This window comes from Plodia interpunctella, chromosome 5, assembly GCF_027563975.2.
Source record: "Plodia interpunctella isolate USDA-ARS_2022_Savannah chromosome 5, ilPloInte3.2, whole genome shotgun sequence".
Taxonomy (NCBI): domain Eukaryota; kingdom Metazoa; phylum Arthropoda; class Insecta; order Lepidoptera; family Pyralidae; genus Plodia; species Plodia interpunctella.
The window spans coordinates 3089752-3233870 of NC_071298.1; the positions used below are offsets into that span (position 1 = coordinate 3089752).

Below are 144119 nucleotides of genomic sequence, written 5' to 3' on the forward strand. Positions count from 1 at the left end.
ACCGCTGTAACTTTAAATCAATGCTTTGTACCTTGATATCCTAATCTAAGCTTTATATGAAGTTCACTGTACTTACGTGTTCAGTGCGAATACAAAATACGCGGTCGTTTACTGGACATTACATATTCCATTGACATAACAATAGTGCTAAAATCTACATATTTTTAAACACTCGTCTATTTATAGGTTCTTTATAAACAAGTGTGCCTAAATGTGATGAATGTGACGTGAGACTACGTATACTTTATAACACAAAAGCACTTGTATCACTATGATAATAGCGTCTTATTAGTGTTAAGATTCAAAACAATTCTTTAATCGACCTTAAATAAAAATGTAGGTATTATTTTGGTTATCTTTTGAGAATAAAATGTTCGTGAAAAATTAAAATTCGTTTTATTTACATATATAGGACCAAAATGAATTTAGTTCCAGTCCAGCCAAGATAAGGACTATATAATACTAAGAAATTCGACTATTGAGACTTTTAACTTGTTAGAAATTAATTTTATCACGTCAATTTAAGCAATTTCTATGCAAAAAAGTAATAGGCAATTTTCTATTAATACTATTTGGTATAAAGTTATTATTTAAAACGTAATTTTTATTTATTTATTTTATAACAACACTTAAACACCCTGTAGCGTCGCAATGTGCGAGATGGGTGCCCACTCGATGGGGCCCGCAGCTTGTGCCATAAAGGATGGACGCGCGCCGAGCCGCGACACACCTGCCCCTGGACTATTTACCTTGATGTTACTCCATGGTGTAAGTTACCACTTAGTTTCTATCCTACGCTTCGACTATGACGTAAGCTAAAGTAAATAAACCAATCTCCTGTAGAGTTTGATTGACTTCTTGTGAAAATGTGAAATTGGTCATAGTTGAAAAATGCTTTTTTTCCACCATCGAACTGAACAACGGAGAAAAAGCTACGGGGCCTACCCTATTATATGTAACCACACGGACCCACATGGGGAACACTAGATTTTTCTATTTTAACTACTTAATTTTATCCCAATGAATAGCCCAATCAACCCTTGAGCTTGAACATCTTTGACGACCTCGGTGACGCAGTGGTAAAGTGCTTGCCTCTGAACCGAGAGGTCCCAGGTTCGATCCCCGGTCGGGTCATGATGGAAAATGATTTTCTGATTGGCCCGGGTCTTAGATGTTTATCTATATATGTATATGTTATAAAATATAGTATCGTTGAGTTAGTATCCCATAACACAAGTCAAGAACTTACTTTGGGACTAGCTCAATCTGTGTGATTTGTCCTAATATATTTATATTTATTTATTATATTTACTAAGAGTTTTGTTGTTATATGTTTTAAACCTGTGTTTTAAACACTATCTATCTATTAAGGTCAAAAATTGTCTCAATGTAATGCACGAAATGAAACACAACATACAAAACCACATCCGAGTTTTCCATTATCATTCCGATATACCTACATGTTGAGAAAAAGCTATGGCCAAATCGTAAAAGAAAATTCCGGCCCTCCCTCAATAACTGGCAACGGGTCGGATCAATATCGCTGGCTGTTTCATCACGTATATGGGAAAAAAGAGGAGAAAAAATACATAACTTTTTAGGGGCCGACCACCCTCTCAAGTCCCCTTCTCGCCACACGGGGAGGGTTACATAATGCGAATAAAAAAATATAAAAATCGGCAGACGCGTGGAGATGATTCAATACAATGCGATCATGAAATATCGTATTGTATGTAATAAATACTTTTGTTGGAAAGGTGAAAAGGTTCTTTGATTTAGAATGAATGTACTGTAGGACTACTTTGATGGGTTTAGCGCGACAGAGCGGAAGTCTAGTGGTCCTGAGTAGTAGCAATAGATGATGCACTTCTGGATAGATCAGTTTCCATGGATATTGAAATGAGTTAAAAACGTACCTAGGTAATAGGTACCCGTGCTTACTTACAACATTTTTTTAAAATGATGACGCCGAATATGTTTATAATTTCTAAACTAGGTACTTACTTATCAAAAAAGAAAATTAATTAAAAGTACTTAGTAGCTAGGTATATATCTAACAAAGCCAACCTGTAACATTCAGAAAGCTAGGAATTATGCCTAGTACTTAGAGCATGCATCTTCATGCACTTAACTACTCAACCAATCTTCTACAAATTTTGCATAAATATAGTTTGAAGTGTGGAGAAGGACGTAGGGTACCTTTCATCCCGGAAACTAACTGTTCCCGTGATAAATTCACGCGGGCGAAGCCGCAGGCAAAAGCTAGTTCCCAATTAATAAAATAGATTTTTTTTTCTAAGTATCAAGGAATATTCCCAAAATCAAATACGGATTTGAAAACGGAAAATAGTCTACCAGCGACAGATTGACCGTTGAACGGAAGCGCCGAACAAAAGGCCATCTAGCGACCTTAAAATACATTGTAATATAGAAAAAATATCAACATCTGGCCATTGTCTCGGGTCGCGGGGGAGTCGCTATAAAATAAAATAAATAAATAGCAAAATGTCGCCACCGCACGCGTCATCATTCAACGCGGATTGACAGCCACTTCCATGGGTCGCGGGTAGTTTCTACACAATAATACGCCTACTTATAACGCTGAGCAACCGCGTCATACGCTGACTGGGGCTGGTTGATACTTCAGAATCAACAGCACGGATCAAAATAATTGGTAGCTCCCCGAAGCTCCTCTTTAGTGGACTTTACGGGATAAATGAGAAAAAGATAATATTTTTAAATGCATTTTCTTTTACCGCTGTAGCTTCTATTTTTTTAATGTAAACTAACTACCTATCTACTTAGATTTTCACGAACATATTTTGGGTCCTTCGAACTTCAAAAAAGTGTATAAATTGCACTTGCAAATTTTACAATACCTGTTTGGTATTGTAAAATGTGCAATAAGAGATATGTACTTTTTTTATCAGATACATCATTCTGATCATTAATTTAATTACTTTATTTTTACGCGGACCATGGGCTTCAAGACATCACAATTTTCCTGGTTCAACACGAGGAAAGAGATCCAAGCAAGACCTCAACTTTTGTTATTATTATACTAACTACTATATATTGTACCTGCTTAAAATACTTTCATTTATTTTCAGATCTTCTCGTCTGTCCATCTTCACTCGTACATTACATTCATAAATTAATATACTTAGCTAAATATCAATAGGTAACTACTAATCTTCATTCTAAGCATCAAAATTCATTGATTCCAATATGTGGAAAAGATTTTTTAAGACGCGTGCGCCATCGTTTTGAACAACGGTGGCGAATCGCAGTTCATGAATAAATAAATTCCATATTCCTTTTGAATGAAAATGTCGAATAAAATAGTGATTTATCAAAAATGTCCAATCGTTGAATGCCGGTGGCCTTTATAACTTTTAAATAAACATCGTTTTTGGGATGACATACAAAATGGCGCGAAGCGAATCTATAGATTTTTTTAAAGTAGGTACCTACGTTTTTAGTGGGGACAAGAGATACTAATGAGTGGAGGACACCCACGAATGGTGAACTTGCATTTCTATTCTCTGGATTTTGAAAAATTGATTAGCAACATGGATAAAGGAACTTAGGATAACTAAAACTTAGAATAAAGTTTCATACCACACTAAGTAGGCAAGTAACCTACTTTAAAAATTCTACAATATTCGTCAAAGCGTTGAGAATTTTACTGATCAAATTCTCTGAAATAAAATAAAAGTATAAAGTTATTTTTTATTTTCTCTATGAGGTATAAGAGGGCGCAAAACACAATAGCGCTATCAATTCCTATTATGCATATATGAGCAAAAGCTAAAAAAGTAGAACATAGGAACTTAGTACTACAAGTTTTGCTAGACTCGATAAATAATTGTATTGAAAAGCTTTTTAGTCACGAATTTTGATGCCCATTTTCGGTTTTGTAAATTGTCATAACTGTGTCGAATCGAAAACTATATTACTTTTTATAAAATTCACCACATTATAGATTTCGATACATTAGGTACATTTTATATTTATTATAAAACAAATTTACAATGGTGGCGCTGGAGTGTGGTCTTGCAGAGCCATGCAAGTACATATGTTTTGTATCGCTCTGTCGACGTTAAATATTGTAAAGTGTGGTAGTGACAAAACATATTTTAGCTTAAAGTATGTTTTAAGTTTTTCACGTATAAAAGGGTAGAAACTGTGTTCGTTAAAAAGATTTTCGTGATCCTCTTTTATATAGCTATGTAGGTGAAGTAGGCAGATTTACATTGTGCCAGTAGATGAATACAGTTCAACTGGACTCCAGTGCCGGATTTATACTGGATGTCCAATCCAGTGTAGCGTTCGGTAATGTGACTATCCCCGGCACATCGCGCTCTGTGATACTAGTACCGTGTAAACGTGTAAACGTACACTTGTCGCTTGTCGCTGCACTCTGGCGCGTAGTCGTATGATGACGACGACGATGACATGCGTTTGCTTGCTGCACCGGTTTATTTATAATATCAAATAGCAAGTAAGATAGATAGTAGTGAAAAAATTTTAGTACCTACAATTAAATTATACAGACTACAAGAATGTCTATGGAATATAAATTCGCAAACATACCCCAACAAGAATACTTTCATTAAACAGAATAGAACATAATATTTAAATAGTGACAATATTTTATATTTTACTAGATTTATCTTTTTTAAATAGCCTTTGTTTTTTAATAAAATCACCCAAACAATGCAAGAATCCTTATCTTTACTTATTATAAAACAACCTACCTCCGCCGTTTGTCTGTTCAAGATAAACTCAAAAACTACTACACGGATTTTCATAATGTTTTCACCAATAGATAGTGTGAAGAAGAAGAAGATTTAAGTGTATAATTTATTATAGTATTACCTGAGCAAAGCCGGAACAGGCCGCTAATGACTACTAAAATAATGTAATCGGTTGGATCCAGTATCCCATTCCAGTACGCTACACACACATAGTGCTATATCCAGTGACACTGGGTTCAGATACTGGATCAATGTAAATCAACAGCTGTACTCCATTTTTCAAATATAGCCGAAGTGACGTTGACATAAGATAAGTCAACGTCATTTCGGCTATGTTTGCAATGATAGTAAAGTTTGACGTTAGATTTATGTCATCAAGTCAATCAAGTTTGTTTGCCGGAACGGACGGGCTCAATCGTGACTTTCATAAAATTAAATTCAGGAATTTACTCAAAAACAACGTAAGTTAATAAAATTTTTTGGTAATAAAGTTTTATAAATTAACTTTCAGAGTAAATAAGTAGTAATTAAAAAGATTCACTGTGAAGAACTTCGTAATTTCTAATAGGTTCTAAGTTGTGGTCTCCAAGGAAAGAAACGTGAAGGTTGTTGATACATAAAAACATAATAGACGAATTTATAATAATAATAAAGCTGTTTTCTAACGATTCTGCATCGTTAGAAAATTTCTTTCTTTAGAATAATAATTATTAAAATATCTTTGCTTGGCCAAAAGCCCGTGAAGATATATATATATATATATATATACACATAATAATAATTAGCCTTCTGTTACTGAGCTCAGATCAAGTTTCGATTGAAAAAAATCCTATAAAATATCTCTGAGCTCAGTGTGCCTTCTGGCAAAGGCCTCCTCCAACTGCCTCCAATGGTCTCTGTCTAATGCTACTCTTGTCCAGTTAGATCCCAATAATAAGGCTTAGCTCGTCTTTCCACCTTGTTATAGGACAAATTTAACTGGAAGACAAATAATGGGCACGAGCTATATAAATCACCAAAGCGTTGTCACTACACAGATTGTTTACTCTTCCACAGGGCTATGGCACCTACATTGACGGAACCTTGCGTCTCGGAATGGATGAACGCGCCCCACAGCACCGGCACCTCCATCATGGCGTGCGAGTTCAACGGCGGAGTGGTCATAGGAGCAGATTCCCGCACCACAACTGGCGCTTACATTGCTAATAGAGTGACAGACAAATTGACCAGGATTACGGACCACATTTACTGCTGCCGCTCTGGATCCGCTGCAGATACTCAGGCTATTGCTGATATTGTGACCTACCATTTGAGTGAGTACTTAAACATACTTAGCCTTTTCTTTATATGCAGGCTGTAAGCTATAGCCAGCTTATTTTTGTTTATAATCTTATTGATGACTTAGAGCCCACAATACACGTTTAAACTCAATGTTATCAATGTGTTTGAAATATTTTTATTTAGAAAAACTAATATATGTAGGTAATTCAAATTGAAGAAATTCTATGTATTTTCAGATTTCCACAAGATGGAGCTAGGTGAGCCCCCACTCGTGCAGACTGCGGCGTCAATTTTCCGCGAGCTGTGCTACAACTACCGAGACTCGCTTGTTGCTGGTATCCTAGTAGCTGGATGGGATAAGAAGAATGGAGGTAAATGTTATTTTTTTCTTTGAACAATCTTCCAGTCTTCCCTGCTGATCTGGGAGTGAGTGAAAAACATAGAATATGCCAGCTCTCTTCCCGCCCAGATTGTAAAATTGTGTTTTTTCATTTTAGGACAAATCTACTCTGTCCCAATAGGCGGTATGGTTCAACGCCAAGCTGTTTCTATTGGAGGATCAGGATCGACTTATGTCTACGGGTATGTGGACGCCAACTTCAAGCCTAACATGACCAAGGAGGAAGCTGTCAAATTCGTCACCAACACTTTGACATTGGCCATCCTCCGAGATGGTTCCTCTGGTGGTGTTGTCCGTTTGGGAGTCATCACGGAGGCCGGAGTGGAAAGATCAGTGATCCTGGGTGATCAACTACCCAAATTCTATGAGGGTTAGGTTTTGTATTTCCATATTTTAAAGTTATGTATAAAATTTTCAAAAGTATCTATGGTTTTGTTTTAATTCCTTTTGTCTGTGCTAAAGTTGGAAATAAATCGATAGAAAGAAATAAAATAAAAAATAGCTTAATCATACATTTAATACATTCAGCTTATACATTACATATATTTAAAGCCAGAATAGTTTTGTTTTGGTTTAACCATACTCACTGGTATATAAATTACATTTTTTATTACTTTGTTAAGTATACTTGAACAGAACACTAAAGGCTTCAGTGTCGTGTCCATTAAAGTTTCAGTCTGAAGCTTTATCTAAAGAATTTGTGTTATGTGGGTTGCAATTGTTTTAACCAATTCATCGTGAGACATTATATTTTTGAGACATTATCAAATGATAATGTCTCAAAAAACATCGACATCTTGTTAGAAAAAAATAGAATGATCATATGCTTTATTTCATTAACTGGCACCAAGTTCTTCCATAGTGTCCAGGTCCCTCATCAACATTTGTATGGTCTGCTTGGTGCGGGGGAAGTAGTCGGCTGTCTCGTCATCTTCAAATGATGGGTCTTGAGATTCTAGCTCTGAAACAATACAAATTACTTTATTTTAATAATTTCTATATCTTAAAAATGCTTAGAAATAAACTGCAATTACTATTAGCTTAGCTAAACCAATTTTTATCAATTTTAGTTTTAAAAGTAGAAGATCCGATTTGTAAGCTTCTTTAGACTTGTGTTTTTTTTATAACTTTCGGATTTGACCAAAAAAAATATATTTTTGTGATGAATATTAATTTTGAACGTGTATTAAAATTAAACGTTTGTCGAGTTTCCCATAATGTAAGGAAATTTACTTTTGTATGAGCTCAAAAGCAATGTGAATTATATATTTAATGAGATTTCTCAGCTCACCTGCCACCTGGGCCTCGATGGAGTCCAACCTAGCGTCGATGATAGCTTGACATCGTTGTATGTGTCGCAGCAAACGTTCTCGGCACGGACCGTTCTCTATAGCTGCTTCAGGTTGAGGCCCGCGGGGTAACTCTTGTTCTGAAACCAAAAACTGCATTGTTTTTCAGGAACACTTGAGTTACAACCCCAGCGCACCTTTAATGTAGTGACTTTAGTTTCGAAATTTCAATATATAAAATAATACTGCACGTTTCGTAGTGCCAAGGCACAACTAATCCCAACTTGTTGCCCCAATCTTCTTGAAAATTTAATTATAATTTTTGAAATTTTAATACTTTTAAAACTAAAATTGATAAAAATTGGGCATAATCGAAATCGCATATTTCTGTATAGCTAGGTTGTTAGCTCTGCAAACCCGCACATTAGCTTTATATTTTCATGGACAAAAGCTAGTATTGTATAATGTAAAACTTTAATACTTCCTAATAAAATGTAGCAAAATTTGCTATAGGCGAAAGTTTGTGAGTATGTTACTTGTTCACGTTCAAATGGCCAATTTTTATGAAATTAGGTGTTCAGATATTTTGGATTAACACATAGGCTACTTTTTATACCGAAAGTAAGCGATTTCCGTAGAATTTGGTCAAAAAGTTAGTCAATGTTATGTAATGCTTTATAAGTAAATGGCGCTACCGTGCATTTGTAAGTGTATTTTTTAAAATAACTACTCGTGGCCGTGCAGCTACTAAAAGATATGGCGGCGCTGGTGTGTCATAGTTAGTGTCCTCACCGTCCTGCGCGTCGCCGGCGAGGCGCTCGAGCTCGGAGCCGGACAGCGGCAGCTCGAGCGCGCCCGGGCTGGACACCAGCCCGCTCAGCACCACGGGGTTGAGGCCATCGCGCTGGCTTACTCTGAAAACATTCAAATAAATAAATATTGTCTATTGCACTCATAAATAAATGGCCATATTACATGTCCTTACCCTTACATATGCCAGTTCCACAGTAGTACATATATGAGTGGTTTTATTTACCGGAATGAAAAACCAGCAATGTTTACAAAATCCGCCAAACTTAGGGAAACTGTTCGACGACCGTGTGGTGCCGGCATTATAAAACAAAGTCACTACTGCACGTTTCGTAGTGCCAAGGCAGAACTAATCCCAACTTGTTGCCACAATCTTCTTGAAATTTAAGATATGTCTAGTTAAGAGTACTGAAAAGGAGGGTAATGTTTCTCCGGAAAAAAAACTTCCCGGGTGGACTTTTGATAATAAATGCAGACGACTTACCTGTCATGGTCCATATCAATGTTATTGAGGTCGTCGACCTTGATCCTCATGTTCTCCTTGCCGATGGAGTTCAACATGATGTTCAGGTCCGAGTACTCCGAGTTGAGTCGCTCCTGAGTCATGTTGATGTCTCCGTTCTCCCAGTCTTTGGCCCAGAGGTAAAGTTTTGGGTGATCTTTCTTACTGTTATAGAACAAAAATACAATTTCATTAAAGTTTGGCAATTAATGTTTTCGGATAATACGTCAAGAATAGCAGATGTGGATGAAACTCTTAGATTGACATATTATTATCATTGTAATTCATAATACCTTGCCTTTTGTTTGACAAAACTTGGTTCTGTCTACCCCGCATTGGATAAAGATGTGATATTATATTGGCAACGAGGGAATTCCTCAACGATTTACAGCAGACATGGGTTTTTTGTCAGTTATCAAATGCCACAAGAGAAATTTTCTGACGACAATAAAAGTATGTGGTAAAAATGTCATTTTTGTAAAAAAACTAGTTAATTACTAAAGTTTTGACCACTAATAAATACTTTTTCCAAAAATATATATTTCTAACACTCAAAACCGTGACACAAAATCAATTATCAACAAGGTTCAATCCAAGCGACGAATTACATTGGCACGCATTACTCGCAAGTCAACCCAAGCCGTTGATCAACTTTTAGCCAAGTGTATGAAGACAGCAATAAAGAGTGGTAGAGCACACTGACACAGCGACGTGGTACTTGACTTGCAGCGCGTGCAGAGCGTCCTGCAGCCGCAGCAGGTTGCCGCCCAGCTCGTGCGCCCGCCGCAGCCGCGCGTTGGTGCCCCCGCCCCCCGCGCCCGCGCCCCCGCCCCCGCCGCCGCCCGGCAGCGCGCCCTCGTACAGCCGGTCCTGGTCGTGCACGAACCGCTTCGAGCGCCGACCGCGCCACGGGTTCAGGCATATGCTGCACGTGTATTTCTCTGGAACCTGTTAAACACTTGGAGGTTAAAAGAGAGCACGTGAATTCTTACGTGAAGTAGATACTATGGTGATCGGCTGGCGGTGCAACTATGTATCGCGGAAAGTTTGACTAAATATTTTAGTAGTATATTGAATACTAGCTTTTGAACGCGGCTTCATAGCAAAATCTCAGTAATTTTTCCATGACGTTTTACGTCCCGTTTTTTTATTAACCACAAACGTAAATTATTTTTTTTTTTATTTACTATTACTGTTATTGACTACAAAAAGTAAATGTGCCAATTTTCAGCTTTTTATCTTGAAAATTGTATTAAGTCCCATACAATCTGTCACCTCCCCCATTGAGCGTTAATTTTCAGAAAAATCTATGACCGCGCTCTGCGTTACACTGCGTGCTCTGCGTCCGTCGCCGCGTGCGGTGTTCAACAATATAAAAGTATCTACCTACTTAAAATAATTCGGCGTACGTATTTTTTAATTTCACGATATTTAAGAATCTATTAATCCAATTTATGTGCTGTAAAGGACAAAATTTATCTTAGATAGATGTATTGTGTCGCGGACTTTTTATGGATCTACTAAAAACCTATATTTTTGTAGTACATTGTACGCAAACGGTAACGGTAAGCGTTTGTGAGTTTGTGAGTTTATATGCTATATACTTTATAATATTACTATGGATTTGTGAGAGAGAAACCATAGCGGGATTTAGAAATTTAAAATTTTTAGTGGCGCCATCTAGTGATTTGTTTCGGAAGTACAATATATATATCATTTTGTCTGAGCGAAACCATAGCGCGTTTTAAGTCTTGGTGGCGCCATCTATTATGTTTATGTTCAAAACTAAAATAAAACAAAATATTGAAAATTGATACCTTCTAACTATATCTATATAAAAAATATATATATTCTGTTTACAGCTATCTACAATTTTTTAAAGTAAATCGGCTCCGTGGATTGTAATTTTAATTTTCCTACGGGACCCTCCTCATTTTCCGGGATGAAATGTCTATAATATGTTAACCCGGGATTCCGAGATATTATTGATTAATTATTTTTGTGTTATAAAAATGTACAAATTTGGCCCTTCGTCAATTTTAATTTAGATTTTCAATTATCCTACGGGAACCTGACCATTTACCGGGATGAAACGTATCTAAGATGTTAGCCCGGTATGTAAGGTACCTAAATACCGAATTTCAAGCAAATCGGTCCAGATTTCGAGTGATGCGCATTCAAACAGACAGACAAAAAATTCCAAAACTATACTTTCGTCATCTATATCAGTAACTACTGCTAAAGTATATTCCATGAATTTAAAAATAAAATTGGCCTTTCTTCAATCTTCAATTCTTATTTTATTTATCTTCAATTTTATTATATGTATTGATTAAATGAGTCTGATCCACTGGGAGCAGTACCTCGCACACTTGGACGCACACAACCCGTTTGCTTATAATCAAAAAAGACTGAAAAAAAAGTTTACGCGTTTCCGGCTCACTACCATTACCTTTTATTTCGACTTCATTGAATCTATGATTATCGTATCGTTTTGTTATCTAGCCTGATGAGATGTTGGAAAAAGGTTCACCCTCGTCCTCATCTCGTCCTGTTCCTCCTTCGTCTTTCATAAGGGTCGATCCCTGGTACTCAATTTATCATTATTTTCAGCCTACTACAAACCACTGCTGGGTAGGTTTCTCATTCTTCACACCACTACCTGGTCCTGTGCCAGTCTCATCCATTGATGATTTCTCGTGGCCCAAACATTGTCATAAGACCAGCCCTGTATTTTTACCTGACAATTTTTTTAAATATTTATTTCTAGATTCTAGTAAGGCCTTTGATACGGTTTCAATGGTTTGAAACACACACCAGGGACATCACATACATATTCAACATCTCTATAAAGTCATATGATTGTCTAAAATATACTCTACATAAACAGCACAACAGAATAAAATAACAATTATCTTTGGGAGTACCTCAGGGATGCCTATTAGAACCATCCTCTTTCTTTAAACAAATGTTTTATTTTAGATCACATTTACCAGGACATAGCAAAATAAGTCATATTTATATCACGATACCTCAGACTCCTTCTGAATGTTGTGACAGAGCGCGTGTTGCCAACACAAACACAATTCACACTGCACCATTAGTCCGTCCTCTTCTCGGAAACCACAGTGGCAGTTTATTATCTCTTCTCGCTTCATGTGCACGATTTTGATGCGTTCACCATCTGAAATATAATATTGGTACGAAATTAATGATTTTACAAGACTTTATTTAAAACGGAGTAGTATTCAAATTTTAACTTATATTGTGTAACTGCAACATTTTGTTACGTCATTACATTTATTAAATGTTTATTGACATAACGGTATTTTAACGCCTTTTACTTAGCTTTTATTGAAAAAAAAATCGCCACAAAGGAGAAATAGACTTTTGTGGACCGCGTATTCTCCACCTAAAGATTATAATTACATTTTCATGTGCAGTATGTAGTAATGAATGAGCAAAAAATAATGCTCCACTAGTTGAAAAATGATTTCACGCAGCCTATAGACACTCGAGATTCCGGAGCCCCCACGCTTTTCCCCCTCCCCCTTGCCTCTCACGCATCTACACTAATATGATAAAGCCGATGAGTTGATTTTTATTTCAAGCACTACTTCTGTAAATATGAGGAAGGAATACAGGCCCAGTAGTTAATACAAATTTGACTCACTTTCAGTGTAAGTGTAATTATCCATATCCTTCTGGTGTTCCTCATTAGATTCTGACGACACCGGCTTCTGGTCCATACTCTTTGAATCAGGGCTCCCGGACCTTGGGAAACTCGATTGAGTGTCCACATCAGAATTCATGCCATACCACTCATCATCCTCACTTATAACTTTAATCTTATCAAAATTAGTGGGTTTTGTAACTGTATGTGTGGAAATAGCAGCTTCGAAATCTTGTATATCAATCATTTGCATCGGCTCCGATATGGCTTCCTCGATCTCTTCAACAGGCTCAAACTCGGGCTCAGCCCTTCGTACTGGCAATAAAACTCTGGGCCTTTTCAATGGTTTATTCACTAAAGCGTGTCTCAATTTTGGTGAATCCTGCTTAGGCATTTCAATGTCTTTCACTGGAGTTGTTGGTGTTTCTATCGGTAATTCAAGTTTCACTTCTTGTTTCGGCTCCTCTTTCTTTATTGTATTCTTTATTTCTTTATTGTGTATTTTTGCGATTTTGACTTTAAGTGTCTTTAATTCTGGTTCTCTGCCTTTTTGAAGCGGCACGTCCGTTGGTAATGCTCTGGCGGACGCCAAATCTGCTACTTTAGGCGTTCTACCCAACATCTTTCGGAGCTCTCTATGGTAATGCTTTATGTGCATTTTTATGAGGGTGTTATTCCTGAAGTTTTTAAAGCAACCCTCAGCTGGACAGCGGAGAAGATTCTCGATGATTTGTACTTTTAGTGAGCCGACATATACTGGAGAACGAAAAAAAATATATAAATAAATGCGTGTAGTCAAAATCGCGGGTAGAAACTTTTTTAAAGGCAGAGAGCATAAAATGCATGCAACGAGTAAGCCTCTTAAAATGTGATGAAGCTGCTTGATGGTGTGCTTTTTAAAATCTACTAAGTACACAATTATGATTTTCTGGATCCACAACTACACTAAATATTACATATATACAAAGATGAACTTACCGTAACCATCTTCTAAAGGCGGGTCACTCGGCGGGAGAGGCGCGGAAGTGTCGACCACCATGTATTCTCCGTCTGCTGATCCAGCTGCTCCTAAATGCTCTGCCGAAGGGATCTAAATAACAGTAAATCTCATTATATTATTCAGTTCATATCATATCGTACACATAAAACTTAACGCTCGTCAACGATTCCAGCTCGAGTACTGAATTTTTTCATTATTATTACAATACTGACTTCGTAGCCCTTCCGCGCCGGCTTCCTCTTCTTCTCCTTCATCTTGATCTTGATCTGCCGCGGCCTGTTCTTGAGGCTGAGCTTCCTCCGCTTCACGAGCGGCGACGTCGTGTTCAGCGTGCCGGCCGGGAGGGTCATCACGGGTATATCGTCTGTGCCACCTGAAAACAATTATATCAATTACTCCATACAAAATTACATTGACGACCTGTGTGGCGTGGTCGATTCCCGGTGCAGGCGAATATTTGGACTTGTATAGTTCATGATTTCTCTTTCACCTTCACGTATTCCCGGTTGTATCCGGGGATATGGCACCAAGGAGTCCGATGTCAGCGTACAAAAGTCGTTGAAGTCGTTTAAAGGCTCTCTATTACCTACCAACATCTATTGGCAAATAGTCGCGTACACACTAATTTGGAAGTATTCAAAACGACGGATGCAGTACGTACCTGGTGTGGTAGTGAACCAGCCCATCCTCCGCGACAGCTTGAGGTGTACTCCGAAGTCCATGAGCGCGTGCTCGTATTGCTTCAGCTCCTCATCGGGGTTGTTCTCCAGGTAGTTGCGCATGTCCGTCTTCGTGTGAAATCGACGGTTGTCGGGACTGGAAAATCAATTTCAACAATAATATAATGTTAAAGAATTTATTAGTTCAATGAAATTTTATTCTCAAAAAAGAACTTATGTTTACAATGAGAACTTACAAAATTTACAGTTACAGGACGGATGTTTTTAAATCATATATACAATTATTATAAAGAGATAAGCATTTGTGAGTTTTTATGTTTGAGGCGGGTAATCTCCGAAATTACCGACCCGAGTTCAAAAATTCTTTCACCATTAGCAAGGTACATTGTCCTAAATTGCTATAGGCTACATTTTATCTCAAAATTCCCACGGAAGCGAAGCCCCGGGCAACATCTAGTCATAATTATTATATACTCATAATTATTTAATCAATCGGTCAATAAATACACCACAATTATATAATAAGTTCAGTGCTATATCTATATACAGAATCCACGCTGGACACGCCAAGTGCGATTATCAAAAGCACAAGTGAATATGGATGGACAGCCCGTTGTGTAACTGTGGCATCGAAGACCAAAGACAGAACCATAGACCACATTGTAAAGCTATGTCCTAAAAGACTAATACATTACTGAAAATGTTTTATGATAGATTTTCGCATAGAACTACATCTATGACTACATTGACTACTAGTCACATAACTACCTCTTAGTTGTCCTCACCTAACTAAAACCACATCCCATTTCCCCGCCGAATGTCCCAGACTCCTTCGAACCATGTGTTTAGTCCAGCCCTCAGGTAACCGTTTATCTTCAACCTAGAATAACGTCGTTGATTTTGTAATATTTTTTGTTAACTAAAATTATCACTACGATTACATTCTACATACGATACACTAACTACTAAAACAGTAACTTAAATACGTATTAGAAATTCTAAAGTACAAATGATGTAAAATTTAAAGTACAATACAATCCCCTACAACACCGGTATTTAGTAGATTTTGAAAATGTTTTCTTATAATTTAAATTTCGTGCCTTCCCAAAAGAATCTAGTTGGTACTAAGTTTCGGGTACACGTGTCAAAAATTCCAATATAGTTACTTTATACAAATCACATTACAATAACAAGGGTACTTACTTGCACACTTCTCCTCGGCAGACCCCCTTTAGCTTCTTCGCGTGGGTCAGACTCCAATTCACACACTTTTCCCACGGGCTGGCCGTTGACCCACTTGCAACACCACTCTCCAGGCAACAGGAAGCTCTCGGGCATCTGCATGGGTCCCTCCCCCTCAACCCCACCAGTCTTCATCAACATCTGCTTCCTCATTTCTTCAACCTGCCGCTTCATCTCTTCCAGCTCATTCTTCACTTTCTCCACCTGCTTCTTCACCTTCTTCTCCTGTAACAACCTCAACTTTTTACCTTTCTTTATTTTCGACAACTTTTTACTTTTCTCTCTTGCTTCCTCTTTTATGCCCTCAATTTTAATTTCAGCTTTGGGCGACTCGACTTGTACGTGGTTCAAATCACCCTCTATTTTTGTAATGACCTCTTTTATTTTGTCTATGACCTCCTCGTGCTTCACTTCGTCTTGTTTCTCGAATATCTCAAGCTTCAGCTCCTCTTCTGGTATCTATTTTTTATAAACAAAAAGTATATTAATAAGAAATCGGAATATCAATAACAGCATTAAACACTAATAGAGTACTTACAGTCTTATGTGTTTCACCAACAGTTTCAGTTTTATCAACTAAATCTTCTGTTTTTATTGTTTCACTGGCAACGGCACAAGGTGAGTCCTTTTCGGGACTTGATTCATTGTTCCCAATAACTAATGCTTCATTTTCAATAGTTAACATGTCAGCTGCATTTTCACAAATAGAATTATCATTTACTGATGTTGATAAAACATTATTAGCAACTGTTGTATCAATCTGGGAATGGGTAACAACATCAAGTTCCTGTGCCTTTCCTTCTGTTTCAGAAATGGTAATTTCGCTAGAAGTTTCTACGATTTCATTTTCCACATCCATATTATCTTTAATATCATCTTTCGCCTCTGTAACTACAGATTCAGCAGCTGTGGAATCTAATTTATCTTTCTGTTCTAGTTCCTCGTTAACTGTTCCTATAATTGAAGCTACTGCCTCTGTGAATATATAAACCACTTACTGAATTGAGAGGAGTTCAACTAGATGATTTTACATATGTGTAAATTATAGATATCTTAGGTAATTTTTGATGTTGCGTTTTCTCTCCTAACCTTTCATTTGAATAGATTTAATAGATGATAAGGTCAGAAAATTGAAAAAAATATGTATGCTCTAAATAAAATAGATATATTTAAGAACATTGTTATAATTCATATACTGTAACAATGTAGCTGGGTCATTATATGAACATTTAAGTTGGTTAGAAATTCCATTAAACGCCTTTGAATAATCGTCAACACTAAAATTTGTTATATACCTATTGTTGATAACATTCAGAACTTCATATTTTTGTCTGTTTTACTACGTACTTACCAGGAATATCATTCCTTGACACCTTTTTCTTACTATCAGGTTTTGATGGGGTAATTTTCTTCTTTACGACCTTCTGCTTCTTCGGCGTCATGACCTTCTGTGGTTTTTCTTCTGGTATTTTCTTTCGTTTCTTCTGACCGATATTGAACAACTCCTTCACATTCAACTTGCGTTTCATTTCACGTCTCTCGCTCTTGGATCCTAAGTAATCACGGTTGGGGTCAAAAAGGTGTGTGTGGTATGCGGGGAGCAGCGGGGCGCCACTCGGCCCAACTCCGTGTTGAATTGGCGATGGGACTGAAGCACTTGGGGTTAATGAACCTGTGTCCACACTGAGATTCTCTTTGTATTTACACAACCTCGATACTGCGCATTTCCATTGAAAACCGTCGTCAAAAGCGATTTCGTATTTTCCTGTCAAAAATAAATAAAAATAAAATTATTATATAGTGAATTACTATCAGTTTATTTATTTGTGTCTAATTCTTACATATTATAAAACAAAGTCGTCGGGCGCGCCTGTCTGTTCGCGATAAACTAAAAAACTTCTGCACAGATTTTCATGCGGTTTTCACCAATAGATAGTGTGATTCCTGAGGAAAATTTATGGGTATAATTTGTTATGTTTTTACCCGAGCAAAGCCAGAACGGGCCGCTAGTTCAAAATGTTCAAATCAAAAGTTCAATTTAGGCCACTCTCAGATTCGGAAGCAACATTTATATCTAGCTGTTATGATAATAAAATATATGGAAATACTACAACTAATAAAAAAGTTAGATATTTACCCGTTTACAACCAAAATCTTTGAAAATTTTCAAGGAAAAAATAATATCTTTAGCAATCACTCTTCATGACCATACAGATTGTAAATATTTTTTGTCCTTTCAAATTTCGAAATTCAAATATGAATTTAATTACTTTTGCATATTCTTTTCAATATATAAAAAAAAAAACAAATTCGCTCTATGACAGCCATAATATGTCTATTCTACACTCTTAATCAATAAAAGTATGTTCTAGTAGTGTACCTTCACCCAAGTCCTTAGTAATAGTAGCCATGAACCTCCTGTTGTCCCGCCAACGAGCCAAGCATCTCTCACCAACAACAAAAGTCAGTTTAACTTTGTCTTCCACTTTCAACTCCTCTGTAACTGCCTGCGGATCTGGTATAGTCGCAGCTGCTGTCATATCCTGTGGAGTTCCTTCAGGAGCAGTGTCTATTTGAGGAGTTTCCCCTGGAAGTGCTTCCGATGTGCCTCGAGGTCTTAGCCGGGGACTGCTCACACTTATCCATTCATCATGTCTGCTTTAGAAAGAATTACATTTTCATTAAATCTTTTTTGTTTTATATTATTTGCTTCACAAATTTCCTTATTTGATCAGCATTAAACAAACATAACAAGACTTGAAATAAAGCTTTCAAATAAGTATTTGAGGCTGATTTCTAACATGTGAACATTATAGTTTCATTCTCTAATAACCCATACAAGAACTTTACCTCTTAGCTGGATTGTCATAGCGTACCAACACTTCCATTTCATCATAATCAACTTCCATGATTTCGGCTGGGTGCCAGAACTCAGCAAAATCTTTAGCTTCCACTTGGGAACCGACAGACAATGCCACACTACTGCTACCTGGAAAATAATAAATATTTGTTTTGTGATATTAATTTTTTTTCTTGAAATTTGAATTAATGGGCTGCGACATGGAATAGACATGTTGGTTGACTGCTGCCAATTTGTGACGCGTACATTTTCTTAAGAATGAAAACAGGCAGCAAAATGTACTGTTGCAAAATATCTAAGTTGGTTCCTAAAACAAAAAAATAGTACACAAATCATAATTAACACAAGAAAGAGACATATATACAATTGTTGAATTATCCCAAATCGACATCTCTTTTATTTCATTATCAGCTTTTATTTGTCACAATGTAAAACCAGCAATGTATCCAAATATCCAAATCCACAAAGTTCTGTCAACTGTATGCTATAAGGCATAACAAGAAAATACCTTTTTCAGGTGTTGACAAGCCTTTGATTTGATCGCCCCCATCTTTTTTAGCTATCCTTGCTTCAGACTCACTCAGAATCATATCCATCATGCTTGATGCTACATCCATGGTCTCTTCTGTACTGGATTTAATTTCCTTGACTTCTGCAACTTTCTTTGTTTCCTCATTCTTCTTTTCACTACTCTGAGCAGTGAGTTCTTGTATCTCCTTTTCTTGTTCCTCAATGTACTTTCTAATGGCATCTAAATTCTCCCCATCAGATTCCTTGCTGCTATTTAGAGCTTTTATTTCTTTAGTTTCATCATCAGTCTCCATAATGACATTGTCGGTTACAGTTTTACTTGCTACACTTTCAGTGTTTGTGTCATCAGCTTTGGAAGAATCTGTGTCGGTGTCCATTGTTGTCCAAGGAAATATTGAAGGTATGGAATCTGTAACATGTAATATAGAATTAAAGTACAATAAAAATTGTTATATCAGTCATGCAACTAGTACATAAACAAGGTAATATACTAGATAATTTCAAAGCATAAGAATAATATCTACAAAACTTTTAAGCTTATCTAATAACAATGTTATTTTCAGTATACTTAATAGACTAGAGTAACATCACAGTTTTTAATAACTAGGGAAAATAAAAATTAATTGCATTAACATCAATTGCTAAATATGACTACAAACACATTTATATCAGCCACCACTACTATTCTGTATTATTATGCTTATGAATTGAATAGTGAAATATCCTAATTTCTGCTTTAAGCTTTAGCAATTCTAGTCTACTTAAAGCCTTTCAATATATAATATTAATAACTCAAATTAAAAATACATAATATACATTCTAAGCAACATAAATAATACAAGAAATAAATACAAATAATTGTCCAAAAAGGCAGGTAAATGTTGCAAATAAATTACAATAAAATGAACATCTCATTCACTATGTAACTAAAGAAACTCTTATCAAATACCTGACTTAAGGACATATTTAGAATCCTTGTACATTTGGAAATCGCTTTTGCGGAAATGTCGCGAGCAAACATATGTCGTGAGTTGTATGTCTCTGATTTTAATTTTAGAAACCTCAGCCCAAACTGCCCTCAAGGAAACATCTTTTGGATACTTGTGATAAGTAACACCAATATCTTCCTTTCTAGTCGAACATGATATACAGTGTAGTATACTACACTTTCTCAGGACCATCCTAATGTATGATTAGTGTTAGAAAATTTATTTTCATTTAGGTTCCCATGCAGTTTTTATCATATTTGTAGACAATGTTGAACTTTCTTGGCCTCGTTTAAGACGCTTTAGATATGTTAGATTTGGGTTTGTGTGGTAGAAAAGAAAACAAAACTTACAATAAGAAGTATCAGCCGAATAAAATTCAATATTGTTCTTTGCTATTACGCCATCATTTAATTGTCATATGCAATACTCACTTTGAGATATATAATAATGAAGTGAAAACACTTATTCCTGTATCTAATTCACTTAACGCTGCTAGAATTTAGCTTCATATGCCGATACCACTTCAATATATCGGTAATTCACATTAGATTCCCAAACAAAACAAAGAAACCAAAAACATGATCTCGCCATCTTGCGATTGAATTTTGACTTTGACACCAGCTTTTTTTTCGCTTCTATATGTTGGCGATAATTTTACGATTGCTTTACGAATCGATATTATTTGGCATGTTTGACTCAACACTAATGTACTTTTTTATTGACTAGCCAGCCTTGAAGAAAATGAATAAAAATGGCCGAGTGACATCTGTTTGATATACCTAGATTGTTTACATGTTACATTATTTATTATCAACTAATCTAATTATTATTATCGTCAAAAAGGTTATGAAGTGAAACAATGGATCTCGCAAAATCATTATTTACTTCAAGAGATCATGAGGGCTACGTGGGCCGAGAAGATCACGAGCGAAAAATTAATGCTGCTCTCGCCGATGATGACCCAGAAGATGTAATTGATGCTATACGTGGCCTAAATATTGCTGATGAACTTCTTCCTTCACCTGGTGGACCTTTCTCAGCTCTAACTTCAAGTATGGTCCCTCAAGACATTATGGCTAAATTAGCACAGCCAGAATCAGAAGGTCTCAGTGGAGGTCTGCCCGACTACAGATTTGACGAATTTGGGTTTTGTGTAGAGGAAGAAGACGGACCAGAGCAAAATTCCAATAAGCTTTTGGCTAATGCGTTCGTTGAAGATGATCAACACCGTCTTCAGTGGGAATTTTTCAGCAAAGAGATAAATTTTTCAGAAGGAGATGGAAAATTAGAAAAAACTGACAAACTACAAAAAATGGTTAAAGATGGTGTACCACATTCACTTCGTCCGCAAGTTTGGATGCATCTTTGTGGAGCAAATAAGAAAAGAGCAACCACAGAAATAACATATCATGAAATTGTAAGGGCTTCTAGTGATGATGGGTTAGTAACTAGTAAACAGATTGAAAAAGATTTAGTCCAAATATTACCAAACAATATGTGTTTTTCACATCCTACCAGTACTGGAGTGCCAAGACTGCGCAGAATTTTAAGAGCCTTAGCATGGCTTTACCCTGACATAGGATATTGTCAAGGTACTGGAATGATAGCAGCTTCTCTTTTGCTATTGATGGAAGAAGAAGATGCATTTTGGATTATGTGTACAACAGTGGAAGATCTTTTGCCGGCCTCATATTACTCTTCTACTTTAATTGGCATTCAAGCAGATCAAAAAGTTCTAAGAAGTTTAATATCTACATATTTGCCTGGTATAGATCAAGTGTTGAATGCTCATGATATAGAACTCTCTCTCATTACAATGCATTGGTTCTTAACCCTTTATGCTAATATTGTCCATATGAAAATATTGTTACGAATATGGGATTTATTTTTCCTAGATGGTTCTATAGTATTGTTCAAGGTTACACTAGCAATGCTAAAGATAAGAGAAAACAGATTCACTGAAATATCTAATTCAGCTCAAATTTTTAATGCACTATCTGATATACCTGGAGAAATTGATGATGTAGATCTGTTGATCAAAACTATAGATGAAGTTTGTGGAGACACACTAAGCCCAGCATTAATAGACACTCACCGTAGAAGACACCTGGCTTATCTGATGGCAGATCAAGGAGCCCTCGTTGGAAATCCAAGTGCAGTCCCCAATCTCCCTAAGCAGCAATTACAAAGACGCCAAATAAAAAGAAGCAAGTCAGTTATACAAACAATCCTCTTTGGAGATGATAGTAATAATGAAGATGCAATTTCAAAAAATGTTAAGCAAACGGAAATACTTGTTGATTTAAGAGAAGCCATCTTACAGGTAGCTCGGCATTTTTTAGCTTTAGAACCACAGTTAGCTTCAGAAATTTTACTTACAGCTGATTATACTATGCAGAGTCATGCCGCAGATCGTGAAAGATATGTAAATGTATCCAAAAGCAAAAGGCGCAGAGCCAAAGCATTGCTAGATTTTGAACGAAGAGATGGTGATGAACTTGGATTCAGAAAAAATGATGTTATAGAAGTCATCAGTTCTAGAGATGAACATTGCTGGATTGGTGAATTGAATGGCCTAAGAGGGTGGTTTCCAGCTAGATTTGTAAAATTACTAGATGAAAAAGGAGTAAAATACAGTAGAGCTGGTGATGATTCTGTTACAGAAAAGGCTGCTCATCTTGTAAGAGGTGTCCTCGCTCCAGCTTTCAAAAGGGTATTACTGCACGGAATTAAAAGACCCAGTTTTCTGGATGGCCCATGTCACCCTTGGCTTTTTATTGAAGAAGCTTCTTCTCGGGAGGTTGAAAAGGACTTTAATTCTGTGTATAGTCGATTAGTTCTCTGTAAGACATACAGATTAGATGAAGATGGGAAGGTCCTTACACCTGAAGAGTTGCTGTATAGATGTGTTCAGGCCATCAATTTATCACATGATAATGCTCATGCTCAAATGGATGTCAAATTACGTACACTGATTTGCATGGGACTGAATGAAGAAGCCTTACATCTATGGCTTGAAGTTTTATGTTCATGTGTTGATGTGGTTCAAAAGTGGTATCACCCATGGTCCTTCATAAATTCTCCAGGATGGGTGCAAATAAAATGTGAATTGAGAATTCTTTCTCAATTTGGTTTTAATTTGAACCCAGATTGGGAGTTGCCTTTGAAAAAAGATACACAAAATCAACCTCTAAAGGAAGGTGTCAGGGATATGCTTGTTAAGCATCACCTATTTTCATGGGACTTGTAATGTGGTGTTAATCTCTCTTATCATATATAGTCCTCTGCCCTTTCATTCCATTTAGTGCAATAATTTCTTGTAATACTACTAATTTAGTTCTAAGTACTTATTGATAATCACAGTCTATGTAATTTTTGAGAACTTTTAATTGTTGCTTTAATTGAATTTATGAGATGTCTATTGAAAATAAATTTATTTATGCTGCTGTATTTATTTTTGTATTTTTAGGGTTTCATTCATACCTTAATACTTGCTGTTACTGACCAAATAATTCTTTTACTATTCAAATTGATGTAAAATGCAGACCATTTTAGTTAAATTTGCTGACTATAAGTGGCTGTCCAATAGTTTGCTGACAAAAAAATATTCTGCCTTTCAAAATTATATAAATTCCAAACTATTTTAAAATTATTTGCTAAACACAAGTTGCTGACCAATTAGATATAATTATTGATATGTCAAGTCAAACTTTAGCCATGTAGGTACTCCGTAAGTGCTTATTAAATCCATGACTTTGGCTTAGCAACAGATAAGCAGGCTACACCTAGGTGTAACCAACCGACTACACCTTTCTAGCCGCACTTCGCTGTTTAGTCGTAATCGTATTTTAACACTCGCAATGCACAAGGAAGAGAAGTCGGACTACGGATGAACGAGACAGCAATACAGTACCTCCCTTGCATTAAGTACTAGTCATGGAATTAGTAGGTACTCCGTTGAAGTACCTACTTACTAAATCCATGGTATGGCTGACTTCAGTCTTTTACCTATAGTTGTGGTAGACTGAGAGAACTTTAGACCTCATCACCTCGTCATATCTTCAATTTCGCTCATATGAGAAAGAGATGTAGAAAAACACCCGAACAAACGAGAACGAGCGCTGATATCTCTTATCCTTCATCACATGCCCAGCCCAATCTTTTTATGTGATTAGCCAGATTGGGCCGGGAAGTTCGTCTCTGTTCGTTCGTCGTGTATATAGTGTTTTTGCAATCTTAGGTATGTGCTGTGAAAAAGATATGTCTGACTTGAGATGAAAGAGGTAGCAATATATGTACCTTGCATGTAAAAGTTTTTGTGTGTGTGGTGCAGGGATTGAAATACAAACGACCCTCGCCTAGCAAAATAACTAGATGCTAGAAAATCGGACTGTCATTGTTATGTCATAAATAATTTAAAAAAAAAACATTGACATTGACACTAAAGACAGCTTGGCCCCCGCTTCGGCCGATTCTTTTCTTTTTCAATTTTGAGAAGTCAAACGTGCTTGTTCTCTCAGAGCTAAGGCCTTTTGGCGACTTGCACGTCTTATAATAAAAATGGCATCAAAGGCTGAATTAGCTTGCGTTTACTCCGCTCTCATCCTTGTTGATGATGATGTCGCAGTCACTGTAAGTATTGTTTGATTATTCCCCAGAATTGTGATAGGTTATGCAGCATTGTTCAGTACTAATCCACTTTAATCTCTCAATTGGGTTCAAAATATCTCATGCTGTGTAGAAAAAGAGCGGTAAAACGTTATGAAGATGTCATTGAAGTAATTATTTTCATGTGTTAATTTCAGGGTGAGAAAATCTCGACCATCCTAAAGGCGGCTGCCGTTGACGTCGAGCCATACTGGCCCGGTTTGTTCGCCAAAGCCCTGGAGGGTGTGAACGTGAGGGAGCTGATTACTAACATCGGATCCGGCGTGGGTGCTGCGCCTGCGGCCGGAGCAGCGCCTGCCGCGGCCGCTGCTGCACCTGCTGCTGAAGCGGCTAAGGAAGAAAAGAAAGAAGAAGAACCTGAAGAGTCTGATGATGACATGGGTTTCGGTAAGTTCTATTTTTTATTTACTACTAATTATTTATTTTGGATGGACATTTAGTTTGGATGTTGTTTACTGAAATTTACCTAACAATGTCATGCTTATAGACATGCTATGAGATGTGTATACCTACCTATATGTTTTGTGGTGCTAATAAATATTGATAGATTTTACTACTAACCACAAAATATTATAAAAGTGTAAAAAAACATCCTCACAAACTTTCACATTTATAAAATTTGTCTAGTCTGTCTGTTTTGGGTAATCTTTTATTATTTCAATGATGTTTGCATGTATTAGCTTCTGAAAAATATGATTGATAACAAACACCACTGAGAATATAGAGAATAATATTGGTTTTTTGATAAATATGTGCAAGATCTAAAATTAACTTTTTGTTTCAGGTCTCTTCGACTAAAAAGCTTTGTGATGAAGCTGCGATTCCATTGTAAGCTTTATGAAGCTTGTTTAATTTTAAGGATATGACTTTAATATAAAAGTTATAAAACCCTAAATATTTATTTTATTTTCATTCCAAAAACAATTTGCTATTATTTTTACATGGTGTATTTAGAGAATTTGCTATTATTTTCGAGAATTGCTCTTATGTACTGAAATTGAGTAGCTGAAACCACATACCTTGCACCAATTATTGCCAGTAGTCCCCTCTAGCACTGACCCCCGCCACATACCTTGCACTATGGTTCTAGAATACAGAGACTAAACAGTGATCTAAATTCATTGTTACAATATTTCTTGTAGACAAAGGTATAAAGCTTGTTTTTTGCAATCACCATAATTTTTATACATAGTTTAGTTTGTCTAAATACAGTCTGAACTCTTGGTCAGCTGACTGTAACCCAGATTATACTAAATGTTATTAGTTAAGGAATTAAAATGCCTGTTTGGATTCTGATCAAATATGTAGTTTATTTCCTAAGTCCTGTGCGCAACTGAAAAGTGCTATATGTAAATACAATGGACTTTTAAAAACACTACAATCACACTATCAATGCCTGTCCAGATTTTTTAACCACTATTCATCGGGACTGGGAGGGAAACTAAAACAATTACTTAACTATTACATTTAATTAACATAAAACTATAATTTTACTACAGAAATTAGCCTAGCCCCACATCGCTCTTTGCACTCCTGAGAGTTTGTTGTAGTCTGCCAAGTGCCTCCACACAATACGGCTCATTCTCCATTCTTTGACTATACCTCTGGGCCTGCAATCATTTTTTTCAATTTAGTACAATATAGCTCAGAAATAGCTGGCGATGGAGAAGAGGCCAGCCCAGAATGAGATCTTGACAAGACAAAATTTGGGTGGGTTTTAATGCCAGAGATGACTGGTGAAGTAGAGAAGTCCTTTGCCTGAATACACTTAGCAAATAAAAGTATACATACATAACTCCTGAAAAAAATCCTTTCAAGGGTGATTATGATGTAATTTATTTATATTTGCTATGTCCTCATATGTTTATGCTTCTTAGAAACAGAATAACAAAGTAGGGTAATTTAATAATCATACCTGGAAGTAACCACACATCTATTATTGATCCTCATTGGTATGGCGTTCATTTCAAATTTATTTATGTCCTTGTCAGCTAATTCTCGTATTTCTACTGGAAGCACATCATTTTTTCTCAAAGCATTGACTCTTGTCCTCTCAAGGAAGTTTTCAGCACTCATTCGTCTTCTTTTAACATCTCTTATCATCATCCAATTAGCCCATTTATTTCTTACTTGTTGATACTGTAAATAAATCAGAAATTATAGATTTGGTTTCTAGTTCTAGAATTAAAATACTTTAATTTTTAGGTTAATTTTTTTTTTGCATAAAAAATCGTACGTACCCCAAAGCCGGCAATAGATTGAGACTTCCATACAAATTTTGTAAGAGTTGAAATATTTGAATTCATTTTAAAAATAAATAATTTAATATAAACAGTAAAATAGGTTTTCCACTTTTTCTACTTCGAATGAATGAAATAATATCATCTCCTACAATTGATGTGAAAGTTGACAGTGACACATGGTGGCAAGTTCATCAAGGTTTAAAGGTCAATATGATATGGTATGGTATGAGGGTTTTGACGTCTATAAGTGATGTATATCATCCTATATTGAATAAAGGTATGTAGGATTTGTCAATAAGCTCGGAGAGAAACAAAATTATTATCTGAGTCTTTCGACTGACTATTCTATCACTCGCGAGTTGTGGCGAGTGTGTCTAATGAAATTTAATACTTACAACAGAACCAAATAGAATAGAAATTATGCGACTACATTGAAAGACTAATCTAAAATACCAACTCACAAAAGTACATTCGTTGCCTTCGTATTGACTCGTGCCTATTCCAGAAAATTATTTTTAACGAGGGTGACCACCCTCATCAGAAAGGATACCGAGGCTCTCTTTCAGCACGCGTTAGTCACAGTGAGCTTGCCAGTAGTACGTGGTACCTACTAATTCCATGCATTACCTTACACCTGAAGTGTAGTGTAGTGTACTCTATAATTTTCGAAAGGTGGCCCGCGCGCGGCAGTACCTACTCTTTAGGTAGATGTTAAAATTTTGTTCATTTTCTGTGATGTATTTTTTTCTGTGATGCTATGAATAAATAGGGCATATTATGCAAAGCTCAGCGTAGATGCCGCTACTGGTACAACTAAGGTACACAAACATTGCCAATGGATGCAAAAAGCACCAATTTTCAATATTGTCGCAGATTTAAGACCAACAATACCTTCTACGCAATCGTGGTGTGAGTTTAAAGGAAAAGGGAAGGATTTAGTGTGTAGTTATGTTCTGCATTATTTGGTCAACTGTGGTCATAAACTGATATAAACTTGATTTTGACTGAAGATCGTACCTGTATTAAAACCATTTAATAAGTCTTCACGTGTAAAGTGTTCAGAGCTTATTTTCGACCGTTAACTGGCTCGAAAATTTTACAGCGTGAGGCGTATCCCATAGTTTTCGAAATGTTTTTATCTTTTGGAAAACGATTTTTCCCAATATTTCGGCACCCGAATATGCTACAGTGTTGTATATTCACAAACGAATGCTTACATATTGAAAGGATTAATAAAGTACTCTAAAATAAACGTTTTAATCGACATAGCAAAAGGCGGCAAAACTTTTGTGTACCTAACATAAAGTACTGTACTCTAGCGGGATAAATATGCAGTAATACTCCCTATTTATTTATATTTCTATTTTTTTTAATCTATGGGTTGGCAGGACAATGGTATTTTGCTAACCAAAATGTTTGTTGGGTCAAATCTGGTCAAACTAACGTAAAAAAATAAAATAAAACGTCAAATCGAATTCAATTCAAACAAAAACAAGTTTTGTTTGTTTTGTTGTCTTGTCGTTGTAAGTCGTCGTAAGTAAAAGTCGTTCGAAAGTATATTACGATACTTATCGTTACATACATTAAGTTTGCATACATTCTTACTCTAATATGAGTTATAAAAGAACTAGATCTAGTATTGGAAGCCAAATTAAGAAATTCAAAAATTGTGAAGAAAACGAGAAAGCTTACTTCCATGAAACTTTATTGCAAAGTGGATTGGCCATAAAAAGCCCTCCTGAAAAGTGCATCGCTTCTCAAGAATCTTTTCATATAGTGCGTAACGTGAAAAAGAACTTGGAAAACCATGTAGACTATCCACGCAATGTGACTGACTTTTTCACTAATCTTGATAAAGATTGCCGAGATCTTAATATATTTAAGCATTATTTATATCCAAATATAATTAGAATCAGTGGAGACAGTCCTGAAGAACATCCTACAAATGATAGCGTTTTTAAGGTATTATTGAATGTTCCTATTCTGCAGAATAAGCTAGTTGATTTGATATTTGAAAAAGCTATAGACTTGGCCGCGGATTGTAAGTGCGGCCCTTGGATTCAAATGATCCTGAAATGTTTTTCATCAGTCGATAATATCACAAATACTGAGAAGGTTTCCACACACCTCATTAATTTACTTGATGTAACATCAGAGAAAATGGTTCAACTTGAAATCATAACTGCAATCCCTGGTATTATAGGGGACCAGGAGCATAATAATGTTGCTGCTGAGATGAGTAGAATATTAAGTGAGGATTATGATCTTATTCCTGCTATTTTGGACTGTGTGTCATATCTCTGTTTGTCAGATGAACAGTATGAGCAACTCCAGAGGAAAACTTTAAATATTCTTGGAAGTTTAACAAAATGCAGTCATTTTCCTAGTTTTGTTAAATTTCTTATGATACCAGGAAAAATGAGTGATACTGCTTACTTGGACACTGTGCAGGGATTACGAAATGCTCTTGGTTGGCCTACATCAGTGGCAAAACCTCAAGATATTGCCTCTAGTCAAGTTCTCACGGCCACAGCAATAAGGAATTCAATGGTTTCATCAAAAGTTATAGCTGGGTATTGGATGAAAGTAGTAGCTTCCTGCAAAATTAAGACTGATCATAAACCAATTGACTTCATAATACTTTTGATTTTAACATCAATATCAGAAGAAAAACAAAGACAAGTAGAAAATGTTATAAAAAAACAGATCAAATTGGATATATTGAAGGAAGAGTTAATGGATGAGTGTTTCCAGAAATTCAAACCTATTTTGAAACACTATCTTAGACATCTGATCAGTCTTACTAACTCAATCCTGAAAACTAAAGGAGACCCTATTGTTGAATCATTTGGTTCTCATATTTATACATTAATGTTGTCAGAACTTGATGACAGCTGCCAAACTATAGTAGCTGAACTCCTTCAATTGGGATTAGATTGTAAACAATGTGTTTTGAGCATATTGCTGATATTGAATAATGTTGCATCTAAAGACATGTCTCTTTTGAAGCCTCAAAGTGTCCAAATGCTTTCACTACTTGACAGAATGGAAGATATGAATATAGCAGAAGTAAGAGCTGTTATGAATTTATTATGTGGCTTAGCATATAGCTATGAAAACTCATCTATAAGGGATGATATACACATGATTATACGTAAAGAATTGGGGAGTTCATCTCCTAAAATAAAAATTCAAGGAATATTAGCAGGCACACATGCTATAAAATATCTTATGGCTTGCAGTGACAATGATCATACAACAGAATTTCCAGATGATGTAAGTTATGGATCAGTTACTCATTTATCTGAAGGAGACCTTCGAGAGGCAGCCCAAATTATAGAATTGATAAGTCGTAGTACAAGGCAATTTCCTGATATGATTGCATTTTTTTATGATGAATTATCAAAAATTATTCAGGCCTCAACATATATTAATAAACAATTTTTGGCTTGGCTGACTGATGCAGTTACAAATGACTTGCAACAGAATTTTATTGTGGACAACATAGAAAAAGAAAGAGTAGCAGAATTAAAATTATCAATGCAGTATTGTTTGAATGCAGAAAGTGAAATGGATGAAGTTATTGCAATTAATATTGCTGGATTAGCTTTACTACCAAATAATGAAATTAACATAGGGATCTTGTCTCCTCTATTCCAACTTGTTCAAACTTTACATTCTAAACAGCATGATGGAAATTTGTCTAATATAGATGCATTACTGGGATGTCCCATTGTTATGCCAAAGTTTGATTTTGATTTAATTGAAGACATGGAGCCAACAGCAATATCAATTATATTGGATTGTTTAATACATTGTGTTAATTGGTTTAGAGAATTGTTAAATGCCTTTTCTGTACAAAATGATGAAGCACTAAGAACAAAAATTTTAAACAGAGTTTTACAAATAGAAGAGCTTGAGATTATTATTGGACAAGTCCTTCTTAAATCTAAAATACCTTACAAGCCACCTACTTGCACATTCAACGTAAATAAGTTCACAGGTGAACACATAGAAAAAAAACCTGTGAAAATTCAGACTGTTAAACAAAAAAACCAGAAGAAACCTGCTCAAGATGATAATGTATTACCTGAAACAGTAAAGTCTCAAGCAACTCAAAATCAAAATTCCGTCAAAAGTAGACTTGATACATTGTATAACATTCCACTTCGTTCTTTAAATTTAAATCTACTCCAACTGTTGAAAATGGATTTGACTTCTGATGGAGATGAACCCGAACTCACAATAAAAACATTGAAGTTTGTTTTGAAATGTGTAAATAATAATTTAGAAACGATTTTAATTTCTAAAATTAAAAGGAAGACTTTTCTTTCTAAACCAGATGACTGTTTCACCTATGATCCCAGTAAAGCTGAAGAATGTGCTAAGTCTGTAAGTGAAGTACTGCCTAAAGTTTCAGAACATTTAACATTTATTACATCCAAACTGGACGCGAAGTTGTGTCAAAATAATGAAGATGAAGAGTTTATAATAACTAGTGAGATATTGGATTGCATCACTAGTATAGAATTTATCTATAACTTTTATACTATATACTTCAAATGGATTGGATTTAGAAACCATCATAGTGCATTATTGAAAAGTTCTTTGAGGAGTATAGCTCCAATCATAAATACCAATACTTTATCTTTGAAAGAATTAATTACATCTGTTGCAAAATATTTTCAAAAACATGAAAAGTATTGCTTACAGTTATCTACTGCTGTTGCAATAATAGATTTGATTAAGTCTATTCAGGCATATTCTGATAACAATACAATTCTGAAAATATTGAAAGATATGGCACACAAGTTTTTGTCTGAACAATGGAAAACCCCAGATGGTGTTCCTGAAAAAGGATTGGTGTTCAATCAAAGTTTAGATAGATTGGCTTCAACTTATTTCTTAAACAATGAAATTTTGGCCCTAAAGAATTTGACCCTACAACTGACTAATGATATAAAGCTTTTGAAGGGTCGAAATGATGTTTTGAATTCTTTTAAAAGTATGACTAAAAATAATTTCGCGATTTTATATAGAAACCTTGGCACAGCTGTGCATGAAGCCACAAGAGCTCGTTTAAATAAAGGTTTATCCAATTCTGAGCACTTAACTTTATGGAAAGATGTAGCTGTTATTCTGAAACACATGTCGGATATTGCGAAAACCCTTGAAAGTAGAAACAGCTTGTCTGCATTTTTCAAAAAATCGCTTCCAATATTGAAATTGTTCATGTCTCAGGGTATACCAATATTGGAAATTCAGCTTAAAACTGAAACTGAAGAAGTGTTGGAAATTTTGAAGATTTTGCAACAGTCGACGAGATTCTTGCAATCTCTTTGTTGCCATTCAAGACTTAAGAAGGATACAGTTTTGATGAGCAAGGTGCCATACATGAGAGAGTTACTTGAAACTTTGATTTACAAGGTCAAAGCTGCTCTGGCTGCAAATAATTGTTCAGAAGCTTTCTGGATGGGAAATCTCAAGAATAAGGATATACATGGTGATATTATAGCTACTCAACAGAGTATAGAGAGTGAGGAGTCCGTTGATGATGGAGATGAACTGTTGCCGGAAGATGATGACAGTGATACTGATGATGAAATGATCAATCCCGATTCTAGGAGTATCAGTGACATAGTGTAAGAAAATAATATAACATAACATTATCAATACATTATTGTCTTTTATTTACTACTTATTCAACTTTTAATACCTAGAGCCGACACAAGCAGCAAGCAAACAGGCATGCGGCCCACCGTACGAGAAGTGGTCACCGCAGCCTAGACGCCTGCAACACCAGGGGAATCACACGCAAGCTACCGGCCCTGAATAAAACCTTTTCACGACCTTTTTGAAGAACTCCATAAAATGGATTTAATAAGTACTATGGAGTACCTACTAATTCCATGCTCCATAATGTATTGTAATACATTATGGAGCATAGAATGGATGCCAGCTTTAACTCTCCAAACGATCACCAAACTGGACTGGACGTCGGTCATTTAAGTTTTTGTCCCCTCCGATGACGAATGGTAATTTCATTTACGAAACAGTTTTTGTTAAAATAAAATGTCTAAGTGCTTGTTCACGTAGCTACGCGCGGGCGCGGGGGCGGGTGCGGGCGCGGGAAACGTTGCGAGTTCGTGTTCACATTAACCGCCAGGCGTTCGCGCGAGTGTGACGTATTGTCAGAGGTCGTAAATATGGACGACGATCTTTTATTTTTAACCGAAAATTCATACCTAAAATGGGAGATGCTAAAAATTAGAATTGGTGTCCACGAAATCAATAAAGAAAGAGAACGGTATGGTGAATTTCATACTTTATATGGTAATTTGAGAGAACATCCTTCAAGATTTTTTGGATATACCAGGATGAGTGTCAAATGTTTTGATTACATACTGGATTCAATAAGGAGTGATATTTCAAAAGTAGACACAAATTTTCATAAAAGTATAAAGCCCGAAGAAAGACTATTTGTAACTATAAGGTGAGTTTAAAAAAAGAATTTTCATAGTAAGTAAATTATCATTTTTATCGGGGTACATATTGCAGTCATTCAAATTCAAACTCCTCTTTATTATTTTATTTAAGTAATTTACATTATCGTTATCAATAATACAAAGTTTAATTTCCATAATTAGTTGTGTTATAATCGTATGTATTGTATCCATGGTAGGACTGAGTCATGCCACTATTCATTTCATCCATAATAACTTGTGTTATATTGTTTCTAACACGTAGTTTTTGCATAGGAGATAAGTCTTTCATGTACGGCAACAAACTTTTAAAAAATAACAGATCTTCGCAATCTTGTTCTTGTCTTTCGCTGCTTTGTGACAGTTTAATTTGTAATAATTCCAACTTTTTCTTCTCCAATTCCATAAATTCCTGTCTTACATCTTGTGCACATTTACGTTTGGTGCTCGTATATTGTGTACTTGAAGATGCACCAGCTATGGATTGGGGAGTTGAGGACCGCTCATAATCATCATCATTATTATTGCAGTTTTCATCAGTAGTTTCATCTAAATTGCCTTCATTTATTTCTGGGGTAATGTCATCTTTTATAAACAGCATCATTTGAAAATATGGCCACATTGACGTGTTTTGATCTGTTCCAGCATCACCAGAACGAGAAACTGGAATTTTCTTAAATTCTTTCATAAATTGGTCCCGAATGTTCTTCCATTTTTTCCTTAAAGCCTTTTCTGTAAAATCAGAAATATTGTTTAGTGTTGATGATTAGTGTAAATACATTTAAGTTTTACATTATAATTGTATTTTTTTATTATGTTTCAGATATCTCTCCACTGGGTTGGCCTTTCGATCTTTGGCATATAGCTTTCGTATGGGTGTTAGTACTGTTGCTGAGATTGTTTATGGTACCTGTGAAGCAATTTGGAAAAAAAAATTGAATGTCCACATGCCACAGCCATCTGAAGACCAGCTTATGAATATTGCTTCAGATTTTAAGGAGATGTGGCACTTTCCTAACTGCATTGGCAGTTTGGACGGTAAACATTGTAGGATTAAAAGACCTAAAAAATCAGGATCGGCATTTTTTAACTACAAGCATTATTTCTCTATTGTTTTGCAAGCTGTCGCTGATGCGAGGAAAAGATTTTTAACTATTGAAGTGGGAGGTAGAGGAAAGCAAAGCGACGGCGGTACATTTAATGCCTCGTCCCTGAACCGGTTACTCGAAAGAGGTGCATTTAATATTCCGGAACCAAGAACATTACCCAATTCTAACATTACAGCTCCATATGTTATAGTAGCCGATGAAGCTTATCCTCTTAAAGAATATATAATGCGTCCATACCCACAAAGAACATTGAATCAAGAGAGAGAAAATTTTAATAATAGATTGTCAAGAGCGAGAAAAACCGTGGAGTGTGCATTTGGAATTTTATGCAATAAATGGCGAGTTTTGTTAAAACCTATTGAAACTGATGTTAAACATGCACGCCTGATAATAAAAACCGCTTGCTTATTGCATAATATTGTAATTGATACAGATGGTTACGATTGTGATAATGAGTTCACAACTCCAACTCGACACCAAAGGCGACAAACTAGAACTGGAAGAAACAACAATCCATCAAATCGGGCTAAACAAGTTCGGAATCTATTCACAAAATATTTTTGGGAAAATAATCGTTTAATATACACGTAAGTCGCCTTTGTATAATGTATCTTTAGTAGCCTTCAGGAAATAAAAAGTTTAAAATACCTGCAAATAATAACATAAGTATTTCATTTACTCACCCTCCATATCAGGAAACAATCCAGCAATTTCCTTCCATAGCTTATTGAGAACATTTCTGTTCATATGATGACTGTGTTTACTTTGCCAAATAGGAGTTCTAGCCTGAACAGCACTAATAAACTCTTCTGTATTGAACGACATGATTACGTGCTATCGTTTCTAGCGACAAGATCAAACTGGTTGAACTTACCTGACGTCGCGAGTGAATCGCGCGCGCCGCCGCCAGTTTGACATGAACACACACAAACGTCTCACGCGTTTGAAATTGCCGCGAGCGCGCCGCGCGTGCCAGTCGCTAGTTTGCTCGCTACTTAGACCGCACGTGCGTTTTGTACGTGAACACTCGGAAACACGTCATATGTTTGATATTTCGTGACCGCGCCCGCCACCGTGCCCGCGAGTCAACGTGGACAAGTACTAATATATAACAACGTCCATTAAACAGTAAATGAAAAATATAGTTCAGAAAACGCTACTATTCGCAATTAATACGTATTCGTGTAGGTACCTAATGAGAATTTAAATCAAACGCGGCGGCCGTGCTAGAACGAGTGATATGATACTTGCTTAAACAGCTTGTTAATTATTATTTTTTAATTATTATTTACTCAAGGTCTTACAAAAAAAATAAAAGATGAGAAATACAAGTCAATATTTATTACTTCTTAGTACAATCTCTGGGGTGGTCCCATGGTGGACTTCATATGAAGTGACCGTACGTTCTGCCAGTGCTTCTTGAGCAGAGACACGAGGAAGTTGATCGACAGATGCACATTCTGGGCCAGCTCGTCTGGCGTCATGTCAACGTGACCAACTGCCACAGACAGACACAGCACCTGGACAATAAAAATGTTAAAATATTTAAATGACAACGAAAAACATTTTAATGTTTACAAAAAATGTTTACAAAGTTACAGAATTGTATAAAAAATATATGTAAAGCATACATACTTTTATATAAATAACAGGTTTAATCATTATGATAATTTCAATGACTGTAATAATGCAGCTGGAACATTATAATTAGATTTAAAGTTGGTTGGACAGTCCATTCATAAAGTATGAAATTACCTCAACCATCATAAAAAACTAAAATTTTGTAACAAGTAATCATCATAATATTTTATGTAGCTGTCAAACAAACATCTTTCTTTGCGACATGTTAGCAAGTTGTGACCTCTCTTATATGTGCCTTTTAGTATGGAGTGTTTGGACGAGTCCAAAAATGTAATTAAGGACATCATTAGACAATATTTTTTAAATTATGGTATTCTTTTTTGATAAATATGTAGATAATAGTACAATAAAAGCTATACCTTCTTCATCTGAAATTTGATGGTAGCTTTAACTTCATCAATCTTCTGCGTCATGGATTCCTGGTGGGAGAGAAGACCAGGGAACTTGCCAGCCTTGTTCAGACCAGGACCCAGCAGACGTGGGATCTGTTTGATGAGGGATTCTGAGGCCAGGAAGGCATCATACCTGAAAATTAAAAAAGGTTGTTATAGATAAAAGTTAATTTTTGTCAAAGAAGTACTTACAAAAAAACCATTTGGCAATATTCTCTCTATAGCTTCTTATTGTACCCCACTTAATACAAATTGCTCCCGTCGTTGTCATACAAACTTTCGCCTTTATAATAGTGGGTTAACTAATATTTATTTTTCCAAAGATATAACGATTTTTTATTTTCATTATAAAACCTATTGATGAAAAAGGAACTGGTTCCGATGAGTTGAATGGTAGAATAATTATTGACCAGAATCAAAATTATTACCAACATTAGATTTTAAAGATATTCAGTCAAGAGACACAAATGATTAGTTCAAACACTTACTTCTTAGCCAGTTTCTTGACAAGTTTTTTGTTCTTATTAAGCTTCTTCAGAGCCTCAGCATCCATGCATGGTACTTCCAACTGCTTGGCCTCGTCGCAGTGCTGCTGGTCTCCCAGAACACACACCTGCATCTTGGGTCGAGGAATGTACTTCAATCTAAAAGTTTACAAACACTTTTATAGTAAATCATAATTGTTATAACTAAAACAATTGACTTGTAAGAGTGAGTAGGGATCAGTTGGAATTTGTCATCAATATCGACAGATAATACATGCAATATAATTTAACACATCATTTTAATATCTAGATCATACATGAATTACTTTATACAAAAAAGTAATTTGTACTGGCATTGCACTAAGCTTACCCAATATTCCAGACTTAACATAAACGGTAAGTTTTACCCTACCTACCCATTATTTTAAGACTCTGGGTAAAGTCCCGTCAGCCGAAACTGACTCCCTGTAGAGATACGTTTTGTGTGAAAATCAGATTGTATACCTAACCTCTAAGTACACATCAAATTCCCACAAAAATTATCTTTCCAGGTAAACATACTTGACGGTGCCGGAGAAACGCTTGTCCTTCTGGGGGTCATAGTTCTTCAGACCAATTTGGAGCTCAACAGTCTCTAAAAAGTTACGTTTCTTGTCTTTTGAAGACTGGAGGACGGCATTGACGCACTCATAGAGTGTATCACGCGATACTTTAGAACTGAAATGTAAAATAGTCTTTTACAATACTTTAAATTTACTTGTACGTTGCATAAAAAACAAAATAAATCAAATAAATTAATTGATTAATACGATTTTTACAAATTACTTACGACATCTTCAACGATATAACCTATCACGCCGAATGTCAGATAATGAAAGAACTTTAAATGAAATCAGTGTTGCCAGCTAGGTCTGGTATTAAGTTGCCTAAAAAGTATCCTTTTAGAGAACATAAAAAAGTAGGTAACCTTATGTTTTCTTCTACCTCTATCTAAAAATTTAAATAACACAGGTTGCAGATAATTTAAGTTAGTATTGAGATTTTTTTAAACTTATATGTATAAGTACCCTGTTATTAAAAAAAAGTTTAAGCATTTTGACCGAATCGGACCATCAATAATCAATGACAGACATATTATACCTATTTTTTTATTTAAAACATATTTTAGCTTAACTTAAAGGTAAAGTAAAAAAGGTAGGTATACAAACTTAAAGAACACATATTTTGTTTACATGCTACGACTCGTAAGAATAAAAGAGTTTAGCATCATCATCGTTCTTATATCTGTGATCATCATACATTTCTCAGGTCTTTATAATAAAAAAAATATCGTCAAGTGAATGAACTACTGCGATCTATAATTGAGTTCAACCCACGTTCGACCGAAGTGTTGTTTGTCAAGAAAGTAAAACCGTCTCCTTCAACGTTTGTTGATAGCAAAATTGTTTGAAAGTCACATATCTTACGGTTTGCGCCGTATTGATGGCACATTTTGTTGCCATTTGAGATTCTTTTTATATTAAGACAATCCCGAAAAGTTACCATTTGATTGACTTAACGGGGTCAAACGTAAAAGATCTTCTGGCAACACTGCTACCAAAAGATGAGAGGATGACATGAACAATGAACATGTAGCAAAACTTGAAGCTAATACTGCACATAGACTGAAATTCCGATAAAAATAATATTATCGAAAAACCCACAAAATATTTAAAATATATATATTTGAATATATGTACATTCGATATATATTATAGTACAGTTAATTACCGCAATGTGCCGATAGGTTTTCATATAACAGTTATGTTGTATTGTTTGGAAGATAGTGAAAAGTTCACTCTTCAAAAACACATGGTCATTATCTGTGTACTATACCTATTAATAGTTAAATTATAAAAAAGATATGTTTTTTTTTGTCATTTAATCTGAACTAACTCCTAAGAGCTCAGAACAGTGTAGCATATTTGTTGTTTTTGCGAACTTTATCTAGAATTAACGTATTCGGTGATGCAGGCTGTGGGTGTCTTGGATATGTCTGGTACCAAGTTTTTCCCGCCAACTCTGGATCGTGTTGCCACCAACCGAACTGCAATAATTTAATGAGTTTTTTATTATTTTTATCTTCGTATTCCTCGATATTTAAACTACTGTCCCTGTAAAACAAGTGATAAAATAAGTACATTAACGGTTAATTTTAGTACCATGAAATATTAACTTGCTCGTTCTACTCACGTCTACTGAAGTTGTCGGTGGAAGGCGATACATTTCACATGGATGAACAGGTTTAATATTACCTTTACGTTTCATTTTAATAAATCTCAACGTAGAGCCATAAGCAAAACCGTTTACTCTGCCTATATAACAGTCTATCAATCTTATAACATCCACATCTGGGCGTGTAACCTAAAGATGACAGAATAGATTAGTAATGTATATACAATTACAATGACCAAGATAATAGAGAGTATAGTATTGTATTGTAAACAAAAGCTTTGCCGCCTTTTGCTAAGTTGATGAAACGTTTATTTTAGAGTACTTTATTCACATTTTTCTTTATGTAAGCATTCGTTTGTGAAAATATGCAACAGTGTTACTTATTCGGGTGCCGAAATATACACTGTGTTGTATGTATAAACAAGTTATGGGCGACATATTACAAGTTACTTCTAAAGATTGATTTGATTTCTAAATATAAATATTGTAAATACTTATATTTAGACATCAAAATTAATAATTTTATAATAATTATTACTTAGATTATCAATTAGTTATTGACGTCAAAAATGTACTTAAAATTTAGTCTACTGCCGTAATTTTTTTTCATTAGTTATGGATTCTACTCTTGATGCGGAATGTCTTAGTGATAACTTTAACCAATTAAAATAGGTACATAATATTATTATAAATATTATAAATATAATCATAATCACAAATTATAAGAATATAAATTATAAGAATATAAATTATAAGAATACATAATATTATTATAAATATTATAAATATAATCATAATCACAAATTATAAGAATAATCAAACCTTTTTAGGCATAGTTGTATACTGTTCAATTTTTTCCATTAGCGGTTTAACTTCGTCTTTGTTGAGTGGCTCTTTATATTCGTCTCGCATAACATCTTTTATGTAATTTTGTGGACCATACATAGTCATTCCAAAAAACTCCATTGTTGTTTTTTACTCCCAAATTAATTATATAAAATTATTATAATTTGTTACGACAATGTAACTGAATAGGTAAAACCGTGGGTAAAACTATCAAATTGATGTGATGACAGCATTGCATTGTCAGTGTCTTTAAAAATGTTTGTTACCTACTTGATAAAATAGGTTTACTTATTTTAATAAAACCTCGATGCGTAAGATATGTATCTGGGTCATGGATTTAATAAGTACTTCGTACGGAGTACCTACTAATTCCATGATATATAAATAATGACGTCGGACGTTGTATTTGCTACGAATACGGTAAAAGCGCAAATAAAAATTAGCCTACAACACAGATAAAAGAACGTTACATTGAAAGCCTACAAGATAATGTTAAATGATAAAGATATGAAATTAACGTATTTTAGCCTAGGCACTAGCCTAGGCTAAAATACTAGGCACTAGCTCCGGCTTTTTTTATGAATAACAGGGAACCTAGCTAAAGTTGTTCTTTCAGCTAGCTATGAAAAACCGGTAATGAACCGGTTTTCACTGCACAGTACTAACGGGGATAGAAAAGTGTGTGAAGAGAGAGGGACGAGAAAAGCACTTGATTGAATTGAGCTTGAAAATAGCGAGTTTCAAAAATTAAACTGAAAACAAGACAAGAGTTTTAAAGTCAGATCTTTTGTGAGTCTATAGTACTTTCCAGTTTCAGAATTCATCTTTCCTGTAGATCGAAGTTTTCTAATAAGAATTTATGTGATCAGAATTTTCCTTAACTCATCGCATCTCGGCATCTTGTATATCATTGTTTACACAAGTGATAGTGCTCGAAATAAACATTTTTAACACCTCCACGTATCATTCATACACGATTGATTATCATGGATTTGGTAAGATTTGATTTAAATTTATCGAATAACCCAAATAGTTTATAATAAATTCTGTGATGATGTCATTGCATGACTCCTTTTCTTTTGTTACCTATGCTAATTCATATTGCTATTGAACTGCTTTAGATCAAGTTGACATTGTGTTAAACGACAAACTTCATGTAATATAAATTCTTTAGATACATAATGTGTCAAGTTAATCACTTATTACATTTATGACAAATATACCATCAAAGATTTGGATGGTATCCATCCTTACCCTTACATATTATAAAACAAAGTAAGACCTCTGCTGTGTCTGTCTTTCTGTTTGCAATAAAGTCAAAAACTACTGCATGAATGGTTTTCACCAGCAGCTACTGTGATTCCTGAGGAAGGTTTAGATATGTAATTATATTTTTAACTGAGCGAGGCTGGGATGGGCTGCTAGTAACTTATAATTTATTTTATCTATTCCAGCTTGGCGCTAAAGAAGAGAAAAGACAAGTACCAAAGATGTTAAAACAAATTTTACAATATGATGTTCAAATAACAAAGAAATTCGTTGAAAATGCTATGAAAATAACTGCATTAAGATCAATACGTACACATGCAAAATTGTTTGAGGTATACAGAAATAAGTTTTCCTAGTAAAATTATTTTGTTCATTTGGCTGTTAGTTTACAACTGGCCACCTAAGTGATGTCAACAGCCCTTGGGAATGTTGTTGTTTCCAATCATCTGCCCAAGTGAAGTATCCCTTAATTGCCTTATATGAATTTCACAAGAGAATATACAGTGGTCCTATTCTAGGGTGGCACCACATGTTACAATATAATTATTTTAGCTTAAAACAATTTGAGGCAAGATAGAACTTAATTCATATTCATTTATTTGCCAACTAAATTACAATGGTGCTCTTAAAATTCAATGGGTTTTTAGGTCTCCTGTCATGGAATAGTGTGGCTCGCAGGATGGCTGAGTTTCATTTGGCTGTTTAACAATAAAGACCTCTACCAGTTGCAAGTTAATACACTTATTGGTATGTGATATATAGTTTATTTGAGTACAGCCTCAACATCATACAGTAATACTTATTAATGTTGTTAAGTACCATATTTATATTTTAATATTATTTAGGGTTCGGTACCTCAAAAGATACGGGCAAAAATCACTTTGTGGTGTCTGTTTGTCAATAACCTCTTGAGACGTGACTAAGTCTCCTGTTAATAATAAAATAATAATAATAATCATTAATTTTGCTTTCAGCTCTCATCCTAGACATTATATTAGTAGCTGCAATCAAAGCATTTGTCAGAAGACGCAGGCCAGTACCTATGAACAAACTAATGGAGCTGGGTCCTGATAAATTTTCATTTCCTTCCGGGCACACAAGCAGAGCTGTCATGATCGCAATCATACTTATGTACCTAGATCCCATTTCAATTTTCTTATACCCACCACTTATTGCATGGGTTACTGCTGTCTCTGTATCAAGAGTGCTACAAGAACGCCACTACATTTTAGATGTGATTGGGGGAGCTGGCTTGGGTATATTTGAAGGACTATTGATGTATATTCTGTGGTTATCACAGAGCACATCAGCAAGCATTCTGTCTTCACTTTCAGATGAAAAAAAGGATGGTGGTGAATATCATGTTTGATTTAAAACTTACTTAAATTCCTACAATTTTATTTTGAACAAGATACTGTAAAGGCGAATATTCTATTCGTCCCGTGAACTCTACCCGTCTAAACAATGGCTGACCATTGCCTGTGGCCAGCCGGGCCAGCCATTGGTTGGACAAACCCGCAAAGTGCCACCGTCTTATTTTTATCAATTTATTTAATTTATTAGCAGTTTCTGAAAGAGTAGTCTATATATATTAAGTTTAGAAAGATATTGCAGTTTTCCATTATCAATGTAGTCACAATTTATTACACGGATTTCGGATTTCTGTGCCCACCATTTTTGGTTTTGTAAATTGTGGTAACTGTGTCCAGTTGAAAACAAATACTCTAATAAAATCTTTTATCTAGTGTAGTATAATTTGTATAAATTATTGTGTTTTTTTTAATAAAAAATGAAATTGATAAAAATGGGATGTTAGTGTGCGGATTTGCAGAGCCTAAGAATAAGAGTGAGTATGCGAAAAAAATTTCAATATTACAACCCAATTATAAAATTGTGTCCCAAAAAAATTGTAGGGCATGCTTGAAGTGGCAAATTCATGTTTGGTTTATTACAAGTATGTCAATGAAAATCTATTTATTGTTGTTGTTTTCAAAGTTTAAACCAGTAATGGTTTGTTCTTGTGTTCTTATTGTTTAAGTAGACAGTGCTGGTAATTGAATTATATTTTGTAAGTAAATTTAATATGAATAAAGCAGTTAAAAGAGGTACAATTTTCTTTATTTTGACTACTTTCATTTTTATACTGCATGGACTTTGTAGTAGTTACTATCATCACATCTACCAGAGAAAGTCGTACCAGTTTGGGGTAGGTAGGTACCACAAATTTTGCACCTACGTGAGTGGTGATGAGGGACAAAAGATGCCAGATATCTGTGTTGAATTTTTCTGTTGTTGTATACTCACATCTCTTGTATGGGCAAAATCCCACATATATAACTATATGTACTTCATTTTAATTATTCAATAAATAAATCTAGTACCATGCTCTAGATATGTACTTTATATAATTTAATATATTCTATTAATATTATAAATGCAAAAGTTTGTGAGGATGTATGTGTTAATGTTCGCAGATTTATGAACATTACATTAGTGTTCATATATCTCTTGTAAGGTAATGTTACGCTTTCACGCAAAATCTATTGGACCGATTGTTTGGTACACGGGTAGAATATTTACCTGGAGTAATAAATAGGGTAGGTAACCCGAAATTCCCACTGGGGCGAAGCCCCGGGGCGCAGCTAGTAAGATTTTAAAGGCGAAACTTTGTATGTTTGTTATTTTCAAAGTTTAGTACCGGTCGTCCAAAAAACAGGATCTTTCATTTCTGTGCGGCGCCATGGCTGTGCCCTACTGAAAAAAACTTTGACATTTGTTTGACATTCACTTCACTCCTACCTATTGCTTTCCCGATTTGACATTCATTTCGTGTAACTTGCATTTGCATGTTTTTAATTTTTGTAGCGAAAATCTTATTGGAAGACGTGTCATTTGTTTTCTCTCGGCAGCTCAGTTCAATTTATTGCTGAATTTTCCAGATTGTACGAAATAATTATCTATTTATCGCTAGTAATAATTTGTCAGTCATTTTAAAAGGTATTTTCTTTTTTATTTAAATCAACTTCGCCTCCATGGTATTCCTATGTGTATAGTGTATGCACGCACGTACGTGGCAAAAAAATTATATATATACCTACTACCTAATGTTCTAATTTGTTTCTAGGTTTACGTAGTAACTAATTAGTAATCTGTGTTCTAGGTTCATTATGAGAAAGTTGAAAGGAGCAGTAAAAGAAACTGCCAAGCAGAAGAGAGAAAGGAAACAAGAATTCGCTAAAATGCGCCAACAGATTCATACTATTGTTTTGCCGACTTTTGGTGTTATTTTCTTACTTATCTGCACCTATGTGTACTTCAAAACTAGGCCTACTTCAATGCAGTATGCGTAGTTTGCGTACACCTAGTTTTAAAATATTTGTTATATTAAATAATTGTAAATATAGAAAAAATCTATGAAATTCTTTGATATTCCATGGAATGGTTGTGATTAAAAAGTTTATCGTAGAAAATTATTGACTGAAACCAATTTAATGTTTTGGAAACCATAAATCCAATTTCAATGTTTTAATTCAACATTCCATAAGTATAAACATATCAAGTTAATGTAAATATTTAAATTATATTATTAAAAATATGTTTTACTTTTATTTCTTTAGGCTCCTAATTTTTGGCAAAATTATTTAAATATATGAGATGGTCTGGTGTGGTCCAGGTCTTTATACAAATGGGTAATTAATGTCTAAGTAGTATACAAAATTCCTGAGTGAGAGGGTACTTATTTATTTTTAAAAAATCAAGAATTTGAGTTGTTCCTACTCTTTACACATACTTCTTTATATTATGTTAAAAGTTGGCAACATGGATAAGTTTCAAAACTGGACGCCCATCTACCTTAGCCATCTACATACACAAGGTTAAGGTTGTCACAGAACTTTGCTTATGTATCATAACATAGGATATATCCTGTGCACGGGGCCCTTCAAAATCTTTGGGATATATCAAACAAAAAGAAAAAATACCCGGGTATGGATAGACAGAAAAAGCATTGGTACATAAACTGTTCCTTTCACATCTATGAAGACAGGAAAAAGCCATTCAGTAGAACAGACATTTATCTAGCAGTATTAAATGGTCTGTGAGCAGTAGGTAGGTCTGTACAAGAGATAGTCATGCGCGGGCATAAATTTAAAAGGGCCTTGCGCGCGGCCCATCTCTGCGCGCAGGGCCCTTTCTAAATCTATGATTGTTTTGTTTTTTATGTATGGCGAAAGCAGATTTGCCTATACTGTTTGTCAGTCAAATCATAGATAAAAAATGATGACACAAAAATTAAATAACCAATATTTATATTTGATGAATTTAGGGACAAAATATAAATATTTGCTATAAATAACCGTTACGTTATTGCATTGGTAAAAATAAATACATGAATGTTCATTAACTTACATTGCCAAGGTTGCCAATTAATTAACCTCACTCCTACATTGATATAAAACGTTATGAGCTGCATATTTTTTGTATATTGTATTTCTATTACAATAAATATAGCTCAGTCAGTCTTTTTTACATCAATATTAATAAAATAGATGACCAATCATTCATATACATATAAGTAGTTTCCTGGGGCAGATACACTAATCGATTTATACATAAATGTATATTATATACTTGTTTCATTTGCATTTTCGTTATTTATTTATCATGTAAATGATCATAATTCATTATAATAAGTGCGAATGGATTTTTAAATCACAGCCCAAACTATTAAGTAACACAGTGGTTGCATGATTTCATGTGGAGATCTAGTTTTTTTGCCATTAATATAAGTTTTCCTTATCCTTTGATTCTAATATTGGCAAATATTTTATATATTATTCATAAGAAACATCAACTGCAAATGTGGCTATATAGCTTATATATACAGTTGATTTTTTTAATGAATAACCGTCTTATTTTCTAACCATCACCAAATTTAATAAATAGTTTAGAAATAATTGTAACTTACATTTATTTAAATATGTAATAAGTATTAGCTTATAATTTTTTATACGATTTCATCTAAAAGGAAAAACAATGAATATGGCAACTACGCTACTCAGTCTCTAAGTTTTGTAGTTTATTAAAAAAACATATCTCATTTAAATAAAAAATCTCAAATAAGTAATGTACCAATAAATAATGTTATTAAATATTTTATAATGAAACTAGCGGTCTGTCCCGGCTTCGCTCGGGTAAAACCATATTAAAAAAGTAGCCAATGTTACTCCTAAAGGTTTAATCTATCCCTGTGCCAAATTACATCAATATTGGCTCATTGGCTAGTTTTTGAGTTTTATCATTACATAAAAAAATATATATTTTTATTTTTATAATATTACATACTATGGATAAATATAGAAAATAGAAAAAAAAGCACGACGAAAGAAATAAATTACTCTTCGAAGAAGATTTTACTAATATCGAATATAATTAAAGGACTAAAGCATATAAATAGATAAGTACACAAAAATAAATATAGGAACCTATTTAAATAATGATCTATATTGCACGTGTTCAGTGAGCTAACTACTACAAAATGCATTCAACATTCGCATCTCAGTCATAATGTCATAAGGGTCAGTTTCAATTCATTCAATCATTTGCAAAAACAAAGACCATAGAACTATATACGACATTTACCGACGTCATTTCTATAGCCCTATATAAAACAAAATTATAACAGTATTATATAAAATGCGTTATTACTAACACAGGGGGGGAGGCACCAGGACACACAAAACACGTTAAACGTCATTGCGGCCACACATTCTCTTTTTATACACGATGCGTACACGGAATAAACTGGAAATAAACATTAAGTTCATTACAACTTATTTTCGAATATAAATTCACTATTGACGAAGTCAGATGCCGACACGAAAACGGTTACAACGTACATTCTAGTTTTGAAATTAAATGAATTTATTTATTTCAAACTGTGCACATATACATGTCCATATTATGTTTTACCTTGCTAAAAGAAGCTCAGATACAAACTACGCAATGTGTTAGAATAATGAATCAAAATAAAAAATAAATTGTCTATTCGCAACCGCCATGTGTTTCTATCAGGTTACCGGCCCAATTTATGTCAACAAATTTCTATCACAATGTTCATTCATCCGCGTCGGCATCTGTCAGTGTGTGCATAAAAACTTACGTTCTACTTACATTACGTTCTATTACTTCATTTGTATTTACAAATGAAGTATAAATACTTTTCACTATGTAATACTGAATTCTTCCCTCAATCGAGCTGTGTCGCCATTGGTTAGGAAAGGGTAGTACTAAAGCATAAATCATTTTCGCGGCAACATGTGGCCACGTTGTTATTGTCAGCGACTAAAAGCGCCGCTGTCTGCGGAATTTCGTTTCTATTAGAGTTAGTTTTTCTTCTTAAGTCTACTAGGATACGTGGTCACAGTGGTCTACTAGTCTAGAACAAGTTTTACTTAGTAGTACAAAATCACCAGTAGTCCAACTGGAAGACTACGAGGCGGGAGTACTGATTTAAAAAACTACCTGCTTTAAATGTCATATTGTTACTGGCTGGTCACGCTATTTAGACTCGGCTATGCAAAAAAAAATAGCTTTTATTTTGTCTTTTATAACAATAATATAGTAGTAAATTTTTACATTTCAATTTTTTTAACACGTTCATGCTTTACCATGTCAACGTCGCAAACTGAAATCGTATGTAAGATGTCATTACCTAAATGAATTATCTTTATTGATTCCTCAGTGGAAATCAAATAATTTTCACCTTAGTTTAATTTATTACCATACACATACATACCCCACATATTGGTTAGGGGTCACCATTGTTAAGATTTACTTCCATCAAACTGGCTATTGATGTTAACCGTTTCCATTTGCCTACAAGAATTCATGATCCACCCTAGTAACCAAAATATCGCTAGTACGACCAGCAGTCCGCTGATGACGTAGTACTGGGAGTATATACTGAGGACTAGGCTCTGTATGAGCACCGCTGTGAGTATCGATTGCAGGCCGGTGCCCAGTAGCGTGTTGATGCCGAATATCAAGCCGAAACAGCTCTCGTCGCATAACTGGCTGGCTATTTTGGCACTGAAAATAGAGATTTTAATAAATATTTGCCTCTATTGATTGATAGAAATAGAATGAAAGGAAGAGAAGATAGAACGAGTATTGAGATTGAGATCCTTTAGTAAAATAAGTTTTTTTTACAAAAAATAAATTATTCACACGGGCACGATCTTGGGTGCATCATCTAGCCATGCATATCACTATAATGCATTGTAAACTAAGTGTCAAAACACTAATAATATCTACTACTAAATCTTGGAATACTAATGATATCTACTTTAAAAATTAGTTGAAATATTCCCGAACAAACATTGTGACATTCATGCACACATCAATAGTTAAATAAGCTTGTAAAAATATGAAGATATTATTAACGTTTGCTCATATAACCATAACTAAATATGCGGAAAAGGCGACTTGTACCTTATTTTTGTAGGAAGCGGTAGTGGTGTAATGGTTAAGACGCCCGCCTGTGGATCGAAAGGTCCCAGTTTCGAATCCTACTCGTGCCACATGAGTTTGTATACAAATCTGACTCATATATAGTAGTTTTCATCGACCACCACTTGCTTCCGGTGATGGAAAACATCGTGAGGAAACCTGCACACTGGTTGATTATTAGTAACTTGTGTGTGAAATGGAGAAGGCAATGGCAAACTACTCCATTAATAATGCCAAGAAAGTTGTTGTGTGTGTTTAATTCCACGTTATGACCACGACCCTCAGCCATGAGGCATACGACTATGAAGAGACCTAATTTGGAAAAAATAAATGATTAAAGGATGCATCAAAAAGATGATTCACCTACAACATACCTGGCCAAGGTGATGGTGTAGTGGAACAACGTGCCCATGACGATATACCCGGCGTAGGACACGAAGACGTCCGGCACGAAGGTGGCCACGAACACCGCCACGCCCTGCGCGGCGGCGGCGGGCGCGGGCAGCACCGCCTTACTGAACAGCGACGCTATGAAAGCTCCGCCCGCGCCCAGCAGCGTCTGTGCCGCTTCCACTGCCCCGTTGTAGGCCACCTTAGGTTGTAAGTTAATGGTTAACATTAGCTTTTGCCCGCGCCTTCGCCCGCGCAAAATTCTCACGGGAACTTTCGCATTTATAATATTAGTTAGGATTGAACCTGTGTATAAATGTTTTTTCTCTTAAACGGAATCAATTCTGATTCGATGGAATCGACATACAAACACAAAAACACAACAATGTTTAACAATACAAATGTTTATAGTACAAGGAAGAAACGCAGAACATTGAGTGTAAACGAAAGAAGAAATTGGGAAAATAATGGACTGGCCATTATTTTCCCAATTTCTTCTTAAAAAGTTCAGCGCCAACCCAACTTATGGATACATTGGTGCCGGACGTCATGGTAAATAATACAGATACGGCAACACTTCTTTATCTTTTAAGGGGTAGACAGAACATAGAAGGCCACATTTAGCTTATTGGTGGAATTGAAATAAAGGTTGCTGGCCCATCGCTTATAGGAAGAATCTCCAGTGTGGGAAACTGGGATAAAATTGAGTGCAGACACATTATGGTCGAAAGTCAACGTTAGAACATTGCCTTAACTGACAAATAGATCTTGTACTAAGCACAGTTAGTTTCTTCACTGTAAGGAGTGTTGGTGAAACTGGGATCGTTTTTGTAAATATTTGTATTTTTTGTTTGTAATGAAATTAAAGTTTAAAAACTACTGGATAGATTTTGATGATGTCGAATTTTCAAATTTCGCACAGAGACAGCCGAAACCTTCAGGAGTAACATAGGCTACTTTTTTATAATGCTTCCACTTCCACCCGACCCAAACCGGGACGGGCCGCTAATCCCAACTAATATTATAAATGCGAATGTAAGTTTGTTTGTTACCTCTTCACGCATTATCTACTGGAACGATTGTTATCAAATTTGGTACATGGATAGAAAATAACCTGGAATAACAAATAGGGTACTTTTTATCGCGAAATTCTAACTGGAGCGAAGACCTGGGGCGCAGTTAGTATGTCGATAAAACGCACATGAATGGCTTGCCACAAATACATTTTGTAATACGTATCACACGGTCTATAATGCACGGTGAGATAAGCAGATTACCTGTTGATAAGCAATTAAAACTGAAATATTAAATAAGCATAGCAAACAAGACAGGTAATCTCACATATTACCAAAAATAACAAGGAAAGCAAGTATTCCTTAGTCTTGCTACACAAAATTGAACTCAAAAAAGTATGGAGAAGTCTCAGTTTTATTTAACATAATCTATGTTCTTCATCATTCATTATTATACAATGCTAGACACGATGTCTAGTGATTAGATTGTACGGTCGAGTCTGTCTGAATGCAATAAAATTAGATTGACGAAAGGATTTTCATATAACTGATAATATATTTTCATATTCGTTAGATGTATCGAGCTTTATTACGAATTTTAGTATTCAGGATACTAACTAATTTTATAAATGCGAAAGTAAGTTTGTTTGTTTGTTACCTCTTCAGATAGATAAAGCTATCTACTCAACCAATCTTTTTGAAATTTTGCATACATGTACTTTGAAGTATGGAGAGGAGAAGGACATAGGGTACCTTTCATCATGGAAAAATTTACGCGGGTGAAGCCGCGGACATAAAGCTAGTACCCTATAAACTTCTCCATGAATGCTGGTAATAGCACGTTCAAAAAAAATAATATATCAAATTCAGTTTTATTTTGTTAGTACTAAGGACTATGACTATATAAACAATACTATTCCGAAAGAGGGTTGATGTTAGGCGGCGTATAACACAAGCCGAACCTTCAACACTGCACTTTTTAAGCCTCGGGTTTCTGGGCGTCGTAGTCGCGAATGCCTGTCGAGATTACCTGTTATCACGATCAAATGGTCTGACAACTGGGGATATCAACGACCGTGCGAAGCGGACGCGAAAAAGTAGTCTCCGACGCTCAACAGCTGAGGAAGAAACTGGAAAGTGTAACAGATAGCGCACCTGTTGTCCTGTAACGTCCTGTATCTGCCGCCACAACAGCTGCATGTAGATCTGCACCTGCACGAAGAGCGCGAGCGAGGCTGCGTACAGCGCCGACCACGCGATCACGCGCGGCCTCGAGTACGCCGCGCGCGCGTGCCGGCCGATTAGCGACGACGCTTCTACCACGTTCTGGTGGAATGTTTGCTGCGAATCGACCGATCAATCAGAAAATGTTTCTCTCCACTATCTAGACTACATAATTGGTTATATTGTACACTAGGGACGGTGCAATATTTCATCTTGAATCACTCTATCTATTAAAAAACTAACATCAAAATCCATCAAAGATCCAAGCATACGTATAGGCACAGATAGATAGCGGGAAGTGCCTTGTTTTGTACTATGTAATAATAATAATAATGTAGGTAATGATGATTGTTATTTATCTAAAGCGAGAAAACAAAATACCAGTAAATTGATGTAATTGGCATTTTATGTAGGTATTCTTAAAAATTACCCATCATAATAACAATTGACGATTTTACTGCCCACGGTAAATGTCTGGCTATGCCCTCCGCCTGGTTCTGAGTTACCGACAGAAGGGGCAAACTACTGACTTGATGTCGCCAAGAATGATATGCGTGCCAACAGCCTGACAATTTGAATTAAGGTTACCGAAGCGAGGGAGAAAGCGGACTTTGGACTTCGTCGCTTTAAAATATAACTGGAAAGGAAACAGACACGTGCAGTTTATAGAAATATAAAACTTACTTTTTCAGTTGGTGCTGGTTTGTTGGCGTCAGTCAGCTGTTCCGAGTTGATTTGACTTTTGCGATGGAAGTAAATGCCGAACTGAACTGGGGGCAGCCACAGCGCCCAGAAAGTCGCCAGGATCTGAGCTGAAACAGGCGTATATGATACGAAGATATATATGCAAAAACCACGTACAGTACAACAATAAGAACTGTTTGAAATGGAAGTATGGATTACCACCACCTATAGTTGCCTATTTGGTTATTCTTAGTATGACGTACGTACGACATCATCGGGATGCAAAATAAGTGACTATTCCCACCTGCAAAGGTAATGTAGTTAAGTTCGCGGTAATCCATGAGGCCGTAGTGGACGAGTAGTTGCGCGGTGACACCCGATATGAAGCGGCCGGCCAGCGCCGCGATGCGTGTGTATGACGACACTATAGGGAACCTCGATGAGTCCACCTGCCAAATTAAGATGATTAATAGTATTTATATGGGTTTAGTTGCCCGGATTAATGGATTTTATTTTATTGACAAAAGATAGATAGATAGCTAATTAAAAAAATTACTTATGAATATTTAAAAAATAATTATTTTAAATACAATATCGATTATAATCGATAGTGTAATCTTTTAGATTTTAAAAACTATCAATATTGGTTTATGCTTAGCACGAATAAAGAGTAGATTCCTTATTTTGATGACTTTCACAAAAATTGCTTAATAAAAAAAATATATTATATATTGGTAGTCAAATTTCATAAAACAATGTTGAAATATGTCAGATACTGCTGTTACAATTTCATTTATGGCTAACTAAAACTGCTATTTTTACCTTTGCATAGATGTAAGTCAAATATGCAACATCGGTGGCCATGTATAGACCATAAAAGAACTGGGAAGCTTGCAGCCATTCTAAACTTGTTGTCCACAGAAGTATTGCATATACTGCAATGCCACTTAGTCCTAGAACAATCACAATACATACTTTAGGTAATAGACCTGCCTTATCCTTACATATTATAAAACAAAGTACCATGCCGCGTTATTGTGATATACCGAGCAAAGCCGGGACAGGCCACTAGTTGATTACTATTTTTTTAATCTTTTCATTCTAAACTGTGTTACGACATTAAACAATAGTACCATGAGAATTAATCTTGGTCTAAATCCTTTGTCTTGGTCTTCTCCATAAATCTATGTTTTATTGTACTCATTTGAATAGGTTTGCCTTATGTACAAATGTAATGACTGATAAGGAAACTACAAATAAAGAACTGTTTTCAATTGATGGTCATAACATGAATATGTAGTGTGTACAAATAAAGTATGTAATATCATGTATCATATGAATAGACAGGATAAATAAATTATTATGGTTGTTATTAAGATAGGTAAACCATGGAATTAGTATGTACTATGAGTACCTACTAATTCCATGAGGTAAACATAATTCATTTATATCATTTTATGTAATCAAACAAAGTGTAGATAAGATAGCATTTTTATTGACATATACTTTCATTTCAGAAATATGTTATCAAGCAAGAAGCATCAAAATACTCACATGATATTGCACAATTATAATATTAATCTCTTTTCAAAGATTTTCCTTCTGATAAAATTTTAGAGGGCTCTAGAGATAATGAAATATAAATAATACAGAATGCCTTATGGCATTCGGTTCACTCTCTTTCATTTTTATGCGTTTTGGTTGATTCAGCTGTGATAATGCAAATTTTTTGAAAATTATAAATGTCGTGTTTTAATTTCTACTGATATTCTTAGAGCAGACAAAAAGTAGCCAATTACTCCAACTATCTAAACACATTAAGTTGAAATAACCTTGAACACAAATTGAAGGAGACATATAATAGTAATTGATGAGTATCATTCAGACTCATCATTTTATAATTACAGCAAAACAACATGTCAGATGTTATAGCTTATATGCAAAGAACTGTTTGTTGCCAACTATGTCTTTAATGCATTTCACTGTATCAGGGTTGTTTGTGTTATTCCATGAATGAACTGTTCTTGTGTAATCATTATAATTTAAGATAACCATTTTTTAATCACTTTCTCTTTACTGTTATATTAATGTTCCTGGTGATTGCGAATCATAATTAATGGCCATTCTTATCAAAGTATACAAAAGAGCTTTCAAAGCTGCACTACCCTGATAGCCTACCAAGATAACAATTACCCTGTATTATTCTAGGATATATTCTACTATGTACCAAATTTCATAACAATCGGTCCAGTAGATTTTGCGAGAATGATTAACAAACATACATCCTGACAAAGTTTCACATTTATAATATTAAAACACATAGGCACTTTACATTTAATTTTATAGAATATAGGAGATTTGTACTGAATTATAATTCTTTTTTGTCTGCTAGTTATGATATACAGGATGTTATGTTAAATGCAGAGAGAAGAGATTAATTTCTTGTTGAAAATTCCAATCTCTTCACTCAGCATTTTACCCTTGTAAGGAATTTCAAGTTTAGAATATTTAACTGAATAAATCAGTTTAAATTATTGTTATTTGCGAATGGTTCCTAATGCAGCAAAATTTAAGACTGAAGGCTAGCATATTATACAGGAGCCATATAAACTGGCAGTAACTAAAGCTTAAAGTGCATGTTCATTTGTAATATAAACTTGTTAACTCACCTGAGAGTATAATAACTGGTTTAAACCTCAAGAAATCGGTAATCAAGAAAACTACAACCAATAATGCTAAATAAGAGTAGGTTCCTATAGGATAGACATCCCGGTTTAATTGATCTTCTGTTATGTCTCTCCACTCTCCAATTAAGAACTCTGAGACGAAAGGCTCCGATGGCCGGATCTCCTTCAAAGCCCCGAACAGACACAGAACTAGGGTTACTTTGATCCAATCTTCCATCGTAGTAAGTTCACTTAACGACACGTGCGGTAATTATTTTATTTGGAGAAAATATTAATTCAATGGTACGCGCGTATCTGAGTGCGCTTCTATCATCACTGTGCGATATTCGTCTGTACCGCCAACTTACGTAAGTCAGCGAAGTCATGGCAAACAATTTGTTGCGCAAGTTGCTTACATTATAAAATTCTGATGACGCTGAGCTAATGACTCCAATGCATATTTTGAACTATTTATGTATGCATTCTGTCAAATAAGAGAGGAAAATAAAAATATAAAACAGAAAAGTACCTACTTTAACCTCAAAAGTTTTGTTTTGCTGTTTTTACGACTTTTGTCAAAGAGTAGTTTTACTTTTGACATTGTTATTGCTTGTTGACATTGACATATCAAATTTGACATTGATGAAAATAAATTGTAAAGAAGCTTCTCCCATAATTTACACTTTGAAAGAAGCTCATTCACCGCTTAAATATCAACTTGCCGTGGAGGCAAGAGCAGCAGGACTCAATACCTAGCTACAGGACGGAAGTAGGTACCTACGTGTACTACACACTAGGTGTAGAAAAAGAGAAGTAGGTAGTGTGTGTAGCTGTCACTGTCAATTTCAACATTATTTTTCTGTCAGGTTTTTCTTGCTATTGCTTGCTCTATTATTTGGCCTTGTCTTGTCACATGAATTACCTACTATCAGTATAAAAATGTACTCTGTGGGTACCTATATTATTGGTTATCATTAGTTATAGCGTCAATAACATTATTTATTTTATCGGCTTTTATCTTAATTAGGGCTTGCTTTCCTTGTTCAATAATTTTGAAGAGTATACCTATGCGCATGCATAGGATAGAACAAAGTAGGTACTTATAAAAATCCTTTCGTACTTTAATCACTGCTCACGTAGTTTTGTGATGATAAGGCCTCTATTCATTGATTGGCAACCTGAGGGAGCGATTGCAAGATGAAATCAGAGGAGAAGAAAAATGATATTGAGTGTGCATATTGTCAGAAACAATTTAAATATGAAAGTGAAAAAAAACGGCATGAAGAAAGCCATACACCACGATTCCAGTGCAAAGTGTGTTTGAAAAAGTTCAGTTTCCTGTAAGTATTTTTGATCCTAGTCATGCCAGGTTTCCAAGGTTTAATCGAACATTGCATTTAGGCGCAAAAGAACCAAAGTTCGAAGTGTAACCACATACGACGGACCCTGTCTGGTGCACGATATTAATAATTAATAATAAACAAATAAAATCTCATTTATTCTGACAATTATATTTCACCAGTTACACAACAAATGAAATGATACATTATTTCATTACTTGGCAGTATAGTCATATTTTTTTTTTATTACTGAGCAAGCAAACGGCTGGCATATATCAGCAATGGATCATGTTTATTTGTATTAAACTAATCGAATTTTGTTTGTTTTTTTTTATTCATTGTTGATTTCAAGTTTGATGCTTACAAGCATAATAATGTTAATATCCTCCTGTGGAATGGCATAAGAGGCAACTAAGGGACACACAGCCTAGGCAGCTGATAGACAGCTTTTCGGCGTCAGCCCACCATATGCCAAGTGCAACCGGAAACATGCAGAGATAGAGACTAAATAAGCATTTAGGACTCTATTACAAGGACAGTCACAAATTGTAATCATTCTTTTTATATCAGATCTGCATTAAGAAGACATGAGAAACAACATGATAGAGTTGAAGACGTCCGGTGTACAGAGTGCAATCACAAATTTCGAGATGAAGCATTACTTAAAAGGCACATGAATTATGCTCATAAAGGTTTGTTTTTATTTTGAACACAAATTAAATTCCTTTATTTTGCTTTTAAATGTGATATACATACAGATGTTAATGTCAACATGGGCGCGTCCCACATTTTACCAGAAAGTGGCATGCAAAATGTACTTATTTAGAAATTATAATTTCATCAAGATATAGTTAATAACACTTTTAAAGTAATAATTAGCCATTGTATTGATCCTATCTTAGTGATTATATCTGTCACGTAGGAGGATATGTAATTCCAAGATAAGATAATGCTAGATGTAAAATCATGTTTTAAATTGTGATTTTCTAAAATTTCCCAGACAATTTCATAATTTCTAAATATTTTTTATAACACTATATTTCAGGAACATTTATTTGTGACAAATGCAGTGCAAAATTCAACAGCGATGTTGCACTGCGCACTCATTTGAAAACACACAAACCAGTGTCCGAGCGCCGGTTTCATTGTCATTTCAAAGGCTGCAGCAAAACATTCAATTTCCAACACCATCTGAAACATCATGAAATGACACATACAAATACTAAACAGTATCACTGCAGTACATGTGGTAAAGGTACCTTATGAAACATATATTCTTTATAGAATTATTTTGCATGAAATTCATATGGAAATTGTAAATATTAGTAGAGGTTGTATTCTTCTTCTTCATATGACTTTGACTAACTGTATGTAACAATTTTGTCCAGTATGTGTGCATCACAATACAATGGTATTGTGATGCACACATACTGTTTTGCGTCTTGTTTTGTGCAAACAATAAATACTTATTATCTATTCTAGATATAAGTTTATGTGTAATTTAAATTAAAAAAAATGTTCTTTAAGTGAAAGCCTACCCTTAATGTCAGTCATTTGTGCAGAGAACAAAATTTAAATTATAATAAAAAATCAATTTCAAAATTTATTATTTTAGTGATAGTATTGTAATTTAGTTGTTGTGAATTTCAGGTTTCATTCAGTATCATCATTTGAAAACACACATGAAAACTCATAGTTTGGAACGTTACCACTGCACAGTGGTTAGCTGCAAAAAGATATTCACTAATCAATATGCAAGGAAGCGGCATCTTGCTACTCATGCTACTCATCGTGAGTTTACAACATTTTACCTCTTTGTAGCTTTATTTTGCAGCTTTTACTTAGCAGTTTATAATACATTTTTAAACCATAAGTTATTTTTATTTGTACTGTTTCGGGCTACCGCCCACGCCCCTCATTGTTTATTTCTAGGTTTACTGAGTATTTTTAATTGATTACAGTGAGCACAATAGATAGCGGAATATCATCATCTGATTCAAACTCTGGATGGGATATAACGGACTTGAAAGAGGAAGGTTTGTAAATATATTTTGCTAAATTTTAATAATTATTACTTATCATTATCATCGCTTACTCCCAGTTTTTTCGATGCTGGGTCACAGCATCGAAAAAACTGGGCCCGGGGTCAGTATATGAAATTAACCTAGTAATTTTGAGTTTTTGATTACAACCTTCTTGAAAATCCTATTGTTGCCTATCCCAACCAACCAACTGATGTCAACCTTCTTGAAAATCCTATGTTGCCTATCTGCTGCCAACGTTATGTGTCCCTTAGTCGTCTCGTACGACATCCACGGGAGGATATAGAGTGATCCTATTCTGGGGCGGATTCACACGCCAATTGCAAAGCAACTCAAAGCAGTCAAAAGATTGCCGATTTTTAGCTTTTGTAATTTCTATTTTTTATTTATTTTTCAGAGCTTTTGAAGTGTCTTACTTGTAGTCAATTACTGACAAAGGAACAGTTTAAAGAACACGTCGACGTTTGTAAGAAAGGTTTAGACCATTCAATAAATTCTCCGGTCAATCAAGTATCATCTGACGCGTCCCCTCAAGATTTATCAATACAAAATATCAAAGACGTCAGGTATGAAGTTGAAGATTTCCGAAGCTGTAAAGCTGTTTTGGGTGGTTGTATAGTGTCGCAAAATGGAGAAGTAGATGAAAATTGTCTATGTGCTCAAATATCTTCCAATGTTGACTATGGATTAATACAAAGAGGAAATTCAAAGGTGGAGACTGTAATAGGAAATATTTTAAATAAAGTACCAAATGGAGATCCAGTGCTGGAGGAAATACCGAATGTAAATAAAAATATGAACAGTGTATTTGAAAATAACTTCAATAAATCTAATGCAGTTGACGATGAAAAAGGATGTATTGGTTGTGCTTGCAATCCCAAAGAAAGTCTACAGACCGTCCCATCGGAGTGCAAAATTTTCAGTGCTTCTTGTGATAAATCCAAAAGAGAAATGCCAGAACTAGAATACCGTATAGATGGCACAATAAAACTAAAAGAGACATTTGATTCAGACATAGAAATGCCTATAAATGTTCCAACAGTGGTTAAAACGGCAGAAAATAAAGAAATCGCTAGAGAATTGCCGTTTAATAATTGCAAAAGTGTTTTAGGCAAGTGTATAGCAACAGAGAGTGGCAGTACTGATGGGTGTCTTTGTGCTAAAATGGCGTTCATTGATTCCGTGGATGCTGAAGAAATTGACGAGATCACACCGCACCCGGTGTTCAGAATGTGAGAAAAGTGCTATAGTTCTGCTTTATTTAGTATTAGTTGTAACTATACTTACTTAGTAAATGACTGAGCTTCAACAAGATTGTTGTTGTTTTAGAAAAGAGTTGTAGCACAGTATTGTATTTCTGTTTTTCATCAAACATCTTAACTGAACCAATATTTACTAATACAATATAGTCGTAATTATATCAAAGTTATAAAAGTGGATATTGAATAATTTTGTTGGTAGTCAGGTCCTTCTGACAAGACGTTTCAAGTCGTTACATTTATGTACGTAGATAGTGTGTAACTATTATCTAAAAAATATTGCAAATTGATTGTAAATAATGTGTAAAGAATGGTCCAATCTCGCCTGCCTAGCATTGTCAAACAATATAGTAATATGGTTTATAGAGATCATATGCAATTATCTTTTCGATGTAGTGTATCTGATAATTAATTACTGTGATGTTATATGTACTTTAAAATGCCATGTTACTTATATTCATATACGTGTTAATAAGATATGTTATCTATATTCAAGGATTTTATGTGTCTGTTATAAATAAAATGACTAAAATATAATTAACTTTAAATTTATTTACAACGTAATTCTTTACAATTTCAACCATTTATACAACATATCCTATCTTAGTTAACAAGATCTACATAATTATTATTTTACAATCAGACCTCACTTCTGCGTATCACTAAGTTAAAATATTTAAGTACGAATGGAATGAAGCTTTTACCAGCGTTATCACAATACGACATGGCGGGAATATTTTCGTTTCAAGAAAGTATTCATATTGCTCGTCCACCTTGTTACTTACATTCATAAAATATAATTGCGAAGACGTTTTCGTTACATATTAACTATGGTAACAATTTACAATAGGAATTTAGATATTGTCGAGTACAATATATTATGGTTTTGCAAAGAAACGCATAGAATGAAGTGTCTCTGTGCTTTCATATTTGTATGAATAAAATATTTATTAGAAAGATATAAAGGCCTAAAAATATAGAGATTTGACCCTCAAATGAAACGGTACAATCCACTTTTTCATTATTATTTCGTATTCACGAACTAGGAGACGCAGTTTAAGCGACAACGTCCACTTTTCGATTTTAATTCAAGATGAAAGAAAAAATGTTCCCAATCGAATGTTCACAATCGAAGCTCAACGCGAGATAATTTCGCGAGATATTCGAATCCACGTGACTCGTAACTCACATCGCAGCAATAAATAATCTAAACACCTCAAGATGATGACTCTTCTCTAGATTGACTAGTCTAATAAATGTTTATTGATAGAAAACTAAAACATTAATAATTATTATGATGGTACCTTCTAGAATTAAGTCTGCTTGCACATCTATAGAACGTATAAAAACCATTAATATAGCATTTACATTGGTTTAAAATAGTCTGTATAAGAACATATATATAAAATTGTTCGACAAAATCAACATCACAGGAAATAAACAGCAATTTACACGCTTACGTTCATACAATCACGCACCATTTACGCTTCATTATTAGTTACTGATTCCAATTTATTTACATCTAATGTCCTTTTGTCACTTTTTTTTGGCGAATCACTTATATCGTTAAGGCCTTGTAGATTTTCACTCTCGTAATCTTTCTTGAGAGCTTTTAGGTCAAGTATTTCTTGTTCAATTGGTACAACACTTAGAAAATCATTGTTCTGTCCGGGAACGGGGAGTCCTAATGTTGACCACTTGCTAGCTTTATGTTCACCAGATCCCTTTTTAGGAAGTAATAGATCATCAGTGTCCTCAAAAAATGTTGACGGCTTCTCATCTTGTATTTCTTCAGTACTTGGTTCAGTTGGATTTGTTTTATTTTCACCAGATATACTTAAATTTTCTTCGTTATTAGTTGTATTAGTGAATGAAATTTGTCCATCTGAAACGACAGAAGAATGCTCTTCGCCATTGTCATTCTGAGTGTCATTTACGTTAATAGGTTCTAAATCGTGACCTTCTTGTAATTTCTTAACAAGATGTTTATTGTTCTCTACTTCAGGTAAAAATGGGTTCATATCAATTTCGTGTTCATCGTATTCGGCTGAATGAGAAGTGGTAGTGTTGGCGGTTGTGGAAGAAAGGTTATTATTGTGACTAGATACTTCATATACAGTAACATCTAAGTTATTCAGTCGCGTAGAGTTCTTGAGAGATTGTATGATTTCATCGGTAATATTGTTCCTATCCACAATATTTTCTGTAGTTGTTGTAGAAGGCATTTGTGTAGACGTAGTAGTCATTATTGGGGTAATAGTCATCTCATTGTTTGACACTTCAGTTTCAGATTTTGCTGCTTCTTTTTCAACTTCCTCCCAAACAGGTGCTGGATTTGCGTTTTTGTTATTTGTTATTTCAGTAGTTGTTTCATTTTGTTCTTGGTCTTCTGAGTTATGTTTTTCAGCTTTTTCATAAATATATTTGCTTATAGTAGTCGTTTCTAATGACATGTTAAGTTTAGAGTTGTTTTCCATTATCATCTTCTCTGTAGAGGCTGTTGTTGAATCTTCTTTTACAAAGGTTTCAGTTGTGACGTTGTCTACTCGTTTCACTCTAGAATCTTCATTATCATAGTCATGTGTAATACCGTACAAAGGAACGTCGTCTATAGATTTAGTTGAACTGATGCCAATAAAATAATCAGGTTCGAAATCGTCTTTGAGTAGCCCATGGTTTATTACTGCTTCTATGTTGGTCATAGGTACTTGTGTAGTTGCTTGTTTTTGATCTGTATTAATAATTTGATCGTAATTTATTTCCGTTACGGGAATTGAGAGCCATTCAGAATCAGTTGTGGAAGAATCTTGTGATTGCATAGTTTCAAGTCTTGTTGAATTTTCGTTTTCAAATGACTTAGAGGAACGATTGAATTGATTTAATTTATTTATATTGTCAAATGTTATATCAGTCGAATCATCGATATTGTTTTTTACAGTTGTAGTTTCTGGTTCGATTTGTTTATTAACACTCAGTGCGTTCAACAGCATTTCCGTTGCCGAGGAGTTCTCAGTTGATAATTGGTTTTTAATATAGTATTCTGTTACCGTTTCTCCTTGCATAGTAGTTGCTTCCACAGGTGTACTTTCATTAAGTTTCACTGAATTTATTCGGAAAACGGTTGTCATTTTGTCAGAAATATCATCCTGCTTATTTTCAGTAACATCTGTATCAATATCCTCAGTTATTTGAGTAGTGGCGTCTGTGTCATTAGTTTGCTCAGTTTCAAAATGTGATACTGTAGTATTTACATTCGATGAATTGTTTATAACTTGTTTTTGCTCCTTGACTCTGTCGTTTACTGGAGCCATTACAATTGTTGCTTGATTTATGCTAATTTCCTGATCGGGTAGTGCAGTTGTAGTAGGAATATTATAATTTTGTAAATCTAGAAATGAAATATCTGTTTTGGTTTCTTCTTTATATTTTGCTGTAGTCGTCTCAGCCAATAAATCGTTAAATAATGAATTAAAAGATCTTTGCTCGAAATCATTGTTCGCATTATTTATGTTGGATTGGTGTTGGGATGCGTTTAATATTTTGCCACTTTCAAGCCAATCACTTTTTGTTGTAGTTTCTGTTTCCTGGAAATCTTTGTTCAATTTTGTGTCACTCAAAATTGAAATAATTTCAGGTTTGGGTTCGTAAGAAGGCTCATTAATTAAGTTTGGTTCTGAAATAGAAATCCTCATTGTGGTTGCTTCTTCAACATCTTGTTTATCCTCATGGCTCGTTTCCATCATCGACGGGGATTCAGATTCAGTATTAGCTTCTGCATTAGTAGAGTTATGTTCTGTTATCTCAGCTATATTTTGTTCTGATGAAGCATGATTATGGGAAGTTTCTGATTGTGTTTTGAATGTTGTTTCTAAGTAATCATTAGTTTCAGGTTTCGGTTGAGATTCTGTTAAGGTTGTTGAGGAATCACTATGTGATAGTTTTATGTCTTCTATGGACACCGCAGTTGTTGGTTCTGGTTCTGCGGCTGGCTCTGAGTTAGATTTTGTGACAGGCTCTTCAGCAGCTTTTGGTTCTGGTTCTGGATAAGACTCTACGGTTTCTTGTTCTTTAGGTGCTGGCTCCGCTGTTGGTTCTGATTTTGTGGTATGTTCTGGATTAGGCTCTGGTTCTGCCGTTGGCTCCGGATTAGGTTCTGGTTCTGGCTCTGCGGTTGGCTGGGGTCCAGAGGTTGGTTCAGGTTCGGGCAGAGGGGCTACTTTGAGGTTTAATTCTTCAGATGAATCTGACTCTGGAGTTGGTAAGTGTTCCAACACTGGTTCTGGCTCAGATGCTGGTTCTGGCTCCGACGCTGGTTCTGGTTCCGAGGCTGGTTCAGGTGCAGATACTGGTTCTGGCTCCGACGCTGGTTCTGGCTCCGAGGCTGGTTCAGATGCAGATACTGGTTCTGGCTCCGATGCTGGTTCTGGCGCAGATGCTAGTTTTGTTACAGGCGCTGGCTCTGGATGTGTCGTTGATTCTGGTGCAGGTTCAGCAGTTGGTTCTGGCTCTGATTTTGGCTCGGAATCTGGTATTGGCTCGGGAATAGGTTCCGAAGTTGGTTCTGGCTCGGGTTTTGGTTCAGCTGTAGGTACTGGCTCTGTTGGTTTCGGTTCTGCACTAGGTTCAGGCGTTGGTGTCTCATTAGAATTTCCGAATATATGTGAAAAGCTTACGTCAGTATCAGACTGAGTCGTAGTTTCTGGAATTTCATGGTGTGTTTCTTTCCAGTCGAACGAGTCGCTGTTTGAAACTCGTACTGATTCAGTATTTGATTTTTCTTTATCTGGTATGGGTTTAGTGGTTACAGGATTAGAATTTAATTCAATACCTCTGATCTCTGAATTTTCCAATATAGGGACACATTTTTTGAGATTTGTCATGTCTAAAATATAACCATGTGGACAAGTGCACGTGAAGTCAAGAGTATTTTCATCAAATTCGCATTCGTGTTCACAGTCGTATTTTGATATCTTGCATATGTCTAGAACTTGCCTGGTGCTCATTTTGTCTTCAGCTATGTGGAAGGTACTTATCATTCTATTATTTCTTTCGAGGTAATTGTCGAGGTGCGATTGCAGGCTTTCGGGTGTCAATAAATTGTCTGTTACTTCCATACCGGATTTTGGCTTCCAGTGGATTCTGTACCTCACGATTACGGAACCTTTCCTGTAAAAGAAAGTAAGTAAGGGTAAGGTTTAAATGTATTTTAATCGCAAAATATATATAAAAGAAAAATAGGTGTTCAGAAGTAAATGGTTTGGATACGATGAAAATGTACATATTTACTTCAATAATAAGTTGAAAAAAATCAATTTGAAAATTAAAGGATAAAAGGTGATTGTTTCCCTTCGTCCGCTATTCTAATTTATCTTACCCAACGACAAGAATTTTCTCGCGTTATTTTCAAATTAGTAGAATTTATCATTGCATTTTTGTAATTACCTCAGCTTGATAACCTCTACAGTGATGTCATTGTCGCCTCGCTCGATGGTGTTGCGGTCAAAAAGAGCTCGTTTCAAAGCATCACTGAAGGTGGCCGTGAGCTCCCTGTACTCCGAACTCTCAATATCTTGAAGCTCTGGTGTAAATACTTCGTTGTCGATTTTCAGCTCGCCTTCGACGGTTCTCGGTACTGGAAAGTATATAGGATGAAATTTATAGTTGAGTTGTAAATATTTGCCCGAAATATTTTTTGAATCCTTGACACTGTGAATGTTACATCTACATAAAGATTTTCGTCTATTCATTTTCGTTGACGTATTTTTCATAATTTATTAAATTTGTGGATTTTGTGGTGTTTATGATGAATAAATCCAATTAGTCTTATGTTTCTATATGTTTACAAAGTTGCTTACCATAAAGCGATGCATCGCTATCGTCACCTCCCAAAGATCGTCCCTCATCACCGAGAGTACCTGGTTCCGCCGCCGCACCAAGTTCATGCCCATCATCGATTTCATGTTGACTGTCATTATGTTGGCTATGGTCATGGTCGCTATGATCGTGCTGGCTGTGACCTTGTCCGAGCCCGCCGAACGCGCGCGCCGAACTTAACGAGGAGTTATACTGTTCGACCGTGGTTGGAGAGCTGCTGAATAGTATCCCAGCTGAAAATTAAGAAAATGTCTTGTGGTGATTTAACGTGTTAAGCACACTACCACCAATCTTATTCAAAGTGACAAAATAATAGCATCCAATAAAATTTACAGTAAATGAGAGAAGTATTTACTTGGCCATACAAATGGATAGCTTATTGGATTTAAGCGTACATGGAGGTCCTCGTTCAAATCAATGTAAACATATTTATTTACTGTAAAAATGGTGGTCGTTGATCTATTAATATGTAAAGTTTCACTTCTTATTTTACTGTATATTTTTCTTTTGGAAGTTATTATATCCTTAGGATATTTTTAGAAAAATATGGTGTTCTAAAAGTCACTCTGTATTTACAGGTTGCATTTATGTAGGCATACTGAATTATCTATTGTATATCACCTGCACGGGGTGGTTGACTTCTCAGACTCCAAGTTGATTTCTTTACATTCTACAAATTCATCTATAGACATGAAGCGTCGTCAGATCGAATGGTTATATATTTTATCGCCGCAATGAGGCAGATGCCGATCCGAAGGCGCGAACATAGCGCAGAGTTTTTATTTACCGCAATAAAAAACCAGCAACGTCGAAACTATTTTTCGTAGCCAGATATTATCGAAGTCTTTATTAACTTTGTTCGTAACCAATTCTGATGAAGGAGTTATTTGTACTCATCAATAACTGTTTTTCGTGACACGAGTATGAATAGCCGCCATAAAAAGTATACTTACTGGCTGCGAGGACTATGAGCGCCACAATGACCGCGGCCACCAGCGCCAGGAGCGTCCAACATAGAGGTCGCTTGCACCCTCCTTTTTCGCCTCGCTTATCGGCTGTCACATACAATTTCTCCCCTCTGAAAACAATGAAAATAACTTGAGACACTTTCAGGTAATCGTTTAAAGTTTAGAATTCGTCAAATGCCGTCCGCACGCCACCTTCAAACTGAATCCAAAGATTGTTAAACATTCCATTGTCTCCACATCTTCTGTGTTAATAATCATCCTTCAGCTTTCTGCAAACATGTACCTTATGTCTTGGACAATAAGGGTGTATCACGGGTTTTGTTTTCAAAGATCGTGAGTTTTGATGCACCTATGTAAATAAGATGCTTGGCATTATTCGGAGGTTATAAAACTTAAAAAGGGGCTTCAAGAAGGGAAAAGTGAATAACTTTTTGTTCCGAATAGACCCCTTTTCTCATTTTGTTTTGCTTCATTTCAAAAATAGTTTGTTAGCGTGTGATTAGTATAATATTTTATACGACAATAGGCATGGCTTAGTCACCGACACCGATAGAACGTAAGCGTACCTAGTCATAGAATTCTGAGACACATTGGTTATTTTACAATCCATGCATCCAGGTTCGTGAGCGGAGTGCACGGAGGTCAATGCCCGCGCTTTGTTCCTCTGCTCCTGCCCCCCTCCCCCACTGAACAATCGGTTGTTATGGCATGTTGTGTCCCCGGGACTTCGCGTAAACCCTCGCTCGCTTGGACGCGATTTGCCACTTCAATGCTAATGTACTTATGTGAAAAGTGAAACTTGTTATGCTAATGCTAACAGACCATAATATGAACGTTATATTTAAGAATATCGTTGACTTGATCACATTTGACGAATCATCAACTTGTTAAGTGATAACACATGGAATAGTTAGGGGACCAACTGTTAAAAATAAATGAAAAATAATAACTTATTGAAAGTTATATAAAAATACGTTTATACATCATCGTTTATCGTAATTTCATTAAAAACGTAATTGAAGAGCATATAGAAATTGAAAGAGGAATTTGGTTTAAAAAAGGAAAATTAAAAGACGTAATCGTAAGAAGGGTTTATACCTATACAACTAGATTAAACAAAGAGTGGTACAAGGAGGTCAAAAGCATGGCACTCTAGCGGCAAGAATTATTTTCCTAACTGAAAATAATTGAAAAAAATATTAAAACAGTAATTATTTTGGTTGACAATGAACTAGCGCTATCTAAACATCTCGTTTATCATAAACAATAGTTAATTAGTGATTTTTCGTAATGCATTATTAAATTCTTGTTCATTGTAGACTGCAAATTCCCTTGCATCAGTGTTGGAAACCACGAACGCTAATAAGCTTGAGCTATGACCCAGATACGTATGTTCGATCATTTTGCGCTTCATTGAGCAAGCGTAGCTATTTTATGAATGAGCCTGCAGCCTAAATATCACCGTGTCATACTGATGCAACACGAAAACCAGTGTGACGCTGCTATAAGCTGATCTGTAGGGCCTATTATGTGGATGCCATCGGTTGCATCATCGTATTGAAAGGCACGTCAACGCTATGAATGTTAGCGGTGACGCCGATGATGTATAAGCTTTATGATTTTGATGTAATAAATATAAATTTGATTCTTAAAAAAGTGAGGTTTATGTTTATCTAGTTGAAACCAGTTTCAGTTAACCAGCAGAAGATACTGTGCATGCATGAATAAGAAACATCTTTTATCACAGCCTGCTTATAGCTTCACTGTTAAATGAGTACATTACAGGTAAGTATTTTAAACACGTTCATTTGAACTGCGTCTGCGCCTTGTGGGGTCTTCGGTCTTAGAGCATAAATAATCGAGACCACAGAACTTCACATAACCGCGTTGAGGTTATATCTCAAGAAAGCTAAGTAAAATGGGAGTGGATATATGTATTGTGATTACAAAGTACATTGGAGTCTGTGAAGTTGAAGAAATGGGTAGGTATACCTATTATTATAATAACATCATCTGTAAATATTGGTAGGTACCAGAGAATAATGTCTGCACACACCGTGAAGGAAGTGGCGTCAGAAAAATTAAAATAGAACAAAAGTATTGTATAAATGGATTTGTTATACATGTCACGCAAAAAAGACACGAGGGAAGGTACATAATTTTTTCATCTATATTATTATTTTCAAAAGTATTGTAGTTAAAAATCCGTTACGTCAAGATTTTAGATTTGAAAATACTTTATTTTATGCGGCGATGAGTTCCGTCGACATCGTCGCATCGAGAGTCAATGATGATCAGACAAGTATTGAAAATAAGACTATAATAATAGATATCTTTATGTCTAATAACTTGTTAGTTTAAAAATATGTTATAAATGCATTAAATTCATATTTTTAATGAAGACTCAAATAGATATCAATGTAAAAAATACTTATGGCAGTTCATTTAACTCTTGAATAGTTGGTAAATAGAAATAAAGAATGAACAAATATGTATGAAAGATCATATTGGGGGCAACTGTATCCAAAGGAATTCCAAAGAGTAAGATATTTCCAGTTTTGTACTTAAATAAAGACTGGTTTGGGCATTATGTTAACTGCGACATTACTATTTTATTGTTCTCTGAGCGACACGTTTGTTTTGTCTTGCACTCCTGAATATACATTAGTTTCTGAGAAAGAAACTTTGATCACAAAATGTACATAGTACAGAATTATATGTCAGTCTCAATTTGTTTAAAAGCCATTTTAGGCCATACAAAAAATAAAACACAGTGTAAAATCTTTTCTATACGGTTAATGGTCTAAATAGAATGGTTGAAAGAAACGTGTAAGTGTTATAAAAGAAGGAAGAACATGGTCAACTTAAAAACGCCATCCTCTTTTGTCTTGCCTGTACCAGTGACATCATGTTTATTTATGTGAAGCGCCACATTTAGTACTATCGTTATTTGAATTCGTTGCAGAACTAACGATGCTATTAGTTAGTTATTTGTTGTTATCGTGGAAAGTTTCATCCGGATCGGGCGTTGTGAAACTTGGACATCCTTTCAAATTTTCGAAAGGAAGGAAAATGAATTCAGTTTACAAGTTAACCCATACGGATGCGCGTCTTGATAAACAGACGGTTTTTGGAGGGAAGGAACACGATTTACGTGTAATGATTTCAAGATACTTAAGTAATTGGTGCAAAGTTGCAATACTTCTTCTAAAAAAAAACTATTTCCGTACAAATAATATCCTAATTTATACTACAATTCTTTACCTTTTCTGTATCAATTCCATACTATATATTTGTAAAATCACAGAGAATTTCCGAGCCTTTCCGAGTGTTACCGAGTACAATAACGACCACATTGAGGTCGTTTATTTCCCCATTAGTTTTCACCTTATGTGCAGGAGTGTCTGTCGTCCTGACCGCAACCGGCCGACGATATTGCATAATATAAGCATAACAAATATATGTAGCTTATATTTTGGAATGTACAACCACTACAAGACTTAAGTACGTTATTTTTAATAAGTATTTAGGTATATTCTACTAGCGGCCCGTCCCGGCTTCGCTCGGGTAAACACATAATAAATTATACTCACACGTAAACTTTCCTCAGAAATCATACAATCTATTGGTGAAAACCGCATGAAAATCTGTGCAATAGTTTTTGAATGTATTGCGAACAGACAGACAGACAGACATGGCAACGACTTTGTTTTATAATATGTAAGAACTATTACATCAACATATTGATGTTGACTACGTTATAAATACAGAAATATGTTTGGTCCGATGACCGAAAAGGGGAGTTTTCATCACTAAATTAAACCCATGCGCAATATATAATATTAAAGATAGATGCATAATTTTACATGACACGTACATTTTAGAGCGGTTTAAGCTGATTCTCTTTAGCACCGCATCACGTCCATGGCCCACTATATCGTGCCTGTCTTCATTGCATTTCTATGTCCATTAAGATGTTAAGTGCATTGGCGACGTGTTGACCGCACGGTCATCGGCCGCGCCTTAAGCAGCACCAACCAATTGCATAATATTATAATCGCATTATCATATTATAGCGATGCGAAACCATTTCCGGCCTTTCATGCGACGTGGGATAGTCTCTTAGTGAAAGCTCTCTTTTTAATTGTTCGAAGTTATCCTCTTTGTTTGTTTTCATAATACTTATCAAAAAATGTAACTTTTTGAAAATTCATATGTCATAAAAATCATAAAAATCTAATAAGGTTTATATTAAATATGGTAGTAAATTGAAAATGATCTACACGAACCTATAGCGCAAAAAGAAATCCCTCCCCTAGACTTTAGGTTACAGAATTCGACGGAAGCTCTTGTTATTAACATTTTCAATTAATTATGATTTTTAAGGTCATTTTGCATATGATTTTGACCGTGCTCCGTAAACTTGACCCTTAAAAATAATAACTATAAATTATAATACGTAAGGTGATTATTTTTTACTTTCGGAGTTAATGACTTCCGTGTCGCTATTAAAAAGGTGGTATTAGACACAATTGGTTTTATTTTAATAAAGAGCTTGCACAATAAATATAATAAATTCTTACCCAGCAGCAACCATAGTGTGAATCATAGAAAAGTAGAAATATGTGTTGCAGATTCACAATACACTTAATAACTATAGGATTATTTGAGTGTACCTAACAGACTGATGGCACAGTAGCGATAGTCTTTCATTTACTTGCTTACATGTTGCTGATTAAACAAAAGGCTCGGATTTACCCCGCGCGGATCCAGCTGAAAAAAGGTTAAGGACACAGCAATCGAAAGTTACAGAAATTCAAGGTTGACATTTCTTTTCGTTACAGATATCCAGGTTATCATTTTTGTGTTTAATTAGAGGAGTTAGATCAGGGCTAGCCACGATTATCTTCTTGTGAGGACGGTGAGCAAAAAAATGTAATGAATGATAAAATGTTATGAATATAATTTTATTTTTGTGTATTTTTTTGTGACGAGAGGGCTTGTCCATAATGCTCACAAAGCTGGATCCGCGCCCGGGATTTCCTTAGGTTGCAGTAGTAGCAGTGTATCGCACGTGTAGCCTGCGTCATTTAATTTCTTTTATACAATTACCAGATATATTAAAAAACTGACTAGCTGAGACTGATTCATATTTTATTGAATAGTTTCTTACCCAACTAAATATAAATAAAACAAAGAATAAATTTTATTTAAGATCTTACTGAGTCACAACGTGATCATTTTCTAAACGTGATTATTTATCCGACGTAGAATGTATGATCTATATAATTATTGCAAATAAAAATAAATAAAATCCTACCTTCTACTAATATTATAAATATGAAAGTTTAGATGTAATTAAGATGGTTGTTACTCAATCTCGCAAAATCTACTGGACGGACAACGAGGAAATTTGGTAAACGGGTAGAATATAACCTGGGACAGAAAAAGATAGCTTTATCTCCTGAAATTTCCACGGGAACGAATCCCTGGTTACAGTTAAATTTACATTTTAAATGTACTTCCGCGTAAGGATAGCTAAGATGAACACAGATAAACAAGTAATTTATTATCGCATAAAAGTACTTATCTAATACATATTAAATGATGTGCGTCACGCGGATGATCTTTCCATATTTCATACAACAATACTCCATTATCGCCAAATGAGTCAGAGTACGTATGTACGTCTACATGCTTCAATGCTAGTATTATTTAATTGCAGTTATAAATTGTTTTCCGAAGATGCATCAACTTCACATAATAGGGCAATGACCTTTCTAGATGACGTCGTGAGATAGTTGTATTGAATATGGTCTATAAACATTACTAGTTGCACCCCGGGATATCACTTCCGTAGGAATTTAATTGTAAAAAAGAAATAGTAGCCTATGATACTCTTAAAGGGTTCATCTATCTATGTGCCAAATTTCATGAAAATCGGCCCAGTAGTTTTTGAGTCTATTCATTACAAACAAACGAATAAAAAATATACAAGCTTTTCTCTTTATAATATTAGTATGGAGATATGGATTAGTATGGAATTATGGATTTCAGATTATATTCTACCCTTGTACCAAATTTCACCAAAATCCTTGAAATAATTTTGCGAGAATGACAATTATAATGATCGAGAAACAAACATCGAAACTTTTGCTAAGATTCTCTTTCGCGTCCGAAGAGTCATCTGGGAAGAGAAAATTTAAAAAATAAATATAATTTGAATCAACATATTTTACACATACACTGTCATTAAGCATTTAGGTACCTACACCTTTCTAACTTGTACCACAGCCAGGTTTATCTGCATCCGACTGTACAATAAAAATAAACAATAAACTAAAACTCCTAGAGTAATAGAAATAATACGATCCAACACTTAATTGCAATAAAAACGCAAACATGAATATTATATTTGTAAACATTAGGCAAGATAAACATATTTCTTCAGTAATAGGCCCGTGCTAATAAAATTTAATTGCCTGTGCAATATTTGAGATTCCGCAAACGCTGCAAGAAGTCAAGTCAAGGAATTTAGATGGCCGTATTGGGTAAAATATCAGACTAACTCACTTAGGCTAAGTGGTCTGTGGGTTAAATCCTGTCGATTCACATTTGAGGTTTCAATTTAAGGCCTGTGGTTCCCGCCCAAGAATAAGAAAATTCGAGTTTCAAGTCCTACTAATCCTACTGATATTATAAATGCGAAAGTTTGTGGGGATGTATGTGTGCATGTTTGTTACTCTTTCACGAGAAATCTACTTGTACACTGTGAAATTTGGTACACGGGTAGAACATAATACCATACGGTACTTTTATCGCGAAATTCCTACGGGAGTGAAGCCTCAGGGCGCAGCTGGTAAGTACATAATTTCGTTACGTTTCACGAATTATGAATTGATGATCAACAATTTCGATTAGTATTTATTATTGTTGCGCTATAAATATAAAGCATTGTTATTGAGAATAATGGACGAGGTGTTAAATAGTTTTGACGTGATAGGTCACTAGACCATCTTAATAGTGGTACCGAGTCGCATCATTGCGAGAAAATTCTGTATTGAAAATCGAATTGTAAACTAACACTAAAATCTCAGAGGTTGTTATAACTTGAACGAGGTTTAAGCGGCACGCAACTAGACGTTGTTACGTTTCGATATCGGTATAAATACCGAAAAAAAAACTGAAACAATTTGCCAATATCACATTGAGACACTAGCTTCGAAAAAACCGCATAGTTAATACTGCTTATTAGATAATATTTGTTCAGTAGTTTCAGTTGCTAAATTAACAAGAAATACCGTTTTGCATTCACTAATCTATATTTTTAATTAAATTTAGTAATCAATAACACTTACAGATTAAATAATACTAAAAAATAGAAATATCGTTCAACATTGGTATCGTTTAACAGAACGTAGAATTATTGTATAGAGCATAACAGACTTGATCAAACAGCGAATTATATTTTTTAAATGGTCATGTCTTTGTCATTAGTCACGGGTCCAACATTAAATATTTCCGCATCAATAATGCTTTAATTATTCAGTATTAAACCCCCGAGAAAGAGTCCGTGAACTGGTGTCCTTGGAGGCTTTGAACTGAATACGTTTTCGATGCTATAACTGCTCTGGGCGAAATTTCTACAACGCGCCCCTGTGAAGTTCGAGATTAAGCAAATCCTCATTCGCAGTAATTAACATGGGCGTTGTTTTTAGCGTATCTGAATTTCTAAGGAAGCGGCTGTACCTATTTGAAAAAGAAATGGACTTTTGCAAGCCTTCGAGGCGCCCTTTTGTATGTTTTGTGTTTGTGCGCCCTGGGGGCTTACCATCATCTCTTAATGCGATCCAGTTCAGGACCTAAACTGATCTGCATCGCTAATTCGTACCATAAAGTTGACATAACGATCCATTATAGATAGTCACCAAAACAATACGCCGTTTCGATTTCATTCACTCATTTTGCATACAATTCGGTACCATGATGTGCATTGAGAACGTAAACTGGAATGTGTATCTGTCAAAATTCGCGATTCAAAAAAAAAGTTTCTATTTCTGATTAATTACCACGAAAGAAGTCCCACAGACGTGGCGCTACTGTCGCTGAAAACAATGACGTGGTCTATCTGTTATTGATAGTTCCTAGTTTTGCCACCGAAACTCCATCGTGGTACGGTTTTTATGTTCCGAAGTTTGTGTTTAGTGTTATGATTATAATCGTCAAATTTGTTAGTCTGAAATATTTTATTTTATTGTGTTTTGTATTTACTTTAGTCATGTAACTAACACAAAGATAATATACATTTTAATTTTAAGTAACAAAAAAATACATATTGTTTGCTCAAAATGGTAAGAATTTGATATCGGAACGCAACTCTTGAAACGAGATAAAATATATAGAGATCGTATAGCCTTATCTCTTTCTTACATTTGGTTGCTGTTACTGGGGTTTACGATTCTGAGACAATTTTTACTTTTTTTTATGAATTGCATTCACTTCTCACTATTCAAATGAGACTCTGTTAAGATAAGTTGGTGGTACCAAATAACGCGATTCATTTTAGGTTCCTAAACTGAACTGCCCTGCATTTGAATCATTGTGTAATAGTTGATGGTAGGCGCCCTGGTCGGTGACTCAACCATACACACCACTTGCTCCGCTGTAGGTATTTAGATTTTGTTCCTAATTAGCGTCGCACGTTACGCTTGGCCACGCAGGCACAAGGAAACTAAAGCTACTTTATTTTGGCTAAAGTGCGAAATAATGTCCTAAAAAATAACAAAAAGTTCCTTAACCTAACTTACCTTCATTAAATTTCACAAGAAAATCGGCTACCATAACATGTTTATTGGGAATTGCCGGATATTAGTACAGAGACGGAGAGGAAGTGAAAGGTCTGATAAGAAACGGAAGAAGTTGAAGTGAACTCTTGAAGTCGAATGAAAGAATAACAGTTGTGGAAGGAAAATAAATTATACACCAACACCTCATTTGAAAAGGGGATTAAGTAAGGAATAAAACTGTACCTGCATGGTACCTACTCTATTGTACATAAACTCTTGCCAATTGCGAGATACCTTGCAGGTTTCCATTCGGTACGTGCCGACTACCATAATTCCCATAGACTTTGTTTTAGAATTCTTCATACAATAGGCAATTAAATACGTACCTCATATATTTCCTATGCTCGTTCACCGGAACGAAATACTCATCGTAGGGGTTCGAGGTGCTCATGTCCAGCTCGACCGCGTCCTTCTTCTTAGCATTGCCATTTTTGGGTGTCAAGTTTATCAGTTCGAGGTTGACAGCTTCTAAAGTTTTGGTGTCCCCGTTGGGTTCTTTACTGTGTCCGTTTTGTTGGGGTCCGTTGGAGGTGAAGGAGTCGTTGTGGTTGGGGTCGGCGTCGTCGTGCTGGTAGGCGCGGTTGTCGAAGGCTGCGGGGGACGGCGGGGAGGGGGGCCTGTGCTGCGGGCGGGACGGCTCACGCGGCGACGCCGATCTGCTGTTGCTATCCATTATTGGAGCGGACTGACATCTGTAAACGAAAACAATACAATACAGACATCTGTAAAAAAAAATATAAGTAAATTAAGAAAATTTTACTGCGTAAAAAATAATCTTCTGAATAGGAAAAGCATTCAGCAGAGTCTTAAAGAAAATTGAAAAGCCGAAAAATATTTACTTTCTGGTTACTTCTTCTTGTGGATGCAAATTATTGAACTCACAGGAAAAAGTATATACTCAATGTTGAACAGTCGAACGAATTCATTTTTTTTATAATGATAAAAAAATCGGCAGTTACCACCAGACATTCCAAAATCATTCCAAAACGATATTGGAAAAAGGGATAACTCCGAAAAATAGATCAAATATAAATCGATTCCAAAAGTAAGAAAGCTATGAAATGAATCCACCGCTAACGTTGACGAAATGCATTGAATGCAAGAGAATAGCTTTGTTATCAAACAATATTGTTGTTGCCTCGTAGATACCTAAATATGTGGTTTACCGAGCGAGATATATAAACAATCTGGAAATATTATACACATGCGTAGGTATGATGAGGAAAGGGGAAGATTAACGATCACGCTACCATATAAATAAAAAATGTTTTTCTGATATTTTGATAATGCATTGTCATCCAAACTAAATGAGTTTATAAAATTTCCGGGTTAAATAAATCTTTATTCTCACAAGAAAAAATTCAGCTCAATTGTTTAAAGATATATGTTTCGAACTTGAGTTGAAGATTCATGTGACATAGTTACATTGTAAGTGAATTAAGTATTTAGTAATTTGGTTTATGCATATAGATTTATTTTATAATACAAATTTTATTAATGTTGAGTATGTATGTACTCAATTTGTGAAGGGCTCACAAGGTATACAAACATATTACCAAATAGGACATTATAGCCAGTTTGCTAATAAGCCACTAATTAAGACAAAACATGAATACCGAAGTGCAATTCGGAACAACCGAGCCTGTTAGACATTGTTGCAACATTCCAAAGAATTCATGCTATGTACAGTCAGCAAGGACAGGCCAATAAGGCAAAACCACGGGATAAAACTTACCATACAAAAGAAAGATAGTCATTTATTAACTACATTATTAACGTTGACATGAAGCAATGTATCAAAGGGCAGAGGATAATTAGAAGAAAAAAAATCCATTGTTAAATTGTTTTTAATTGTAGCTACTAGAAAAGAAAAAAAAACGTTTTCCGTATTTCAAAACTATTTCCTGGATAGTTAATTCGCTAGTTTACCGTTAGCTTTAGACGCCACATTACAAAAAAGGGGAAAGAACCTTCCTGATAAAAAAAAAATTACCACCTTTTCATATAGTCTAGTTTCTAACAATAATACATTGTACTTATTCTGCAATATTTTTCTGCGATTTATAAAAAATGTCCTTATATGTTTATCGAAGTTTAGAACCAATTTTATTGCCAACACACATAGGTTGCGTTGAGTGTACTAGCAAAGGTTACAGTGTCAATTTAGTAAAACAAAACTCAGTCATTAAAGTTTGCATTACTGTTTTAAATAACAAATTGACATGTGATGTTGGCAAATGACTTGACATCTGACAGTGAATCATTGGTGCAATTGTGTTGGCAAAATCATCGTTTTGGCGAACGATGAAGCCATATCACAAGAAAAGAAGAAGAACCGATTTAATTGAGAGATTTAGATCTACAGTTTTTTAACCCTAATATTACAAATACGAAGTGTTTGTAAATATGTTTTTAGGGTATAATCTTCGCATATATTCTACAGCTAGTAAAAAATAATATTTTAAGACAGATGTTCCTAAGTACATTTTTACTAAACCTACACAAAATTACAGCAAAGCTAATATTTCCTTTAAGTCATTCTTCATATAAGACTTAATGGACTACAATTTTCTTAACTTTTACTTCTATACATCTGAAGATATCGTGTGTACCTTTTAATTCCATGACCGTACCATCAGCTAGACATTTTTGTCTGACAACGGAAACTGTTTACTTAGATCTTAAAATTAAAGGCTCTACCTGTCAAACAGACATACAACACATTACATAATGCTTGCTTAGCCACAATATAAGTAAAAGGCGGCTCACCTTGTTAGCAACGCTTTATTGGGATTAAGGACAGGGCAATATAAAAACTAGTACATTATAACAATTCTAATGCCTTAGGAAGGTATTAAATCTATATCTGTTGAAAATTTGGATGGAATATTGCAAGGTTAAAGAGTTCGGTTTCCACATTTTGCTTTCGAGAAAGTAGTACTTATCATCCACTTATTGAAAATAAAAATATACTACTTATGTATAAATTGATTGAATGTTATGTGCCAGTGAAAGTTTTTTAATGTGTGTAACTTTGTTACTCAGTCGGTGCGATATGTCCACATATATTCTTCTTTTTCATAGTCGTATTTCCTTCCTCATGGTTGAGGGCCGTTGTTATCATACACAACAACTTTCTTGAATAATTGAATGGTTTGCCATTGCCTTCTCCATTTCACACATATATTAATAATTAACCAGTGTGCAGGTTTCCTCACGATGTTTTCTTCATCGGAAGTGGTGTTCGATGATACTACTATACATGAGTCAGTTTGGTATACAAACTCATGTGGCATGAGTAGAATTCGAACTTGGGACCTTTCGATCCACAGGCGGACGTCTTAACATACCTAACCAGAATGATTAAAGTTTACTAAATTTTAATTAATACAACTATACTGTTTCCAAATCTCACCTTAGACCTTTAGGGCCAATATAATTATGGCCCGAGTCTAAAATCAGCGATCTTGTGTAGTAATAGCGCGCATGCGCTGATCTAGGGGTCCGAGGCTTCTTCTTGTACCTCTGGACCTTAACGAAGTTCCCGCCACCAGGCATCGTGTCCTCTCACTCATAACATAGCGCTTAATGAAAAGAACTAAGTATTATTTTTTAAATTGAGACAATGTTCTGATTCCGGCGATGCGACTGACGTCCACTTTGGCCAGCGTATCGACTCACTTTCATGCGAGTAAGAAAACAATCGGTAAACAATAATAATATTATCATACCTGTCATGTGCACAGCATGTTCGTATATCAGTCAGTATATCTTACAATTTTTTTTTATATTCAAATTTATCTCATTAATGTTTATCCCTGCTATGTATCCATGTAATGAGTTTTTTTTATAACAAAAATGTCACTTGTGACACAAGCTTTCATATATTTATTGTCGTCATACAGATCTTGTTGCATTAAATGCGTGAAAAAAGATTAAGCCGCTATAATAAACCGTTGAGTAGATCCCTTATCAAGAGCCGATCCTCGGGGCTACTATAATGCTTATCATAATAAAAGAATGTCATCCAAACTAGAAGTGTATTCCAAATTTCAGATCAATCGGAAAGAAATGATAAATGAGAAAATAGCTGGGAAGTTTGCAAAAAATCTTGCAAGATTTGACTCACACTAACATGGAAACCTTGTAACAATGTAGCCAAAAGAACATCTGAAAAACTCAAAATAGCCTTTAAGAAATAATATATTATGCCAATATCGAATATAAAATTAACTACACATACACACTTAAGCTATTTGTTAAAATTAAAAATCGAAAATCTTTAAAAAACCTTTAAGCATAATTACGTGTCTCACAAAGGCAATACTGATCAATATGATCGCTGATCATAGACCTCTGCATTGTTTATTACAATAGAAAATAATAATGAGTAGTGAAATAAAGATGGCTAGGATGGAAGGTGAACTGTAATCTATCTGCGCAGTGCTAAACATTAATCAGACATGGAGATTTTATATATCACATTTCACCCGATATAGAAAATTCTCATGTGAAGATTGTTTTATTTCCGGGTTATAAAAGAGAAAATGTTACTTTTAATGTTCGTTTGATTATGGAACTCTCGCGCGGTTACGATTATTTTTAAGATATATTTCTATCTAGTCTGTGGATTTGTGTCCCATTGTTGGGCAAAGACCTTCTCCTTTTTCTTTCACTCATCTCTAAAGAATTTAAATAAAAATTAATAAAATAAGAATACATAAACATTTTATTGGAAAGAGATTGATAAACATTTAGTTATTTTCGGATGGATCTTATGTAATAACATGTGTGTGTGTATGTGATGAAACACAATTTAAAAATGTAACATAACTGAATATATGAATATTTTATTTACAAGTTGCCGGTTATCAAATATAATTATGTGAATATTTGATGACAGTGACATAACAGAGGTAAGGTAAAAAAAACCTAAGCAAATGTTACTTAGTAATCAGACCTAGAAAATTGAGCCGTGTCCCATAGATAAAATAGTTTCCATTTGCGTTCGGGGCTGTGACAGAGTAAAAAATAACCTTAAAATGTTGTACATTTGGCTGTTATTTTAAAACCGACCGCCTGCTTGACTTCAACCCTCCTTGGGAATGCTATTGTTGCTCACCATAATTGTCTATGTCCCTAGTCACCGCGTACGGGATGTCATACGCGGCGACTAGACTTGATATGATTCCATATCTTCCCGTGCATCCGTGGTAGTGACCCTATTCTAGGGCGGTACCACACATCTCAAGCCTTTGCCTGAGACTCACCATCTCAAAATGATTTTTCCAGTATTTTTCTGACGAACGAAAAACCTCACTCTGTATTTAGTATTTCATGAATGACTTCACTTAGACGGAATATGTGCGCGTGATTCCAATATGCGATCAGTCCATTCCGCTATGTTTTTGATTATTTTCTCAATAAATTATAAATAGTATTCGTTATTGGTTGCCAGTTTTTATAAATGTTAAAAACTGACACTTTGCGATTAATTAGCGTCATACAGTTCTACTTTAATTATGAATGTATCTATAAATCTTTCATAAATAGTCCCACAAACTCACAGCCAAATGACTTTAAAAAACAAATAAAATATTGTATTTCCTCAATCAATCAGTAACAGAATATAAATTTTACATATTTAAAAACAATAGTTGCAAGTTATCAAGACTGCTTTACCAAACAGATGATCAACTTACAACATTATCAAAGTAAAAATAAAACAAGTAGTATTTATTATACAGGGTCATCATTTCATATTGCACTTGACTAAGTGTTCAGTCCTACTAAATGCGAAAGTTTGTGAGAATGTATGTGTGTATGTTTGTTATACTTTAACGAAAAATTTACTGGACGGATTGTTATGAAATTTAGTTCACGGGTAGAATATAACCTGGAATATAACACATAGGGTAATTTTTATACTGAAATTCCCACGGGACACAGCTAGTTAAACATAAACAAACACCTCAAGGCTGCAACTCATGTCACATGCAGCACAAAGTGCAAGGAATATGCATCAGGTCGTCCCATCTGGCTTCTTGGTTGGTGCATGTCATAGTGACTAGAAATCTTTTTCCATGTTTTTTGTGTGTATACTTGCCACTAGTTGACGGTAGGTAGTCGTCAAAGTCACGTCAGAAGCCTTTAGGTGACTTGCATAAAATCTCACATCAGTGTTAGCACACTTAACATTAGGGTAGCACATTAAGCAATGGCTTTATTGTAGTATAGCTATTTACATATTATATTTAGGACGTAGGTAAAAATCATTTAATTTTAAAATAAGTACGAACTATTTAACCCCATTCTCTACAAATAAATTTGATAAGATACTATTTAATTTGTCTTTCAAATAATATTTTAAATTTAATTAAGTATGTCAGTAAAATTGGAAAACCAGAACAAATATCATCCAAGGATACGAAGAGTAATTTCATGTAATTGGTTAAGGTTATTAAAGTATAGTCTGCAGTTAGTGATTACAACTATTGGTTTAAGAAATAACTGTTTAATTATTGATTTTAATGTTTTATAAGGATAATAAAGTGAGATATATCACGGCGCAGCTGCTTTTATAAGAATTTCAGGATAGTAGGTTATACTCGTAGTCTAGCCGTAGCCGAGTCACTTTTATGAGGTCAGCGTGATTCATTGATCATCTATCTAAACTTGGTTGCTGATTTTTTGTCCGCTCTTGGCAATTAGTGTAGAATGGTTAGAATGCAATTTTGTTAATGTTTACAAAAATTCGCTTCCGCGATTATACGTACTTACGTCGCAATTAAACATAATATATCTTTTAAATCTTCAGTTTAACGTAATTGCTTAGTGATGTTCGTTATTACTCGTCCCGTGGTAATGACCGAAGTTGGTCTCGGGTCACTGACAGACAAACATTAACCGTCGTCTTGTAATAAAAATGCTTTGAGGTCTCGCCGAAATTATGTCCGCGCCATATGTGGGTGTGAAGTGGATGAGTCCTGCAAAAATGGCCGTAGCGATAAAAAGTACACTTTCAATTTAAATTTGATGATATATCAGAATGTCAACTGCACAATTTTAGAAATACTCTTATTTTTCTTCCGATGTTATATTTCGGCGGCACACTTCATCTTAGCCCTCCATTCATTTCATTGTCGGTTGATCTGCATTCTGCGATTCACTATCGGAGCAATGTTGGGTTTTATGTCATTGCTATATTTACGTTGACTATTCCAACTACTTTCATTGCACTAGTTCGTGGCACGTTCGGATGCATTTGTTCATTTTGCCCGGCCATCTCCGAGCTGCAGTGAAAGGCACTCGCTAGAGGTCACTCCACTAACATTGCTTCCTGCATTTTTATATCATCCGGATATAATGGCGACTGGATTTTATAACTAGATATAGCCTAGCTCTGAGAATGTCTTATGATTTTTGAATAGATAAAAATCAAATGATTGTTGAATAGATAGTAACTTAATCATTTATTATGTGGAAAAAGAATGAGGAGCCAATCAGTGGTATAATAAATGCTAAAGAAAAACAGAATTGTAGTGGTGAATTAATGATTTAACAATAATTCAAATCCAGTGGCATGACTGGTTAATCTCTTCAATTTTGGTAGATATTTATAAAATCTTTGAAATTTTATAGCTAAGCTAGACCCTTTCTATATTTTTCTTTTATCTATGGCTAGTCCATTAGCAGTTATTCTTCAGCAAATATTTAGATAATACTTAGCTAGACCAGAAAAAAAGCAGTGACAAAAGTTACGTCCGGCTTCGAACAAAATAATCATGATATCATCGACACATGCAAACAGCATTTCATTTCGTCATTACAGAAGAATAAATATGTCATCTAACTTATTCTATCTTCAATATCGATGTCATGTAATTTATCCTTCTCATAATTTCAAAAACTAAAATTAATTGAAAAGACATGTTTGACATGGTTTTTACAATATGATTTAATTTGCAGTATAATAATTACTTTTAGTGATAAAATACTTATCGATTATCACTTTACAAATAGGTGCTGTTTACGTGTACATTTTCTTCTCATCCAGTAATAAAAATGCAAATGCTGTCAGCAGGTAAACTGCATCAGACAAATGCCACGTATTTTCCGATTTCTGTATCAAAGTCATACGTTTTAAAAACCCTTTGTGAATCAGTGATTGGAATCGCAATTAAGTAGGTAAATATTTGTTGTAACCTCGGCCGTAGTCACCTGACGTTTCCATGTCAATCTTTCCAGATCTTTTAGAATCACAAACTGGTTGGAGGACAGAGCATCTGCCTTGTGTCGAGGATAGCAGGATGTCACCTATGAAACAGGTTTGGAATGCGTAAGTTATGATATTTTGCCATGCTCATAACGTTGTACCGATGCGGTCATGTGACATTTTATGTCTTTAGAAGGTTGTATTAAATTTAAGTGAAAAAATGAAATATAGATTATTTTAAATATATTTATATTTTATGACAAAAAGTTATAAAAATATGCATGTACTCATTAAGTTTATATTTGTTATTGCGGATTTGTGTAGCAAGGAAAATAATTTTAGTGATTGTGAAATTTTCTACCAAAGTAGGTAGAATGACTTAGATAGAAACTGTGAATGTGACATACAAGCATATGCATTCACATAAAGTACGTAATAAAACGCAATAAAAATAATTGGTCAAAATTGTAAATTGTATTTATTGACTTGATGCCAAGAGCTGATGAGGCACTTATTTGACAAACATCACGTAGAAGCTATAAAAGTTTTGTAAATAGCTTTTAAGGATATTCAATAGGCATCAGTTTGTGCGTCGCGTACTATCAAGGCCAAAGTGTATGCGTTAGCATCTGGCTAGACATACTAATGATTATTATGTCTATGATAATGTTTATGTATACTAATTTATTAGTTAATTATTAGCTAATGTTTGAATTTAAGCATTGTACATCGTACGAGCACTCCTATATTCGGTAAATACAATTTAAAACGACTAAATACATGTGTGTTTCGTGCAACTGTTTCTTCAATAATAGTCATCGTTCCAGTCGTGTAAACCGATCCTTACATCCCTTCTGTGTAAGTAGTGTTTTATTGATGTAAATTATTGTAAGCCTGCCCTTAGCACGCGAAGATGTACGAGCGTTGCAGTCACTGCGCGATATTGGGCAATTCCGATCGTGTCGGTGTTGCGACACAAGGGATCTGCATACAATCACATAGCTGTGTTAGTTCCAGTTTCAATCCAATGATTTTAACAGCACACACTGTTTGTGATATCTTCTACCTGTTTGACATTGATTCACACTTGAATTTGGTTTTTAGCTGCGTTTTTCACAAAATATTGGTTGCGTAATTAATCCATATTGGTCACCAAACGAATTATTATAGCGGTAGTGTCAAAGACTGAATTAAATATCCATCATACATTCAATAAATAAGAGTACGAACATTGTACTGACAATCATGCTAAGTTTATAGTAAAACTAGCATTAAATCTCATCTAGTACTCTATAAAAATGGCACATACTAATATAGATGCAGTTATTAATTTTATGGTTTTTTGGCGATTTATGCGAATTTTAGCGGTTTTATGGTTATGTATTTTAGCTTTTATTTCTATATGCCTCTCTTACTAACAAGAATTTGACAAAGCATTAGATTCACCTGTAATTATCGACGAATTTGAGCCTTTTCCCAAGCTGCGTTGCCGTTGCAAGGCGCGTGGGATCATGCTCAATTGTTCTCAATTTGAACCATTAGAATAGAAACCCACGGTGCCCCCGCGCAGAAAATCCTTTATTGTGACGTGTTTATTGTATTTTGATTTAATTATTCAAAGGTTAAATAACACTGTTACGCAAACTTTGCCTTGGTTTTGCTTTAATACTAATGCAGATATTTCTAGTGGTTGAAGTATCTTTGAAGCGATGCGTTTTATTGGCATAATAAATATAAACCATAAATAAGACCACACACTAATTTTTTTGAATCTATTTTATGTTTTATAAGCAAAGTGTTGTCTTATACAATAATTTGTGAAAGGGTTAGCACGATGGCCATCATATTTTTAAAGCAACATCACATTTAAATATATATTTTTTAAAGATTATTGAAAGCCTATAAAAACTAGAAAGTTTCTGTTCATTCGTTTTTGCGAAAACTGTATTCAATATTGTTGATAAACTGACTTTCAAAAATGAGAATTGCGTCTTTTCTTGCTTTGTTATTGTGCAATTTAAGTACTTAAATTGATTTTTTGTTCAATTGTATCTTGCATCACGGTCATGAACTAACTAGATCGAGCTCTGTGTTTAAAATTGATTATTGAAGTTTATGACTCTAAGGTTATTAATTATATTATTAAATACTATATTATTAAATATTGTCATCGACGTTGATATTTTAAGCCTCAAAAGATTTTTATGTATAATTGGTTTATAGTTAAATTGTATTATTGATTCATACTGGAAATATAAAGAAGTTGAACCTAATCAATACTTGACCATCTGAATTAAATCAGATAACAGAAAAGTGTATTGACGAATTGATGAGATAAATTTAATGAAGGCCTTGGCCAGTGCCAATGTGTGACGATAGTCCAAATCTTTCGACCGTGCCCACGCTCGCCATAGACAATCAAGGGAGTACAGAAGAGTTATACATTAACTAAGCATGAAAAAATAAATCGTCTCAAACATCTTGAGTCATTTTTGGCGGTTATTTCTACGGAGGTAAAAGGAAAAATAAAAGTTTCATTCCGATTGACTGAAAACTGAATGGGATGCATTGAACAAAAATATTTTTTACTCCAAAGTTGGTAAAATTGGCAAGGTCTGGCAGACGCAGGGCTCATCATCGCTTTTATGATGCAATTGGCAAAAAAGTGGCATCACAAACTATATGCTACGTTTCGGCCCGTGCAGCTTTTCATCTTGGTTTGCCAAGATGATGAAGTATCAGTTCCGTAATATATTTATTTTGTGCGCATGAGTATTCATGTCATGACTCATTGGAACTCAAGCCGAACAAGAGAACGCAACGGCAACCTTGACAGCTTTCATATGCCTTTCAGAATTTCGAAGCATTTCCTGACTTGATGCAACCAAAGAGCACCAACATTTGTGCTTGAATGTCGATTGATGAACAACCTTGTGATCAAAGTAAGATAATTTTCAACTTTGGTTTTCATTCAGTTCGTGATACATCCCATATCATAAACTGCTAATTGGGAAAATATGCTTTAGTAGTGGTAGATTCTAATTATCGTTAGATGCCTTGTTTTTCGGTGTAACACTATCTAGGAGGGATTTTTCTTAACGTAATTATCGAACACAGGTTCATTATACCTTACTTGTAATGTGATATAGAGATTAGAATCTAGTCAAGATGAAGATGAAGCTAAGCTACGTATGCATTAATCAGCAAATACATATTTTAACTTTTTTTCAAATATATATTTTAACAAAATACTTTATGCTAAACATCAAAATTAGCGACACAAATACCAAAGATAAACTGAACATCGTCGAATGAACCCTGACCTGTAACAGTTACATGCATTGAAATTTTTGGCGTCGAAGGAAATTTTAGCTTTCTCTGTTCTTGGTGATCTTTGTAAAAGTGATATACAGTTGAAAAATGGAAATGCACATACCGTACTGTAACTGTAACGGCAGGCAGGGTACTAGAGTTGGATAGGAAAGGCCTTATCTTTATTCACTCCACATCAAAATTGACGTGGATACAAATAGAAATCAAAATCTTAATACTAGTTAAGTTTAAGTAACATTGAAGGAGATAAGTTCTAGGGTTTTAAGATAATACGAGTAATAATACCATATAAAATAATCAATTTAGATGTGGAGATCTGGTGCCAACACTAGGCGTCAAAAACACCTGTATAGCAGGTCACCAGGTCCCCCCCACGGAATATGGCACATAGGTATTAAATCTACGAAATGGTACAATAATTAAAAACAGGTTTTGCGTGATAACCCCTGCATTCAGCCCTACGACATTTGGTCTTGGCATCAGTAAGATCGGTATTACTACTGAATGCAGAAGCCAGACATTATACACAAGGCTATGCTATGTACATACTTATAACTATATTTGAATAATAAAAATTCTTTAACACTTAGATTCCAAGAGAAATCGTCGAAAGTAAGGAGTAGTCAAACTAAAGGGTGAAGCATATTCTCTGTTTCTTCATAAGAACAATGTAGAAGCCAGTTCGTAACAATTTTTTTGCATGAAAATTTGGTCAGTGCGACAATAGAAAGTTTAGCATTGAGATTTTTGTATAGAAAATGCCCTATAAAGCCAAAGAATCGATTGGAAAACATAGTATTATATTTTGGAAAAGAGAGTTTAAGTCTGTTGTTACGGCCCAAAATATCAGGATGATAAGTTAATGTTGAGTGAAACTTCAAAACAGTGCTTAAAATAAAAAGTTGTCTCACGGTAAGTACCTGCCATTCATTATATAGGTCAGATGTTGGGTATCGAAAAGGTTTAAATGCACTTACTTTGAGGACTGCTCTTTGAGCTCTTTCGAGTGTTATAAGATTAGTGACAGCAGCTCCGCCCCAAGAGGTTATGCAGTATGTGATAATGGATTGGCATAGAGCCTTATAGGTCATTTTTAGAACTTTCATATCAGCTACAGGGCGAAGTAGTTTAAAAATATATATCAATTTTCTCACTCGAGAGGATAGTAGTGAAATATGTTGTTGAAAGGTCATATTAGAGTCAATTGTAACACCTAAGTATTTAACCGTGGTCACTCTCTCCAAAGCTGGGCAACCACAAGCTAAGGACTCGCAAAGTGGGGACGAGAAGTTATGTGAAAATATCTTATGAGTGCCTGTACTCGGGAGATTAATATTTCTCATACTATAGATCATGTATGATGACTTAGTGGTGTTAAGTGTTAGAATGTTCTCTGCAAGCCATTGATTAACTCTATTTAAGCCTAACTGTGCGGATTTAAATACTTCGGGCCAACTATCTCCAATGAAGACAAGTGCAGTGTCATCAGCAAATGACAGTACGTTACCATTCACAAGCTTAAGGTTTGTAAGGTCATTTATGTATACTAAAAAAAGGCTAGGGCCCAATATGCTGCCCTGCGGGACACCAAAATGTACGGGACAATCAGCACTGACATGGGGACCAATTTTGACAAGTTGATTACGGTCGGTAAGGTAGCTACGAAATAGATTGAGTTGAGTACCACGAACACCCAAGGCTTCTAATTTCGATAAAAGACGTGGTATCGAGACTGAATCAAAAGCCTTGGCGAAGTCTAGGTAGACAGTGAGGCATTTTTGACCCGAGTCCAAAGCATCAGTAATAAGAGAGGTTAAAGTATCGACCGCTTGGGAAGTTGATCGGCCCGTGCGAAAGCCAAATTGATTCTCAGATAATAGATTATTTTTCTCGAGATAATGAATGAGACGTTTATTTAGAATGCGTTCTAGAATTTTTGAAAGTGCGGGTAGTATGGAGATGGGACGGTAGTTTTCCATTTGATCTTTTTTGCCTGCTTTATGTATAGGATAAACTAGTGCAGTTTTAAAAACATTGGGAAAGACACCGTGTTCTATAGAAAGATTGCATATGTGTACAATTGCAGGAGTTAGCTTACTTTTGTGTTTTTTGATAAGAGAAGAAGGAATATTGTCCCATCCCATCGCAGTGTCATCTTTCAAGGAGTCAATCAATTTCATAATCTCATCTTCGTCTGTATAATTGATAACAAGGGATTTAGTCCATATTGGTAGAGTAGTTGAGGGGCTAGTAGGGAGAGGAGGAGGGATCTTTTTAGCTAAAGTTTCACCGACACCCGAGAAGTATGAATTTATTTTGTTGACTGAGTTAAGAGGAGGAGTACCTATTTCTAGAAGTTCTTCAGAGCTCGAATGAGGTTTATGTGAGTTAGTTATCATCCTGATGGATTCCCATATCTTTTTAGGGTTTTTGCCTGCATTGATTAGTAATTGTTTTTCATGTAGGTGTTTTAGTTTTTTTAGCAGAGTTGTCAAAAAGTTGCGGTATCTCTTATAGGTGGTCAAAAGTATGTTATTACTTGGGTTGCGTTTTAATTTTTTATGTAATTTGTCCCTATTACGCATACAGCGCAAAAGTCCCGGTGTGATCCATGGCTTGATTATACTTTTACGTTTAGAGGGTGTTACAAGTTTGGAATTTTTGTCTATGCAATTGGTTAATGAGTTAACTAAGGAGGTGGCAGCAAATTCAGTGTCGTTGGAAGTAAGAACAGGGGTGAGGTCAAGGTTTTCAATGTCACGGGAGAGGGAAGCATAATCAGTCACTAGTTTAGTAACAGGTCTGGTGATGGGTTTGTGATTAGTTGATAGGGCTAACATAATAGGAGCGTGGTCTGTAATGAATGTGTCAAGAACCATAGCTGTAGAAGGCCTTTTGGATTTCACAATGAGGTGGTCTAGACAGGTTAGAGTTGGGACGCGAGTAGGAAAATTATGAGCCGGCAGAAGTTCATGATATGCAAGTAGTTCAAGGTAGTTCGGGCAACGCTCATCAAGATGTTCTTCTATGATATCAATGTTAATATCTCCGACTAAAACAATATTTTGAAAATTTGAGTGTTTCGAGATTAGTGAGTTAAGAGAGTCGAGAAAATTGGATATACTCTTGTAAGATGGTGAACGATAGATTGCAATAATTAAGGTATGATTGCTAATTTTTATAAGAATACAATTTGCATCTGAGAAGGATGGGGTTTCGACTAAAATATTACTCAAAGTTTGTTTCACATAGACTACAACTCCCTCATTTTGATTATTATTGTTGGTGCTATTATAAGAAAGGTATCCATTTAAATGAGGAATATGAGGATTAACTGCTAGCCAGCATTCAGTAAGAACAATGAAGTCCAAATCGTAACCAATTCTAGCCAATAGCACTTCCAGCTGGGGAAGATTAGCAGATACGCTGCGTATATTTTGGGACAAAATAGTCAGTTTATGATTATATTTAGAGAGAATGTTAGATACCGATTCGGGTTTACAATTAAAGGACTCTGAATTTTTGACAGAATCAATATTATTAAGTACTTGTATTACAGAATCGAATTTTGAAAGATATAAGTCAATAGGGGTAAGACTGTGGTAATGTGTAAGAATGGTACAAAACAGGGGAGTTGGCACATTATAAATTTTATTTTGGTGGGCAGATAAGTAAGTAGAGAATTGACAAAGTGGAATAACTTATAGGTAGGGATAAAAATAATGTAGTTAAAGAAATTGCTCAATGCAGGAATATAGACCAAAAAGAGACTTATAAGTAAGTGAAGGTAGTTTAGTAACAGATCAGTAATAACACCAAAAAACTGTAGTAAAATCTTCAAATAAGGAACATTGACCGCTGGATCCGAAGATAGTCATGTAGGAAGATTTATCTTATCTAGGTCGGACTCACACTCAATGCGATATATCGGTCCATTTTCCCTTTGACGGAGATAAACCTTTCCATAGCTCGTCCAACAATATGAGAATCTATTGGCAGCCGCGTAATTTCTAGCTAGGTAGTAAAGTTTTTTCGTTTTGGGAGTCAAAAATTCTGAGACATAAACTGGAGATTGAGGGCCTCCAATACCTAAGGAGCTTGAGTTAAACTTAGTCGTGCCTTTGTTGAAAGTTCTAGCAGCCTTGACTACGTTATTCTTAATAATGACACTATTAAATTCCACGACTAGGGGCTTACGAACACCCGGTTTAGCGCCCGACCTATAAACATCCCTAATGTCAGATGTTTGGATGGGAACAGAGAGGGCAGAGCCGGCATTTTTTATCATTTCAACAAGATGATCTTTTGTTTCCTTGTCTGATTGGGGAACATTCCTCAACTCGATAGAAGAGACTTTAAGGTTACGTTCTAGGGTTTCCACTTTGGCTTCTAGAGTTTGTATATACTCGCGATCCCTCCTCCTTTCGGCTTCAAGAGAGATAATTTTTTGGGACATGTCTTCAAATCTATTGGACATGAATTCCATCGAGCAACGTATGTCTAAGTTTTGGTCTTTAATCTCTTTAAGACTATCAAGCATTGCCCTGTGCTTAGCATCATGGTCACTTTTCCAGGTGGCGAACATGTCCATTAGAAGCTCCTTAAGATCACCTGAGTCGCCTCTGGGCCGTTTAAGACCACGCACTGTAATATTGTCACTTCTCAGGGCTGTATTGGGCGATGTGCCAGTAAGGGAATCATCAACAGCAGAGACATCTGGTAGAGATCCCGTATAAGGGGTTTTAGGGGGAGTACGCTTCATCATATTAAACTAAAAGCTATAGTACCCTATACCGTGCACTGTATACTAAAAACTTTTGAAAAACTTTTATTTCAAGCACTTACCCTGTGCAGGGCAAAAAATTAAAGTTTCACTCAACCAAACCTTCACAATCAATACTTATTGTACTTACGTTTAGGGATGTGGCAGTAACAGTATACTAGGCAAACATAATTCACAAGCCAGTAAAGTACACAAACACAAATTACCAATTCATGTAAGAACTAAAATTATATACTGCCAATATTTGAGTTAAGTTGTTGTCATAGGGATTCTTGTTTATAATAAAATTTATCAAATATACCACCGAATCCGCAATTGAGTACTAGGAAAACATAAGATATTTACAGATGTTCATGCAACACAACACAAGTAATATAGATTAATAGATCTAAAACATACTTAAATCACTGTTATTGTAAATGGAGATACTAGTAATATTTAAAGTTCATAATGAGAAGAGTGGACTGGAATGGAACTGAGGACAACGCCGGGTGTGTAAGTAGTCTTTCACCTGTCACGCACGTTTGGACGGAGTGATGCGATCCGATGTGTACTAGGCGTTCATAACTCAAGCGATGGTCTTCGATTCGCACTGCGATGCACCATTACGTAGGTAGGACAGACGAAGCCGATGCATAGTATGTAATTTCACTCGCACTTACTGCTAACGGTATAGTTGCGTCGCTGTCAGCCGGCGGCGGAACCGTAAGGCAGAGTTGCTCAGGCGCACACCTAATGGGTGCGACAAGGATGAAGATATATTGCGCTGCACCCTCCGCACTGCTGCAGTATGACGAACTTGCGCGGTGATGTGTGTGTGTGTATCGGTATTACTCACTATCTTCCTTTGAGTCGGGTTCCTGCGTGTGCTAAATCGCGTTCACACACAAATGCAGCAGGATGTGGCGTGGAGAGAGGGACAGTCTGTCGAATCCCACAACTTTATGTTCTCCGAATATTCAAAGCGAATTTATTGAGATGAAATTGACACTTTTTTAGAAAAATACAGCAAAATATTTGAGGCACGTCTGCTCATAAGCGAGGTCCGAGGGGAGACAAAACCTATAACTTATAGGCAGCAATAACCTGTCGTTAACTTGACAGTTATGCGGTATTCTGTTGTTTTGATCATTGCAACCGCGGTCTTCAGTTTTATTGACGTTACAAAATGTAACGGTACAAGCTCTCTAGGAAAAGCATTGTTACAGGTATGGATTCCATCGTAGGTAAGATACATCTTATGCTGATTATCTGGGCATAGGTATAACTTTAATTATTATAAAGCTTATTGCAATCAAAGATACATTGATGTACAAGAGGTATCTAATTCCAACATTGGCCGGCCTGCAACTCAACATCGTGTTAGTTAAAGGTAATAAAATAAACCTCATACAGACTTTCTTTGTGTCATTATTGATTATTTTATCTCATATCATATTACTTTGATTGACAAAGAAGAAAATGAAAAAGAGAAAAAAGAGAAATGAAGATATTCGGAATAAGACTAAAAGATGCAAAAGACTTGGCTTAAAATCAAAATTTATTAGATCTCTTTGCCTTTCCACATGGATAAACGAAACAAAAAAAAAATTAGTATTTTCTCTGAATTCGTTCTATAAAGGTATTTAAAGAGTTTCAAATCCCCGTCTCTTAATACATCAGCAGCCATCTTCGTGCCCAGGTTCCGCCTTTTGCTTCTTTTACAACCACCAGTGTACCTGCTATTATTGAGCTTTTAATAATATAGAATCTGTCTGCTCAGACTGATAAAATTAATTATTGCAATAGAACTAAAAGCCGGCCTGGCAATTACATCAGTACTACGCTGCTAACTAATCTATTGAGTAAGGTAATCTACGCTATTGCGTTTATTTGGAATGTTGATAACAATTTAAATGTTTTATCTGTTTGGCTGATCATTTGAATAGACATTCTAACTTGACAAGAAGTTAGACAATGATGTTTTATCTAAAATTCGATGATTGAAAGCCACCAACAATGCACTGAAATACGTTGTGTACGCTGTTTAGGTTAGTAGTACAAAAATATCTATATTTATTTATCATCCTAGTTAAAAATTGTCTAAATCTTAATAAACGGCCCATAGAATATTATAATTATATGATACTACATTTTTATTGGCTAATCCAAATTAACCTGTCCTTGACTTATTTTAGCTTTTCTTTGGGGTGGAAAAATTGAAAATGTAAAATGTCTTCTTTTTCCTGTTCCATAGTTTTAGACGACCGACGGAAAAAGAAGAAATGCATTTTATTTTTTACCCAGGCAACCGTACTATATTTTGACAATAGCAATTCACACTCAGACATGGGCATTGAGATCGTGTGATTGATTATGGCTTTGCTAACGGTCTCGTCGTCTGAAGATTTAGTCGGTAACTGTAAGCTATGGTCAGTGTCAGTGACCAAGTGGGCATGGCAAGTAATGAGTGGAGTAAACGAACTGGGCGTGGGAGTAAGCAAACCAACGATTTTATTGAACTTAAACCCATGGATTTATTTCTAAGTTGTCCTCGCTTGAATTGAGGCAAAATAAATGACCAACTAGGAAGAAACGTTTAATATGTTTTGATTAATTAATATCAAAGTCGAAGTCAATGCGAGAGTGAATAATATCAATGTCGAAGTAATATCAATATGATATAAGAAATTAATTGGGAGAACTACAAATATTGGCATATTCATTTATTTATTAATTTCTTATAATTTTATGATAGTGAAACTAGCAGTGGGAGAAGAAGAAAAGTTCGGTTTAACGTAAATACTCGTATTTAGTGGTCTGTTAGATTATACATAAACTATAGGTAGAATGACTCTGTTTGACGATGGCGAAAAAAATATTCAAAGGCAGAAGATATATGGCACCGTTTATAAAACATGAAACATTTAGAAATAAGTCATTTTTAAAGTCAGTTAAAATGAATGTTTCGGTATGCTGCAATGCCTGCAATGCAAGGCCATGCCAATGAAAACGAGATCTAAGTAGATTAGTCGTGACAAGCTGACAATGTGGCCAGTCTCCAGATTTATTGGCGACTGTCAAACTCGGAGCATTGTGTAGGTATTACATGTAAAATGTATTAATAAATCATTAGGTAATTAAATTTACTTATAAGGAATAGCATCAGTAAAAAATTTAATATTTATTGCTTAAATTGCTGCGATAGTTGAAAAGTACTTTTAAAACTTGGACTTTATATATCATTGGAGTGATGAATCATGAAGATTATTAACTTAAAATCTAGATGTTGATTTGAGATGTTTCAATAAAGCTATGAAAAATCTATTGTCATTACATCAGGGTATAAAAAAAAAATCGAACAAATCAGGGGCGGTGCGCTAGACGACAACAAAAGTTCGTCGTCAGTGTCAAAGAATTTGGGCGCGGAACAAGTCACGCCTGCGAGAAGTCGAGTGTTGCCACTGAACACAATTGAATCGATTATCCCGGAGGTGGGTAAGATTCATCGATTAATTCACGATCACTATCACGTAATCCGATAATTCCGAACAACCTTACTCTGCGCACATAGTTCTTATTTATTTTAAATAACATATACAATATAGAAAGCAAGTACTTAATCCTGATCAATAACAAAAAATTACGTTGAATTGGGAAAATCTTAATTTATTAGATCAAAATGAAAGTACTTTTTAATTTAACGTAACCATTAACCAGTAACCGATTTTAATCAATCGTTAAAACCTGTTACATGTAAACAGTTATATTTAAGGCTCAATTAGCGAACAGTTAAAAATAAAAACGATTAATTGTAACACGATCGAATTGCATAAGGAATCGACATGACATTGATTCGATGTCAGCCTCGAGTTGGTGGCTATCAGCTGCAGCAATCGATTACTTCCGTTTGGCGATTATGACCTTTGATGGAGGGCTTGAGAGGGTTAATTAATTGGTTCTAGGTGATAACGGTCAACAGTTGAGGTCAAAAGTAGAACTCTGAATATACTTACAATATTTTATTTATTATTATGATAGGAAATGGTCTAGAAAGAGTGAGTTTATGCAGACACTTCACTAAATGAAGAAAGATATTGTATTTTGTACTAGAGAACTTGAAAACAGTACCTCATATGAATGGTTTCTGGCACAGCCTTCAATTAAGTATAGTTCCATCGATACAAAAAGCCGTGGTGTGCGCACGTGCGCGTGCGCATCACCGTTACGTCCCGCTCGGAAGTATCGGACGTGCCTCTACAGTCTGCTTCAGACTTAGCAATTGGTTTGCAGACATGAAAGTGACTATCTAATTGAAATAAAAAATCAATGTACAATTGAAAAAGGGCGCGTGATCCGGTGGATTAGTAGACACGGGACATAAAAGCGTCACTTTAAAATCGGATGACGATGCGACTTCTGAAAACGGTAATCACTCCCCCTTACTGCCTACAAGAAGCGGTAAAAATATTTTTTTTAATTTTTCATAGGAAACACTGAAAAATTCACAATAAAAGTAACTGTTTAAAAAAGTAAATATTTTTACTGAACCTTAAGCGCTAGCCATGAGAAAATACGATTAAAGGTAATTGTCTTCACATGCAGTAGTATTTACGAATATCAGGGTAGCTAGAAGATTATTTTTAGGGTGCAAATGTCAAAAACAGAACCCTTATAGTTTCTTCAAGTCCGTCTGCCGTCACAACATTTTATTTTTATGAGATTTGAGTATAATAAAAAAGTTTAATATGAAAAATTACTGTGTTTAAACCGTTTACCTGTGGACGTTTAAATTAATACTTCCAGAAACATAACTGTTAATAATTTATGACATAAAGTAGCACAGCTGTTCTAACAACGTTTATGCAACTGACTCATGTCTATATTAAATATTAGTTTATTATGACACTTTTATAAGTATGGTTATTCTTGTTTTTCCATAAATAAGATAAACTAAGAGCTATTTATATTTATCTAAAATGAATGGTTAAAGCCATTAGGTCATTTTTGAGATAAGCGTGTAATTTGAATATTCTTTAATTTTGTGTTCACTTAAAGAGTCAAAGATTCTTAAACATAACTTAAGCGGTGTTTTCTACAAATTTTTCTTCTCTGTTTAATACCTATATATTTTTGTCCAGTGTTTCACAATCTAAATACGACTTCGACATTCCCGACAACCCCGAAATATCTGTGTGTGCACGCACAGATATTTTGGGGTAATTAACCATAGTAAATAATAAATATAAATGCATTGATACTACATCTGTATGATTTGTCCTAATATATTTATTTATTTATATTTATTTATTTATCTACGAACAACCAATGCACAATCGTAACATTCTTTCCCAATCAGTATTTGTGAAGTAATTTACTTCACAAAAAGTTTTTAATATTTGCGATTACCACGTACTCTGAGGTTGTGGAATGAGCTTCCTGTCATGGTTTTCCCTAGAGACTACAACATAGGGCCCTCAATGCACTGCGCATATGACTCTCTTGTTGTTACTGTCATCTATAGGCTGCGGTGACCACTTTCCATCAGGTGGGATGGGGTGGAATTCGGGGTTCTGTTTGCCTGCTAAATAAAAAATATTGGCTCTGTACAGTCAACAGCACATCAAGTTCACCTGCATGAACCTCTATGACGCGGCAATAGAGGCGAGTTTGCAATGAATTTGGGTAGGTTGACGTACTGTTGACTGTACAAAAGGAGAGTAAAGTCCTAACTATGCACACGTGATATTTAGAGATGGAGAGTGACCGTGGGAGGCAGACGGCCGTGAGACGCCGCCCGAGGCGCTGCGGACTGTGGCGCAGGCGCTGCTGGCTCTAAGCGCTCACAACTTGCTCAGTAATTATGATAGTAAGCGAGCGTCATTTATGTCAAAAGGTTATATTATATATTTACCTATACGTTTACTGTAGAATTTATTAATATATTTTTCTTTTTTTAGATGCACCACCTTGATATTTCTGTTTGTAAGACCGCTATATGGCGTGAAGTCCATCATTTGGATATATTTTTTTAATGTTGTGCAATAAAATCAAAACATTTCTGAATAAATGATTTGATTTTGATTTCATTAAAGCTTTTAATAAAATAAATGAGTACTGTCAATAGTATGTCACCCAAATCCTCTTTCACACACACTAAGTAAATTCAATATAAATTAGCCGCTATTACCTACTACTATAGACATGCTGTTCTCTGTACATTGTATAGCCTAAAGCCTTGTTTTTATTTATTTATTTCCTTCTGAGGTATAGGTATGAGAGTATTTTATAAATGCGTTAGAAACTTAAGCATTCATTTGGAAATCATGAATATTACTTACGAGTGGTAGAATCTTGATCTGATTTGCTTACCTGAAATTAAAATATATAAATTGGTTTTTATAGTTTTAAGATGTCAGTAGATACATACATACAAGGTGCCAAATACCTTGTATAATTTCGCATACATAAAGTGCGCAATAAGTGTGAAAACTCTCAATTAAAAACATACTGTCTACAATTTAGTGACTGTTTATCACACAACTTTGACAAAGTAGAGTAAACATTATTCAAAATTACTCTATTCATTTCGCTTCGCGAACCACAAACATAAGCATTAATTATCACTCAATTATATTTCTCTTTCCTGTCCCAAAAACTGACACCCGTAATTTGGCAGCCTTGTACGCAACAATTCAGCCTCTAAAGCCGTAATGGCACGTTTATCCGGCCTTAAGATCAAATAGACTATCATTACAGTCATTATTTGAAAGCTTACAGAGCCATTCGTCAAATTAACTGCCCGAAATAGCTGTTATATAGCTGAATAGAGAAATTTATATACCGCGGGGCATTACTTGTCGAAATATTAAGACACCTGTATTTCGAATAGTATGACTTTTTATTTTATTAGGTATTTTTGAATTGATAGAGTAAAAGTTTAATCGAGCTATGGGGAACTGCTAGTAAAACCAACATACAGAAAGTACAAAGATTACAAAATAAAATAATTAAAATCCTATATAACTACAAATTTGAAACCCCCACCAATTTATTATACAAAAATACTAAGCTTCTAAATATAAACCAATTGTATAAATATAATACATGTATTTTAATATATAAAATCATTAACAAAAAAATTTACTCTCAATTATAATTTCAAAGTAAAGGATCTACACATAAATATGTAGGGCGTCGTAAACGCGACCTAGTTTTACCCAAAATCAGGACCAAATATGGTAAAAACACTATTACATGCATAGTTATACAATAAACTTCCAAACTCTGTGAAGGAGGCAGTGTCGTTAAATAGTTATAAGAAAAAATTGTTAGAATATATTGTGAGGCAAGAATTCTTATAACTTGGACCACCACCCATAATATTGTATACACACCCATAATCTGCGTGGAGAGTGGAGAGTGGCAGGTCGAGTGCGCGGATTTATTATTCCACCCGCTTTTAAACTAATAAATTTGTTTGTTTTGCATGACATGTAAATATTATACTAACATTAATTTTAAGTTGCTCATGTAAGTGACGTGTTAAGTCTTAATGAGTAATAAAGTTCTTTAAACCGAAAGTTTAAAGTTTAGAATAATTGATAGCATGTATAGGATAACCCTTAGTGTAAAGTTATAAATAAATAAATATATTTAAATCACACAGATTGAGCCCTAAAGTAAATTAGTGCTTTGTGTTGTGACTTTATCTCTTACGGGGTTGTTAGAGCCAAGTTTATAGTACATCGTAGGTTATGTTCATCTAGTTACTTAAATTCAAATGAAATAATAAAAATCCACTAATAAATCAGTCAAATTATATACTTTTAACGCATATATTCGGCATAAATACCTTGATTTTGACCAATTTACTGCAAAAGAAATAACCTAAAGCTTAGCTATAAAGCTTATTTCTGAATATTTTAATACTTTTCTTCTTCTTCGTAACGGCAACCTCTAACCATTAGTAATAGTGATGTCATTTATTGAAAAGTCGTTATAGTTGCATTAAAGATATATTCGCTAATGATGAGCCTTGATAACACGGAGGTCGTGATTCACAATTCACGAATTACAATGAGTCACATGACGCTTCCTTTTATATATTTAGATTACCAAATAAATTGGCAGCTAACTCACTTAAGGTCGAAGGAATAAGGAAGTAGGTGCGCAGTGGATTATATACAGTCTACCGCATGTCACATTACCTCTTGTGACTCTTTATACCATGGCAATAAAGGCGAATTTGTATTGAATTTCAATAGGTTGATTTACATGAAGTTTAAATTTAGAAAAACCCCTTTAGCAAGTCAGTTTCGGAGATTCACAAGTAAGTTTTTAAAAGATTCAGCTGTGATTTTACAGTATTTTTGAAAATGGAACAAATGTTGCTAGACTAGAGACTAAGGATGCGTCACAGAAACCAAAAACACTAGGTATCTCAAATACAATGTTAACAATCAATGTGTTCACGTCCAAATAACTAAGAATGCCGAAAACCGTGCGAAGTGGAGAAGCAAAAGAAACAAAGCGGACCTTGGATTCCAACTTAATGTTTCAGAAAACAACCGGGAAAATGCTCACATGAGAGTGAGAGAGATAATTGTAAATAAAAAATCAAGTCATGTAGATTTCGTTGAAGTATTTTCTATCGGAAAACTCTGGCACGTACATGGTGATCAAATCATACGATCATGCAGATTCATTATCTAATTATTTTGTTAGATTTGGTCCAATTGTAAACATATTCGAATGAATGAAGTGAGCTAATTACTACCTGTTTATTTTCGACATTACACATTTTATTTTTATTTGTTTTATTATACTTAATAACAGAAGTGTGTTCTATTGTTATTCACAGGTCTTAATGGAAATATAATTATATCATCAAATGCTTACGAGATTTTGGCTAAAATGATAGGTAAAGCAATAACAAGAAAGTTGTATGAAAACATTGTGTAATTCAAACTCGGTTCTTAATGTGTGATGAAAATAAAAAAAAAATCCTTCCACTATGAGCGAATTCAGAATTCGAATTTAGTATTACACCAAAAGTTTTGTTTTTAATTTCTAATTTAAAAATAGAATTCTTTTTTCATGTCTATATGCTTTTGTTTTTAGAGATAATCTATTTCGGAATGAACAAAATTAGATTGTCTGGTTATCGCCAATCTCGTAATCTTAGTTAAGCGGGATTTCATCTCCAATACAGCGTAACTCTAGGTCGTTGAACTAAGAACAATCCTCTTAGCAACATAAAGAGATTATATTTTGCGTATTGTGTAGTTTCAAATTGAAATAGACAAAATTGAATATTTTTTACCAATATTACGTGATTCGTAGGGATGGTTTGATGTTGTGATGGCTGTAAGTATGGACGTATTTTGCATAGTTTGTTTACTTTTTAGATAAAATAATATATACGAATTTGATACAATTTTCGTATACGTGTTGGATGAAAACTAGAATACCAAATACATATATAATATACTTTCATATATACTTTCATTATATACTTTCATTATATACTTTCATTCGATTTCTATAAATAATTTAAAAATAGCCGCCATGCGCAATTATTATTCTGTATATCAATTGACATATTATGTAAAATTTCCTCATTAGCTGACTGACCGTGACTGATACATAAGGCATTGATACAAAAATAAATTTGGTACTTATGTAAGTTTCTTGATGAGTGTAGGAGAGCACGAAATTATCACGGGAACTTGAAAACACGGAATTATTTACGCGCGTACGAAGTCACGAGCAATAGTTATTGTAAAATTAGAGATTGAAATATAATTTTAAAAATAAGTTATCGACGTGGCGATTTTCGGTCTATGTTCGAAATATTTAAAGCAAAAAAAAAAAACACGTAACATTCGAACAGATTGGGAAACATCAGTTCGTTCACAGTTAAGTTTCTTTTGTAGTGTTAGTTACTTAATATCCTTAGTTCGTCATGAATCGCAATTCTTTCGACGATTTCCAATAGTTTGTTGGGAATTTATCAACTATGTATTTGACATGCACTACTTACAAAGTCTATTATCATTTCAACCATCAGTTTATCATTTTCTGTCCACCGCTATATACTCTCTCTGTGTATACTTACATTCTCTATTCTGTATTGTAGTAATAATTATATTAATGTTAAAACATATAAGACATATTTTAAATTTCAAGTAAGACAGACTCCAGCTGGAGAAAATATTCTCTGCGACTTTTCTTGACACTTTAAATGTTCTCGATCTTTCTTTCTTAACGAGTGTGTTTATTTTTGTCGCGTAAAGGCAGCTGACATTACTTTTACCACTACCTATCGTCATCTAGTGGCATGTAGTCGCTGTGTAGTAGACTACACAGTTGACTAGCATGTATGCGAGCGTCTAGATTTTCTCGCGATGTTTTTTTGTAGCGGTAACATGCCGGAAGCAAGAGGTGTTCTATGAAAATAAACTATACTATACGTATATAGGTCATATTTTTCATTTACCAACAATAAAATTTGAATCTAGGATCTTTCAATTAAAACTATTTGTATACTATAATAAAATAATTCAATGAAATAAATCATAACAAAACGGATCTAGCTTACCGTGTAATCGATAAGTGTTTATATTCAAACAAACAGACTACCATTTATCTCTCAATCTTGAAACCATTCACCAAACCTTTCTACGATAAACTTGTGTCCAGGCAGTCTAGTGATAGAATAAATTAATTCATTTAGGCAATACAATAAACTATAGCAAGTTTATTGTAGCCTATATAAGTATCCTATGTTTGAACGGGGGTTTTCAACTACATGGGTAACACATTTCATCAAAATCGGTCCAGTGGTTTAGCCGTCAAAGCGGAACAGTGTAAAAATTAGACTTGTAAAATTAGAACTTGGATGCTTAATGGTTGAGAAAGGAAGAAGGGAAGCGCTTTTGAAAACTGTTTGTTTTAAAGTATTATATTTTGTTACCAAACTGTGCTTGTTTAGATTCTATTCATGTTATAGTTTGTAATGAATCTCGATGATAAATCAATTAAAGAATATGTTGTGTATGTTAAGTTAAATACATAGACAAAATCATGGGTGGTTACTAGTGACAAATAAAAAAATCATCTAATATATATTCGATGGTCAATTGGCAAACAAAACAAACAAATAGTCGAACAAACACAGACAATCGATCAAACAAATTGATTGTGTAATACAACAGCTGTGTTTAGTGCATTCTCGCGAGTTATGTAACAGACTTTCTATATGCAATTGTTAAGAATCCGAAGACACTTTGGGGAAGAATCAATTTGCCGAAACGGCCAATAGAATTAATAGCTTTCTTTTACTGTAGAGCGCGTGTATATTTTGTACTAAGAAAAGATCTTACTAATCCATTGATACAGAAAATTATTTCTTTTCCTCCTCTACCTAATTGTTGTTCTTACGGCATAGCAGAGAGTCAATGACCTCTCACCTGCTATTCCTTCTCAAATTAAAAATAATTATGTTTTTGCTAAATATTCGTACATTCATTTCCGATTGGTATCGTACATTCATATGACATGAAAAAAAAATCGGGTCTCAAATCACGCGCTGTTGACAAAAATATCTATAAATACATCGCGTACTTGCATTTAGCAAGTTTCACTATCAGCTGAAGATGTGATGCAAAATATCGTCAGTGAAATCGCAAACAAGGCGACCGGTCGTGTCCACCAAATGTCGAGACAACGGAATAAAATTATGTTGAGTGTGTATGCACCTGATAATTAGGTCTGTACATATAATATTTAATTAACTTTGGCTCCAACGCTCAATGAACTCGAAAGGAAAACGATCAAAGAGGGAGAGAGATAATATTAACATTTAAAAAAAGTATCTATGTATATATATAGTATGTATCTTTAAAACCGCGTCTGAAACGGTTTTCCGACAATTGCTTCGTCTACGAACATCTCGTCGACAGAATGTTTCGACCGACCGACAGAATAGAGGAGACATTTTGTCGGCGTAACGTTCGTAGACGAAGCAATTGTCGGAGAACCGTTTCAAACTCTTAAAACCAAGTTTTGATTTGCGAGCTACGGTCCCATGGTTCAAAAGTCAGGATTCATCGTTGACAAATATGTCAGCGAGGACATGATGGTGCCAGGAAGGATTGTAGCATTCATTCCAAATTTATTCTACCAGTTTATAATCTCTGTACTTCATGTCACCTTTTTAAGTTTTCCTTTATTCAAACTCTCATGAAATATGTATATTTTAAGCTCGATGCTATGTGAGCTGCAGTAAGCGTTGCATATTTGAAAATTGATTAATACATTTCAGTTTCACCTCTAAGCTATCCATAACATACAACGTGGCGACTAGTCGTGATCGTGATCAGCTCATCTGCTACATTATATAAAACATTAGAACATGTCGTAAGTGCATAGGCTACCAGCAATGCAAATATAAATATTGCTATTTCATGTATCTATTACTAACTGTCGCCCGCTGCTCCGCCTGCGACAAAAAGTAGTATGTCTATCTCCACACCAAATATAATTTAATTTAACGTGAAAGAAGGTCAAACAAATATTTCTGTTACGTTTGTAATATGTATAGATTTTTGCTTTTTTTTATATCTGTTGTTATGGGTTCAAAGGACGGGATTGAAATTCTCTGCGACATTTATATAATATCTAGTTACATTAAATATAGATGCATAAATCTCGCACTTTATTTAGCTATTGTGATTGCATTAATACATTCATAATGATTTCTTTAGGACATATTCAGAGGATGCTACATTTCGTTAATAAATGTACGTTTAATACAATTTTCTACAATAAAATGCTGAATGGAACAGTTTTAAAATTAAGATTATTGCCCAGCATACCTACACATACGAGTAGAACACAGCAGGTGTTGTGAGCCACCTGCTTGTAGAATTAATTTTAAAAGCCAGATGAGAATTGTTATTCAAATCTTGCATATTAATGCGAAACATGGTGTGCTTATATATTTCTATATTTGATAAACCATCTTGCAAAAACTAGTTAAATATTGGAATGAATCGGATGGAATTTGGTTCAGTAGGCTTTTGACAAAAGAAGCAGCGGGGCGCAATTTCTTGATTGGAATCGCAAGTTCACAACCTGCATACAGTTTTCTAAACACTAATTGTAATTTAGACCCAGCACGGTTTCACTGTCGTCCATCAAGGCTGTTGCAAGTTGCAATCAATTTATGGCAACGCAAATGCGAATATGGTCAGATTATGTTGAGAGCGAAAGTGGCCATTAACGAGTTTTTTATGAAACTACCATTTACCGTGTATTGGTTGGTACGTGTTACAATATAATTTAAGTTGAAAGAAGGTTGACGTCGGGCAGGCAGCCGGTTGTAAAATCGCAGCCGAATTTTCAAAACAAGAAAGATTATTTTTTTTAACGTAATCTAAATTTAGGGGCACATAGACCACAGAGCATCACAGCTGTGTGTGTGTAAATGACACGCACGCTTAGATCAGACTAAGTAATGGGGAAATGGGCAGGCTGTTTCTAAATTAGAAACCCTTTAAAGCCATTACATAAATTCACTAGAAGCTCGGTAATTACAATATTTTACGAGTCTCATAAAATATAAACACTTTTACTTGTCTTTCTGTAATTCGTTATCTATTCTATTTTTATAATAAAATAGTTCGATATACGCATAATTTGAGAACGGCTAGACTGACGATTGTAAACAGTATAATATTGTATAACCCAGTACAAACAGCCCGGGCCTGTCAGTCTCCACGGGAAAGCAGTTTTCCTTACTTGGACAAGTCGCTTTTTGTCGGGGACTTTCCGACGAAAGTCAATTCAAAACTTAATAAGTGGTTATTACGGATATTTTTCTAGCAAATTCGCTAAGATATAAAATAAAATAAATAATGTGAACGATGGCCTTGTAAATGTGAAACATCGGAATTAGCGACGCATCATCATATGCTGTTTGACGCACATTTGTCGTCAACTTTAAACCAAAGTATAAATACCTACACAAAATAAGAATACCAATTAAAAAAATTCTGAAGCAAGGCTTCGAATGTTAAAATTGATTTATAATTTAAAAACCTCTAGATAATTTGAGGTCGTGTTAATATTTTTTTCCAATTATTCAGGCTCATAACAAAATTACGATCAATGTGGTCTCAATTTTTTTCGATATCCTTTCACAAGTTGCGCAAACGCATCTGTTTGGGGAAACTGCGTGCCGACTGCATTTCAGCGCGACTGGTGGGCGAGAGCCAGGATTATGTAAAGCGAACAGGTTCTGCTGGATGTGGGTCGTGCTTTCCACCGCTGCTGGTCCGTGCCCCCACGTCGCGACCGAGCAAATATTTGTTTGATAAAGCTGTTTATTTATTTTCTAAAGTCCAGATATAATGTTTTAAAAAGTGAAATTTAATTACTTGTTTTTATGGTGGTCAGGGATGTCTCATTTTAAACTGAGGTTATAGGCGTTTGGTGAACCTTAATCGTATATTACTCATATTGACATTTTGTCAGTTAACTTTGGTGGAATATGTTATGAGATTCTTAGGCAAAATAAGTATGTGAAAGTCTTCGGCAAAGTTTCCACAAATTACAAAGTTTCAACAAGTAATTAGTTAATCTATCTGAGCGTTGATTTCTTTTAAAAAATTCAATTTCGAGTATTGCTATGGAAACAGAAGTCAATTAGTCGATTTATGCATAAATAATTATTTTTAATCTATCGTCATAATGTTTGCAATAGGTTATCCTCCCACAATCACAACACAGGCCAGGGAGCTATCAGTTACATTGACACCCCACATGTAATTTGAACTGTTAAGTGAAAAATAACCATTCTATGAGAAAATACCGGCTTTCGCAGTATCCCACGTTCTGTTTGATCTCTCAGGTCATGAAGGTTGTGCCTATCTGAGTTTAATAGGGCATTATAAGGTTTCAGTGAAGGCAATGAACCAAAATAGGATTAGTTAAAATGATGTTGATACGGGAAAATTACATGTGTATTTAAGTAGGTATACTTTATAGCAGTGGTGGTGTAAGGTGTAATAGTTAAGACGCCCGTCTGTGAACCGGAAGGTTCCAGGTTAGAATCCTACTCGTGCTACCTCAGCCATGAGGAATACTGTACTGAGAATTTGGAAACATTTATCTTCCTTTATACCTATTCCAAATCGGGTTAACAGTAGAATTATATCGATGCATGTATCGATCGATAAATATAAAAAAGTCTTTGGGTTTGTTTCATATTCACTTATCACACGGCTTTTAAACAGTAAGAATAACATGTTACTATATAGCTCCAATTATAAGTGTTGTGTCAGTGGACTAAGAATGATAATAATTTAGCTATTTAAATAATTATTGGCCACGTAACCCTCAGATACGGACGTGAGTCGCAAGCACGCATGACATGGGAACGCATTCTTAACATTTCATCGCGGAGCGGAGTGTCACGTCGACTGGCCTTGACTATTGTGCTGTAATGTAATTGTAATGTAATGGTGGAGACAAGGGCGCCGGCGTCCGGTCCGCCCCGGAACTGTATCATCATCGTGGTGGTCGCTATTTTTGCGTGGAACATAGACTTTTGGAAAATTGAGGTTTTTATCAAAGTTTCGATGGGTTCTACTATCTTTGATCTTGATTTTTTGTGCCGTCGATGTTGGATGGAGAATAAACTCAATCGGGACTCGAAACTACTTGATTTCGAGGCATAATGGTTAGGATTAATGCCTCGAAATCTAGAGTTTTCGGGTGTCATTTTAAAAATTTCACAATGTTTTCTTATTTTTTTATATATTGTAAATAATTGCGATGCTAAATTATATTATGAAATGTTGGCAAATATCACGCCTATGGATGATAAAAATAGGACCATTTATAATTTTCTTAATCATAATTGGAAACGCTGCCATCGGCCAATTACAATTTTTTCCAATATCCCACCGTGGCTAATCTCCTCACGATTCGGTGGTGGCTCCGAAGGTCCAAGCATCAGTGCGTAAATGCTTAAGGCATTGAAGATGTAAATGATCATTTATGCTAAACAATCTAATGTGAACAAAATAAGTAATGATTACACATGAAAAACAATAATCACGGAAAACATTCGCAGTTCCGCTGTTTTTGTTACCAGAGACGGTAATTAGAGACGGAAAAAGTTTAGTACATTATGGTACAGCAGTACATTACAGTAAAATCATATTTTTAAATAAAGCTTTATTATGACTTTGCTTTGCAAACTAAAAATAAATATTCTTTAAATAATTAGTTCATTACAGCTGGTTATAGTTAGGATAGTATTTTTAGAAATACAATAAGTACGGTAATTTGAAGGTACAAATTAAACAGCTTGTATATTTTGATAATAAAAAATCAATCAATCGTTTTATAAATTAGGTAAGAATGTGATATTTAAAGTTGATTTGGTGAACGAAGGAACGCGAAAAGATAAAATCTACAAACATTTATGAGTAAATTAGTTACGACGGAATTTCAACTTGCTGTTACATCGCATGCCTCTGTGTTATGTACCAGCATATCATCTATCCTAATGACTTAACGATGAATAAATTGCTAGGTTATTTTGTATGATTTCTGTATGAAATGACCGCCGATGTCAACACACGAGCCAAGGTCACCGTAATTAAACTTGGCTACGTTGTGGTTGTGGGCGATCATTTATGGACCACTCTCATCAATATTGTATTAAGTATTTTTTTATTTCTAACATGTTGTCGGAGAAAACTGATTAATTTAAAATATTTCTAGAGAGCCAATCAATATATATTGTAACTTAACTCTTAAAATGAAGGTCCGAAGTACGAAGATTGAGTAGGAAATAATCGTAACAACAAATATGTATTTGGAAAATTAAAAAGTATGACCTAGATTTTTGAAAACAAAGCCATATGTGAATGACATATAGAAAAGGCCCGTGGCTCAGCTAGTTGGACGGAGCAGGTGGACCATTGCCCCGGATTAAATAAATTGCTATTGCTAATCTTAGTTAACCTCTTTCCATGGTACGATCAAGTCAAGTGACCCGTTAATGTAAAGAAACCATATAGTAAGATACTATTGATTATCCCATGTAGTCGCTTTGTTTATGATAGAGAAGCGTAACTAAGTTTGAAAAGAGCAATTTACAGACAAAAAATATAAGTAAAAAAATATCTATGCCTAAAATTGAGAAATGATTCTAAATCATTGTTATTATAAAAGATTTACCCGATACTTTATATGAATTTATTTTTCTATTGAAAGAAGAAAGAGTATTTTCCATAATAATATGAAAGTTACAAATGTGAAAGTATGTTTGTTTGTCTTTCTTTCACGTCGACGCGGAGCATTGGTATCGCGGTGATTTTTGGTGCGGAGATAGTTGGAGAGCACTAGAGTGACATATGTTACTTTATATCGCGGACAGGGCCGTAGGCAATAGCATGTAAAATATATATCCATCTACTTAAAGTTTATTACTTAATTGAAATCCCGTTTAAAGGAGATCAGTATACTCACGCTCTATAGATAAAAGTTACCGAACTCAACACGACTAAAGAAAGCTGATACATATAAATGATTTGTTAGTATGTAGTTTAGTACCTACTCTATTATCACAACACTATTATATAGAGTAGAAAGTGATACGGTAATGTATGATAGAAATTAGGGAAGCTCCATCCACTGATGGACTGTCAAATCGAGTGATTTCGTGCATCCAATCAATTGAGATGGTGATGTAACTTGATTATCTATTTCGAATTTATCGTTCTATAAAATAATAAATTGTGAATGAGAATATGTTGATTTGTCAAAAGCGTTAAATTATTTCTGTTTTAATTTATAATCAAGGATGTACATCTAAATTAGTCGTAAAGTTATTGGACCTGTTTTTGTATGAAGGCTATTCGATTTTGGTAGGTAATCTGGTTCGGATTTGTCGTTACCGTTTTATTTAATAATTTTATAATTATAATAATATCAGTCACGTTTAAAGAAATTTTCTATATACCATAAATTTTTGACAATTCAACTACTACCAAATAGAAGAAAAAAAAAAATGTTATCACAGTAAAACATACGAGGAAAATCTCAGCAAGCTCTAAGTAATGCATTTTTCATGTCGTGTCAATCATAGGATTTCTATTTTCACAACTAGGAACTATGTGGAAAAGGATGTTAGTGACAAAATACTGTTAGTTATGTCATATTTGCTGGCCCATTCACCGATTGGTGTTCAAATGCCGGCGCTGTGTGCCGATTGCCTCATAGATTTCTTTGCTGCTGTTAGTTTTGTAATGCCTAATTGTTTTCCTTTTAGACACCAGTTATTTTTCTGTAAAATGTATTCGTGAATTGCTGCTGTATAATTTGTTAATAACTAAAATATCTGACATTCGTTTCACGTTTGGTTGATCAATGAATTAAGTATTCGGATAAAATATTCTTCAGTGCAAAATTTCATTTTAACATATTTGTTATAGTAAGTACATCTAAAATGTATCGTATTGGAAAAATAGTCATTGGTGAAATATATTCGTAGAAGGTAATTTAGCTTACCAAGGTTATGCTGCCAGAGAAAATAAACTCCGTCCAATGTCCAATTGCCGTGCACTTCACAAAATCCAGTTTCCGAAATTACGAACCACTATTCACAGCCGGCAGTCAATATAAAACGTAAAATAATGGGCGAAGGAAACACTGTTACTCGATCGAACTTGTTCGTTTTTACATTGTATAGTTACGTCAGCGATAGCACCAGGATCTGTAACAACAAAAAAAATCGCGTGTTACATGGTTCTCTTATAACTTCATAAAATATTCATAATACTTCTGCATACAATAAAATAAAACACATTTACATGCGAGTTTTTAAAAATGATATTTAATGAATATAATAGCCAAAAATGTAACGAATTTATGAAAAAATTAAACTACTTTTTCAACAATACGTACTAAACTAAAAAGTCACTGAAGAAAAGACGCGAGAAAATTCGGACATTGATACGTGTGGCGTCAACTCACGTTAGACTACATAAGCGGTATCGGAACAGCGGACTGAAACACTTAGTTCACGCTAGGATCGCCCAGACACAATACTATGACGATATAGCTGCGTCATGTATCGAGAAGTAACGTAATATGTTTGCTATCGATGTCTCGTCAAAACATATCGGTCTACGATAGGTAAGTCTAGGCAAATGAAAGTTGCTTTGTAAATTGATTTATTCGTAAAAATTGTTGTTAAATATAGCCATGTTCAATTAATCCGCGGTACTAATAAAGCATTCGCAATAACTTTGTGTAGCTTCATGTAGATTGACAACAAAAGGAAACTCTTTAACTTCAATCATGAGTAAATAATGATCTCCACGATTGAAATATTTAGTTGTTAAATAGGCTTTATTTCCAGATTAAGTAAACAAAACAATGAAATTATCAAATCGTCCGTGAATCTTTAAATTTGAATCGATTTATTTATTGCACCCATTTGTTAATCGGGTTAAAATGTTACCACCCAACCTAGTTTTGATATATTTTTTGGCATGTTCGCGCTACAGTTTCAGCAATGCCGTTGGGCAATCGACCTCACCTTGTTTGTGTGGTCGTGAGTATTTTATTGATTCTGTATTTATTTTATTTAGTTATTTCTTATTCTGTTTGCGTCAATAACACTTTGAGATTTTACAAGAAGGCCTTGAACGTTAGAAATAAGAATTAAATGTACATTGACAGAATATTATTGGTTTCCTGAGTTTACCACCCGAAGATATATCCAGACAAAATGGTTTTACACAATCTTTCGTAATCATTTAGTGATACGTATACAAACACACTCATTGTAGTTTCATAACGGTGCTTATAAATATTCTATGATATGTCATCGCATATAAACTGATATTTAATTAAAAAGCAAATCATTATGTTACCGCCAGAATGCAGTCAATTGATATGCCCATTATTGGTCAACTGTTAGGCAACAAGTGATTTATTCGTACCAAAGCGGCGTGACCAAGTTGCTAAGTCTGTGTTGGGCAAAGTGCATATTAGGCAAAAGTGCACACCAATCAGTTGCAGTGTGCTAGATGCATATATCTGCCACAACTCGCTGACGAGTCCTTTTTATTTAGATCATTGTTTTTGCTTGATTCTCTAATCTATTTCATTAACCCAGATTTTAAAGAATTAAAAAATTGTATTAAATATGCCATGTAGTTTTTTAGCAATAATTAGTGATATGAATTAATCAAGTTTTGGTTTTGTCAATAACAATATGTAGAGCTTCTAGAGTAAAATATCTTCCAAAGATTTTTAGGGTTCAAAATGCTGATGTAATCGTGAGTATATTTGTATAGAGTTCGTAATTTTACATATATATACATAACAGAAATTCTAGAGAATCTACACCAGTAGGAAGTTACATATTTTTTCTCGATATTCTTTCTCCATAGGAGCGAAGCCGCGGCACGCAGCTGAGCTATAAATAAAATGTAGTTGTCCGTGTACAAGCATAACATTGTTACTCGTATAGTGTCATCGTTGTTAAGTTTATTCAATTTCAGTTTCTCAATAAATAATTTATTTATAATAAAAATAATAATTTATTTATAATATATATTTAAAATAATAATTATCGGTGGCAGTGAAGTGCCACTGGCTCAAAGCCTACAATCACAGATCCTGATTCTCAAAACAGCAAATGTCACGAAGACGGCCTTGAAAGACACCACTTGACCTGACGCGCTCCATAATGAACGAAAAACATACTTTGCGTAACAAGTATTTCACATGTGACTCGAGAAAGGTGCAATGTTTGATCACTGTGATTTCTATCAGCGATTTATCTAGTATTTACGATGGCTCGATATGATGTTGCATAAATTGTTCTCGTTGCCAAACATTGCCAAATATGCATTTTGCATATTTCGAAAAACTGCTGATTTGTGCTGTGATATTTCAACAATTAAATCATTTAACATTTCATATCTCAAAATATTCTTATTTTCCATTTTTTCTTTCAAAACATCTGAATAAAGAGGATCAAGAGAATAGTCTAGTCCAATGAATAAGTCAAAATAAAAGTTATACGTGCAAGTGTAATGCGTTACAATCATATAATTATTCCAACAAAAACGTTTAATCAAAATATAAATGAATTATGTTAAAAACGAATGTTACCGCTCGTTATAAACGCTTCTAAACTATATTTATTGATATGGTTATTAATTATATAAGTTAACAGATGGACAGACATAAACGTGGTTTATTATTATTATGGATTGTATAACAAACTAGTGTTGTACCACTTAAAACAATTATACGTACATCCAACGATATATTATCAACTTTATAACTGTTGTTACGACTTACTACAACAGGAACGTGAGTTTTAGTGGCTATTCTGCCCTTTATTGGAACTTTACTTTGGTGGTATACTAAACCAACCGGAGAGTCCACGATCGCTGATAGGCTATTTCAAGTCAAATCTGTTTTTTTTTCTAATCGACAAAAAACATAATCTTTAGGTATAACATCTTTGACAGTGATGTCGACGTCACTGTTTCAGATTAAAAAAAACATTCCTACTTAATTTTAACGTTTTATTATATAAAGTAAATAATATAATTGATCAATTAAATTGACATATTATTTTGTTATTTACATATTTTATTGATATTTTTTATGATGTGAAATATCCTATACTTGTGCACAAAAGTCTGAAACTTTCAGTGCAGAGCCATGCAATTCATACCGTCAGGTTTTTACTTTCAGCAGAGGTGCCTGTATGTATATAGCCTTTTCGGTTGGTTTAATATTCAAAAGATGAAATGCTCAAAGCAATTGTAGTAAAATTGGAGACATGGTTATCATAGCAATAGCATTTCGACTTTATAACGTCCTTAAATTTATCGAAGTGAATTTTCAATTATTTTCACAGTATTTTGATATGTGATTTAGTTTAATAAATTTTTCATTAAAACATTATTGTTATTTTGTTAATGGCTGACAAATATGTTGTCAATATAATTATAATAAAATTAAGTATTTAAATTTTTTAACCTCGATTTTAATTTGAATAAAGACCTTATGTTTGTATTTTTTCGTAATGAGTTTGAGGATACCCATTCTGTAGTTTATCTTCGTGTTTAATGTGTATTATTTACATTATTCATGTGCAATACACAATTTATTATTACTAGGAAATATAACGACTGGATTGTGTGATTTGAATACATGTTTTCTGCGTATGTCCATATACTACCACATTAAATAAATCCATGTTTTATATGTGATTCATAAAACAGTAATGCAACACATAAAAGTGCATCTATTTTTTATGATTTTTAGAGGTACAAATTATTATGTTCTTGTGAAATAAACAAATAGAACGTGAAAGTATTATTATTAGTAAACGATAAAATAATTTCATAATCAGTCTTGTTTTGATATCGCTCAATGGCAAGGAAATAAATACATAATTTGCATTCCCTCTGTAATTCCTGCGAAAATCAATCGATAATAGATTCTACTGTGAAGTACGCATAGTTAGTATTAAAAAATGAGTGTTATAAATATAATAGTGTTGAACTTCCAATTTATAGATAATGGTGGAACACGAGGCACTTTTTAATTTGAAATTTATCGAAGCGTAAGCTATGACACTCGTCATCCTCGGAATATCTTTATTTATTTGTTAATTCCAGCATTACTTAATTTCTTTCTTTGGAAATATTTTTTATTTTTAATTTCCTTCTTATTTCAGCGTTTAAAAAAGTTCAAATTGCATTAGAATCACACCTAATGAAACATAGGTGTGTGTGTGTGTGGGCAGCAGTGGGCGCCGAAGGTGGACCACCTTCAACTAACCGGTGACATGACATGGTAATCCAGGTCACATGATATAAAAAAATGTCTTATGTACAGTCAACGTCTTAAATAAAATATAAATTGGCCCCTATTACCGCCGTGTACGTATGCAGTGAATTACATTATATAACCACAGATTTATATATTAACCTCAAGCGTATAACATTTACGATGTGTCGTAAGCGTAATAGATTTGTCGCAGAGGTCATTGTGGATATTTTATTTAACAGCTTTTTATTTCTTGTCATCTCAATATACCTACGTAATGTTTTTTTTAACCAACCAAATTTCGGCCGTAGTTTTTTTACAACATTGAAATACAAGACGGATGGTTTGGTTTTTGCCTATGTTTACAATTTTAATAGCAGTGTGATATCTTTTATCCGTATTGTAAATATACTTACTGAAAAAAACAAAAGCATTACAGACTAATATATGGGTTTTGAAAAAGCATGTTTTGACAATGGATTCATATATGTGATGTAGGTAAGTAAAAAAGTACTAACTTTGATCAAAGATTTGCAGCAAAATATCATTCAATACGTACTGACAATAATTATATCTCACGGAATGCTTACAAAACCGTCATGTATTTGGGTTGATGTTCTCGTCTGTACCCTCAACATAAATCTGCCGAATTTCCAAATTAGTCTCTATTACCGCCACATAGAAGTCCATGTGAGGAAACTCAATGTATAGTTGGCTGTACATAAATGGCACGGCTTTGTAGTTAGCTTGTCAAGGGTTAAGTAACGACGTTGACATTTAAGATGCACCCGATGAGACGCGTCGTGGGTATAATTTTCGAGAAAGTCTTAACTGAAACTTATGCAACAGCGATTCACGTATTTTTTATATATTTGAAGCACCACTAAATACTTTTATCTGAACATATATAAAGTTTTTATATACTGGTTCTTGCCACGGTTCACGATTAAGTGTACAGATGTAAAAAAAACAATCATCAATCAATAGTGAGCACTTAAAATAGTGGCGTTTTCCGTTGCCAGTGCGCCTGCGCATGCACTGACAAAAAAGATCCAATTAAAACACCTTATAATAATAAAATATGAACCATAAAAACGCAGTTATAGCTGCAGTTAATTTTCTATTCCATTAAAGTTGGAATAATCAATATATATTTATTTGCAATATATATATAATGTTTTTGTAAATAAAAGACAATTTTACAGTTTCGGAAAATTATTTTAAAAAGGTGCACTTTACCGCTGACTTAATTATTTATTATTCTGTGGGCTTTACTAATATATAAGTAGATTCTACACGTCAAACTTCAGTTTTATAGTCGATTCGAATATCCATAGAAATATAAAATTAATGAGCTTTTAGTGTATTAGTTATTTATTTCGATTCTTGTTTTAATAAAAATTAAAAAAAAAATAAACATATTCAAAAATATGTATAAAAGTTAGGAAATGTAATATAGGTTCATTAATTTTGGTGTTTTATTTTATTTGTGGTAGAGTCGAGAAGGGATTTTTTTCTATAAAAATAATCAACATTTATGCACCTTCTTACTAATAAGTACTCCACTTCTAAAAATAATTTGTAAATAAGTGATTAATTTCTAGTTCAGACTTCGTTTTTTTCAGTCCAAATCAACACGACCGAAGCGGTGCAAATCAAAGATTTTATAAAACGAATATGATTAATTATTTTGACAGCTGAATTAAAAATTGGTCAGCAGGAATGTGCATGCGGCGTGTCAAGTGGGATTAATCTGAGTACAGCCAGTCAAGCTGCCAATGCAAATTCGCTGCTAATACCACAATATATAGGTCCACGCAGATTAACAGACATGCAGTTGACTGTACCAAATAATGTGGATTGTGACGGAGCGAAAGTAAGTGGTGCGCCGACCGGTCGTCCGAAGGTCGACGGGCGAGCGCTTTTGTCTAATACACCGGGCAAGGGACAGGCTGCAGCGGGAGTGGAGGATGAAGATCGACCAGACAGTCTATTGTCTATTATTAATGACCTTGTGTTATTAATAATGACCTAAATCCCATGTTACGAGGACTTAAATTAGAAGTACAGTCAACAGCACATCAATCTACCGAAATTCATTGCAAACTCGCCGCTATTACCGCACCATAGGGAGTCTTGCAGGGTAACTTGATTTGCTGTTGACTGTACATGGTGATAAGCGATGAGGAAAGCCGATTAGGCAAAGATAGGCTGTTTATGTACAGTCTGAGAGTTCGTGCAGCCTGTCTCCGTCGCTCACATTCCGTGCAAGATTTCTGTTATCGCATATTTATTTCAAAGCAGGTCTGAGCAGACCAGGTTATGAGTTTTAAGCACAAGAGTTATTGGAATGGAATGATGGATTATAAGGTATATCGATTAGAGCATTACATCACATCTACCCTCGCTATGACAGTAGCTAGTTCCCGTTTGCTTTTCTCAAACATTAACTAGTCACTGTAGTTCCTCCTTTTCGTTTCCAGCAAAATCTGAATATCTTTTTTTGGCACTATGTGAAGAAAAAATTTAGCTTATCTTTATATAGTTGGAAACAGCAAATATATTTATTGGTAAATAAAATGTTACATGACACATTGTGCGCTGCGTACCCACGGTAGCTCCCCCTGTGTTGTGTAGAACCTTCATATTTTTATGTAAGACTTTTTTATTACTAGGCCAGCATTCAGTTTGTCACTTGAACCACCATCCATAATGCAGAAATGCAACAGCAAAAACGCATACTGCACCACTCCTACTAACGAAATCGATTCTCTCGCTCTCATTTATCCTGTACAATCTTGCTGTCTCTGTCACTCAGTGGACCCATGACGAAAGTCTACAACGAGTTTTTTGTTAACAAAATAAAGGTGATATTTTGATATTATCAACTAATTAATTAATTTAATGTACTTTCAATTATCTAATTAAATTGTAGATGTACCTATTGAAACTTGCTGTTTTTGTGTTAATCTTATTAAAGTGTTATGTCAACTTTGCGTTTGATTTTTATTGCGTAATACATTATAAATACAAATGAAGCAATGACATCGTCATATTTGAATATGCCTTTTTAAATTCTTGTTTTTTGCATAAGTGAAATGGATTATGAAATAAAAAATATTCATATACGTATTTCTATGCATAAAGAAAAGTGCATTCCGTGGAACTAATCATAACAAATGACGGCAAAATTCAATTTTAAATTTATTTTATAATTCGACGAATTTTCGTACTTTTTACTTTATATTTTTTATGTGCAATAGAGTTATTTCAAACAAAACAAACAAATGAATTATTACAAGGGGAGAACCTTGAGGTTAATATATACGTCTGTTGGGAGAACATACTTTAAAAAACATTAGACAGTTGCAAATAGTATTCCGAAATCGATGTGTTTTTATCGTTTCATATATCATCTATATATGAAACGATAAATACGCATCGATTTCATAGCGATAACTTATACATTGTTTTAACCTTAGTAACAAGTACTATTTAAAATTAAGTCGATAAATGTCGGAAGACTCACGAGGGGCAGCAGGGTTGGGTGAAATGTCTGTTTTGCGTGAAGCTGGAAATGGCATGCATGATCAGGGTCCCGTTATTAGAAAGATAAATGTTTATTTACATTACAAATACAGTTAATCACACATAAAATGCTTATATCTTTCTTTCTTATGATATTCATTCAAATCTAAACGTATATATCCATGGTCAGAAATATTTGCAAGTAAATTAAAAACGTAACTAAAATGGAAAAGGTGTGTCTAAAACCGCGAAATCTGAAATTTCAAAAGATTTAGCAACAAATTCTTACACGATAGATCTTCACGAAAGACAAACAAAACATTTAAAATTATTCTGACGTATTCAAGGTCAGGAGCGCTCAAATTCGCAAACCTGTTTTGTGTTTTTGGGAAAGTTACCAAGTAAAAACTTTAATCAGACAGGTACTAGTTTTATATGAGTGGCCAAAAAATGTTATGCTTACAGAATTAATGTGAATTTCCTTAATCCACCATCTTGCCAGATGTAATCATGAGTGTGAGAATCATTAGATACCGTTGGCCCCAACGCACGAATATTTGCGACATAACAGTAATCGTATCGACAATGTACATTTTTACATTGAAAATATTAGTAGTAACATAATGAAATAAATAAAATGAATAATCCATTTACGTATACCATAGAGGCATTGTTCATCTTCCATATAAATTGTGACAATGGTCTCGCAAAAACTATATCGCTAAGTCTATCTATTTCGATGCGATATGTAGCTTCACTTATATCAGCCGGCTGTCATGGGTCGTTGTGTTCAGATAATTATTCATGTTTATATCTCAGATTTTAATTATACTATCTTCCGCCTCTATTAACGTCGATGTCTGTCAGCAATTTATTTACATTTTATTTGTTTAACTCATGTAACTTTTTTCTTATTCAAGCAGTTCTCACGGCATCAGCGATAAATTTATCATGAAATAGTTATTATCCAGATTGTATTATAATTTACGCAATTTACAAATAGATATGGTGTAATTACGTAAGAAAACATGATTTTTACGATATAGATAATACAAATGATAGTAATAGTTAATCGAAGTTTTATTACCATATGTTGCAATTAGCCGAACTACAATGTTATTGTAATTGCTATGAGCTCATCAATATTACATTTATTTATCGTAAAAAAGATATGTGTGACTTAATATATTTTCTAAGTAATAGCTTAAAATTAGGGTTGATGAATTTGTTTAATTCCCTTGTAATATTAACGTAGTTTGTATTTTAAATAATGTATTTTTTATTAAATGGTATCCGAAAAATGAGATGCTCGAAAATGTCGCGCTTAATTTTTTATCCTTTATTATTATAGAATAAATGTCGTCATATCCGGAGTAGTATAGGGTATATCATTATTGTGATATATTGGAATTATTTTATATATAAATAAATATATATATAGTAGGACAAATCACACAGATTGAGCTAGCCCCAAAGTAAGTTCGAGACTTGTGTTATGGGATACCGACTCAACGATACTATATTTCATAACATATACATATTCAAATAGGTACCTTGATAAACACTTTGTTTTTCCTAAATTAGAGTGAGACCAAATTAGCATCAAAGTGACCTCAGGGTCGGCGCTCTGAATTCTGACCAAACTGTCCTTGGATATATTTTGGTGTCGTGTTCAAGTAATTTCGATTTTAGATAAATATGAAATTAATATGTGATGCCATGCAGGTACTTCGGTAGAAGCTATTACGTGCATCAAGTTCTCAAGTGAAATAAAATTTCCGTTCAGAAATGTACTCTTATTTTATACTCTTTTTTGATAATTAATTATTAAGTTTAATGAGTTCCACCTATAAAGAATTTGAAATAGTCGAATAAATTCGGATTCTGGAAATTACAGGCAAGTATAAAACGCCAGAATCTAAGAGTGACAGATCTTGTTAATGCGAGATTGTATAAATGACAGATTTTTGTTATATTTGCATATTTTATGGAATATATATATATATATATATATATATATATATATATATATATATATATATATATATATATATATATATATATATATATATATATTAGTGTAACAAACATCTTCACAAACTTTCCCAGTTAATTAGTATTAGTAGACTTACAATATAACAAAAATGTGTCATGGAATCTTTTCCAGATTCTGGTACCTACTTGTCAATACTATATATATTTTTTGGTTCACAATCGAGGATTCGATCGAGGATAATAAAGTCTAATAATATTTGTATAGTTACATCGAGTATCAATAGCCCGTTAAAATAGACATGTATTGTATAGAGTCGGAAAATTTTCCAAGAACAAGAAGTCGTCTTATAAGTATCGTTGAAGTCTTTAGTTCGAGCATTGAGAAGAACCGCTCCTTACTACTGTATCTATTATTAGGTTTATTTTTGTGATTTATTTCTAATATTATGTATGAATTTACAGTCTGTGTAAATTTAACTTAAAAAATAATTAAAAATATATAAAAAAATATCAAATTGAATTGAATTTCGACATAAATTCAATTCAATTAACATCATGAATCAAGAATTATTTTATTTTCAATTATACAAGCAATAATTTTTATGTCATCCAAAAAATGACAATATGCATCTATCTAAATTAAAAATAAATCACTTATTTTTTTTCAAACTAACGACTTTGAATGAGTATTTAAATAAAAACGAATAATAATACTAACCAGTCCAAAAAGACGATCACCAAAATTACAGGCACAAAATCCTTAAAAAGTTTGTTTCACTGACACTTGTTTCGAAAAAGAAAATAGAGGAATAAAAATATTTGAAAAATGGAACGGTTAACGTTTCGTATTCAAAATTCGAAGCGGCTTGGTCCGCGGTGCGCGCGCGAGTGGCGCTGCGGTCACGTGCGCCCACCGGCCGAACACCTGTTACCTTACCAAATTAAAAAGGTAGGTGCATAGGTATGGGTTTTTTCCCTTTTCCGGTTCTTGTCTTATCCCTTTCCTGCATTTGACAACTTGAGCCTTTGAATTAGTTTATATTATATTTTTTAAATGTCAATTAGCTATAATATCAATGGATCGTGCATAGTTTTGGTGACAATTTATTTTACAAAAATGGCATACAAATAGATTTGGTTTTATAAAAGAGTATATTTACATTTGCTAAGTTATTGCGAGTAGAAAATCTCTTCCTATCAAACAACCGGGAACTGAAACTGATTTTCCTTTATACTCTTGTCTATGTGCGTGAACTTTTAATTTGTTAGTAGAAAATATTCTTTCAAATATCCTATTCAGTTTTACCATAAGGTCCGCTTAATTATCTATATCATTAATTACTTTAAGCAAAAAAGTAATGGAAAATCGTAATCCTGATTGCTAAATGTATTTATCATTTCTAATTTAGGAAGAATCTCATACAAACAAAATACAACTACGCTTTTATTTTCCAACCCTTGTTAAAACAGAAAATTATTATGAAATATTCTTTATAGATTGATCAACTTTATTTATTTATTGATTGGTCAACTTTATGACAAAGAGGGTTGTTGAAGATCGAGCGAAGTGCAGTAGGAAAATGGCTCCTGGGCTTCGACGCGCATGCGGCATGCATTTCGCAGTCGGTGTGTAGCTTTTAATGGCCGAAGAAGAAACCGTTAAAATGTCTAGTTAACTAATAAAGATAAATAAATTTATTGATATACATTAAATTAATCATATTGAAATCAAACATGGTGATTACTGATAAAACCTTCCTACTGCATTCGTGGCTAAATTCAATGACTATATTTGACAAAAGTAGTAATGTGTTAATGAAAATTCCTTTCAATTGAACTGTTGTTTTACGCGCCACTGCCAAGGACAAGAGAGTGTGGGCAAAAAGTCGCTTTTTGTGTACCCCGTTAATAAATATCATTTGCAGTTTTTGTCTACTTTATCTATTTACGGTCGATTGTCATGTTACCTTGTAATGATACAGATGAACGACGGAGTTTTTGTCTAGATTTACGCACTGTTGATACCCATTAAAAATAATCAAAGACGTGGTTAATTAAAACATAAATGAACTTGAAGGAAACTAGGGGAAACTAGAGAAACTAGCTGCTCCTCCTCTGATAATAATGGTGTTATATTTTTTGATCTATCTGTGTATTAAATTGTCGATCTCAGTGGTGCAGTGGTAAAGTACTTGCCTCTGAACCGAGAGGTCCCGGGTTCGATCCCCGGTCATTTTTTGTCCCAGGTCTTGAATGTTTATTTATATATGTATTTTTAACAGAATATAGTATCGTTGAGTTAGTATCCTATAACACAAGTGTCGAACTTACTTTGGGGCTCAATCTGTGTGATTTGTAGTAATATATTTATTTGTTAAATTTGTTCAAAATCCACCATCCAAACTTACGGTTTATAAAGCTTTTAGAATTGGTCGGTTAGTCAAGGAACCTCTGCAACTTATCCGCGTTACGTCTCGCTGGCGAGGGCAGGTAAGCTGTTATCGCCCGCGGTAATACTTGGAATTGCCCCTGATATGACCTGTGGAAATAAACCCTGCATTTCTGTAGCAAATAGGCCATGGCATATGTTGCTTTCTCTATCACTACACCGTAAAAAGAAAGGGAGGAGGCATTGTCGGCAGACGTCTAAAGTTTTAAACGAATGGCAATGTCTTTTGTTTCACAAAATTGTCAATGTGGCTGAGTAATAATCGACTAGGAAATAATGATATCATTAAAAATAGAATTGAAACAGATGATATAATAATACTTGCTAAGCGAAACAACAAAACATCCTTTGTTCATCTAAGATACATAATATAAGTTTATCTTTAATGGAAATCTATCAGATAATATGGAAAAAAATAAACAATAACTATCGAACAAAGAATTGATATAGTTTCTGTTCAAAATTATCTCGATTGTTTTGAAGATTACGTTAACCATATTGCAACGTGGTGATTATTAAAATTCAAATTTTTTGGATAACAAATCTTAATTCTTGTTCCTGTGTTTGTCCTTGATAAAGTACCTTACCTTGGGAAGTACTTTAAAGTAAATTATAGGTTTTGGTTACGCATATGTTAAAGAAAAACTCAATAAAATAACTTAAACCATTAACTATTCGAAAAATACGCCTCACGGAAGTATAAAGTATGTTGTACTAGTAGTTTGCAGTTGAGAGATATGTATCTAAATTATGAATATTCTTTTTTATTTTGACTAAAACAGAAATTATTTATAGTGGACTAGCGGCATTTCTCGGCTTTTCTCGGTTGCAATATGCATGTTATATATAGATATAAACCTTCCTCTTGAATCAGTCTATTAAAAAAACACTTCAAAATCCATTGCATACTTTTAAAGATCTAAGAATACTTATGGACAGAAAAACGGCGAGCAGCGACTTTGTTTTATACTATTTAATAGTAATGATTTACAAAGCCGGTTAGGAATATTATAGTCTATGTTCACCTCGCTTCGTTCGCTTTCCTACTTATTCTCCGGCATTTTTAGTTGTCAGACCAATAGCGTGCTTACCATTCTTGACTACATAAATCCTACTTGGAGTTACTCCTTCTGTTAGGGCCAAGCAGAAAGGGCATAGCCCGACAATTGTTCCCTACGTAAGTTGCAAGGGCTGGTCGAGAACGATTTCGGAAAAAAATAATAAAATAAATATATTAATTTTTTTGAATTTTTTAATAAGATAAGTTTAATCCTTTAGATTTTTACCGCCGAAAGTGAGGGCGGATTAGGATTTACCTATTTGCTTTTTAAAACTATTTACTAAAAAGTGAACCCGAATTACTATTGAGTATATTTTGACTAAATCCTATGGATACCAAACATATTAATTTACAAGTCAATCCATAGCAAGTTTTGAAGTCAACAAGTTACGCACGTTAGCAGACCTTGACACATCCTGCCGAACGGACATCACCTACTTATGTTAATATAGGCATTGGGATTATGAAACCGTCATCACGCAGAAAGTCACTTTCGCAAAATGACATCGTGAAAAATTTGGATATTTTCGTTTTTCACTATCTAAAAAAATATTTGCACAATGACACTTTTGTATTGTAAATATAAATGTCATTAGGTATTTTTCTTAAGAGAGACCAAATACTACATTACTAATTATTTTTTTATTAAATTAATCGATTCTAGTATCAGTAAATAGCTCTCTTTCAATAAAAATATGATTTTATTCTCCGAAACTCACGTTATGAGAAAAGGGCATTACGCGATAGTGACCAAATATTTCATGATGACGTTTTGCGTGTGTTATTTTGCATCAAGACATTCTACACCTTTACCGAAGCTCTTGGAGTTATTAATATATTTATCTCTACTTTTTTATGTATGTTATAATTGTAATAGACAGGTGCTCTGTCCCCCAGATTACGCAATATGAATGTCTGAATGTAGTCTTCTCAATCAAATCAACTAAATTATGTAAGAAAAGAAATCACTGCTCCAAAAATTGAAGCAAACATCATATTTTATTTTCTTTTTTATGCTTCGAAACGGCAATCAGACTTAGTTGTTGCATTAGTTTATTAATGCTCTTTATTTAACTGATTTTATGGGAAATGATTGTTTTCGACTAAAATGTATAACACCCTAAGTATACACCACACCACTTCCTTACCCTAATATTCAATCTCGTAATTGATCGAAGCAGCAAGTCACGGCCCAAATGATGGAAAGCTCTCTGCTGATTTGTCGTCATTAGCCGATGTAACGCCAAACCCGTTCTGAACTAGACAACTATTTTGGTCAAGGTAATATTAGATTATGAGATATTTGAATTACATGTGTACTGGTTTATCTATTTGAGTTTCTTGGGTGACATAGTTTCATGTGTTCGTGTTTTGTTATCTCAATTCGCTCGACTATTCTGGGTCGTTTCTCGCCTGTTCCTGGAAATTTTTGAGATTCGGTTATGCTTTTACTACTGCCTGACATCAATCTACTTTGGGAATAATGTTGTTGTCTGTCTGCTCTCAAGGCGGGAACCATACGGCCATTTTTATTTATTCAATTCTCCCCATCTCCTTAAATTAAATTCTAATGAGATATAGAAAATATTAGGAATGTATTGATAGTTTGTATATCACTGTATTAATAATTATTCTGTTAATCAGAAGAAAGGGTAATTTTATTTTATCTACTACAAATAGTCATTGAATCTTTGTCATTCAGTACTTGAAGACGCAGTAAAGTTATCATGCCACGCGACAGGAAGCCGAAGGTGTACAAGTAGGGCTCCAGGCCGGTACTGGAGCGCGACGTGACCCCACCTCACTCGAGCGACGCCATCCGATACAAGGGATCGAGTTATGCAGGACCCTTTCTTTATTGAGTGTGAGATTTTCTCATACAACTTACAATATTTCGAAGAAGATATCTCTCTCTCATCTGAGCATTTTCCCAATTTCTTTTTCAGCCGTTGATCGTCGGAGCTCAAGGTCCATTTTCTTATCTTGTAGAAGATATTTCCCAATATATATTTTAAACTTTTTAAAGTCTGTAAAAAATTCATATTATGCCAGTGTACATTCCTGGATGATGCGATGTGATAATGATTTATTTTCAAGCTTGTACTTTTTCTTGTTTGGTTTGCTAACTGGCTGAACAATACAAAAGATTCCTTATTTAAATCTATACATACAGTTGCCAGTCTTCTTTGAGCGAACACAGCATATGCACATTTTATCTACTCTCTGTCGTTTGAAAACAGATATGAATTAGAACATATTATGAAAATAAAATAGGAATTTTGCATTTCCAATTTAATTGTAGAATTGTCATTGCTATCAGCACTACATATCTGGATAAATTATATTATTCAAATGTCTTTCATTTTGTGAATGAATGTTTGTAATCATGTCATGATGATGTTGACCTTTGGGTTTTACAGCAGTGTTTTGTTTTAAAAATGTCAAGGCTTTTATACTAAGTACATATTTATTCATTTATTTTTCAAATTTTATTCATCATACAAGTCCAATGGGCGGACTCAACCTTTGATCCATATGTTTAATTTCTAAGTTGTTGTGTGTTTTATGGGCAATAAAGTAACATTATGTATACATAACTGCCAATAAACGTAAAACACATAATACGTACTTACTTATGTAGGAACAAAATAGACAATAGAAATTTCGTAAAATCATCAGTTAATACAGGAACACTCACTTCTGATAACAGATAAGACTTTCAAAGCAGACAGAGGTACAAACTCGTTTCAATTCAGTTCTGTTCGGGAGTCAGCCATTTTCATTGACTTTTCGCAAAAAAAAAAATACGGAGATAGTATCTTTTGTTATTTTGTAACTATTAATAATATTAATAGTTATTATCAATTTAAGTCTTAAATCGACATTAAATCAGCCAGTCAGCGATTATATACGCAAGTACACATCAAGGCTCATCTCATACACAAACACAACGCACACAATACACGCACGGTTTCCGCCGAGTCTGCCTACCTGAGGCTTCAATGAAAGGATGTGTTGAGCGAATCTCCTCGATCTCCATACGATGATATCACCGCTGGGGCATCCCGAACTTGTTTGCACAATAGGGCGCACGTTGTAGTTTTCTGAATGATTCTCACGTTTTTAATATCCTTTGGGGTTTAAAAAGCGAGAGTACCGTTTGGCTTTTCGATGGATTAGCAAATTTTCTCACCGAGACGGAATACCGAATACATCTATATATTACATATGTATGTGTGTACATATAATAAGTAATTTGGGAATATTCCCAATAATATAGCTTCAGCTAGCTTGCAATGTAGTTTTATTTTACTATTATGATTTTGTTTTTGAATTTAGTTATGAGATCTAGGTAAATGTCATATAATGAAATATCAGAATTCCCATGAAAAATACATTTAGAATGTATTTTATAAGTTATGTATTTTATCACCTGAGCACAGAATTTAATGAAGTTTGGCACAGATATTAAAAAAGAAATTTGGAATTCTATTCTAAAGAAGGACTATGCAGTTATTATAAAAGTACAAACAACTAACAAAACCATAAATAAGTAACATAAGCTACCTTTTATAGCGAAAATACGTCGCGAAAAGTTGCGGTCTGTCGCTATTATTGATTAATTTTTTATGCATATTTACTATGATTAAGGATTTATGAATCATAGCTGATGAATTCAACCGAAGCTCAGTTAGGCTGGCAATGCAGGTGGAGGAGTGAATGCAATGATTATATTCCATTGGTATTCATAGAATTTTAGATAACGTAATACAAATGCATTTTACGGGGTACATTACTGTGAATGCATATAGTAGATACTAGTTATTGTACTAGTTACAATTTATTGGGTAGACTAAATACATTGATGAAGTATAACATATTAAATAGAACGATATCTTTAATAAGAAACTACGAGCCACGTAGCTCGCATACTAATTATATATATATGGCTTGAATGAAGGACTTCATATATGCTTTATTAAATATAGAAAAAAAAATACTGACAGTACCTATAAATTATGTAGTCAGTTTTTTATTTAAATTAATTTAACGGTTTTTAAAACATCTCGATATGATATGAGTGAACTTTGTGCAAAACAATACATTTATTGGTTAAAAACTACTGCGACGCGTCCCGTCCAAACCGTCAATGTTCATGGTCAAGTATGAGTCATCCTGCGGTTCCTTATCACATTCCAATTTAAACTTTATTAATATTTAGTACAAGGTCTATCTATAATCACAGTTTCATATTTAGGGGCTCCTTGTCTTCCAAGCAAGAACTCTGTTGTAAATATATTCTATCCTTATCGTTTCTACATGACCGTTTATCTGTCTCTTTTTACAAGACAATGTTATGATGGAAAACGGTTAATGAAGACGGGTTATGTGACTATCACTAATTTTATTGCAATGCTCCATAATAAAACACCTAAGTCTATATGAAATTGGAGAACTTATTACTTTCAGAAACTAAACTTCATAAGTTTTGAGATATTTCCGTGGGGTCGATATAAAGAATGAGAAAAATATGAATTGTGAGTAAAGTCATACCTACATGAATTTACGCATCAAGATTTTACGAAATACTGTGAATGGAATTAGTGGATTCATTCATTTTCGACCAATGGTAATGCAAAAGAACATTGATTCCATGCTGTCTAGTGGACAAAAAGATTGTGTATACTTTTGACGGCTATCAGTAGCCAATTTAGTATTTCCCTGTGAATCATAAATTGGAGATCAACAAAAGATTCTCATGAGAAAAATACTCGCACAAATCGTTGCTTGTTATCTCTAAATGTTTAACGGCAAATCCCTTTAGGCTCCTTCCTTTACTGCAGACAAATTCTGTGATGCATTTTAGTCCGGTAATAATTCGATAATATTGTAGTCTTTCTACTCGAAATGAGTTTAGTTTTTTAGGTTAACACATGGATGACATTTTTCTTTGTTCCAAACGAGGAAATATTGTAGTCTATTAAACGCAGTACTTGATTGACGTCCAAATTCAAATTCAAATCATTTATTCAGAAATTAGACCTTCACAGGCACTTTTTCTCGTCAATCTTTATATTCATAGTTATTTCTCACAAGCTACAACTACTGGCATTTCGGAACGACCACTGCTGAGAAGAAATTTGAGTGAGCATGACACACTCGATTCCCATGACTTCATAATTACAATTCTTATTCGTCGAAATAGAAGTATAATTCAGACACTTGAAGATCACAAATCACGTACATGTTTTACAAATAAAATTTAAATGTCACAATATATGAATTATTATAACAAAAATAAAAATTATGAATATTTTGTTTTTTTAAAATTTATTATTTATAAAAAACAGTAAAATTAAAAATTAGGAGATCATGTGTGGAGTGGCAAAGTTGTCGGGAGGATCCAAGCGTTTTTATCAGTCAAATAGGCGTTAATTGTGTTATACACTTTATCCATTAAATTTCTCTTAACATAAGTTTTAAAATTTTTCATTGGCAGATTAATTGCCTCTGCAGGGAGTTTATTGAATAATTTTACATTTTGACCCAGGAAAGACCGCCGAACCTTCCATACTTACCTAGTAATAGTCCTATCCTTAAAGCAAAACTATAAACTGTCTAAATAAATTAAGTATAATAATAAACATGTTTACCTAATGTACATTACCTTCACATAGAACGTACACACCATTTTATTGTATAATTAAAAACAATCATACTATGATTTACATAACTTGTATAATAATGGCATTAAATTGTTATCTACCTCATATAGGTGGTACGGATTCTCTATTTCATGAATCGTATTTACTTTAAGACGTTACGAGTTAATTCATCATATTGTTTTGGGTATTTCCCTTTCTGTCTTTCTACTCCGACAAAATGAGACCGATCAACTATTTTTCATTCATACTCGTTGCTGAACAACTTTCAGATAGATTCTTACATGGTTAACTTCCTCTTTCATCATGTTCATTAAGAGCCATTTAAACGTCCTTACTGCTGAGGCATTGGCCTTCCTTATGGAGGAGGAGGACTGGCACTTTATCATCCTTATGGTAGATAAACATACAGTGAATCATCGGGAATTTCACATTCTTGAGTTAGTACTATTAATTTGCAACAACGTGCAATGCAAAAAAGTAGTACGCATATAATGTGTTATGATCAGTGTTGACCCGACCAGTCAACATATTAGTGTCAGTATCCACTAAAAATGGAACTCAAGGTGACACTGAATATTGTGATTATTACTTAAGTAATCACTTGGTTATACCTCTACATATGTTTACTGGAAACTCAAATAAGTTTTTTTTTATTAATTTGATATGACCAATTGACATGTCATGAATTTTCTGAAAGAATCTATTACTGTAAGTTTGTTTGTTACTTCTCTTAATTAAAAACTTAATCTCTCTGAAAATTCACATACAGTTAGGAGTACTGAAGAGAACAAAGCCAACAATATATTTTAAAAAAATCTAGAAGGAAATTTACTAGTGCAAAGCCGCGTGCAAAAGCTAATAATTAAGAAATAATTCAAAAACTATTGGGAGGTTAATCTTAGGACCTTCTATGTGATTTTTAATAACTGCTTCAGGGCTGTAATAGTGCTTTAAAGTATCGGACAAATGTTAAATTCAATATTAATAGAAATGAGTTCTTCTTTTCAGTTTTAATGATGTTTAAATTATGCACCGTAAGATACGTTTGTATTTTCCATGCTTCATTTTTAACTTCTCGTTAAGCACCTGATCCGTACTCACAATGAATCATAAACGCGAGAATTCATAAAAAAGTTTTTTTCTTTTTCCCACTGTGTATTGAGCCTTATTTAGTCTCAGGTCCTGGGTGAACGAAATCTGAACCCTGAGTCGTGACTCAGCGCCGATTGCCCCCGACCAACAGGTTTACCAAACATACCCGTTTAGCTGTAGTCGGCTAATATTGCCATAGGATAAAATACACTATTGTTGGCTTTGTGTGACCGGATAAACTATTTAATTTAGATAATTTAGCTTCGCTTTGCTTATTTTAAGGTACATTCATACATACATATATTCAAACTCGGAGAAAGGTATGCAAGATTTAAATTCAAAGAATAAAGGTGTCTAGTATCATACTATGAAGTGCTACCTATTGTTTAATGAATTCAATATTTAATTAATGAGTATTTGCATGAACTATTTATTTTGAGAATACGTAAAATATTAATATCGTATTTGTTTAAGGGCCAACATATGGTGCAGTTACCCGACATAGCGGCTTCGTCGATGATATCTGAAGCTTACTGTTGCCCAGGTCTATACAAACTTAGAAGCTTTCCTAGAAAATATATCTTGTTTAAAGCATCTAAAGTTATACATCCAGATTTATATGTATATTATGTAATATAGTATATATTACATTTTTAGATGAAGGTTCAGCCTTTGCCCACTTCGTAGAAAAAAAATTGCTGCGGCATTGATCATTGCGCTGTGTGTATAAATCAGGAGAAATAAACATATATACCACGTGATACCACATGTTTTATAATATTATGAAACTTAAAACCATTCTTAATTTCAGCTGCCACACAGAAATCGCGATCGAAGAAAAAACAATCTAATTTGCCAAAATCAACTAAATACTAACATATTTTTGCTTCCTTCGTATTTGTGTCTTCCATTAGGATTTACCGAGGTGAAATCATAGCCTTCTAAATTGACATATTAATTGCTAAGTTATTAATAAATAATGAAACTTTTAAAAGAAGGTCGGATCAAATAATAGGTAAAATAAAATTAGATTTCATGAGAATAATAAAAAAATGATTATTTTAAATAGGACTCGGAGGATATTCGGGACGAGGAAAACCTCGTCCCGAATATAATTACAATTATAAAATGTTGCAATTCCAAAAGGACATTTTTATCGACGTATGGGAAACTGGCTTAAATCAATCATTAACTAAATGTAAAAACATATTCCACGACTTTAAATAATACTTTAAATAATATACCACACTTAACAGTGTTTTTTTATAATAAATAAAATGTTCTCTCCTGGGCCTGGTAGAAGGGGCCAACCTAAAAACCGTGGCGTTATGTTATCAAGGACGATATACGTGTCAACGGACTGGCTACTCGTACTAAGGATGTCGAAGATCGTGCGCCTGGACTCCGATGCTAACTGGCGGTAGAAATAACTGAAAAAAGCTCAAATGAGAGAGGGAGAGAGAGACTGAAAGACAAGTTCAAATGCAAAATTTATACACACCATAAGTTTGGATCGTATGAAGAAAAAGCTACAGGCACTATCTATGTATACAAGCTGTTTTGCGGAAGGATAACAATCTAGATGACTAAGCTCCTAAGCCGGGCATTTGTGATGTCATCTCGCTGTAAACCACAAAAGCTTTTGTGTTTTTTGTATCTTTAACGGTTTGCCTGTTATGATGAACAGTGTCACGTTTTTTGGATTTTATTAAAGGTTTACGATTGTTAGCTTTATTAAATTCTGTATAAAATATTGGTCACAGAGTCCACGTCATGTTAGTAACAAACTAGTATTAGTAAACAAGGGAATTTATTGCCAAGAGTCGCGAAACATAAGAAGCCACGATTAGCTAAATTGGTGGAATCAAGACTTGAAAAGTGATAAGTTTCTGGCCTATGTGAAGAACCTTCTTGGTTAGTAATTAATGTTTAGTTCTAAGATTTTCTTCCTTATGAGGGAGAGCTCAACGAATGAATAAAATAATTTGAATAGCAATTCAGGTATCTTTATTGTGTGATTTAGGATGTGCACAGTTAAGCTTATGACCTTTTAGGCTTTTGGAATGCAACCTTTGCCTGAGAATATCTGTGTCCTTCTTCTATAAGTTATGTAACTATGCTGCGAACTGAACTTACCATAATGAGTATGATAAACACAATCTTAAGGCAAAAAACGGTTACTGGTTTTTGCGTTGTTACATAATGGAATTTGATGTGTGGTTTTGAATCATAGTTTTTTTTCCCAAAATTTATTTAAATAAACCGTAATACACCGTACATAACAGACCATAAATACACGATGTTCTGGTTTGAAATAATATATTAGGTAGGTATATACCCTCAAATAAAAAAATATATTCAAAATCTCCAGGTTAGGGCCGTGGGGTTTACTATTAATTCCTATACCAGATCGAATCACTAAAGCGATTTGTTTTGATTCATACTAATCTTTTTTGGAAAACTTATAAAACTTATTGATTTTATGCTTAAAAATGCGATGTATTTATATAAATAAATTGCAAAAATTGCAGTTTGATTCTGTATTTATATGAATATAATACGGGGCCAGTTCTAGTCAAATTGTTTATAAATTGTACTGTATTTGCGAAACAAAAATCAATAACTTACACAAGCAATAAAATTTAATGCAACACTAATTGAATGTCACTGCTTTTAAATAAAATCGCAAAATATTATATTGGCCATTGCATTGCTCTTGTTGAAGTTATTTTCTCTTTATATCATATAGCAAAACCATCAATGTAAGCAGAATTGGTTATTGAGTCGTAACAAATACAGCTAGTGGTAGTTAGGATTCAGAATTTTTCGAAAGCAAGGCCGTTGGCTCGCTATTCAGGGCGGTTTCTCTAGTACACAAAGATAACGGTGCCTCCATAGGAATATATCTGGTCTAGATTACTAAATTGGAAAATACGTTCAGATAAATTGAATCTTTAAATACTTACTAGTAGTTGTTGTCTCACTTCGTCTTTGTTTGTCGCGGCTTCACTTTTTTTTTCATATTTTTTTCGGGGTTCTGAATAGCCTCAAGTTGCATAAGAGATTTTTTTTTTTTTTTAATGTTAATTGTCGTCCGAATAATTTTCGCAGTGCAAAATTGTAGAAAGTGAAAATGTGTTTGCCTTCATAGTTATATTTATATTAGCGTTTAAAAAAATAATTATGTCCTAAACATATATTTGAAAAATAATCGCGCTAAATTCCTTAAATTCTTGAATAGGTAATTAGTAATAAATTTGAAATGATTTAGAAATGTGAATTATCTTGTTATTTATCATCGGATGTGTCTTTATCAAAACAACTTTACTATTAAGATTCAAATTTCGATACTTGATTATGCAATTAACTATTTTTTTTGAGAATTAAGTAGATATAATTATACTAGGTATTTGCATCACCAGCCAAAAAATATTAATTGAATAATATAATTTAAACAATTGCTTACAGCGCTGAATTGAACGAAATTCAATTCAATTTCAATGGTAAGTTCAATAACAATATGGACTTAAAAAGTTAAGATTTTGTTTAAATTATAAATATTTAAAATCAATTACTCGTATCATGGGGGTTTATCGTTGATGTCTTTTATATGGCTAAAATTTTATACATCTATCAGTAGCTCAAATTCATTATATTCACAAAGTTTTTACTGCGTCTCAATATAATAAAAAACAATACTATATCGAAGTTAATTTATTAACATATATAATAAAACAATATCGAAAATTAAGAAATTATAGGAACATGTGTAGCAAGGATGCAGAAATTAAAACGACTATATTGACCCTATTTACTTACATACACTACATTAACTCAGCCCTAGGTGCCATAGACGCCTCGGAATCTATTGTCGAGGCTGCCGTAGGTGGGCCTGTACTTCGGCATGCGCTGACTCCATGGGCTCCGCCGGTTCTTGTAGCTCGAGCAAGCTATGAGGCTGTTCATGGCGGGCGGACGAGCCTGCCCCACGCTGATGCCGCAACGGTGACTGAAAACAAATTATATGGGGTTAGTTTCTATTAAGTACAATCAACAGCACATTGTTATCAAATCCGTCGCTTTTACTGTAGCATAGAGTTCTATTCAGGGTAGCATCAGGTGCGGACCAATGTTTCAAGGATCCAATTGTTCCTTTACCTAGTTTATGATACGAAATTAAAGCTACTCCAAGTTTTGACTATGTAGAAAACTCAATTAAATTTAATAAAAACAGGTATAATGTTTCAAATTTATTTTGTATCTATTCTAAGAATTTAAGTAATCAATTCAAATCTTTCTATAATAAATTTTCTATACAACTACCGAAAAGTACATGTGAACTTTTATTGAGATTTTATTTGTAAGTATTTACTGACTATATTTAAAAATACATACACTTGTGTGATTATTGACTTGGATCTAAATATAAGCCAATGTTTAGCGTTACCAATTATAGCCTTAATTCATAACTTTAGCTCGTGGCTCTCTCGTATCATGGAAAGTATGCTAGATTACGCATCATACTAGCCAAGACTAAACATTATATAATGTTTGGTAATCTACACAAACTATATAAAATACAGATGGACACTTTGCTTTATCGTACTTTGCTTTATCGTATTCGTATTTTCAGTTAAAATGTATTTGTAGATATATTTCTGTAATATCCATATTTTGTTCAGCTGCTGACATTAAACATTCACTAATTTCGCAGCTGCAAGGGTTGCCGCCACATTCGATATTACTTAACTTCGTCAATAACTAGACTTACATCTATTACACACATAACGAGTGTGGTATCCGAGCCTATATGTGTTAACGATTTTAAAAGAGTAATTAAAGAAGAGCGTTTTGCTGCAATTGCTCAATCATTGTTACAATGTAGGTGTGGCGACATCTACCACGCCACATGCACAACAGCGCAGATGTAAAAAGCCGACCAAACCCAACCAATAACAAGCCACACAAGTGATCCAGGACACTACGGACAGATGGCACGACGGTCGACTCACTATGGACAGCTAACAAGCCTAAACCGCGCAGACAGTGCGTTTTCGATTGGAAGCATAAATACAACCTCCGACATGACACCGTCGGAGCCGTGCGGTTCCCCAGGCACAACACTTAGCCTGGCGGGAAGATCTTCCCTTTGTGGCGGTCGAGCATACATAATCACCTCGCTCCCACTGAATGATAATGTTCTATAGTACGTTTTTGTACCTGAACCTTTCCACTACTAATCATGTTATGATGGCAAGGCAGAAAATATCAAAGAAAATAAAATTATAACAATTTTGCAAGATCAATACAACCAATGAGATTATAAATGTTTTGGTAAAACACGTACAGGGATAGGGAGCAGCAAAAACACATTTTGCCCTTTATTAGTGTCCCAAGTGTGCAACACCAGGTAGTGACCGGGTATTTAATTTCCCGACTGTGTATTGTGTAGGTACATTTTGCATATTTCTACTCATTTAAATTCATAATCTCTCTTCCAGCAGTTCCAATGTTCTATTAGACAAAATAATAAGAAAGAAAAGTAAACATACCTCTTGACCCTCATTGGTGGGTTGTACTTGTCTCCAATCAGCACGCTCTCGTCCAGGGTACCATCCAGCTGCAGCAGATCTCCAGCGGACACCGACACGTCCATCTTGGAGGGGCGCTCGCATGACCACAGGAAGATAAGAACCATTAGCATCTGGAAAAAATTCGTAATAGATGTTTAGACCAAAGAAGAACAGAAAGTTTTTAGATCTCAAGGCGCACTTTGTTGGAAATGTTTTTGTGCTTGCATCAGTTTAATGAAATCTTGGAAATCTTATTTTGTCTTCCAGACAAATGAACAAATTAATGAATGAACAAATGAGATGGTGGTTAAATTCTCTTGGGCTTCACGTCACTTTATCAGCGCAATACAATAACTTGTTATGTATTTACAAAGCAATATCATTGAATTCAATTTGTAAGCTTGATTATATATCTAGTAATCCCGGAAAATGACTGGAAAGTATTTGTAGTATATCAGTATATTAAAAATTTTACAACATTTTGAATTCAAAAGGAGGTACATAGTCAAACGTTATGATTCTATCAATTTCCTTTACATCATCGACCTATCTAAAGCTATATTCTAAAATTTATGGCAACCGATACGGATTGCATAGGATAGGGAAGTAGTGGAACAGAACATCAGTCGATCTCGGAGGGTATGGATGATGATAATGAAAATAAATTAGTGTGCTTACCACAACGATGTGCAGCACGAATATGAAAACAGTTGAATTAGGGAAGCCGATGGAGTCGAACAGGACCCCGGAAACCGTGGGGCCGATGAAGGCCCCCAGCGCGAAGGTGGACGTCCACATGGCTGACACCAGCCCGTACGTCTCTATCGAGTTCGGGAGGCCGCTGGCACTGCGAATTGAACAAAAAACTAATTTATAAATATCAGGTTTTATTCTTATTCGAATGAAACTTGAAATGACACTGAAACTAATATGTTGCAATTTAGAGTAAAATGAACTTCGTAATGAAGTTATTACTTTAAAAAGTATCTAGCTGCACTTTATTAGAAATCTTTGTATGCTTATTGTGCTTGAAGTAGTTACAAGATTACATAATTCAAATCTTCAAGATTTTATATATGTAATTTTATCTTACAGACAGTTATAACATACTAAAAGTTTATGAAATCGACGCTATAACCTAAAACCCCATAACCAACAAAGGACAAATCACAATTATTTTCTAAATATCGACTTCTCAGATGATAAAGTCATATTTTATTATCTACGTTCTTGAAAACTGAATGTACCATTGAATTAACAACATCAATAATGAAATTCCGCATGTTGCCGGTCCTGCAATTTGGCCAACGCGGCTTATGTGGAGAAAGACTGGGTAATTTAGCAAAAAACCTCATTATAATTCGATTAGACTCCTGTTATTGCAGCTGCACTGTATTTATTTTTTAGTATTCCGTACCACGTGTGTTCAACTCTGCAATTTTAACAACAGTCAAATTTGCATAAGACAAAGGTGCGTATCATATAAGTATCTAATGCTAAGATAACACATTTTTTTAAAGAGAAAATATGCAATAAGCTTATACATGGAATAGTACTAATCCCTGATAACGCTTTTGAACTCGATATTTTAATTTTTATCTTTTTTTACAATACACACTAGACGTCACTGTAGTAACAATATCATTCACATACTTATATAAAACAACTAGCTTTTGCCCACAATTTAGTATGTGAGTATATCCGTTTCCCGTGGGAATTTCACGAAATCACTTCTTAGTGCTCCCCTACACTATCCTAGGAACCTACTTGCCAAATTTCAACTTTCTGCGCCCAGTAGTTTTGGCTGTAGTTTTGACTGTCAGTAACTCAGTATGCAAGAGTTTTATACACCTATATACAGATTTTTTAAAATGTATAAAACGTTAAATCCTGTGTTGATGGCAACACGGCGGACCATCGACTACACACGTCGAGTTACCAGTTGTGATAAACTATGTGCCATTCTTCTTCTTCTGAAAAAGAACTGTGCCATAATTTGAAGAAGAACTGTGCCATAATAGCTTTAAGACAAAACAACTTACATAGCAGTGTTGAGCGCATCTGAGAAGGACGCGACAAGTTGGCTCCCCATGCCGAGACCGTGCAGCACCAGCCCACTGACGATCACCCACTTCAACCTGGATATTACAATAAAGATTTAAGGCGTATATATATAGTTATACATATATATCTTATTTTTATTGGATATACTTGAGGATGCTGTGTATTAAAACATATTTTCTGTAACAAAATGGTTTATTACTTTTATTACACCGCATCCTTAAGTACCTATATGCCTTATATCTCTTAAACGTACAGTATAAAACCTAACACAAAATTTATTTCTAGTGACCCATGTTATAAATACCTTATAGACTAACATACACGTATAACTTACTCGACTGTAAGGCGTAAAGATTAGCCTTTAACGAGGTGCGCCTAATTTAAAAGTTATAGCAAACTTTCTTTTCAACATTATGGTTAAGTTGGAGTTAAGCAATGCGACGCAAGTCTGTAGTTGTTTTTCTTATTAATATTTTAAAGTACTTAATGACTTGTGTTTGTGTACGAACATGTGTTTGTAGAAGATAAAAATATAAATCAATAGTCCAGTTATTTGTTATCTTTCTAGATTTAGGTAAGTATTTATAAAGTGGAATCAATATAGTACCCATATCAATAGGTATAGGTGGTTACTTATACTAATGTATAGTGTAATATCTGTGTCTATCTCTTATATCTGCATAACCTCTGCCTATATCTATCTACCTACATAATTATTCTTCCTTTATGCAAGATAACTTACGAAGGTAAATTAAGGAATGGCGCTGGACCAATCAGAAGGAATCCTGCTGAGACGCACACGCAGCCAATCACAGTGACGTATTTCTGTTTGACAGCCGGGTGATCGCAGAGCCACCCCCAGCCTGGCGCTGAGATGGCGTACACTCCCCCGTTGATGACAAACATCAGCCCCAAAATTATCGGCGAAAGTTGGAACTGGTGAAGGAAATGGGCAAACTTTATTATGTGTATTTTTGCTCATAGTTAAAATTTCATATCAAAATCGTGAAGTTATTTTTATGAAGCCGTTTAAATATGATGAAATCAAAATTACAATCTTGAATATACTAATTCTAATTGAAATCATATTAGAGCAGCAATTTGAGGCAGTCGAATGTTTTTAAATCCGTCGGTTTATTCAGTATGTTTACCAAATAACATTACGAATAATGTCTTGATTTGAATATTTATTTTTATTTGAATTTGTATTTTGTTTATCTATAAAAATATAACTAAATTAAAACTTACAAATTAAATATTTGCAAAAATGGCAGTCCCGGCAATTCGTTGTCTTGAGGTAATGAGCCCAGAAGGCTGGCAAAATCAATAAAATAACCTAGTGATAAACATACTTGTCGCAAATGAGGTTCAAGCGTCGCCTGTAGGAAGCTGATGCTCAAGCTGGTCGCCATGATGCTGAATGCTGAGAGCAGCACGCCGGGAATCTTTAACAGCGCCCACATGGTCGCTGAAAACATAACGCATTACATCCATTACTATCTATACAAATATAATAAAGAGTAACTATTGTACCGATTTTGATGAAATTTGATATAGAGATGACGAAACTTTGAGGAGTAATTATAACTATACCGCTTTATTTGATTTTACATAAGTGAAGCCGGGACGGGCCGCTAGTACATTATGTGTAAAGGTGTTACTTAAAACAATACCCATTATACCACGGAAGTTTCAGGTCGTGTTAAGAGACGTTACCAGAGATAGTTTCTTCTATCGGAGTAAGGGAAAATGGTCGATATTATAGGTTATTGGGAATATAAACTTACTACTGGTGTGAGGAAAGAGTATATTATTATTCACTCAAAACTTGGCCGGATGAATTGATTTTATGATAAGTCCGTCTCTTATTTATGTTTGAATACCTAGGTTATAACTTATGTTTCTTCTGTAAATAGTCTTCAATAAAGAGTTCATCTATATATCTCTTTATATTATCTGAGCGTTTTCCGAATTTTTCCCTCAGCCTTTGGGCGTTGTAGTAATCTATCTATCTATTTGTATTATGTAATTACGTCCAATAGGTTTCACATCCTCATCATCTTGCGACTTTGGTAGCACCACACAGCTCATGATAGCAGCACAGAATAGAGCGAATCCAAGCACCGCGAATGGGAGGGTGTAGCCTCCTAATGAGTAGAGGGTGCCCCCCAGCATCGGGCCCACGATCAGGCCCAGCCCGAAGAAGGTTTCTAGAGAAGCCTGTAAATAATAGTAATTATTATCAAAGTAATAAAAAATAAGTCTTACTTACTGGTCTCAGACCGGAAAACAAGCAGAATATGCCAGCTACTACTTCTTCCTATAGGCTAACATCCTGTCACTATTATACTTACTCAATTCCACCAATAAACTCTGCATACAGCTAAAGTGGTTCGAGTTTCGCAACCCTTACTGTTTCTAACAAAAAATATATTTATTCTTGCTTATGTATCAAGTAATAGAATGATTGGTACAATGAGTATTTTTGGTATGTCGAATAAATATGTATAACTTTTTCATTTCTCACATACCGCTTTGATCCAAACACAAAAGTGCCTTAAGTTATCGACAGGCAATATCATAAGTTGTTCATTTTGCTCTTATAAATTGACCAGAAAGAAATCAAGGCTACTTTTTTAAAATAATAGGGAATACTTACAAACATACTTGCTACATTATTAGGGAATTCTTTGGCAATGATGGCGAAGGAAGCCGTCAGGAAGGCCGCGTTGCCCATAGCCTCCACGATGCGTATCAGGAAACTCAGGGCGATAAACGGGATATGGCCCTCCACTTTATCTAGTAGCCTAAAAAAAATGCCTTTACTCGTGACTGATGTACGTGAGGATGTCGAAAAGGAGCAATATCAACTGTTTGATGTGATGCGGCGTTGAAATTTTAGAATAGACCAGTGTGTTATTCATAGTATAAGTATTTAAGGCTTGTACTTCGCGAAGAAAAACCAGGTCTTGTAACTTGCTCTTACTTCTTGATTAAAACTTACTACTGCTAAGAAGCAGTAGTAAACATCTTTTTGTGGTAAGAACCACAAAAAGATGTTTGTCTAAAATTCAGGATAAAACAGTATGTTTAAGCGCTCACAAAATTACGAACAAAACCTAGTTCAATTAATTATAAGGTATCCCAAAATTCGGATGTCATTTATTATCCGTGTAACAAAATAAATTTAAAGGCTATACAGTCCATATAAAAACCATAAATCTTTTAGACTTACCCAAAAAGAATGGCACATGTCCCGGTGGTGAGAATGCCACCATTGAAGAGCAGCTTGGGGCCCAGCTTATTGAGATGCGCACCGTATATAGGGCTGACCAAAAACACTACCAACTCAAACACACCGAACACCAAGCCATATTCTGTCGCCGTGCAACCCTTCTTTTCTGCCTGTTAACCAATTGATATTAATTAATTAATTATGTTTTTATACAACTAACAGGCAAACATCTTAACAGGCGGACCATCTAGTAGGAATATATCATCGCAGACTACGGACGCCTGCAACACCAGAGGTGCGGTGGATTTTGCCAACCCTAAAATAATCTTTTCACGCCTTTTTGAAAAATTACAGGAAAAACCATGACAGGACAGGTTAATTAGTCAGTTATTCCACAACCTTAGAGTATTAAAAATTTTGTAAGTAAATACTGCCACCTGTAAATAGTAGTTTATTTCACGTTTACGATATCAGTTAAAATATACCGATTATCATTTTGTTAAATTATGTTTTTACCAAAGCAAAAATCACATTTATCCTTGTATGGATTTATCATTCATATTTACCTATTAAATTGAATAAAAAGAACGCTATTACGCTGGTTTATTGATTAATTTAGTGACACTTCGATATCAACACATGTCATAGGAGGTCAATAACATCCGGCGATAAAATTCTGACCATGTCCTTAGGAATGGACTAAGCCTTAACATAGGACAAGGCGAAGTTGATATGGCTCAGATTACTGTATCTAGTATATCCTACCAAATACTCATAGCTGGCAAAAGATTTTGAGGGTTATATATTTTTTCCACGAAATGTAGCATTTGTGTGTTAAAATATATATTTTTATAATTTAAATATAATTGTTTTATCCCTTTTCCAGAAAGTTGTTTTGAAATAACGATTGATGGACATTTAACATGTACAATTGATTTTTTTTTTTTATGTTTTCCTTACCTCTAACGGGTAGAAGGGAGCTTGCAACGCGACGCAGATCGCGTTGCAGAAATCTGCTATCGAAATAACTATAATGGTCAACCACTGTCTTCTATTGAAATCGAAACCCATTTTAAATGTTCAGTAACACTTTTATCCTTTGAAGTTATATTATTTTGTCCTTTATGTTATCTTACTTTATCATATTATTTTGAATGCAAAAATCTATCAATCCCGAATGTAAGTTGTATCACAGCCAAAATATCTAATTATTAAACCAAGGCGTATATATTTCTTCAAGTCGCCGAGTACACTGGTATACTACGTTCGGTTCTGGATAGCGCGTAAATTATTTCATTACAATAAAGATAAATCTGTCACTAATTATCAAGTGAACTTTAATCTTTATTGTGTAAATAGAAATACATTGGCGCGTGGCGCTCCAACTAACAATGTGCTTCGTGGAGAACCGGCAATGGAAGACGTGTTTATAACCATTCTTCTGAATGCTGCGACATCATATTGGTAAAGACTCGAAGTAATGACCGCTAAGAGTATAAACAGTGGTAGCAATGAGATAAAATTGTAATTTTACATTTAAAATAAGAATTATAATATGCGATAGAATCGGAGATAAGTTTTTAGGAGATTAGGGAATCGTTGGCCCAGCTCACTTAACCGATCAGGAAGAAACAGGAAAAACGATTGATCTCTTAACGCGATCCACTTTGCAAGCAGAGGTTTCAATACAGAATTTTTCCCAGTTTTGCTAACCAATCACATTGAGGTATGTTGTAATTGCGTCACAATTGCGCTCTGCAATTTATTGACTGCATCTCACTGCGAAAAGATCAGATAGTGATTACAAATGGAGAGAGAGAGAGAATCGAAGATAAGTACTCCTACTGAATATAGTCTAGGATTACCTCATATCGCATATGGAAGGGTAACACACTGATATGAGACTGCGTACATGAAAAAAATCAATATCTTTTAATAGATAAATTGACAATTCAAGTCTATATTTAGGTGTTATTTTCCGAAAACCATACAATCTGGTAACTATATCACATAGTTACGTCAAGTAATAAAAATGCTGTAAGCTAAATGTAGTGTCTTCGTATCAATTGTCAATAGGAAGCAAAAGTAAGTTTAAGTAGTATCTAGCATAAATAGTATCCGGTTAATTACTATAATTATTAACACAGATAATATAATAAGTACAAAAATACGTAATCAGATGTACAGACACATGTTGCTAGTAAAAATATCTAGTATTTCTGGTTGGTAAAATTAAACTCTCAAAAGGCAAATTCCAGTAACAAATGAGTAAAAATTGTGTAAACATGTTAGTGAGATGTGAAGAACAAATGAAGACGGTAAAATGCGTAGATGTTAATAAATTAGCTTTTTTTTCCTCGCAAAGAACAATAATACTTAATCGAATTATAATATACTAGCTTTAGCCCGCGGCTTTGTCCGCTTTGATTTCGTGCGTTCGCTAATAACTTATTATTGTCAATATCTCGGATTTATCTATTACTCTGATATAAATAGAACTATGAGTAATATATAGTTACCTATTTCAATAAATAATATTAATTACTACACTGAGATAAACACCTTGACCTGGCCAGTTGTTCCAGAAACATCTGGACGCTGATAACAGCCCAAAACTAGGGCTCCAGAACGAGAGAAATCGAGAAAAATTGCTAACAGTGACGCGCTTACCTACATGTTACATAAAATAAATTCAAATTTCTATATTGGAATAAAGAATTGTTGTAAAGTTGATATCTCATGTCGAAGCTCGATATTCGGTGGCCAGCTACAATGAATGTTTTTCAATATAAACGATAAGACTCTTTACAAGGTAATGTTTGTGATTGTTTTAATTAATTTAATAATCGTAATCTTTGTAACATTCTATTAATATATCATATTAGCAATAGAGCAGGGATACATTTTGTAGGGTGTTGTGAGGACTAACTAGGAAACTAGATTTTTGACAATTTATTAGCGCGTCCTAGTTAATTATCTACATCTCATAATTAATCGGTATAGGAACGCGAACACTTTTATACAACAACTAGATGTTGCCCGGGGCTTCGCTCCCGTGGGAATTTTGAGATAAAATATA

The 144119-nt window shown here is 34.5% G+C and overlaps 15 protein-coding genes across 27 annotated transcripts; 8 read left to right on the forward strand and 7 right to left on the reverse strand.

The window, feature by feature from the left end:
* The first annotated feature begins 5118 nt into the window (after positions 1–5118).
* Prosbeta1 (Proteasome beta1 subunit) lies at positions 5119–6864 on the forward strand. The gene is made up of 4 exons (XM_053744927.1): positions 5119–5221; positions 5817–6073; positions 6278–6412; positions 6539–6864. Exons 2-4 carry the CDS (start codon positions 5821–5823, stop codon positions 6814–6816), a joined length of 666 nt encoding a protein of 221 aa, XP_053600902.1. The 5' UTR covers positions 5119–5221; positions 5817–5820; the 3' UTR covers positions 6817–6864.
* Positions 6865–7212: 348 nt separating this feature from the next.
* On the reverse strand, positions 7213–20634 carry LOC128669799 (PHD finger protein 20-like). 8 transcript variants are annotated; one of them, XM_053744916.2, is made up of 19 exons: positions 20449–20634; positions 19978–20210; positions 19078–19437; positions 18488–18626; positions 18018–18292; positions 16989–17402; positions 16176–16612; positions 15599–16096; positions 15181–15275; positions 14377–14531; positions 13928–14088; positions 13694–13805; positions 12716–13471; positions 12075–12226; positions 9746–9990; positions 9025–9207; positions 8523–8644; positions 7733–7870; positions 7213–7402 (listed from the first exon to the last, which is right to left on the reverse strand). In XM_053744916.2, the coding sequence occupies exons 2-19, from the start codon at positions 20207–20209 to the stop codon at positions 7278–7280; spliced, it is 4599 nt and encodes a 1532-aa protein (XP_053600891.1). In that variant the 5' UTR covers position 20210; positions 20449–20634; the 3' UTR covers positions 7213–7277. The 8 variants fall into 8 exon arrangements, with proteins under 8 accessions (XP_053600891.1, XP_053600890.1, XP_053600889.1 ...); XM_053744915.2 differs by having other exon boundaries at positions 18018–18295; XM_053744914.2 differs by having other exon boundaries at positions 19006–19437.
* A 99-nt stretch (positions 20635–20733) lies between these two features.
* LOC128669801 (uncharacterized protein) lies at positions 20734–23467 on the forward strand. Its single transcript, XM_053744921.1, has one exon. It carries the CDS (start codon positions 20877–20879, stop codon positions 23265–23267), a length of 2391 nt encoding a protein of 796 aa, XP_053600896.1. The 5' UTR covers positions 20734–20876; the 3' UTR covers positions 23268–23467.
* A 993-nt stretch (positions 23468–24460) lies between these two features.
* Positions 24461–25580, forward strand: RpLP1 (Ribosomal protein LP1). Its single transcript, XM_053744934.2, has 3 exons — positions 24461–24649; positions 24823–25072; positions 25470–25580. Exons 1-3 carry the CDS (start codon positions 24578–24580, stop codon positions 25481–25483), a joined length of 336 nt encoding a protein of 111 aa, XP_053600909.1. The 5' UTR covers positions 24461–24577; the 3' UTR covers positions 25484–25580.
* A 559-nt stretch (positions 25581–26139) lies between these two features.
* mRpS14 (mitochondrial ribosomal protein S14) lies at positions 26140–27087 on the reverse strand. The gene is made up of 3 exons (XM_053744933.2): positions 26926–27087; positions 26601–26824; positions 26140–26295 (listed from the first exon to the last, which is right to left on the reverse strand). Exons 1-3 carry the CDS (start codon positions 26989–26991, stop codon positions 26193–26195), a joined length of 393 nt encoding a protein of 130 aa, XP_053600908.1. The 5' UTR covers positions 26992–27087; the 3' UTR covers positions 26140–26192.
* A 1299-nt stretch (positions 27088–28386) lies between these two features.
* On the forward strand, positions 28387–32605 carry LOC128669800 (Fanconi anemia group D2 protein). The gene has a single exon (XM_053744919.1). It carries the CDS (start codon positions 28540–28542, stop codon positions 32572–32574), a length of 4035 nt encoding a protein of 1344 aa, XP_053600894.1. The 5' UTR covers positions 28387–28539; the 3' UTR covers positions 32575–32605.
* Positions 32606–33134: 529 nt separating this feature from the next.
* LOC128669804 (uncharacterized) lies at positions 33135–35185 on the forward strand. The gene is made up of 2 exons (XM_053744925.1): positions 33135–33421; positions 34234–35185. Exons 1-2 carry the CDS (start codon positions 33135–33137, stop codon positions 35108–35110), a joined length of 1164 nt encoding a protein of 387 aa, XP_053600900.1. The 3' UTR covers positions 35111–35185.
* On the reverse strand, positions 33420–35604 carry LOC128669805 (uncharacterized). Its single transcript, XM_053744926.2, has 2 exons — positions 35203–35604; positions 33420–34142 (listed from the first exon to the last, which is right to left on the reverse strand). The coding sequence occupies exons 1-2, from the start codon at positions 35342–35344 to the stop codon at positions 33559–33561; spliced, it is 726 nt and encodes a 241-aa protein (XP_053600901.1). The 5' UTR covers positions 35345–35604; the 3' UTR covers positions 33420–33558.
* Positions 35605–35845: 241 nt separating this feature from the next.
* RpL10Ab (Ribosomal protein L10Ab) lies at positions 35846–38014 on the reverse strand. The gene is made up of 5 exons (XM_053744929.1): positions 37867–38014; positions 37599–37754; positions 37041–37196; positions 36520–36685; positions 35846–36039 (listed from the first exon to the last, which is right to left on the reverse strand). The coding sequence occupies exons 1-5, from the start codon at positions 37869–37871 to the stop codon at positions 35869–35871; spliced, it is 654 nt and encodes a 217-aa protein (XP_053600904.1). The 5' UTR covers positions 37872–38014; the 3' UTR covers positions 35846–35868.
* A 2727-nt stretch (positions 38015–40741) lies between these two features.
* Positions 40742–43474, forward strand: LOC128669808 (uncharacterized protein). 2 transcript variants are annotated; one of them, XM_053744931.1, is made up of 4 exons: positions 40742–40886; positions 41552–41698; positions 42014–42113; positions 42341–43474. In XM_053744931.1, exons 2-4 carry the CDS (start codon positions 41588–41590, stop codon positions 42733–42735), a joined length of 606 nt encoding a protein of 201 aa, XP_053600906.1. In that variant the 5' UTR covers positions 40742–40886; positions 41552–41587; the 3' UTR covers positions 42736–43474. The 2 variants fall into 2 exon arrangements, with proteins under 2 accessions (XP_053600906.1, XP_053600905.1); XM_053744930.2 differs by having other exon boundaries at positions 40765–41092.
* Positions 43475–44188: 714 nt separating this feature from the next.
* LOC128669812 (uncharacterized protein) lies at positions 44189–44961 on the forward strand. Its single transcript, XM_053744935.2, has 2 exons — positions 44189–44363; positions 44527–44961. Exon 2 carries the CDS (start codon positions 44534–44536, stop codon positions 44714–44716), a length of 183 nt encoding a protein of 60 aa, XP_053600910.1. The 5' UTR covers positions 44189–44363; positions 44527–44533; the 3' UTR covers positions 44717–44961.
* Positions 44962–45656: 695 nt separating this feature from the next.
* Positions 45657–55375, reverse strand: LOC128669803 (reduced folate transporter-like). Of its 2 annotated transcripts, XM_053744924.2 has the most exons (8): positions 54856–55375; positions 53009–53139; positions 52491–52635; positions 52187–52314; positions 51434–51619; positions 49250–49467; positions 48163–48455; positions 45657–47168 (listed from the first exon to the last, which is right to left on the reverse strand). In XM_053744924.2, exons 1-7 carry the CDS (start codon positions 55088–55090, stop codon positions 48191–48193), a joined length of 1308 nt encoding a protein of 435 aa, XP_053600899.1. In that variant the 5' UTR covers positions 55091–55375; the 3' UTR covers positions 45657–47168; positions 48163–48190. The 2 variants fall into 2 exon arrangements, with proteins under 2 accessions (XP_053600899.1, XP_053600898.1); XM_053744923.2 differs by having other exon boundaries at positions 45657–48455.
* A 380-nt stretch (positions 55376–55755) lies between these two features.
* On the forward strand, positions 55756–60030 carry LOC128669672 (zinc finger protein 319-like). Of its 2 annotated transcripts, none has more exons than XM_053744651.2 (6): positions 55756–56192; positions 56763–56884; positions 57238–57441; positions 57843–57983; positions 58154–58228; positions 58632–60030. In XM_053744651.2, the coding sequence occupies exons 1-6, from the start codon at positions 56050–56052 to the stop codon at positions 59468–59470; spliced, it is 1524 nt and encodes a 507-aa protein (XP_053600626.1). In that variant the 5' UTR covers positions 55756–56049; the 3' UTR covers positions 59471–60030. The 2 variants fall into 2 exon arrangements, with proteins under 2 accessions (XP_053600626.1, XP_053600625.1); XM_053744650.2 differs by having other exon boundaries at positions 55757–56192; positions 57238–57447.
* On the reverse strand, positions 60026–120805 carry LOC128669671 (uncharacterized). 3 transcript variants are annotated; one of them, XM_053744647.2, is made up of 7 exons: positions 120620–120805; positions 110083–110287; positions 75508–75873; positions 66321–66445; positions 65349–65600; positions 64936–65125; positions 60026–64659 (listed from the first exon to the last, which is right to left on the reverse strand). In XM_053744647.2, exons 3-7 carry the CDS (start codon positions 75852–75854, stop codon positions 60975–60977), a joined length of 4599 nt encoding a protein of 1532 aa, XP_053600622.1. In that variant the 5' UTR covers positions 75855–75873; positions 110083–110287; positions 120620–120805; the 3' UTR covers positions 60026–60974. The 3 variants fall into 3 exon arrangements, with proteins under 3 accessions (XP_053600622.1, XP_053600623.1, XP_053600624.1); XM_053744648.2 differs by lacking the exon at positions 120620–120805 and adding an exon at positions 110479–110598; XM_053744649.2 differs by lacking the exons at positions 75508–75873; positions 110083–110287; positions 120620–120805 and adding an exon at positions 70919–71025.
* Positions 120806–133867: 13062 nt separating this feature from the next.
* Positions 133868–142314, reverse strand: LOC128670222 (MFS-type transporter SLC18B1-like). The gene is made up of 10 exons (XM_053745709.2): positions 142001–142314; positions 141041–141210; positions 140465–140612; positions 139839–140025; positions 139158–139273; positions 138548–138741; positions 137784–137879; positions 136420–136588; positions 135721–135872; positions 133868–134177 (listed from the first exon to the last, which is right to left on the reverse strand). The coding sequence occupies exons 1-10, from the start codon at positions 142109–142111 to the stop codon at positions 134009–134011; spliced, it is 1512 nt and encodes a 503-aa protein (XP_053601684.1). The 5' UTR covers positions 142112–142314; the 3' UTR covers positions 133868–134008.
* Positions 142315–144119: the final 1805 nt, after the last annotated feature.

Excerpts from the sequence above, each read along its gene's own strand:
- RpL10Ab (XM_053744929.1), bottom strand. Across the intron at positions 37,197-37,598 it reads CGTTTCTCCGGCACCGTCAA|ATTGAAGTACATTCCTCGAC; the intron begins GTATGTTTACCT and ends GTAAACTTTTAG. Across the intron at positions 36,686-37,040 it reads GTCAAGAAACTGGCTAAGAA|GTATGATGCCTTCCTGGCCT; the intron begins GTAAGTGTTTGA and ends TTTAATTTTCAG.
- RpLP1 (XM_053744934.2), top strand. The coding sequence starts at position 24,578 with ATGGCATCAAAGGCTGAATTAGCTTGCGTTTACTCCGCTCTCATCCTT. Across the intron at positions 24,650-24,822 it reads ATGATGATGTCGCAGTCACT|GGTGAGAAAATCTCGACCAT; the intron begins GTAAGTATTGTT and ends TGTTAATTTCAG.
- LOC128669799 (XM_053744913.2), bottom strand. The coding sequence starts at position 20,209 with ATGGTCCTGAGAAAGTGTAGTATACTACACTGTATATCATGTTCGACT. Across the intron at positions 18,296-18,487 it reads TATGACAATCCAGCTAAGAG|CAGACATGATGAATGGATAA; the intron begins GTAAAGTTCTTG and ends TTCTTTCTAAAG. Across the intron at positions 9,991-12,074 it reads ACATTCAGAAGGAGTCTGAG|GTTCCAGAGAAATACACGTG; the intron begins GTATCGTGATAT and ends AGTGTTTAACAG.
- LOC128669803 (XM_053744924.2), bottom strand. The coding sequence starts at position 55,090 with ATGGAAGATTGGATCAAAGTAACCCTAGTTCTGTGTCTGTTCGGGGCT. Across the intron at positions 52,636-53,008 it reads TGACTTACATCTATGCAAAG|GTGGACTCATCGAGGTTCCC; the intron begins GTAAAAATAGCA and ends TTAATTTGGCAG. Across the intron at positions 48,456-49,249 it reads TACACCATCACCTTGGCCAG|TGCCAAAATAGCCAGCCAGT; the intron begins GTATGTTGTAGG and ends CTCTATTTTCAG.
- LOC128669800 (XM_053744919.1), top strand. The coding sequence starts at position 28,540 with ATGAGTTATAAAAGAACTAGATCTAGTATTGGAAGCCAAATTAAGAAA.
- LOC128669808 (XM_053744930.2), top strand. Across the intron at positions 41,699-42,013 it reads CACATGCAAAATTGTTTGAG|GTCTCCTGTCATGGAATAGT; the intron begins GTATACAGAAAT and ends ATGGGTTTTTAG. Across the intron at positions 42,114-42,340 it reads GCAAGTTAATACACTTATTG|CTCTCATCCTAGACATTATA; the intron begins GTATGTGATATA and ends TTTTGCTTTCAG.
- LOC128669805 (XM_053744926.2), bottom strand. The coding sequence starts at position 35,344 with ATGTCGTTCAATACAGAAGAGTTTATTAGTGCTGTTCAGGCTAGAACT. Across the intron at positions 34,143-35,202 it reads ATTGTTTCCTGATATGGAGG|AAAAGGCTTTAAGGAAAAAA; the intron begins GTGAGTAAATGA and ends CTGATTTTACAG.
- LOC128670222 (XM_053745709.2), bottom strand. The coding sequence starts at position 142,111 with ATGGGTTTCGATTTCAATAGAAGACAGTGGTTGACCATTATAGTTATT. Across the intron at positions 138,742-139,157 it reads TTGAACCTCATTTGCGACAA|TTCCAACTTTCGCCGATAAT; the intron begins GTATGTTTATCA and ends TTCCTTCACCAG. Across the intron at positions 137,880-138,547 it reads CCATTCCTTAATTTACCTTC|GTTGAAGTGGGTGATCGTCA; the intron begins GTAAGTTATCTT and ends TGTAATATCCAG.
- LOC128669672 (XM_053744650.2), top strand. The coding sequence starts at position 56,050 with ATGAAATCAGAGGAGAAGAAAAATGATATTGAGTGTGCATATTGTCAG. Across the intron at positions 56,193-56,762 it reads TTGAAAAAGTTCAGTTTCCT|ATCTGCATTAAGAAGACATG; the intron begins GTAAGTATTTTT and ends TTTTTATATCAG. Across the intron at positions 58,229-58,631 it reads AACGGACTTGAAAGAGGAAG|AGCTTTTGAAGTGTCTTACT; the intron begins GTTTGTAAATAT and ends TTTATTTTTCAG.
- LOC128669812 (XM_053744935.2), top strand. The coding sequence starts at position 44,534 with ATGAGAAAGTTGAAAGGAGCAGTAAAAGAAACTGCCAAGCAGAAGAGA.
- mRpS14 (XM_053744933.2), bottom strand. The coding sequence starts at position 26,991 with ATGAATTCAAATATTTCAACTCTTACAAAATTTGTATGGAAGTCTCAA. Across the intron at positions 26,825-26,925 it reads AATCTATTGCCGGCTTTGGG|TATCAACAAGTAAGAAATAA; the intron begins GTACGTACGATT and ends ATTTATTTACAG. Across the intron at positions 26,296-26,600 it reads AGATGTGTGGTTACTTCCAG|GCCCAGAGGTATAGTCAAAG; the intron begins GTATGATTATTA and ends AAATGATTGCAG.
- Prosbeta1 (XM_053744927.1), top strand. The coding sequence starts at position 5,821 with ATGGCACCTACATTGACGGAACCTTGCGTCTCGGAATGGATGAACGCG. Across the intron at positions 6,074-6,277 it reads TATTGTGACCTACCATTTGA|ATTTCCACAAGATGGAGCTA; the intron begins GTGAGTACTTAA and ends ATGTATTTTCAG. Across the intron at positions 6,413-6,538 it reads ATGGGATAAGAAGAATGGAG|GACAAATCTACTCTGTCCCA; the intron begins GTAAATGTTATT and ends TTTTCATTTTAG.
- LOC128669671 (XM_053744647.2), bottom strand. The coding sequence starts at position 75,854 with ATGGATAGCAACAGCAGATCGGCGTCGCCGCGTGAGCCGTCCCGCCCG. Across the intron at positions 65,126-65,348 it reads TAGCGATGCATCGCTTTATG|TACCGAGAACCGTCGAAGGC; the intron begins GTAAGCAACTTT and ends TATACTTTCCAG. Across the intron at positions 64,660-64,935 it reads GTAGAGGTTATCAAGCTGAG|GAAAGGTTCCGTAATCGTGA; the intron begins GTAATTACAAAA and ends TTTCTTTTACAG.
- LOC128669804 (XM_053744925.1), top strand. The coding sequence starts at position 33,135 with ATGGACGACGATCTTTTATTTTTAACCGAAAATTCATACCTAAAATGG. Across the intron at positions 33,422-34,233 it reads AGACTATTTGTAACTATAAG|ATATCTCTCCACTGGGTTGG; the intron begins GTGAGTTTAAAA and ends ATTATGTTTCAG.
- LOC128669801 (XM_053744921.1), top strand. The coding sequence starts at position 20,877 with ATGGATCTCGCAAAATCATTATTTACTTCAAGAGATCATGAGGGCTAC.